General features: G+C 41.4%; 2 protein-coding genes across 2 annotated transcripts; one reads left to right on the top strand and one right to left on the bottom strand.

The window, feature by feature from the left end:
* Positions 1–4,445: 4,445 nt before the first annotated feature.
* Positions 4,446–69,474, bottom strand: LRP11 (LDL receptor related protein 11). Its single transcript, XM_058019921.1, has 8 exons — positions 69,454–69,474; positions 22,239–22,986; positions 17,265–17,428; positions 14,651–14,792; positions 12,472–12,597; positions 11,541–11,750; positions 6,310–6,411; positions 4,446–6,042 (listed from the first exon to the last, which is right to left on the bottom strand). The coding sequence occupies exons 1-8, from the start codon at positions 69,472–69,474 to the stop codon at positions 5,888–5,890; spliced, it is 1,668 nt and encodes a 555-aa protein (XP_057875904.1). The 3' UTR covers positions 4,446–5,887.
* Positions 69,475–70,065: 591 nt separating this feature from the next.
* On the top strand, positions 70,066–120,997 carry PPP1R14C (protein phosphatase 1 regulatory inhibitor subunit 14C). Its single transcript, XM_058020491.1, has 4 exons — positions 70,066–70,392; positions 109,431–109,514; positions 110,856–110,888; positions 119,672–120,997. The coding sequence occupies exons 1-4, from the start codon at positions 70,108–70,110 to the stop codon at positions 119,744–119,746; spliced, it is 477 nt and encodes a 158-aa protein (XP_057876474.1). The 5' UTR covers positions 70,066–70,107; the 3' UTR covers positions 119,747–120,997.
* Positions 120,998–121,367: the final 370 nt, after the last annotated feature.

The raw sequence follows: 121,367 nt of genomic DNA, 5'->3' as shown, positions 1-121,367 counted from the left end.
GATTTTAAACATACTAGGATGCAGTTCAAAAGATGAATAGTTACCTTTATGGAACCTTGATCCCTGTCCCAAGCAATGTGGAAGAGGTATTCTGCTGAAGTGAATGAGGGGTGGTCCTGGTTCAGAAAAAAGGCAGATGGTGAGGTCACACATGCCCATTGTGCAGAACCAAACAAAAAAATTCATAGGGGAAGTGTTGCCTCACAGATGGCACAGGGAGACACAGGTCTGAAATTGGTCTTTTGCATTTCAGGATGTTCAGACTTCATAGATCAGGAAGAGTAAGTGAGAGTTTAAGTACTGTGGTATACAATAGATGGCTTCAAGCATGGGGTTTAAGTTAGTTTTGTGGGCTCATACGTTTTGCCTTTGTTGAATCTATTTGAGTTTTGTCCATCTGATTTTAACTGTGAAAGGTTGTGAACTGCAGACCAGTTGTGGTAAGTCACAGACACTCTTAAGGTATTATAACTCCCCTTTGCCTTTACTGTAAATAACACACACTTGTGTGCTCAGACCCCCCAGCTGGCAAGGTTTGGGGTTCCATGCCTCAGCCCGGTCTGAGGAAATAAGCCTAGACTAAAATCTGGCCTTATATTGGCAGAGGTGATGTAAACTTCCCTCTACCTGGCCTATTTACCTCCCACACTTCATCCTTGACAAACAGGGCTGCTTTCTGTTCCAGGTAGTCGTTTATTACACAGCACAAATTCATGCTGCAGCTGATGCACTCTGAATTTTCCTATGAAAGGCTTATCCGGTTGTTCTCTCATGCTCTTGGCAGGGTGTTAATGAGATGCTCAGCAGGATGTGCTCAGAAACTAGAATTGTATTTCTTTAAATTATGAATTGAGTGGACATAGCTATTGCTGAAATATGTATGGAGGAGATCCAGCTGCCCACTGAGAATTGCCTGAAAGCTTCAGAAGGAGAAATGAAGCAAAACTTTTTTAGCAACAAGAGACTATTTTCATAAAGACTGTTGTTGGAGTTACTCTGAAATCTCACTTTGATTCTCTAAGGTTTCTTTTAGTCCAGCCATTTTCATCATATGCTTCTGAGCAACTCACCTGGTAGACACTCTTGAGAACATTCCCTAATGCTTCTGAGAAGCTGAAGTCCTTTTCTCAGCCATGGTTGGGCTTATGTTTGCATTTTATGTGTTTGTACTATTAACAAGCCACATGTCTTGTTTATTATGCTCTGCCAAATCCTTTTTCAGCTATAATGTAGAAGTGGCATCAGATAAATCAGTAACTTTTATTGCAGGTGCCTTATGGACTAGGAGGACACTCTCAAACACCTCGGGTTAGGAAAATGGGTGATTCAGAGCATCTGCCAAGGCTACTGCTCTGATAAGAGCTCTAGAGAAGCTCCTCTCCTCTGGATATAGAGGCAGTCTCAGGACAGTTTAGCCTTCAGACAGGAATTAGCCTTCATGCTTTCCCTATGGGTCCAGTCTTCCACTGGGCTGCCTGCTTTCAAGTCCTGTACAGTCCTGCACTCCTCCAAGTTCCCTGTTCTCTCTATATCTGTGTTGTCCAGGCATTTCATTTGAATGTAGAAATCTTAAATTCATCTCTTTAATGCATTAGGACCTGCTAGTTTTAAGAGCTATGTTAAAATGTCTTGCTCTGCCCTCTTTAGAACAGGATTATACATTTCTGTTGGCCAATTAAGTGGCAACTCTCAGTTGTTCACTGAACCTTTCTGCCGTGTCTGGTTTCTGCAAGCTTGCTCAAAATACATTTTTCACTGATTTATGAGTGGTTCAGAACTGTCAGCCAGGAGTCTTATAACTGCAAAAATTAAAATTTTAGCAGGTGTATTTAAAAGCTTGCTTCTGAAGTGTGCTGATGCAGTTGTTCTAGATTTCTCTTTGTGTTTCAGGACTACAGTGCAGAGTGCAGCTCACTTTTTAATTTGTTTTAAGTAACTATTATTTGAAAAATATAGAGCAGAGGTACTTATACACAATTTTTCCCCCTTTAAATATTCCTTGTTTACAGCATGTTTCCCTGTCACTCAGCTGAGACCAATTGTGTCATGGGCTCTTTTTCATATTAATTACTCTGTGTTTATTGCCTCTGTCTGGTCTTTATGCCCATCAGCACTCTCTGAATCTTCTATAGGCTTTTAGCTTTTGCCATTAGAAACTGAAAAATCCCAATTCCTGATGCACATGAAAACAGCCAGCCCAGACCTCAGTGATGCATGACTGTGGATTCTGTTAGGGCTTACTAGAAAGGCTCTCCCTTTGTTTTGGGGTGGCGTGTTTGTGTTGCTATTGGTTCATGCCTCTGGCTGGCTCTGTGCAGTTTGGGATTGAAACTCTTATCCTTTATCTAGGATTTGAAAAGCAAATGGAGCATCACACTGACCTATTTCAGCCTTTTTGTTTTGCAAATGTGCTCTTGGATCTGCCCCTGCTATTATCCTAGTGCTATGGAATGATTACAGCAAGATGTTCAGGCTAGCATCCCCTGCAAAAGTGGGCAGCAAGCAGCCCATATTATGGAAAAAAACCCCTTACTTCTAAATATGGATCAAAGCTAGGTAAGTATTGTATTGTTTGCTATTCTGAAGTAATTTGTATGCTTAAGCTGTCTGAAGGGCAAAACAGTTTAAAAAAATAGTCTAAGTGAAATAAGAATCTTGATCAGCATTAAAATACACTGACAAAATAAATTTTAATGACCTCTCCTAATACACAGAGGAGCAACTTCCACAGGGCTATGCAGTCAGGGTAGTCAATATTCTCTACTTACCTAAGATACTGATAAGAATAGGTGGAATAATCATATTCACAGATATGTGGATAGACAAACATCAGTGTTTAGGACAGAAGAAACAGATCTGACAGACTTCAAATAGTGACGAGTTTCACACAGGGTGTCTCACGTCTTCTACAGGATAAACACTCATAGGTCCCTTTTGACACAGAATATTCTGTGACTGTGTAAAACTCCCCAGCTCTGGGGTCTGCATGAGAGGCCACGAATGCAGTTTTAGTAAAGCAGCCACGAAGTGGAAGCACTGCCTGCTCCGAGCACTCCTTTGACATCAGAGGGAGAGCCCCAACCTTGGGAGTGGCTGGGGAGGGGCTACGGAATTGGTGTCAGCAGGAGGCAGTGACTGCGAGCTGCCTGGGGAGAAGGGGAAAAACATCCTGAGTAGATTGACAGCATTTTCTGCCAGTCCAGGTGTGCTCTAGCTCAATAGTTCAGTATGACTTACTTAAAATGAAATAGCATGAAAGCCATTAAATGCAAGCACACGGTATCGAGACCAGTGTGTGTTTTAATTGCAGGAGCTGCCAAGCCAATCTGTTACTTTGCCAACTTTGTCTTGCTCACCATCCAACTGACAATGCCCCCAGGCTCCCTGGTAAGGTGAAAACTATTTTATTTCTCTCCAGCCGTGGAGTTTGCTGTCACCTGGGAAGTAACAGGCCTTAAGCTGGAGGCCCGGAGGGCAGCAATTGTCACCATCTCCCGTCCCAGAAAAAAAGAGAAGACTGGCCACTCTAGGGCAGCACCAGCCAGACTCCAGACTCCTGCACCTTGCTTGCTGTCTGCTGCTCTCTGCTTGCAGGAGTTCATTCTCAGCTGTCATATGCAAAATCCATGAAGGTTTATTCACTAGCAGCAGCACAGAAACAAAGCCTGCTGTTGGGGAGAGTGACTGGAAAGCTGAGCAGCCTCTTGCACCATGGCTGCACTGGCTGGCTTGTGCTTTGTGCCAGATCTTGCTCTTGTCCTGCCCGGCAGAACAAAACCAAACCTTTTGTTCTGCTGCTGGCTGTGTGCCAGGGTAATGGATTTTGGTAATAGGAGCACGGTGGGCACAGGGAGAAAAGACCACTTTTCTTCTGCTTTGGTAAGGTGGTGAAGGACATTTAGGTATTTAATTAAAACCCAATGCAAATTTCTATAATGGAAAATAGGACCGCAACCAAATGGGCAGTGAGTCTTCCCTAGAAGGCTGTATTTAAAATGTGGCCTTTTGGGTCTTGTGCTATTTGCCATGTCTTCTGGGGGCTGGGATGGAAGAGAGACTGTACTCCAAACCGGAAATGGGCAGCATCCTCAGATGCTCTCCTGGCCCCGCTGTAACACTGAACTACAAACAACCAGACTTTGCCTCATGTGGCAGGAGCAAGGAGCACTGGCAACCAGATTCCCTGAGTGGCTGGCACAGCCAGCTCTGCAACCACTGTCCTGCTCAGCTCAAGCACTGCTCGAGAGACAGGTCACACAGGCAGATGTCCTTCCTTCTCTGGCTCCCTGAAACAGGTACCTCAACAACTTCCCCCACCATACACATTCCAGCTTCTTGTAAGGCTGTTTCACAGAAAGGAGAAAGAAATTCTGTCTGCTCTCATGATGCAGTCTTGTAGCACAGAATTTAGCTGGCAATGGAAACGAAAGACAATGCAATAAATATAAGAATAGAATCGGTTTATTAGAGCTATTTTACATAAAGTAATCAAGAACAAATTACTTGAAGAACTATTTGTATACCATGGCAATATTCTTGCTGACTCAAAGTTACTGAAGTACAAAAGACAACATACAAAACAATGCATGCCTCATTTGACTCTGGTTTTATTGAGACCCATGAGGAATGTGACGTCCTCGGGACAGCCAAACAAGACAGACAGCACAGTGTGTGTGTATATATATGTATATATAACATGTACTGTACACATTTTACTGGTAACACATCTGCAGTTCACTCACACATATCAATTACTTGCTCTAATTCTATGAGAATTTTTCTGGGGTGAGGGCAGATCACCGAAGCTTTCAAGCTTTGCAGGGAGCTATGGGATAATCAGCAGGAATCCTACATTCCATCATCTTGGGTAGAAACTGCTGTGTGCTGTTCTCGCACTGTGTGAGGGTGGTGGGCTGCATGTGGAAAAGGCTGAACAAGCCCTGAGCTCCAGGGAGAGACATTGCTCTGGGACTGTACATGGAATCACAGAGGGCTTTGGGTTTGAAAGGACCTTAAAGATCATTTAGCTCCAAGCCCCCTGCCAGGGCAGGGACACCTTCCACTAGACCAGGTTGCTCAGGGCTCCATCCAGCCTGGCCTTGAACATTGCCAGCGATGGGGCACCCACAGCTTCTTCAGGCAGCAGTACACAACTGCAGTTGAGCACTGGGAAGTCCAAGCTCATCCACTGAGGAGCTGCATTTTTTCATTTCAGCATTTAGCAAGCACGGCTGGCTGCTAGCAGCACAGAGGTTTAAACCGAGTGGAAATAACATGCTTTCTTCATTAAATCCCAATTTTTTTTGCAAAAGTTGGTGCCTGGATAGCCACTGCTTTTAATTAACAAAGCAAGACATATTCTTTAATGAAAATACTCCCAGTGCATCAGGTGGAAAGAACACAACTGGTCTCTGCAGGACGGTGAAGGATCGTGCTGGCTGGAGCATCCAGGTCCCCACAGCGGTGGCAGCACTGAGAAGAGCAGGATGGCACAGGCTTCCCCCCACTCCTTGGCCAACACAGTCGGGCTGTGGAGCCTTGGCTGCCCCAGTGCACGAGCCCTGGGGTGCACTCAGCCCTGGCTGAGACCCCATCTGCTGTGGGGAGGGCATGGGCACCCCACATCCAGTTTGGGGTCTCCCCACCTTTCAATGTCTTCTGCACATCAATCAACTAGAGCTACTCTCCAGAGCCTGAACGTTTCTTATTTTCTGAGCAACGTCATCTACCCGCTTTTTATATTATCACCAAAGGGGAAGAGTATATTCTTCATCTCATAGGCTTCTTCTACACTTGAAAATAAACTAAGGATTTTGGTCCTTTTATAGAGGCAGAGATTCATGGACACAAGAGAAAGGGGAGAGAACAACTGACCCAAATCCAGGTTTTAGAGATACATCCCATTGATGAGGTAATCGGACTCTTCAGATGTAATGGGTCGGGCTTTTTTGAGCTTCTGTTTCACTAAGCGCAGTCTGCAAGCAACCATAAGCAGCAGCAAAGCAGTGATTGCCAAGCCTAAGGCTAAGGGTAACACAGCACCTACAATGAGGTCAAGAGAAATTACATTTTATTTAACACAGTGAGACACTGGTAGAGAAAACCTGAAATTTTTCTTTAAAAATACAGCTAGTCAACACTTAGATGTTAGTGATTGGGACATACTATGAAACTAAACTGCAAGATCGTGTTAGGGACAGTTCAGAATATGTAAGTACATTATTCAATTCTTGACCACTTTATCTGTATCTATACCACCTGACTGAAAAACTCATGTAATTCAAAATTAATTCACAGGGTTGTTCTTACCTGTTTCTGGGACTGGGCGACCGCCTCCAAGCTGATCTCTCTTTGGCATCATTATGCCATCCCCATTTTTATCATCTGTTCTTTTCCCTGAGGAACTGTTATCTGCACAAAATCAAGCAAGATAAAGAAATACTGCAGTTCAGCAACTAGGAAATCTTATCCACAGGATACTAGTATTAAATAATGTGAAGTGCTTAAACTTATGGGAAAAAAACAAACAAAAGAACAGTTTGAGAACTTCTGACTTCAACTGTATGACTTGAATTTTTGAAATAATGTGAAACTGAAGCTAAAATTTAAATTCAATTTTACATCCCAAACCAGAGTGCATCTCAACTAAAAGCAAGGACACTTTGACTGTGCTGTGATACATTTGCTGGCAGCCTTGAGAACTGTTACAGAGCTAGCAGAAACACACTATGCTGCAAAATCTGTAGAATATGGATGTGAAATGTTGTAATTGGAATTACATGTAGTGGTGGGTGCTAAGGAAGTGTTCAAGTCAATTAGCTAGGAACGTGCACTGTGTGTTAAGTCCCACCCACCAGCACCAGCTCTGAAGAGCTGCAGAAGGTGTCCCTGGCAGTGGCAGCAGCAGATGCACATGACTGCTAATTAAAGCCTAAATTGTTTCATTGGTACTGTCAGGAAAGTCCATGCTAATGCTCCCACTCCAAGGCAGAAGGCAGCCCCCCAGGCTGTGGCTTTACTGCCCTGCCATTTTGGCTGGGGTGCATAAACACTGACTTGATCCACAGGGAATGCTGCAGAAAAAGCCACGGCCCTCTCCTTGCTGGGCTCCTGATGTTGTCCTGGCATGTGAAGTGGGCTTGGAAAAATCCTAACAGTGAATGTACTGGCCTTAAAATACCCAAATGGTATCAGAGATGCACGGGACCACCTTAGTGTTAACTGACACCAAACCAGCAGCTGTTTTCCCTGAATTAAACTAAATAAGTATTTGTCTTTATTTTGGAAATACCCAGAAGACATCAGCTCTTTTTAAGAGCTGCTCCAGCCTGCATCTAAATGCCTGTTTTAGAAAATTGTTTCCCTGCCATTTAAATAAAGGGAATATTTAAGTCAACTGCTTGTAAAGAAATTTGGCAAATATGGAGAAAAGTTTAGTGGGAAATTTTTGGAAGGGTAGAGGAATTGAATCCTTTCAATAAAGCATGCAGGACTTGTGCTGTTTTGCTAGGGCTTGTGGCTGTTCTTACATGACTGGAGAGACTATCAATGCTGCTCAATATCTTGTCTGTTATCTCTAGAACACAAAGAGCAATTTCCCCAAAGAAGTTTAGGAGCCTGGCATAAAGCATTTTACAAGGCTTTAATTTGGTTTTCACTTCCTCTTGATTTTCTAGTCTACTCTGAGGAAATTGCCACTTACAGCCCTTTCCAATTACCCTAAATTACAGAGCCATGCTACGGCTACTGCTGTGGGTGCCTCTGCAGTAAAAACATGACTAAGGCTTGGGCACTCAGTCAAATGTTGTAATGCCAGCCTCAAACAGCACTGCACGGGCAGCCTGGGACAGACAGAGGCCCTGTGCCAGGGGAATGCAAAGCTGTTATGGTGATTTATACACTTGGCTTGGCTGTGCTGGGGAGTGCAAATCTTCAGGCTGCTCACGGATTCAACCCATCCGCACAACTGTGTTTGCTACTGGCCACTGCTGCTAAGAAACCAGCCCCCTGCTCACTCCAGAGTGCTGTGCTGCTACTGAATGTTTTCTATATTCATCTGCAAGATCAGGACTGCCAGAATATGCAGCTAGGCTTGAGAACTCCCCTGGAGAAGGACACTGGGGCTATTTGGAGGCAGCCATGCAGAAATGCTGCGCTGGCCTTTGCAGGAGATGCAGTCTGGGTAACTTTACTGCCATGGAAACATGACTGCAGAGAGAGAAAAGACTCTTTCATTGACGTCAAATGCCTTTTCCTCCATCCACTCTTGACTTTTGAAAGAAAATGTTTGGCCTTTCAGCTTGGGCAAAAGTAGACCATGGGTCTGTTGCAGAAGACTCAGTGCCCTGAGTGCCTGAGGGGGTTATCCCAAAGTCAGACTTGGTGTTCCCCTGGACTTGCCCTGCTGTAGAGGAATCCCACTGAAAAGGCAGGAGTGCAAAAAAAAGATTTATCCATTGTAAACAACCAATGATTTTTGGGTTTTGTATTGGTTGGTTGTAGGTTTTTTTCACTTTACTTTGAATAGATCCCCTGTTAGGTCAGGCAGAAGTTTTAAACAGTCCTTAACTTGGACTAGCATATTTTCACACTTCAGTGTAAATCCTTAAAAAGCTTGAATCAAGTCAGAGCTAAGCATGAAGGGCCACTGTAAGGAAGGTTAAAAGAAATTTGGAACAGACAATCTATTAAAAGAAAATGGGTTCTAGAAGGAATTTCCCTTAAGTATCACCCTCATAAGTAGAAAGCTCCTATATCTGCTACCAGGAACTATCTCACAGTCCAAAACATTACAACTTAGTCCAGCTCCTTTGGAGAAAAGGACAAAAGATAAATTTGCTGTCTCTAGTAGGTAAAACCTTCACTTTGCCTGCAGTCACCTAATTTAAGAGCATCACGTTTTCCTTTCCATGGATTCTATTTCCATGATGATCTGAAACTGTCAGCTGAGAATTAAGAAAAATGTGGCCCTGAATGGAGCACTTGCAAGTGAAAAGCCAGAACCTGTAAAGCCATATCCTCATATATGTATCTTAAGTAGACAGCTTTTCACCACAGTGACATTAAAACCACTAAAGCTTATTTTCAAAATTTATGTAAAATAGTGTCTAAGAAGCCAGGATGTTTGCAATGTCAGCTCCAGGCCAACAAGAACATGATTGCCTCAGTGCAACAAAGACCTTTACAGTGATTCAGAGGCAGAGGTTCTACCTTGGCACCAGCAGCAGGAGACAATCCCTCCCAGAACAGGATTTGGATTTCTGCCAGTGGAACTGCTGAACTTTTGAGCCTGCTGCTATGATTTCTGCTCAGCATTGCTTACCTCTTCTCAAAAATGCATCTCGCATTACTGCCCTCCTGGACACATTTCCAGACGAGCTTTATGGAGCTGCTCCAGCATTTCTGTGCCTCTCATTTTTGTATCACATAATTATTAGATTTGGTCTGTAACCTCCCTGAGATGGCAGTGGGGGAGGGAAGTCTAATTAATGGATCTGGGTGGATTTTAAGGAATAGGTTAGATGCCTGTCTTTCCAACTTCATAAAGGCTGTGGTGCTTCCCAGTGGGGCAGGACTTGAGCCTCCCTGGACCTCTGTGAATCATTAATGCACAGCATGGGACTCTATGAAGTTTCAGTGTCTGCAGGAGAATACAGCAGCTCAGAGAAGGGTTTGGTAGAGCAGTTTTTGGCAGTTTCTGCCTTTCAGACCCATCTAGCACCTCTTCATGTCTCACCCCATGCACCCTAACTGGAATCGATCCGTAGACGATTTTAAACCTCCCTGAGCTGTTTGATGCTTTTTGTGGTTAGAAGTATTGGGCTCCTGGTCAGTAAAGACTGGATCCTTTTATTCCACAGGGAAATAATTAAGAATCTAATATTAAATTTTGACTGAGCCCTGTCAAAAAAAAAAATTAAACCCACAAGAATTAAAACAGCTTGAAATCTTGCTTGTTGAAAATTAGAGGATTACAACAGGTACTGGTAGTACACTAATCACTGAAGCCCCATCACACTTCTTTATTTACTAAGCATCTTCTTCTTTGCTTGTGTACTGCTGTGCAAAAGGCTACCTTTAGAGCAAAACTGGTGCAAGCAAATTACTGTGCAGTGGGTAAACATAGAAAATGACTATGCAAAAATGCTTCTGCATTCCCTTGATTATCAATTGCTGAAGGCGGTGACCTCAGTTCTGGTTTTATGCCTGGATTCACAAGCCAAATGATTTTTGAGACCTACTTAGCAGCTGACTTCCCACTGGAGCCTGCAAATCCCTTTGGAAGTTTGATGTTCAGTTAGGGTGGCCCCATATCAGGTGTCACTCAAGACTATGTGAGTTGAGAAGGGTTTGAAGCAGACTTCAGAATTTTAGTCAGCAGTGAGGAGTCATCTAGAGGTCATCTATATTGCCAGAAAAGGGGAAAACATTTGGGACAGGATTCTGCTGTCAGTCCCCACCCCACAAATTCACTGAGGCCATCAAATTCTTGACAGCATTGTTTTCACTCCCTTTGCCGAGTGTTCACAGAGTGTTCTCTTTGTGGAGTTTTCACTCCTCCTGCACTCCACAGATGAAGTACAAGTACCCTGAAGGGAACACCCAGGTGCCAGCCAGGGCAGTGCCCTTTTCCAGAGCCGACAGCAGAGGGCACTGAGCACTGCTCTGTTGCAGCTGGAAAATAAAGCTGTGTCTTGGGGCACATGAATCACTCTAAACTATAAAGAAATAAAAGTGGGGGGTTTGTACAGATTCGAGGCTCTGTGCACACAGTTTTGCTTTCATATAATTGCCATTTCAGATAATTTTAATTCATCAGCATGAACCTTAAAAGACACATCAATTTCACTGCAGCTTCTGAAGGTTTACCAAGGCCGGGTCTGGGGCTGTGCCTGTAACATCACACAGTGACTCACTACAGGCTTGCAGCCATTGTGCAGAACAATACTGAGGACCTGTACACGGGCACCTCAGGTAGCTTGTTACCAAAGCCTGAGAATTTTCTACAATGATGAAAGACTGATCTTGCCCTGGAGACAGAGTTTAGAAACAAAAAAGCCCATAATAGTAAAGATATTAGTTCAGGGAAAAAAAAAGAAAAAAAAAAAAAGAGAGGGAGAAATAATACTTAGCACCAGGTGAAAAGCAATTACTCCCACCCAAGCTGAACAGTACTTTATTATGTGCTCCTGAAGTACTCCCCTAGAGATTTAAAGAGCCTTAATACATCAGCCTACACAGCTGAACCTGTGGCAGAATATTTGTTTAGTTCACTGCACATTTTGTTCCTTAGACTTATTTTGTATTATTTCTCTAGCATTCCTACATTTCAACTTTCTTTTTGCACCTAGTATAAAACAAACTTAACAATAATAAATCAAAACCTACTTAGAACTTCATTATTACAGGTTTCTTTTGTATTTATTTATATTTGAATTTTTTTCCTCTTAGCTAGACACCAAAAGACAAATTAAATTTAAGGTGCAAGACACTTCCTTTCTTTAAGGAGAAGGGCTTATTGAAACAGATTCAATTCTTACCTGGCACAAATGCACTGATTTGTTTCTTTGGTCCCTGAGAAAGCGACTGGTTAGACATGTCTGCATCCACTGAGAGAAGTGGTTGATTTCTGGCAGTGGCTTTCAGGGTGTTCACTGCAGAGTTTTCCTCTGTGTTTTCAGTCAGTCCTGCAGTCCTTTGCTGGGTAGTGCCAAGAGCTGCATGTGTCACCGTCTTCCGACCCGAGCTTACTGTTAACAGAAACAAAAATTTTTGTACAATGTACAAAAAAAAACGTTTGTACAACAAGGGAATGGCAGTGTTCTTAAGGAAGTCTGTCCAAGGTGGGCCTTGAGGCAGAGTGAACAACTTCCTCAGGTTCACAGATATGATGAAATGTGAGTCACAGATACCTAACACTTGCTTGCAAGAGTACACTCACGACCCCTACAGTGAAATCCAGCAACTAAAATACTATGAAAGAGTGGTTAGCCATTGTGCCCATTCACCCTCTGGTGGGTTTGGCTCACTTAGCTGAGCCTGGATGACTAACAAAAGCAAATAGCATGATGGTGAATCAATTGGTTCCCATGTGTGTCCACAGTGTTTTTCAGATTCCTGCAAGGTGTCTAACAGCACAGTGAAGGGTACACCTGAGACACCTTTTCACACAGAGACCACAGTTCTTGTCTCCAGAATCATCACACAAGTGCAAAGCCGATCTTTTAACTGATGAACACAAAACCTGTCACTTAGGGACCTTTGACAGTTTTAATATGCTTTGAATAAAATTTCCGAGCACCTGAGTACGCAAATATTAAAGCTTCCCATGTGCTAATTCCAATGAAAGACTGGGAGCAAACTGCTTGCTCACGGGGAGAGAGGCCCCAGAAGTGGCATTGTCCCCCTTTGGTCACTGAGGCTGTGGTTACTCTCACAGTCTGCTGTGCCACTGTGGCCTGGCACACTTACGGTTCTGGCAGAAAGTCTCGTCTGATCCATCAGGACACTGCCTCACACCATCGCACGCAAACGTGATGTCAATGCAGCAGCCATCATCACAGATGAACTGGTAGCGAGAGCAAACCCCAACACAGGCTGTTGAGAAACAATTCCCAAATTACCAAAAGAGAAATCCAAGGAGTAAATACTGAGTCAGCAGCTAAACTCTGCAGCATGGAGGAAAAAGCAAAACCACGCTATATCAAGAAGCACCATGAACAAGGCACAAAGTCCAGACTCAGCTGTGTGACATCGTATTGACTCAGAAGCAAATACAGGCAATAGCTGTTCCTGGCACCTTCATCACTAGCCTGGTAATCTGTTTGTTACAGGAATGCTCAACTTGGAGCCTGTTGCACCTTACACCTTGTGCAGCACCCTTACAGTGCTTTGAATTCTGCTGGCCTAAGCTGAAAGGAGATCTTCCTAGGCTTAAAGGATGCAGAACCAGTCCTGAAAATGAATAAATGAAATCTCTGTGGCTGTAACTGGATCCCTCCAACACATAATTCCTACTACATATCCATTCAACACCAATACATTGCTTTATATGCACACATTTGGGCCATATGGGATCTTATGGCATATTTTTTGCAACGTAATTAAAATACTCAAAGAATGCTCATCATTTATTGACATCAGCATCCAGTGACTTCAATACAGCACAGACCAAAATAGGACTAGGTCACATTCTCACAAATTACTTTCACCAGAAAGAACTGACTGCTGCCTGCTTTAACATTTAGATTCTCCTGGAAATGGACAATACATCCATCCCTGGATGTCCCATTTTGTGTACTCAAAGCTTTCCTGAAACCCATTCTGATTCTGTACCTATCAATTGTTTACATCTGTGCTTGTCTTTCCAAAAGCAGCGCAGTTCATCACTTTGTAAAGCACTATCAAGTTCAGTGCTTGATTAGTGTTGTAAGAGCAAATCAATTTGCATAAGGGAGCACAGCCTTTGGTTGTTACCCTGCTGGGTACCAAACCATGCACCAGGCTAAGGGAACGATGCCAGGAATGCAGACAGCCGTTTAAAACCCCTAAAATCTGAAAATGCATCTCCTGAACTTCAGCACTAGTAATAGCACTGATCTTGCAGGTATTAAGGCATCAAGAACTGGTCTGGCTACAGCAGTAGCACTTGAATTGCTAATGTAGCTGGGGAGTTAGAAAAATAAAGAAGACAGCAAATCCCCTATGTGGTCCATACAAAAGATACCCCAGATACCCACAGCAGCAAATAAACAAAGCAGCAAACCTCTCTGGCTGCTTTAGCTGAATTAAATATTAATGAACACAACTCTATCATCCATTACTGGAACACAGGCATTATTAAGCAGATTTTTTCTTAATAACAGCTTATTGCCAAAGGGATTACCCTCTCACATAGAGATATTGTGCTGAGGCAGAGCAAGATTTTCACTGGTTCTGCTAAACATGGCGATAATGCTATTTAACTTTGTGCCAGAGCAGCAGATCTGCACTAGCAACTTATTAATTACAATGTAATTAGAAGTTATTACATTTAAGAGCAGGACTGACGGCCACTGAAATCTAACTTACTTTCTACCTTTTATGCTTTTCACATGTTTCTGAAGCTCAGAGTTCAGAAATGATGGGTCAGTTCCAGTTTCAGCTTCCCCAGTAGCCCAAGGCTTCAATAACAACCATCAGAAAGAAAAACTTAAATGCATTAAAACAAAAATCCATGTCAACTTTCAGACTACATATGCAGGTTATTGCTATTCTTAGTCTGCCTTAAACATACTATTAAGTAATTTCAACCGGGTCTTCCCTATAGCACAAGCCCTGTCACGATGCCAAAACCATCTGACTGTTACAATGCACATGATGCCTGTGTCAATATTTCACTCTTCCAATCCTGAATGCTTATTAGCAGTAGAGGGATAAATACTCAGCACCTGAAAGTATTATTGCTCTAACAGGCAAGTGATGCTTGCTTGTTTCCTCACTTTGAAAGAGAGATTCAAAGCTGAAAGAGATGTCATTATGTAATGAGCAAGGGCAAATAAAACACTGAAAATGGAGAATAACATTTTTACCTTTACAAGACCCTTGCTCTGCTCTGAGCACCATACCCTGGGTGTCACAGAGAAGGCAAGAGCCCCAGCCATTTTCTCACCTGCTGCAGAATGAACCATGGGCAGGACGGTCACAGAGACGTTGTCAGAGCTCCGCTGACCTGCAGTGTCTGTCACGGTTAGCTGGAAAATGTACCCTCCTTCCTGAATGTGGGACAGTTTCAGTGTTCCTGGCTGTGGCACCTGAGTAAAAAACCATATTGGCACAATGGATCCATCCATGACCTTCCAGGAATAAGATTAAATACTTCCTGCAGTCTAGTCAGCCTATTCAAGCATGTATTTCAGCATGTAACATTTCATCTATTTCTTTTTTTTTTTTGCATCCATTTGTAAAAAAACCCACAATGTTCAGTTTATGTTGTCATGATCTACTCAGTTACCTGGAGCAGTGAATCTCAACACACAAATGGAGAACAAATGGTCACGTACATTTAAATCATTTTTTGAGTAATTAGAAATGTAATTTTAGAGGATAGACAGTAAAATATTGGCCTTTTGCTCTTTATCAAGTTAGTCTGTAGACAATATAACCTGGATCCACAGAAATAAATTTTCTTGGCTGAAAGAGAACAAGAATTTTTGATTAATATGGCCAGAGTCCTAGACCTTCTATTATATAGACCTTCCAAATGTTCATTGATAAACACATTTTTTTCTCTCAATGAGGAAATTTCCTACCTGAAATTTCTTTTACATGAATGCACTCAGTTCTCTGATCAGACTGTTGAGTACCTCCTGATGGAGTGTATGACCCCTTACAGTTCCATTCTTTAACGCATTAAAGAAATTATTATGCTCTAAAAACCACCTGCTGTTGTTCACTGTGACTGTTTGGAGAGCAAATGTGGTATTTAAAACTCATAAGCCACAGAGCCCAAGTCTCTTCCCAGCGCAGAGACAGAAATGCCACTGAATTCTGAATAAGAAGTCCTCCACTCCTCCATGTGGCCTCTGTGCTTTCTTTTTTATTCTCATGCTGCCTTGAAGAATGCTGGCCTGTATCTGCTTACACAGAAACTTTGGCTCAAAATAGATAATCAGGATAAAAAAAAACACCAACCAAACCCAAGCCATTACTGTCCCCAAGTGTCCAGGAGCTGTGCAGCTACAGAGTAGGGGTAGCAATCAGAGAAGCAAATTACCTAAAAAAGCAATAATCAGTCACAACTTGAGAAAAAAAAAAAGGCTTCCTTCTACAATATGATACGATCTCTTTATAGCAGTGCTTTCTCCTCCTCTGCCTTCTATTTATTCTTTGCTACATAAAAGCAATCAACAGCTGCCTTTTATCTTATTTAAACACACTCCCATCTCCCTTGTAGCTATGGATTCATACATTATTCTCAAAGAATAAATGACACAAAATCCAGTAACTTCAGGGCAGTAACCAAAGCACTAAAGACATCAACTGAAGAATGCATGAAAAAAAATCACAGCTATTAATTCAACTCTAAAATTTAAATTATCGTGGTTAATCACTAGGGTACATATCTGTAGGAGAAATCCCTGCTCATTTGAACACAATGGAAAAGTATTTATTTAAGCATAATTGTGTGTCAAATTCATTTTCTGTTAACAAATACAAAAAAGCCACCAAGGTTAATGTGAATTTTACAGCTTTGAATGGATATATGACTTGTCTGTATTTTATAAAGTCACTTTGAGTAATATTAAAAATATAAACTTTAAATGTTTTTATTAAATTCTAATTTTTGTTTTACTCTATGTCACTATATCACAGATTAGTTTTAAAAGTATTTAATTGCTCTTTAAAGAAAATAACGCTGCAATGGGTCCAATAAACAAGTTTTTTGATAATAAAGATGATATCTAGCAACTAGTCTTAAAGCTTAATTTTGCTTCACACTCTCTCACCTCTACAGATCCTTTCTGCTCTAGGTGGAGTTCCCAGTGTGTCCTGGATGTTGTGGGCTGTGAAGAGACTATAAGTAGAGTCTGTGGACTTGAAACATTTATTCTTTCTTTTTCTGCTGATCCTACAGCACTCACAAAAAAGACTAAACTGAAGAACTGCTCTCTTCATGGGTAATTTGAAATCCAAGTGCAGTAGAAAATGCATGGATAAAATATTTCATAAGGTTTTCATCATGCTTCTTTGTAGCTTCTCCATAAGCACTGACAGCAGACTGTTGGTGAAAATCCCTTATTATTTTTAGTAACTGAATTACTGAGGGGTCTCTGACTGGGGTGACAGAAGCTGAAGTGCAGCAAGCACAAATATAGCAGAGCTCAAATCCAGTGGAATATTATTATCTACTTGTTTGCTGCTGGCTGTCCCATGCAATCCAGGAAAGGGATTAACTGTGTAAGCCACTAGAAATAATCACTGGAACTCCCCAGGGACACAGTGTAGTCTCCCTCACTGGAGGTCTTCAGGATGGGATTGGACAGATAAAATAATCTCATTGAGGCTCCTTGTCCCACAAACAGTTGGACCAGATGATCTTTTGAGGTCCCTTCCAACCTGGGCTGCTCTACATTTCTGCGAAATAAATGTTCAGGTAGTAAAGATATCCTAATTTTGGTGTCTGGCAGACAGATTCCAGTATATTTAATACTTTTAGCTGTACATTTAAAACTTGAACACACCAATCTGGAAGAAAGTGGCCACAAGGGGGGCTGCAGATGTACCTGCATTTCAACGGCTGAGTCGCCCTGCAGCAGCGTCCACTCGTAGTGCACAATTCCATGGTCATCGGAGCTCTCCCGGCCATCCAAAAGCACCCAGTCCACAGGTGACTGCAGCACAATGTCCTGGCCAGCCTGACACTGTGGGGGCTCATCAAATTCTTCTTCTTCAGCAAAAAAAGAGAAGATCAGTAATTTATGAGGGGAGGCTGAGTATTATTTATATAAAGCACCGTTCTTTCTTGGTTAAGGTATTGTTTCACCTCTGTGCAACTTCCTGAAAGAGGAACATGTTCATTAGTGCACATTTTGTTGAGCAAAGTAATATCTGCTTCTATTTTAGTTAATTTCCTATGATGTCTTCAGGAATTAACATCAGAAGCACATGGCATAGAAAACCTCTCTAGGTACCTGGATGTTTCAGAAATACAACAAACAGGATTATTAGCATCAGTATATACTTTTTTAATCTGAACTAAGGAAAATAGGTTTAAATATGACTTACATACGGATGGCAGTTACCACTCCTTTTTTATACCTTTTATTGTACTCTGCTTAATTCAATAGGCTTCTAGTCCCTATTTATAATACATCATTATAGGAATGAAAGACTGATTTAGCATAAGGGGGCACCCTGATGAAGCACTGCACATGATGATTAAAATTCATCAGACACCACCCATTTTAAGTGCCTCATTTAAGACACCACAAGCTCGATTTTCAGAATATTTAGGATTGTCAGAGTATTTATTTATTCTATTTTGCTATATTCAAAGTACAATCTTTATTGATTGAAACTGTGAGAACTAAGTACTTTTGCCAATCAGACCACAAGATTTTGGGTTAGACTAACAAAAGTCGAACCCAAAGATTGTATCTTTCTACAGTTCCCTACTCAAGTGTCATTCCTTCTCTGGGTACCCTGAAGTGCCAGGGTGCCCTCTGCTCTTCAACCTCTGCAAAGAATACCCTGTAAAGGACACTGATGTTATGCTCAGAAGAGCAGTTACTGAAATCAAGGTTGTAACTGCACTCCATGTGGGCAGAGCTGCCCAAGGAAAGGTACTTTCCCATCACTGTGGGGAATCTTCCTTGCACATGCTCTTCAACAGAATATGCTTGAAACCTTGGAGCTCATGGGAGCAGTGGGAAAACTGTTTATCTCTGACTAAACAGCAAAATTCTTATTTCTTAGTTTTTTCACCAGTAGGTCAGACATAGAAAATTTCAAGGTAAATGTCTAAAGTTAGGAAAACATACAATAACTACTTTCTATAATAACAGAAAGTATGAAACACTTCTTACTCATCCGATGACAAAGGCAGCTTTGTCTAATTTATATACACTCAAAATGAACTTTGTTATAAAAAAACCATCCAGGTGCAAAAAAACCCCCAGAACTCATTGTTAATAAAACCTCAAAATAAACCCCAAAAAAAACATCATTATGGTGCCAGGGCAACTTTTATTTGATATAAATGAGTTACGTACAGTCTTCACACAGTTACTTAGTTTACAAATAACTGTGGAAAAGAAACTGACCTAGGGCACAAACAGCACAGCCCAGTCCCCTGCTTCTACCTTGGAAAGGGGTTTCATGTCACTTGTCTGGTTTAAATGACTTGGTCAATGCCCTGTAGGGGCAGAGACAAGCCCCACTTCCCCTAAGCAATAAGGATACTCTCTTCCTGCACTAACTTTATACTCCAGCAGCATGAGCAGCATTGAGTCAGTCACAGAAGTTCATGCCCTCTGTTAAAGATGAGTGAGGGACCACACAAACCTCTTGTCCCAAAGGATGGAGGCACCACCCTTGGCTTGTAACCTCCATCATCTTCAGAAAGGTAAATCAACGGCAGAAAGGAAAATTTGGCCTGGTAGAGACATTTGGCATGGGAGGAGACAGCCTATTGAGCTGAAGATTCTTTTGCCACAGCAAAGTTTTAAGCAATGGAATACATGATCCTTAGTGACACACCTCCAAATCTGGGGAATAAGAAGTCAGCATAAAAAACCAAGGAGACAAACTCACTGGAGGCATACTCCAAGGAGGCACTTGCAACCACCACTCGTGGGAATAAAACACTATCAGCCACAAGGCAGCAGAAAAATCATCTCCTTACTTCTGCTTTCAACTTGCATGTAAGTTGAATGTAAATAAGCAGTATGGAACTGAAATACCAGGTCAACCCTCTGAGATGCTGGAGCTGGCTGCTTTCTAGAAAAAGAGGTGAAACACTTTTTTCTTAGGGAGCCAATACAATAGGCTTTTTTTTTTTCATTCCTGCTTTTTATTTATTCTGCTCCCTCCATCCTTTATACAGACTAGTCCTGCCAATAATGAAGTTGCAAACTAATTTTCTGAATGAAGGTTTTGTTATAAAAGGTTATTTCACTGCCAACTCCTGAATGTGTTTGGTATTAGTTTACCTTGATATTGAATCCTCCCATTGCTCACCACTAGTGATCTTAGGGATCACTGTATCCCAAAGCACAGAAATATTTTGGAATTATGAGGGCACCACATCTGTGGGTAAACGTTGGTTTGGTATTATCAGAAAGAAAACACTGGAAGACTCAAGAAAAAAGTACTCTGAAAGAAAAGAAAAAAAAAAAGGAGCAGCTAAAATGTTATCCCCTCATGGAAAAAAAATCTTGAAATGAAAAGTTCTTTCCTAAATTTTTTAAACTCATTCATGGAGTGACAGAAGGGAAAAAAGATGTGCCTTCATCATCCTGTTGTCCAGATTGTTTTTCAGTGTAATTCAAGAATGCACTGGTAACAAAACACTAGAGCAAAATAATTCAATCTTAATTTTATCTCTTCTGGTCTATGTCACATCTGACAGATGTTTAAGTAAAAGTTCATGCTCTTTTGTGGCTTTGTTTCAGCTCCAGTGTAATTGCATTAAGAAATCATAATCCCCTGTTTCCAATACCACCATCACCCACAAGGCAGACTTTTAAATAAAACCAACAGGACACAGAGCAATTTGCAGACAAGGAACTGAAATTGCCTTGCAAGTCCAGTGATGATAGTCAGAAAAGCTGCCAAAAAGCCAAAGCATTTAAGAACTCCAGAATTCAAGAACTCAAGGAATTCAAGAAATTTAAGATTTCTAGTTGACAGAGCATCATTTGTACAATATACTATTTATATTCTGCCATAACTGCACCCTAAATTAGTTCCTAATAGGTTTTAACAGAATTAAGGCAGTTCAAAATGAAGCCTAATTCTGTGTGACTTTGATGTAAAATCTCATCTTAAGCCTTATATCATGCAACTGCATACAGGCTTATGAAATACAACTACCACAAAGCTGCTACATAAATAATACTGTGGAATAATACTCCTCCTATGGAAAATGTTAAAATCATACCTTGGGTTTTTCTGGTACCTTAAGCTTGCCTCATCTCTATTGCTAAGGGATCCTTCCTTGCAGCTCTCTAATCTACTTGCCCATCCATGCACTTTGCAAAAAATATTTAGGAATCATAATGCCTCTACAAATCAAGCCCCTGCTCTCTCATATTTCCAGGGGATTCACGTTGACATTTTCATGAAACGTGCAGGTCTAAACAGACCTCAAGCCTGATGTGTCCCCTCCCAAGAGAGCAGTAACAGCAGGCACATCTGGGCACTGTTCTCACCCACACCAACACCAGGTCTTCCTCCTGTTGCATGCAGTGACTAATTTACTTCAGATGAGATCTATCGCTGAGTAAGATGCAGATGACATTTGGGAAAGTAGTGTCCACAGAGATAATGAAATTAAGTCAAAATTAGTTAGGGGGAGACTGTTTAACAACAGGAGGTGGGGGAAGGCAAAGAAATTCTTTGAATCGGGTGCCAGGAAACAGACTCCAAATTTAGAAATCCAGATTTGTTTTCATCTACAGCTGCTTGCTCTGGATAATATTGCTCTTAAATATGCTTCAGAGTTGAACTAACAGCTGCTTTTGATGTGGCCTAGTTTCCAGTGCTTGTCAAGAATGTCCATGCTGTGTCTGGACTACTGGTGAGGTATCCTTGTCTTCTTCAGTCTAGCTCTTGAGTTCTTAAGCATGAAAAATCTTGATTGAAATGAGTAAGAAGCTGTCTTAGGCAATGACATTTGGATAGCACCCCCAAGAACAGCATGTGCTTGCTCTCAGGCTATGCCCCAGGTCGTGGCATAGCTGGGAAAAAAGGCACTTCATGCTTTTGAAGGTGCCCAATATGCAGAGTTGCCAGGGAGCTGGGACTTCCCTGGTTCCCCAGGGAGTGTGGGGCGAGGGAACTTGCCCATCCCGCTGCCTGGCTCCCAGCCACCGGCTGGCTGGCACAATGCCCCTGGCTGGCACAATGCCCTGCCAAGGGCTCTGCGGAGGCAGAGATGTTGAGGGATGGGTTTCCCCAAGCCCAAACACCCCCAAAGCCCTCACAGGTCAGAAGGGACCACAGTGGGTCATTTGATCCAACCTCCCAGCTCAAGCAGGGTTGTCCTAGAGCACATGGCACAGGATTGTGTCCAGAAGGCTCTTGAGTATCTCCGGTGACGGAGACTCCACACTCGCTCTGGGCAACCTGTTCCAGTGCGTGGCTACCCGCACAGTAAAGTTGTTCTTCCTCATGTGCAGTGGGGTCTTCCTGTGCATCAGTTTCAGCCCGCTGCCTCTTGTCCTATTGCTGGGCACCACAAGGAGAGCCTGGAAGCATCCTATTGAGCCCCCTCCCCTTAAGGTATTTATACACGTTGGTAAGGTTCCCTCGGGCACGGCCGGGCGGCCTCTCCCGGCCCAGCGAACCCCTCCGAACGGCATGGCACGGCGCAGCCCGGCTCTCCTCGCCCCGTCCTCCCACCGGCGGCGCCCCACCGCCCGGGAGCGGCTTCCCGGCGCTGGGGCAGCCTCACGGACGGCGCCCGCTCCCCCTGCCGCCCCCGCGCCGAGCGCCGCCATCTCCCCGCCGCCGTTCCCGCCGCGCAAGCCGCTTACCCGTGGGCGGCGGGGCGACACCGGCGGTCCGGCGGCTGTAGGAGCTGTAGCCGCGGTGCGGGGCGAAGCGGCAGACGGGCCGGCCGCGGTGCGTGCAGTTGAAGAGGTAGCAGCCCGGCTCGGCCGCCGTGCCCCGCGGGCGGGCGGGCCCCTGCACCACGGCCAGCGTGCAGCGCGGCTCGGCGCAGCAGGCGTCCAGGCACTGCCGCCAGCCCGACACGGCGCCGGGCGCCCGCAGGAAGGTGGCGCCGGCCGCGATGGAGTCCTTGGTGCGGATGATGGAGTCGGGCCTGGCCGAGAAGCCGCCGCTTCCGCCGCAGGGCTCCCCGCCGCCCCCTCCGCCGCCCGCTGTCGCCGGCGGTCCCGGCTCCTCCTGCTGCAGCTGCCGGCGGAACTCCTCCAGCAGCGTCTCCACGCCCGAGATCTGCGAGCGCAGGTCGGCCAGCGGCGCCGCGCAGCGCCCGCCCGGCAGCACGGCCCGCCCGCCCAGCGCCGCCAGCAGCACCAGCACCAGCAGCGCCGCCATGGCCCCGGGCGGCGGCGGGAGCGGCGGGAGCGGCTCCCCCCGGGGCACCCCCAGCGAGCGCGGCGCGGGGAGGCGCCGGCCCCGCCCGGCTGCACCAGGCGGAGCGGCCGCGCTCAGCACCCGCCGCCCCGAACAGCTCCGGCGGGCCCCGCCCCGGGACCGCCCCCAGAGCGGCGTTACTTCAGCAGCCGCAGCGATAGGAGAAGGAGCCGGGGGATCAAACTGTAAGAGGGGAAATTTAGGATGGATGTTAGAAAGAAATTCTTTACTGTGAGGGTGGTGAGGCGCTGGAGCAGGTTGCCCAGAGAAGCTGTGAATGCCCCATCCCTGAAAGTGCTCAAGGCCAGATTGGATAAGGCCTTGCGCAATCTAGTCTACTTGAAGGTGTCCCTACCCATGGCAGGGGGATTGGGATTTGATGACCTTTAGGGTCCCTTCCATTCTGTGGAAGCCCTTCACATTCTGTATTTCGACGGTTCTATGACTCCCCACGGGGAGATGACAAGTGCAAATAATCAGGGTTGGGTAGGGGTCACTTAAACTGCTGGTGGTTCTGTGAACCTGAGGAAACAAAAACGAAATTGCAGAAGACTCCATCCCAGGCATGGCATTTCTGTTCAGAAATTACAAAAAAAGAAAGCCAGTAGTCAAAAACGTAATGTGCAAAGCTGGGACCTCCTGACCTGCGAAAAAAATCCAAGATAGGATCTTAACCACATAAAACAATGGTGAAGAACTCCCCATGCAAGTTTTTGAAGTCTTTGCTAAATGAGTTTCAGAGAAATATGTGCAATTAAATTAATCAGTTTTACATCTGTCACAACAACATCTGTTTTATCATGAAAATATTGCTGATTCTGTAACACAAATTAATAACTATTATCCCTGAAAATCAGCAATCCTTCAAAACAGCTGCTGTGTTATTTTTTGTCAGATGCATGGAGCCTCAAAGTGCTAGAATGGCACATTGAGACCTGTCTACGAGCACTGAAAAACATAAGCCTGCCTGTAAATGTAGAAAGGTGGTGATGGATTTTGAGCTGTGTACTAAGGGATGCTGTAACAGGTCAAGCGATAGCTCTGTGTTTTCATTTTCATTTGGGTCATTCTTCCAAGCATCTTCCAGCAGACTTCTTTTATTTAATTACTGGGAAAAGCTTAATAGCTGCATCAAAAATATCATTATGTCAGGATGCTTAGAATAAGTAGCAAAAAAAGACATATTAGGAATGGTTTTAAGACATCTTTGTACTCCTTCATATTTTTGGCTTGTTTTAGTCCATGTTCCCAGCATAACTCAGAATTGCCTCCAAAACAAATCCACTTTAATATTCTGCTACCATGGAGCCTTGGGTGTTGCCCAGGAAATTGACACGCAGTTTGTAGTTTGGATTATGATTTCTCTTTCTCCTCTCCCAAACCACAGAACTGTAGTTCAGTGATTCATTGAAGCATGTTGGCCTGTCAGCAGTGCAACTGTTGAAGATTGATTTTTTTCTGGCTATGTGCTCTATGGGTTTTCTAAATTTCTATAAATTATATTTTTGACGTTTTCAATTTCCCATCAATTTTAGTCAAAACTGATCAATACATTCAAAGATTACAGGAAGATGGAGGAGCTAGACAGTCAGATGATATAATCCTCATTTGCTTTGAAAATCAGGCCAAAATGCCACAGTTTTATTTTTAGGAATATTTTGGAGAGGTGATCAATCTATTCATAACAGAGGTACTGACTGTGATGCACTGATTTCCTAGAGACGACACTGGTTTGCTGCTGCTCTGCTGTTGTAACCTCTGACAGTACTTTAGCTTCTGGAATATAAACCAAAATAAAGCTCACACCAGCATGGTGCACATTGAAGGAGTATTTGGTGGAGGCAGAGGAAAAAAATGCACCAAGTCATCCCTTCTCAGAATCATCCAATATTTGAAATATTTGAGCAGAAGGTCCCTGCTCTGGATAAGCAGCTTTGGCTAGTGGGGGCCCATTTACAGGGCACAAAGGGTTGGTCACTCATCCCACTATCCTTGTTGCATCCAGTTTTATCAGATAGTTGATCCCTGGTTGTCAGAGGTGGTGACACTGAAGTAGCAGGTTCTTGCAGAAAACACAAAGAAAAATGTTCACTTTCTAACACTTCATAGTGAGGAAGCTGTGATTGGAAGGTCTCTCCAAGGAGAGCAGACTCTTGTTCAAGCAGGTGAGCATTTGAAAGATAAAGAAGGATTTGGGAGGTCACAGTCCTGTTGTCTTCCTGTAGTGTCACATTTACCAGTTTGAAAGTTAGTAGGATCCTTATTCTAAGTTAGGATAAGGATGGCATGCTTACATTTTTCCATGGAAGTGTTGACACCACTCTCTGATTAGCTTCTTGAGCAAGAATTTCTAAGTGCAGCAGATTTTTTTTTTTGTATTGATGCTGGAGGAGAACTTGTTTTGTTGCCCAGTTTTCTTGGCTCAGAATGTGTATGTTGTTACTCTGGCCTTGTGAGAAAGATGGCATTTGTAGTCATGCTGAGCTTTTTTCAGAAGGTGGCAGCAGCTTATTACTTATATAAAACAGATTGCTGCTAAACATCAATGTCTGCCTAAGGGAAATCACAGATTCATAACTACTTATACTTAATTTTGCATTTCTTTACTGGATCATTGTTGTGAGTACCTCAGCTTTTCTTTGGGTTTTGGAGTTGCAGATCAAAACTAATAGTTAGCTTATAGCAACACGAAAAATATTTTATTCCTGCCTCTCATCAAGTTGAATTTTTGGGATGGCTAATTTTCATGCAGAGGGCCTTAGAAATTCATAAAGATATTTGTCAGGTTTTACTTTTTTTCTTGTTCCTTTTCAAAGGATTCAGGCATGTACCACAGTTTATTGTCCAAAATGTCCACTTCATCAGGCATGGGACAGCTGAAAAGACTGCTAGATTTCTTTTCCAAAAGTGGAGATTAGACTACACATATATTCTTTACATCCAAACAATACCTGGCAAAGTAATACGGGATTTCAGAATTAATGAATATTCATGTTTCCAACCATCTGTTGATTATTTTGAATCTCTATTCATATTCAAAATTCATAAAATAGCTGAAACTATGGGAATAGAGTCTGAGTGCATCTGCTTTTCTCTTCCTTTAGTTGATTTTTTCCAAAATAACAGAATAACAGGAATTAAAAAAACAAGGGACAGAAAGGTAATGGAGTAGGATGAAAATAAATGGAAAATGTGGAAAGGAAGCAGGAAGAAAAGGCAAAGTTATATCTAGGCTTCCTCATCTGAAGTGCTTTCCTATGGAGTCATGTTTTTTTTTTTTTTTTTGGTTGTTGCTGTTTGGGGTTTTTTTGGTTGGAAGATGTGCTCAGAAAAAGAAACATATCTTCCTTTCCATTTGATGTCTTCCAGACGCTCTGCAAACAGTAAACACGTAATGCAAATGTTATCTGCAGAGAAGGTGTTGTCGGCATGATGTTATCATTAGACACATTTTCTGTGCTCCACTTTGCTTGTGAGAATCTGTCGAGTAAACACCCGTGATAGATACAAATCAGCTCAGATGCTGGAGTGGACTGCTGATTGACAGCTAAGTTTGAGCAATTTGCCCACGAATGAATTGAAGTGATAACCTTTTCTTTACAGCTTGACAATTCAGGTTTCTGGCTGTGAGAGTAAGAGGAGTTCTGCATAAATAACAGAAGATAGAGTTTTAAATGTTAGAGTGGAGGCAGAGGAATTAACTCAGGTATTTAACTCAGGTTTTTTGTTTTGTCTTTTTATAATATTTCACATCCCTCTCGAGCAAAATTGTGTAATGCTGTGGTACCAGTGCTATGAAAACATCAGGAGGAATAATTTTTCAAATTCCAGATTGAAAAATGTAAATGTGATCCTGAAGATGCTTTATATAATATTGATTTTATGAGCAGCCCATTATGAGGCATATTATAAAGGTATGACTGGTTCCAGCTTGAGATGGTTTTAGTCCAAGTGTGGTAAACCTGTTTTTTCCTTGCCCTTTTAAAGGAGAGAAAAATAGCCATGCCCTGTCTTTGGAATGTGTATGAGTGTGTATAATTGTGCTTGTCCTTCTACTGCTGTATTAAATACCAGTGTAGTAAAAATGAGAGCTCTCCTGATTGATAAAGTGGAATATTATTAACAACCCCCCTCCTTTCTATATGCCTGACTGCGTTTGTGCCTAACACAAAGAAAGTATTTTACTACAAAACTGGGAAGGAGGCAGAGAATGAAAAAAAAGGGAGGAGATTGCATTTTAGAAACCCTTCCCCACGAGCAGCAGAGGAAAGGATGGGGCTGAGGCATCAGGTGATTGCTTTAACGTTACGTTCATACGTGCTGCGCTTGCTTCTCTGCCCAGATACTGCATAATTGACTGCACAGCATCAGCCAGGCACCACGTGGTATCAGCACACATACTCTGACTGCAAAGGCACTGAGGCTCTGATACTGAGACAAATAGTCCTAAAAAATAACAAAAACCCCTCCTTGTACAGAACGAGGATGGGCAGGGGTGAGAAGAGGGGAGCCATTTCTGTAAAGTGAAGTTAGTAGTGTTTATTAATTGGTGTAAGGTGAAATTCCCTCTGAGGTCATGTAATCATCATGCTCCTTGCTGCCTTCTCCTAAGTCATTACTGGGGTGAGCTGACTGTTTCACCAAAATCAAAATCAGACAGGGTAAAAAGAGAGATAGGGTAAAGCTAAGCAAAAAAATCCTAGTATTGCTAACAGAATAATACCACTCTTACCACATATCTTTGCTGGATCTTTGAAAAACACATTTCTTTTCAACTGGAATCCACCAAATACTCCTTCAGTATCCTTCTGGTCAGTGCAACAGCAGTGGCAGCTGCTTCTTGGGGCATTAAACCTGTAAAAACACATTCTGAGGGATGAAGGACAGGTATTAAAGAAAAAACCACGTACTTCTCTGGGAAAGGGTTAGTTAGGATTAGAGCTGCAGATTTTAACCCAGAATTTCAGCCAGTTCTATAAAAACAGGTTACCAATGATTTACAAACAGCAAAAACCTAATTTAACAGCCAGAGCCCAAGTTAAGCTAGGAGCAGAAAATTTAATTTGCCTTGTAAACAACATCATTAAGAGGGCAACAGCTGAGAGAAGAAAGATGAATCAATAATATGCAATTTTTTACAGTCAGCATAATATAACCTTTGAAGACATTGTCTCTGTCTGTATTTGTACTGTAGCAGAATAACTTGTGCTCCAAGGTGTTAGCCAAACAAAGATTTGTATAAGCTGTGTCCACCAGTCATTGAAAAAAAATCCTAATTCATATTGAAAGTGTGGAAAACTATTTCATGTGCTGTCTGAATATACAGAACTGACAGCCCAAACCCTTTATGCTTGCGTTTTTTGAGGGTTTTTTTTTTTTGAAATGCATGAAGTTTTGATATGCATAAAACTACAAAGGATCACTTCCCAGAAGAGAAATATCTAGCTGAAAAAATTACTCATTGCTATTTCAGCCATGGATTCTTCTGCAGCACAGCATGATGATAAAAATCAGTTGAGTAATATGCTCATGATTAGTGAGTCAATGGGAGCTGGTGGCAGCCCTGACATTGATCAATAATGTCAAGATTTTGAAACGGGTTGCAAAATAATAGCGGGCTCTGCAGATGCCATTGAATTAGCAAATATATTGGATGTAACTACCAACACACCCTTTTCTGTAAGTGATCCCTCATGATTTTCATAGAAAGGACAAAAAGAAGCCAAAGAGTTGGTCACTGGGAGCAGTTTTATATGGAATTCTTCATTTGTGCACTCTGTCATTTAGTATGCTCCTCTTACATGAATAGTTTTGAACTTCTGAGCACTTCTTCCTTTTTGGCAGTTTCCAAACTCTTCGAGAATGTTTTGCAATGCCAGCAGAGCCTTTGTATCATGATTTCACAGGAAAACAGAAATATAAAGATAATAATGCTTACTTTACTGGCAACAGTAAAAATCATGAGCTGACTGGACAGCTTGATCTATACTGAAAGGAGTCAGCTTCCTTTTAACCTCCATTGCAAAAGACCAAAACTCCTTTTAAGCTCAAATATACTTCCATTTTCTTCCAGACTCCTCTGTTTTCTGCTGTTATCTTGGGAATGTTAAATAATGGTAATGAGTATAGCAATCATTGCACATAATTTTAACCCATTGTGTTACAGCTAATAGATCTCTCAGTAACATTTCTAAAGCAATTTCTTGGATACAGCTTTGTCTCTTAACACTGAGAATGCATTGGCTGGTTTCATACATCAGCTAGCACTGGGAAAATGTGCAGTTTGGTTCTGTCAGTCACCTGGTTGATGCTTTCCTGCCCTTCTGCTGTCCTAAGTGCATGCAAACATGATTATGTGGAAAGATGATAAAATTCATGTAAAGGAATTCTAAAGCTTGTTGTTCAAAAATAGTAGAAAATTATTTTTAGGTTTTCACTTAATTTTTAAAAATTGAAGTGATAGCTTATCACTTGGCCTTGCCATGTTGGTTTGCCTAGCTAGTATTTTGTCAAAGAAGTAGGACCCAATGTATTTTTCTGTTGCAGGCATAAAAATGAACCCATGATAGCTGGAAGCACAGGTTTTTCTTAGTCTGAAAGTATACAAAAAAGATGGGTAGATCCTTTCTGTGTCTTGGAGAGCAGCTCATGTAGCTTGTCCTCCCAGCTCTGACAAAAGTCTTCTGCTGGCTTTAGTTGTCTTTGGGTCAGATACAAAGCCTGCATCTCTTATATGCAAATTGGAAATACTAATAGATATCTATAAATGGAGAGTTGCAATAGAAAAATTAATTAATATTAATAACACACTTTGAGGTAATTGCATTGAATAATTAAGTGATGCAACTAAAAATATTGTTTTCTGCTTTCTCACTCAGTACAATTCAGTTCTTCTTTTGCTGTTGATCTGACTGTGTTTGCTTTTGATTTCTGTGTTTGGATATCTTAAACACCCTGACTGTACAATTCTAGCAGTTGCATTGTAGGTCACATACACACAAATCTGATTTCTCTCCAGATGAAATCAGTGGTGTGGTGTAGTGGTGTTTCTGCTTTGCTACCAGTGGAGAAATGGGTTTTAGGTTTTTGTCATAACTGGCATGTTAATTGGAGCACTTTTATGAGTTTTATCCCAAGCATTTTACTTCTATCCTCATTAAAAAAGTCTTTCTGGACTTCAAAGCAAGAGGGCTGTTAAATTAACTTAGACAGATGAGAGAGTGGGATTTTCTTTAAATTGGGCTGCAAATCACAGATTTTGTATTGAAGCTCGAGGCAAAATGACTTGAATGTAAATAATCCTCCAATGTTCTTCCTACTGTTCTCCAGTGTGTACCTCCAAGCATGCATATGTTTCCTCACAGGTGACAAACTTGGCTAGGCAAATAACACACAGGGTGTCAGCATAAAAAAATCCCACAGTAATTTTATCTCAGGCATCTGTAATTTAAGTGTTCTCACAGCATGTACACTGTGGTGGGAGAATATCTGCATTTTGATACAGATTACCCAGGGTTATTGTGCAATGAAGATCACTGGTTGCATTAACCAAAAAAGGTCCTACATGTGATATAGACTTTGTTTCAGAGAGTGTAAGTTTCAAAAATTTCCCAACACTTCAAATTTCATTATTATTTTACAAGAACCCATAGCTTGAATACATACGCAACCTATTGCATATTACAATTTCCAGAACTGGCTGGTAATATTATTGAAAAATATGCTTTAAATGCACATGAATACTTTTTATTACTTCAAATGAGGACTTGAAATATTGGGATAACAACCATTTTCTCAGAGTTTCTGCACTTCCTATCTGAGCTAATCTGGAAACTGTTTATTTCAGACCCCCAGAAACAACTCCCCTGAAGCTCAGTTATGTCAGGACATGAAGGTTCCAGCAGGTTCATGGTTTGACCAAACCACTTTGTCCCTTCTTGTGTTTCTTTTAGAGAAAGAAAAAGAAAATACTTGGACTTGAGCAATACTGACTTTTCATGTTTGTGTGTGTGTGTGTGTATATATATATATATATATATATATGTATGTATGTATCTCCTGGGCTGCATCAAAAGAGTGTGGCTGGCAAGTCGTCAAGGGAGATAATTTTGTCCCGTGATTATGCTCTCATGAAACCTCACCTGCAGCAGTTCATCCAGCTCCGGTGCCCCCAGCATAAGAAAGACATGGAATTGTTGGAGCAAATCCATAGGAGGGCCACAAAGTTGATAAGGGCACCAGTGCAACTCCTCTCTGATGCCAGGCTGAGAAACTTGGGGCTATTCAGACTGGAGAAGAGAATGGAAACCCCATAGCAGCCTTCAGTGTCTGAAGGGGCTCTACAGGGAAGCTGGAGAAGGACCTCCCTCCATCAGGAATGGCAGTGATAGGATGAGGAGTAATGGGTTCACACTGAAAGGGGAAATTTAGGTTGGATATTAGACAGAAATTCCTTACTGTGAGGTTGGTGAAGCACTGGAACAGGTTTCCCAGAGAACTTACTGATGCACCATCCCTGGCAGTTTTCAAGGCCAGTTGGATAGGACTTTGAGCAACCTTGTCTGTGGAAATTCTCCCATGGCAGGGAGTTTGGAACCAGATGAACTTCAGGGTCCTTTCCAACCCAAACCATTCTATGATTCTATGATTCTATGATTCTATGATTCTATGATTCTATGATTCTATGATTCTATTATTCTATGATTCTGTTTCATGAAGATACTACATTCCTACTTAAACCAGGCAGTGCTTTAGCCAGTGTAAAGGGCTGTGACAGAGCACAGTTTAAATGCATTAGGCAATATACTTTTCACTTAGGTGGTTTTCCCATTGCTAATGTTGTACAGAAGTTATTTATACCTGAAACTGGGAAACTGTGATTAGAAGTGTTGCAAGTCACAGTAAGAGTGTATTGGATTTGAATCATGAAGCCATTTTAAAAGGCTTTCCCTGCACAGTCAAGTTATTGTGTAGTGCATATGTGCTTGGCACTTCTGGAGTTGAAAGCCTGCCCATATTTTTACATCTCCTGCAGCTGCAGAAAAACCAAAGGACTAATCCTGAGCCTGTGTCACTGGTGTAATGTTAGCTTCCAGAGTCTTTTGCTGGTAACTCATATTCCTGAGTGGAACTCATATCATATTCAGCAGAATTACTGAGGTTTTGCTATAGGATGTTATGGAGCTACTTGACTGTAGAACATCCTCATTATTATTGTTTGATTGTAAAGCATCCACACACTGCAATAGCTCATTTTGATAAAATTACTGAATTTATTTGTTTTTCTAATCTAAGTAAGTGTTGCAGAATAGATTTTGCTGTATCTGTTCCAGCCTGGCCAGACCTCAACCTCTTGCTCTCTGCCAATATACAGTCTACAAGTGTTCAGATTGCTAATACTTAGATAAATACTGGAATGCATACTTTTTCTTTTCCATTCTCATTTCTCTGTATAAAAAGTGACAGTCTTCTCCAAAGGCTAAGAAATTTGGCTATGTGTGGAACAGTATTCAAATGTGTTGCTTAGTTAGATCAACCTCACAAATCACACTGTTGGGTCCATCCAGACTGGAATCTGAGGAATTTTCTCAGGTTCTGTATAAACTTCCTGCCAGATGGTATGGAAAGTTTGGATAGTGTGTGGGATTGACAGTTTATTTGAGAGGTAGATTAAAGTGATAATGGTATGTGCTGTAGGGTTTTCTGGTATTTTTTAGCAGCTCTCAGGAATTTTATAAGCTTCATTTAATGTTGTTAAAAAAACCTCTCCTCTAATTCCTTAGCTTTACCATTTTTATAATCTACTTTTTCAATCCAGAGGAGGCAACAATGTGTTTACCCTTTTTTTTTTTTTTTTTTTAAGAAAAGGGGCAGAAACATGATGTAATTTAATGCTTACATGAATTAGCAATTTAACCATAGTGTCATATTTTATTTATGCAATTGTTACTCAACTCCTATTTTCAAGAAAAAACAAGGTGAAATATGTTTAGGTAATTTCCATACTTCATAGAAAAATTTTTAAGCTCCTGCAGCAAAACTCTCCTCCCCTTAGTGGAAATACAATTTTTGTGAGTAAGCACCCTCCTCAAAAGTAATAATAATACTGTAATATTTTTTCCAGAATGGTGCCATTAGCCAGTTAATGTTTTAGTTACAGCATGCATGGCAAAGAGGGAAAGACTTTAGTTCTGTTTTGTCAGCTATGGTATTAATAGGACATTTCAGATTTGCTTACTCACTTTTCACGAGCTGTTGTTGAAACTTCAAGTCTGAGGATCATTTCTTTGGTGTTACTCCATACTCAGTATGTCATAAGATGGAATATCATGTCAAGGTAAAGACTGTTTAAACTCTGGGATCTGACTCCATGATGTCTGGGTCTTCCATGGCCTCTGGATTTTCTCTCTCTCTCCATTGGTCTGACACAGAAAGGAATGGCAGATGTGTTGCTCATTTAAAAATTGCTTAAGCACCTGTAGGCTGTTCATTGACTGTAACACACCTATCCATGGGCTGGCATTGCCTTTGGTCAGGATACCACTTAGTCATGCACCTATTCTTAATGGAGTTTGGGATCCTGCCTTCTTTTGCACCATGTGTCCCTTGATTACTGCAATTTCATCCTCCTATTCCTTTAAGCTGTTTCAATTATTTTTTAATCTATGTATTGCTTTAAAGAGCTTAGCAATAGCCTGCATGAATAAATACCCAGTATAATTTTCTCCTGTAACAAAGCTGCCAAATTCTTACAATTTATTGCCCAACCATCACCCTGTTGTGTCCCAGCTAGCTCATGGCCTTTCAACATCCAGGCAGCCATGCTAATCTGGACTGCCTTTCCAAAACCAGAGACACTGGGATCAAGCCTACACAACACTTTCAGCTTTAGAATTTGAGAAATAGCACGTTAGTTTTTTGTTTATTTATCTGAGGGGATGTTATTACTTTGGCATTATGGGATATAACACTTGTTAGACAAGAAGAATAAAGGGAACATCTGCTTAAACAACTTTCACATTCAACAGTTTTTGAAAAATGGCATGACTCTCTCTCTAAGTGAATTCCTTCCATACCTTTGACATCCTGGAGAAAATCCTCAGTGCTGTTCTTGCACTTATTTCCCTAGAATATCCCAGTTCTGGATCAGGACACTGAGTAAGCAGAGCTTGATCTGTTGGAAGAGTCTGACCCTGGACTTTGAGAAGTAGCTTTAATTTGTATTAGAAATAAATTTGCATTCCTTACACCCCAGGTTTGTATAATGAATAGTCTTGTGCCCTGTCTCTCTTAAAAAGGCCACAGCCCTTATGAGTTTTCTCTCATTCACTATACTAGCCAGCATCATGCCTCACTTCTCCCAAGCAGGACATAACCACTCTACTCCCTTTTCCTCTGCCCTGCCTTACAAAATCTTCTACAGCACAAGCCACAAACAGGACAGACCTTTTCAGCCCTTTTCCTTCCTCTGCACTTTGGGACCAGCTCTCCCAACCAGACCTCTGTGCTTGTATCCTTCTATTCTCCCTTTCGGGCCCGTAACTTTCTCCCAGCTAAATATGATCTGGGTTTAATTCTATTAAAAAACCCCAAACCCTTATTTGATTTATTCTGGTTATGCAAAAAGAGGAGAGAGACTTCTGGATGTAAAGCCTTTATTATACACAGTACAGTAGAAAGTGAAGGAACACATTCACGAAGGTCATGAAAAGCCTGTATTTTGCCTCCTTCCCCCAGGAAGGTCCCAGGGCTGTTGCACTATTTCTTATCTAGCTAAGCCAAGTCTGTGCATCCTTCTGAATTTTGACTACATTAAAACAATGGAATAAGAATTTAGTAGTTTTGTTTGATAGTTTTCCATAGCTTTTATTGAAAAAAATCTTGTGATTCATTTTGGGAATGACAATATGATGCTTTTATCCTGGTCTGCTCTAGGAAGACATAGATTGAGATCAGAGTTTTCTGCATCCCTTTTGCTGAATTGTTTGTGGATCAAGCTTGCCATGGTGTGGAGAGTTGCTCAAGAAGACTTCAGTTAAGCCAGACCATCTCCAGCTGTCAAGCTGAAGGAAAGGAGCTGAAGAAGCTTAATCAGGTCTTGAGTCTTTGTGCTCTATTTTTTTTCTGCCAACCCATTTGCACACAGGTTACCCCATCTCTGAGGGAATGAAGGAAATGAGTGAACTCTCTCAGGGTGGAAAATCTTGTGGTCTCCATGCTTCCTCAATTTGAGTGATGCAAATAATCTACATGTTTGTGACATGGTGAAGCACATTGACATTGTCACCCCAGCATGTTGTTACCTGAAGCCTGCAGGCAGCCTGGAGCTCTAGCTCAGGGTTGTGCCCACGTCTCTGTTCTTACAAGGGTGTTCTCTCTTACACATTCAGTGATTCTGGCACATGGAGAGTGAGTGCTCCATTATGCTCCACGTGGCTTTTCATTTCACTTTCTTCATAGCAATATCCAAGTACAAGTCTGAAGTGATGGATCTGCTGTTTGCCACTAACAGCTCAGCTCATGGCTCTCTTGGGGAAAATTGTGCATTTGGAGCAAGGCTTTTTTAAAGTAGGTTTTGGTTTTCTTTTAATAGGATCTTGTTTCTGTTCTATGCATAAATAAACCAAATATGTGTATATTTGTATGTATAAACCTGTGTAAATGTAATTAAAGATTTGGTGGGTTTTTTTTTTCCAGAGAAGGCAAGGCTCAAGAGGAATGTCTCTTTTGAAAGGCAGGGAGGATAATGTTTAAGGTGGTTCTTGGTGGATGCAAGAGTTCATTCTTTAGCCTGAGGCTCTGTCCTAAAGATGATATTGTTAGGTGGGCTTTATCCTCACAGTGGAAATTGTCACTTTATCTTAGGAATGGAGTTTTAACGGCATTCTTTATGTCTTATACAAATGCATGAGTAACTGTTTTATTCTTCCCACCTGCTTTTCAACATCAAAATCCCAGAATTACTGTTAAAAGGTCTAGGCTCTTGATAACTATCATCAGCTGGGATGCTGCCAGTGGTAAAAAAGTTATCAGCAAGCTCCATCAGTAAGCTGAAATTGACTTCAATATCAGTTGAATGAATTCCTAAAAAAAACCAAAAAAAACCCCCAAACGACAGGTTTTCATTTGAGGCATAAAGTACCTAGGAGTGAGAAAAGATTACTGTAAATCTTAAAAGAATAGTTTCCTATCTGCCCTCATACATTGTAATTAACCTGTATGAGGCCAGAACTATGTATTATACATGAGCTAAGAGCATCCAAGCTCTCTGTGGACTAGGCCACTTACCTATTTGTGTTATCACAGGGCTATGGTTTGGATTTGTGCTGAACACAGGGTTGATAATACTGGGATGTTTTTGTTATTGCTGAGCAGGGCTCACACAGAGCCAAGGCCTTTTCTGCTTTTCTTACTGCCATGCTGGCAAGGATGCTGGGGGGGAAAGGGAGATTAGAAAGAGAAACAGCCGGGACAGGGGACCCAAACTGACCACAGGGATATTCCAGACCATATCACATCATGCTCAGAATATAAAGTGGAGGCAAGAAGGAGGAAGGAGAGACATTTGGGGTGATGGAGTTTGTCTTCCCAAGTAACCATTGCAGGTGATGGGGCCCTGCTCTCCTGGAGATGGCTGAACACCTGCCTGCCCATGGGAAGCAGGGAATTGATGCTTTGTTTTGCTTTGCTTGTTTGCAGTGCTTTTCCTTTCCCTATTAACCTGTCTCTATCACAACCTATGAGTTTTCAAGCTTTTAACCTTCTGATTTTCTCCTGAATCCAGCTGGTGGGGGAGTGAATGAGCAGCTGCCTGGGGCTTGGTTGCTGGCTGGGCTTAAACCACAACACTGCAGTCATGCAGCATCTCTGAGTATAGACTTTAAAGTCCTTCACTTTAAACAATAGTCTCGCAATCTGCAATTGCAATATACTGCTGTAAAATATCTTTACCATGCTCTGTATTACCTCTGTGGCCACTCATTCCTCAGTAGGCTCTGAAAGGATAATTCAAACAAGTTTTGTTTAGTTTTGCTTCATACTTCTTCAGCACAATATGCCTTGTTACCAGGTTAGCAAGCACTCCCTGCTCTTCTGGTATTAATAACAATCCCTATTCAATTCTAGTTATCTCTGTCAATCTCCAGCTTTTTGATCACACTCAGAGACTTTTTCATAATTCCTGGCTGGGGCACTGCTTTCAATTCCCTCCCCATTGAATTTATACTGTATGCATAGGATTCTGTGACACAAAATGTTAACACTTTTATCTGCACCGTAGATAAAACTGCAGATCTGACACAGATCAGGTATAATAACTATAAAATTGTTAAAATTGCTTATCATTGTTTACAAAAGGAAGTGTGTGATTACAGGATTCATAATTCACATTACATGAGGACATACTAAGTGGATGCAGTGTGAAATAACCAGGTTTTATTCCTTTATGCTTAATAAATATGTTTTAGAAATACTTTGACTTTTAGGTAGGCCATTTTGTATACTGTGTTTAGGACAAGTGAATGAAAATCAAAAGGTGGCATCTCTGCATCTCTGAAGTTCTGAGGGGAAATGATATGGAGAACACTCTTCTAGCTTGGGTAAGTTTCCATTACTTGGATACTCGGTCTTGATAGGAATTAAGATACAAACTGATGTGAAAGAGACATGAAGAGTGCCTTTGTATCTGCTTATCTATCCCTCTGTAAAATTCCTTTTTCCTGACACTACCTCCCTTAAACCCCAAGCCATGCTCACAAGTTCCATGCCAATGTGTTCCCAGACTGCATTGCCCCATGGTTGATGGGGTTTGGGAACAGGAGGTTGCAACCAGAGCCTGCCAGCTTACTCCTACAGTAGCAAACAGGCAATTCCTAAAAAGATTAATAAACATGCGGTTTTCTCTGGCTCTTAGTAGAGTGCATGGACGTGAACAAAGAAGAACTAAAGTCACAGAGGTAGATGTAGCTCTGTACAGAAAAGGGAGTAGATGAACGGTGAAGCCCTTTCATTCATAGGGGATGGTTCTCCTTGGACACACAAAATACAGACTATACTTACTATTCCAGACTGAGCAGTGCCATGCTGAGGTCTGAGGCCAACTTCAGCTCCCTGTTTTATTGTAAAAAACTGTGATTGTGTGGTATCAGCTGGCACTGTCCCCTCTAGATGTGTGTATGCACAGAGGGAGAGGCCCTGAGCATGCAGAGATGGTTTAGGCTGCATCCCCCAAAGGGACAGGTACTGCACAGACTCCTGTGTCAGCAGATGTCAAAGGATTCTGATGTTTCTAGGAATGCATTTGGGGCCAGACAGGGGCCATGAAACCTCTGCCCAGCCCAGAACACCTTTATGTTAGGAAAGAGCAGAAGGCTGCTGTGCTGTGGGGGAGAGCAGAGCTTGCTGGAGATGCTTTACAACTCTCCCAGGATGTTTCTGTGATTTCAGCAAATCTAGCTGCCCCCAGCATAGCCCCACTGCAACCAGCTGCACATTTGCATGCTGGACCACAACAAGATGAACCACATTTTTATGTTTTCCTTGAGTTATCCAGTGTTATTAAACCCATTTGGATTTTGGAAAAGGCCATGGACTTCCTGGAGATCTGGAATAAGGAAACAGCCCAATTATGCCTTAACCACAGATTTTCATAACTGCAAAACACTCAGGTGTAGATCAAAGAGATTGAAAGAGAGGCAGCAGACATTTGCCAGTGCCAAAAAAGGGAAAAAATGTGGAAAGGCAGTGCAGACAAAAACTTGCCTCTGTCAGTGCATCTCCTATCAGTACCTGCCTTCACAAGCTGGGCAGATCCTGCATATAAACTTGAGGAAATTAATGTCTGGCTTTGAGGGTGTGTCCTTAGCACAGGCAGCCATACCTTCCTCCACTGTCTGGGATGTCAGGCAAAAACACACTGGGCCTCTCCCATGGACAGACACACGGCCCTCCTTCCAGGCAGCACCCAAAGAAAAGCACAGATGGGACAGCCAAGGGGGCCTGGTTTGCATAGACCAGTCAAGGAAACAATGAGTAAAAGAGTCAGCACCTTCCACTAGTGAGTCCCAAAGTAAAAGGTAAGCCTACGTTAGGGCTTTGGGTGCTTGTTTGCACCTGCTTGGTAAATGATGCCCTAGATATGGAGGACAAAGTGAGGGACCCTTCTGTTTTCTCCCCCTTTGAAAGTGAGGAGTTCAGCACAGCATATCAAGGGGCTGAGTCATGAATCAGAAGACTTAAGCAGCAGAGTACAGCAATAAAACATAAAATCAAGCACTTGCCATCTCTGAAACAGGGACTTTTCAGAATGGTTGGGAGTCTTCATTATTTATGCTGCACAATTAAATATTCACCATTTCCTGCTAAATTTAAGTTTGTTAAAGTAAACAATGATGCATAAGGGCTGAACTGGACAATTCCATTTTTAGGTATTAATAATTCAGAACCATATTTGAAAACAACAGAGGGATATGTACAATACATCATAGTGGTTTTTATTATATCCACCCACTACTTACCCACCCACACAGAGATCTGGGTACTGTTTCTACTTGGAAACAATATAGCATCATCATATCTTAGGCTTCTTTTAGTGTACAGATATACAGGATACATTTACAAGAATGCAGTGTTTTTTGCTCAGCTGGATGACTCATTCTTTTTTCCTGCAACCAAATCAGCCTCTTATTACTTAAAGTTAGTATTGACAAACATTCATGCTTAGGATAACAGAAACTATGTTTATCAAATTACATGAAAATAGAGAAAACTGTTCTCTGCAATGTAGAAAATATTTTTCTGGGATAAAGCTCTGACAGGGAGCTCTCAGTTTTAGTGTTACCTTCAAAATCTGAACACTTTTGTTTATCACATTGTCATTATTTATTTTGCTGTCACTTAAGGGCATGTAAAAATTTTATTGCTTTGGGACATGTCTGATAAATTCCTTATGCAACACTGGCTATTATCTGTGTGATCTGCCACTGACACCAGTACAGCCACAGCACAAAGAGCTATGTGGGTGCGTGGAAAGGGCCAGGAAAGGAAAGGAGAGACAGTGGATGCATCTTTTAGGGATGTGTTTTTACTGCAGGGTAGAGTTGTTTTGTTTAAAGACCGATACCTTTGCCGCTGTTCAACAGCTTCAGGATTGATTTAGCTTAACTTAAGGAAGTTTCAGACTTTCTGCTTGCCCATGCAATGCCTGCAGAGACATAAGTATCACTCCTGCATCATCAGCCTCAGGATCTCTTCATCCCAGCTGCCACCCCCAGGATGCACAGGGCTCAGGAGAAATTCATATAAGACTGATTTCAGCTTTCTGGTGGTCAGTCTAGATAATGCTCCATAGACAACTGTATAAGAGATTCAGCAAGAGATTTAAAAACAGAAGGACTCAAATTCAAGCTGGAGAAAGAAGATGAATTTCCAGCAAGTAAATCCCAGCATGAATCCAAATTAAGCAAAGACAAAAGATACACCTCAAGTGAAAGAGGTAAACAGCTGGGTCCTTTTGATGAAATTATTTCAGGTTTATTTAGGTGAAATGAAGATAAGAACTTGCCTGGAAGGAGCTTGCTTTATTTTATAGCTATCTGGTTATTTTTTCTGCTGCCCAGACCATCTGTTCCATTGGTGGGTATGTCATCATTCGCACACCCACTGAATGCCAAATTAATCCAAGTCACACAGCTTACACCTCCCTTCTGACTTAGACCAAACTATATTTTATTCCAGCATAAAATAGGCATCAGAGCTAAGTTTGCCTCACTCACTCACTTCCAAGGAGGAAACAGTGAGCTTTGGGACTTACTGTGATCCTTTAAGGGAACAACCATAAAACACCAGAACTTTTATAGCGGGTCCACCACAGCTCATCAGTACTGGGCAATAATGGAGGCACCGCAGAAAAAGGGATGGACAAACAGAGCAAGGACACAGCCATGCTGCCAGATCCCTCTTTCCCAGAGTCTGCATCTTTGGAAAACTCTGAGTCTCCATGTCCAGGAATTCTCAACAGATTCCCTTTTTGTGAGTCTTTTAAGCCCACAAAGATTCCTTTTGGGCCCACAGCCTCCTGTGGCAATGAGTTACACAGCTGAACTGTAGTTTGAGAAGTTACCTCTTTCTACTTGATTTGAAACTACCTCTACTGATTCCATTTAATGCTATATTGGAAGACAGTGAACATTTTTTGTCCATCTGCTTCCTTCTAGGTACTTAAGATTATTTAGACGTTTATCATGTGCCCTCCCTGGTTTCCTCTTCTTCCAGACAAAAGTTTCTGATCTTGTTGACCATTTCTTACGCCAAAACTGTTCCAGATTTTGCAGCATCTTTGTTTTATTTCCCCACAAACTTCTTTGAGCTGGGAGGATGGGGACAGAAGATCCCACACTATTTAAGTGCAGTCACACAGTAAACCTGTACAGCAACTTCATGCCATTTTCTGATTTGGTGTTAGTTTCTTTCCTAGTATTTGGTTTGCTTTTTTAAATGCTACTGAGCACTGAGCTGACATTTTCATAGGCCTCTCTGTAATAACCTCAAGATTGCTTTCCACAGTAGTAACAGCTACTTTGGTGACTATCACTGCATTTGTATAGTTGGGCTTTTCCTCCCATGAGCATTACTTTACATTTATCAATATTGAATTCAACTGCATTTTTATTTCCAAGTCATTCTGCATTATGATATCCCTCTGCAGCTCTCAGCAGTTGGCTCTAAATTTACTTCTTTGAATAACTCCTTATTATCAGCAAACTTTTTTCCTTTATCTCATCCCACTTTCCCGGTCACTTAGGACTAGATCAATCAGCACATTCCTGTGGGAATACACTGTATATAATGTATAATAATAACAACATGTAGTACAGCCCCGTGGGAGTCCACTGGTGATCTTCTCCAAGGACTTTTGACCTTTGTGTCCTATCCTTTAATCATTTATTTCTCCATGAGAGTACATTCTTTTTATCTCATTGCAGCATAAGTTCTTTACTTTCAGGTAAGCTTTGTCCCACTGAAAATGCAGCTTAATGATTTTGAAAGGAATTTGAAACTTAGTTGTATCCAAAAGCAACAGAGTGATGCTCTATGGAGACAAAACCAAACTCACTCCTTTTTGTGACAACTCAAAAAATTTTATCTCTCCCAGTGATCATGAAAGGGTGCCTGAGACAAACTTCTGCTGCACATGCAAGACGCAAGGACATTCACACTCCAACTGAAGATGTGCGTACACATCTACAGAAACAAAGATTGAACCTGTTGGCAAAGATCTAGGTTTGTTCCACATTTGATTCACTGGGATGTGCTAGAGCTTCCTGGCAGTAGAGCAGTATAATTATCTGTGCTTTAGGGGGTGGATTTGTTGATCTGAGTTTATGTCAAGTATGAGAGAGACTGTGGCCTGCAGAGATGAGGTCACTGAAATGTGTGGCTGGGAGACAACTTCGGGAGCTGCTGGCAGATTTGCAGACCTGGGAGGCAAACAGTAATGATGGCCTCGGGAAGAAAGGGCAGTGGGGACAATTGCTGAGTGAGACATTTCACAAGGCATTTCTGCACTGAATGCCAGAGCAGCAATGATTTAGTGTTTGCGGAGGTCAAACTAATAGCAACAAAATATATTTAAAAATAGGGAATTGTGAAACTAAAGGGCAAATACATAACTGCCGCATAGCACTGCTTGTTACAAGATATTGCCAAAATGACAGTTTCATTAGAGTTCAGATTCAGCGTGGACTAAATCAACTGTGGAGTGGCAGGTCTGTCTTTTCAACTCTGCTACAGATGCTGTGAAACAGCTTTCTCTAGTGATTATTCCCATCCACCCACCCCGTGTCTCCTTGCCTAGTCCTAACCACATTTTTCATGTGCCTATTCCTTTGCTGAAGTCTATATTCATTTCCAATGGCTTTTTTTTAACCTTTTCTTGACAAAAAGATGTTCTATATCTGATTTCATCTTTTACTTTAAAAAATGGGGAATATTTCATGCTTTCAATTGTTCGAGATCCTCGGCAGAATAGGCTTCATCTCCTTGATCCCTGGATGTATCAAAGTTGGCCTTTTAGCTGGGAAGAACCTTAACTTCTCCTCTCTTTCTGTCTAACTTAAAAGTAAGTCCTTCCACTCAAAATATTGATGCACTTAAAATAAAATGTCATCAGAGCATGACAGGATTGAAGAATCCCTGAACTGGAGCATGAGTCAGGGAGGGTTAACAGTGAATAAAGCTGGTGAAGGCTAACCCACTTCTTGTAAATGAGCCAGCATCTGGGAGAAGCTGTTGTAACCTGTAGTAGAAAATTTTGACTAAAACTTGATGGCTGAAAAGTGGGTTGTAATGCAGAGACAGCCCAGTGCTGAGGCAGGGAGCTGTGGCATGGCTGTGAAATGGCTTCCTAGGTCATGGCAGCTCAGGGGCACGGGGGGCAGAAAGGAAGCCACAGCTGTTGTCCCTCGGGTGCAGCACTGAAAGGGCAGTGACTACTGCTTCTGAACCCAGGGTAAGGGGATTTTCTTCATTCAGAGTCTGTGCTTCACAAGGGAGGTAGTCAGAAGGAAGCTGGAAGCCTGTGGAGGGAAAGGTGGGGAATTCCTGTTGCTGGAGCTGCAGGCATGATGCAATGCACTTCTCCACTGTGGCACCAGTCTCTCCAAAGGCAGGACTGGGGGGCTGTGCAATAAGGCAGCCCAACACGTGTGTCTCAAAGAGATGGCTGCTTTGGTGCCACTAGTGAGCAAGTGTGATCCACAGCGAGTTCCTAAAGCCAAGCAAGTTCAGGGAGTGCTGAGGGAGAGGGAGCAAAAGACCATCAACATGTCCAGATGAGAGAAAAGTCTCTGAGAACAGAAATTAGACCAAAAAATCTGGTGGCAGAGCCCCAGGGGCACCTACAGCCCTGACTGTGCCTGCCAGCCCCCAGGGGCTGCCCGCAGCCCAACACCCCATATCAGCCCCCAGGGCTCTCAGCCTCTGTCCCAGCCATGCTGCAGCTGCCCACAGCCCTGCCATGGGCCCCCCCAAACCCTGCCCTGTCCCCATCACCTGGGAGATGCCCAGGGCTGGGGCTGCTTCTGGCTGGGGGTGGGATGGAACCCAATGGAGAGCAGAGCTCCTGGCCAGATGTTTTCTGAAGGAGGATTCATTTCTGGTCAAGCAGCTGTCTCAGCACACCCCAAGCAGGGCTGGGAGAACAATTGTGTAGCATCTGGGCATTGTGACCATGGCAGTGGTGATTCATTGCCTGTATCACTGTTCTCAAGCAGAAGACAGCTGTGGTTTTGTGCCAAGCCAAAACACGTTGGGTTGATTCCTGTGAGCATTAAAGCTTACGGCTGCATCCATGTACCTCATCTCCTTGTTGCTCCTGAGGAGAACCTTTCCTGCTCCTCATGCCACCGCAGCTTGTGTCTGGTGAATGCCAGTGTCTCTCTCCACGCCTGGGAAATTTGGTCCCCTCTGGGGAGTTGTGGGGGATACACACACAGGTGGCATCTCACTCTGCAGGAGCTGCAGGGATAAGCAGTCCTCTCTGATAACTCATTTAGTGTGTAGGCAATACCACAGAGCTCTCCCAGGACTAGTGGAGCTGGGATAACAGTGCAGAAGTGCTCCAGCCTGAAAATCTGGCTGAAGATACTAGAATATAGTTACAGGATGATACTTCAAGAGCAATTCTGTCAGGAGCTGCCTGTCTCCACTCCAAGCATTAGACTGAACAGGACTTTTTTGGCAATAACACACAGGTGTTCAGTAGTCTAGGCCTTTCATGCAAAAAAATATTTGCAATTATTTCATGCTTAACCTATTTGTGTTTAACTAGCGAGATGTGTTAGACAGAGAAGTTTCTTGGGGTAGACTTTTTGTCAGACCTTTCTGAACAAAACACAACATGAAATAATTTCCCACTGAAAATGGCCCAGAGTATTTTTTGTCATCTTTGTTTCCTCTCAGGTATCAGCAGTGTTCTTTGCTGGCTGAAAGATTTGAGGAGCAGATTGACACAGTGGAAATTCAGTGAAGCCAGATGAACATGCTTGCAAGAGAGGTCATGAATTCTGTGTTACAAGGATAAATGAGGTCAGGATTCATAAAAGACAACCAGGTACCATTGAGCCATGGACATGCTGGTCCTGTTGCCTTCTCCTTTGCCTGAAGATGGCTGTGTGGTTGCTCCAGCCTGGACCAACTTCCACTGCAGGTTTCTGGAGGCATGGGGAGATAATCTGTATCTTAGATGTTGTAGTGAGTGCCTGTTCTTGGAAACCTGTTTGCATCTTCTTATTTTCTTAATTTCAGTGAATCTGGATGCTACTTAAGGTTGATAATCTCTATAGCTTCAGTGGGAAGCTAGACACTCTTTTTTGAAGGATACCTGCACTTCCTACAGAACAAAGCTGCATGGATAATGACTATTTTTCCAAGATGATTTCTGTGATTTGAAAGAGGAATTTACAGACATATTCAAGAACAATATCCAAAAAGGGATCAAGACTTTCATATGATCAGTGCCGTAATCTAAGTATTAGGCAGTCACTTCAGGAGGCTGCAGGCATTTGGGTTGTCTCCTTGAAGAAGTCATTTTTATATATCAGGGATTCCTTGGGGGGAGAAAAAAAAAAGAGAAAATGCTTGTGCACAGAGAACTCTAAGCCAGGAATCTTCAAGCTTTATTAAACAAAGGCTTTCCATGGCCAGAGTATGTGGCAGCTGGGCATATAACAGTGTCCAGTCTTTATGATCTATAGATGTAACATTGAAAATGGACTTTGGGAAAGGTAGCATGTAAGGTCTCCCAGGGGTATATGGTCCTAAAGATTAATATTTTCTTTATTTTCTGTTGATGTATTTCAAAATGGCTAACTGTAGGTTTCATCCTTAGCAGTGCTGGACCACTGAAAGCAAGTAGTGCTTTTGTGAGTCTTATTTTATCAGAAATCTTGTGCTTTTGGACAGATTGAAAATGGAAAGAGAATTGCAAATCTTTTTTTATAATAAATGTTTTGCAGCTCTCAAGCTGATTCTCAGTGGGTGGAGACAGGTAGCAGTGCAGAAAATAATCTCTTACTGGTAACTGAGCAAATGTAAATATAGATGTGGAGTATAAAAGCTTTGTGGCAAATGTAGACCTGGTTCCTATGATAGAAATGGTAGCACAGCAGAGTAGGGCTCCATGCAGGTGTGCCATTTCTGACAGAAGCCCGGTATCAGCAAATTCATCTGTAGAGAGCAAACAGAATGGCTTTCTGTCCCTGCTTCAGTCTGTGTGTGGGCTATTAAGACTGAAGGGGGAATTATGCGATTCAGGCACAATATGGAGCTGCCTGACAGATTGCAGACAGATGTAAGCTTGCTTTGCCTGAGCTCTGCACTGACTGAAGCTCAGCTAATATATTCTGTTTCTCTGTCAGGCTTACTGCATCAAGCTCAGCATTATGCTGATAATGCAGTCACGTGGCTCTGCATCCAAACTGGCTCTCTTCCCACCAGCTTGAAGCAAACTTGCATCTGTCTTCAAAATAGGATGTAGACATAACCTTTGAACAGGCCAGCACTTCTCAGCCCGCGTACTGTGGAGCTGGGACATGCTCAAAGCAGAAGGGAGAGGATCAGAGGTTGTTGGAACTCTTTGAAGTAGAAGGGATTTGAAGCTATATGGGGGTACATGGGAACCTGGAGGGGTTACAGGGAGTAGGAGCAGATGGTGGCTTGACTGACAAGTGGAGATGCAGAGTGTCTAAGTATACCAAACTAAGTGGGTCCCTGGAAGCAGGAAATTGAGCAGAATATGTTTCACACAAGCTTGTTACTATGGCTATTCCCTGACTAGCAGATTCCACCTGTGTGTGAATGTCCCTCTTTATTTCTCTGATGTGTTCCCTACTTGTGATACAGAGCAACCAAGCAATTTGATTACTGCCATGCTGATACAGATGCTTTGGGAGATTTCATTTGCACACAAGATGTCATTTTGTCATAAAAATGGAAATATTGATTGCTCCACAAATTAAGCTGATTATAAAGCAGAGCATAGCAGAGACTAGTGAGATGGCTAGAGAATGTCAGAAAGAATGCACCTACTTGCTTCTGAGCAGGAAAAAATATAACCCTTTTATTTACAGTATCAGTCATTAATCCTATATGTACTCATGGTTGGTTAACTTAACTGCTTTTTGCTATAAATTTGAAACTTCAAGTAGGAGCTCCTTTTTTTTAAACTTTATTTTAAAAACCCCAGTGAAATAGAGACTAAGATTCTAATGGGCTCTAAGTGCCCTATTCTGCTATAAGTCCCATTTTGTTTATATTTGGAAGAACAGCAGTTACCATAAAGACAAATGTACTGTGCAGACTCAAATTTCCCTTTTTTCCTAAACAGTCCACATTACTCCTTTAAAATGCAAATGGATTTTTAAAATATTATTATTGTCCTAATGTGAAAAATATATATTCTTTCCTGTATAATGGAGATGTTTTCCAAGCTTAGGCAAATTTTGTTCAGTGGCAAAATGTGTGTGTCCATAAATTTCAGCTAATTTTCCAGAGAAAAGGATGTAAAAAGTGAAAGCATTTATAATCCTTGCAATTGATGGAAATGGAAACAGTAATTCCTACAACAGAAGTGTATGTATGTACAACCTAAACACCAGTGAAAATATTATATTATTCACTTGAATTTGTATTGTAAGAAAGAATGACACAATTTAGAAATAATTTTATTTTTATAATGTTAATATAAAGTTGCAAATATAGTTATTTAGAAGGCCCTATATTTAATCCTGTGTTTAGTTTGCCATTTACTGTTTAAAATTAATACCCTTTATGCCTCAAAAAGTTTGTACGCAATTAAGCTTTCTCCACTTATTAACAAAATATCCCTGTCCTGCTTTCCACTGTAGCAGGACTGGCTCCCATGTCTTTTGCTATTCTGACAGTTCTAGTGTTGAGAATGTTTTTACCTCCAGGTGACATCTGTAACCTCATGTGTTGTTTAAACAAAGGACCTTTTCAGTGAATAAAAGACTGTATCAGTGCTATGAAGTTAACACTGGTGGTTTGGGACTGAGGAGAGCATTCTAATAATGAAACTCTTGGGTGCTCTATGCGATTGCTAATTATATTAACCATTCTTCTTGTTTCAGTTTTTATGAAAAACTTGAAGATCTAACTTGAGACAACTACTCTGAAAAACCAGAAAGACTTCTGATGGTTTAACATTTTATTTATACAGCAAAAACTTGCTTTTCATTTGTTTTAGTTTCCTCAAGGCTCTGATGTGGTGTCTCATGCTCAGTAGAGTGTGAATATGTAGCTTCAAGACTTCAAAACCACAGAATAATTAGCAATGTTTACTAATCAGCTGAGTGAGCCACTTCCCACCTGAATACTGGAACAATTTTCTCCACTTTAGAAAAAGAGTGAAAGGTCCATAGTTTGGCCCCACAGAACCAGTAAATGGAAAGAGAGCCTGGCCTGCTCAGCAATGGTCAATTTGTTGGGCTGAAGACACCTTCTGTGCCTGCCTCAGGAGGTCCTATCAAAGGCAGCTGCCTTTCTGAGTGGTGAGAGATGGATGTCATGGAGATACACATTTAAACTGTTAATAATCTTATGTCAAGACCCCTATAAAAGCAGTGGATTTATCCCTTATTACTTCAGTTGAGTACTCCACTACTTCCCCAGTGGATATTCCAGTCTTGAACTGCCATTAACCATTAGAAAGATTTTCCAGAAGGTCATCTGAAATCTCTCATGCTGTAGCACAAACCATTGCTTTTTTCCCTGTCTTCAGTCACATGGGAATTTATTCATTCAGGTTATTTTGCAATATGTTTTAAATATCAAAAGGCTTCTCACATCCCCCATTTTCTAGACTAAACAACCCCATTTTTCTCACAACTCCTCTTCTTGCCTACCCTGGGCTTTTTCCAGATGGTCTGCATCTTTCCTAAAGCATGTGATATAAACAACTGCATGCAGAACTCCAGTTGGGTGCTGATATCCGCCACCCCTGTCTCTAAGAGACTGTCTTTGTTCCTGAAATATTCAGCTCTGAAGCTACAGAGTCAGTAAAATACATACCTACAGAGCATAATGTAGCATATATAACAAAATATATGTAGGAGAGTAAAGTAAGGATGTGTAGGGATCTAGGGTACAAACTGGCTTTGGTGGAAAAGTGGTGCTGAGCAAAACATGGCAGCAGGTTTGAGGTGTTTTGTAAGACCCTGGGGCAGGTATAAGGAAGTAGAATGTGATGAAATGACACTAATTAAAGGACTTAGAGAATTAATATGCCTACCTATTTAGTACTCACCCCTTTCTGAGCACCCTGGGTGATTACCTTCCACTGCATGAAAAATTAAATCTGTTATTCTTAGCAAAACTTAAACAGCTATCAGTGAACTGACTGTGTTTTCAATAGCTTCAAAGAGGGAGTATCTAAATACTCAGGACCTCAGCCTTGCTTGCTGACCAATAGCAGAGCTGAGGTGTAGACAATGAGCCTTACACTTGCCTTGCAGTGAGTATTTACTCCTTCATGTATTAGAGTAAGTGGACATCCCTAAAAGTTCAAAAGCTTCCTAGCACTTCATTTTGGTGTACGTTAGGAGGTTGTAAACTCAAGCTTTTCTGAGTCCAAATCAAGAGGGAAGATTCCTTCTCTGCCACTGAGTGCTTGAAAAGAATCAGTAAATCTCAAGTACTTCTCATTTTCTTAGCTAATGAGGTGAAATCTGATCATTTGAACGAGTGACAGGAGAGAGAGAAAGTGATAATTGTGTTCATAAATGGGAAAACAGTGGTGAAAACAAGATACAGTCACTTTTCCTGGTTTGTTTATTTTTTTGGGGGGGGGAGGAGGTGGTTTTTGGGCGGGGGGGGGAGGTGTTTTTTTTTTTCCTTGTCGTTTGGTGGTGGTTTTTTTTGTTGTTTGGTTTTTTTTGGGGGTTTTTTTTTGGGGGGGGGTTTTTTGGTTTTTTTATGCAAAGCTATTTGTGGAACAGGGAAACATAGTCTAGAGGGACAGACTCTGACTCAACAATAGCTTGCCTGAAAGGAAGCCACTGCTTGCTTTCCCCAGTTCCCTTCTCTCACACTTTCCTGACAGCTCACACATTACTTCACTGCCATAAGAAAGAGGTCATCTCAGCAGTGCTGGAGCAAATGCAGCAGGGCAGAGCAAGGGCTTCTGAGCCTTTCCAGCTCACTCTGGGAGCCAAAGGCATCCAGCTTTTCTCTTGGCACAGCTCAGTACCCATCACTTTGGGGGCAGTGGTGGTTAGGGGGACAATCACTAGCTATATTAATCCCTACCACATTTAAGAGACTCACAGATCAGGAACCCTTGCTGATTTTACCCCAGCTGCCTCTCCTCCCCTTTGATTCACCCTGGATTTAGCTTCTTTACCTCCTCGAAATGGAAGCTTTAATTGCCCTTGTGTTAAACCTCATTGTGGTTACAATACATGTAATTAGATGACCTCAGGCAAAAACTGTCTCTTTCAATAAATTGGCAGTATTATTGGCTGCCAGTCTACTGACCTGCTGCTTCTCAGCTCTTGCATTTACTCCAAAAACTGAGCAATGATCTCAGTTGATCTGGTTTTGTATTTCAAGGGTGTGCCAAAGAAGTTTATGTAGACTTCTACATACTGCCCTATAAACTTTTTCTTTATTTCACATATCCAACAGGCATATAGTAGCGTAGGCATTAAATGTAATGTTCAATACATATGGCCAAAGGAAGTGTGTTTAGAAAGCATGGCTAATAGTGTAGGGACAAATTCCATTTTGTTTCCCATAGATATTAAGGCTGACAGACTGTTAGTTGCATGATCATTAGCTAAAGTGAGCTCCACAGCAATGCTTGAGGCAAAATAATAATAATATGGTGGCAGATGAAGCAGGAACAGCACAAGTCAGCAGCACCCAGCCAGCAGTTAGCAATTCCTTTGCTTATTAGCAGAATGTTTAGAGTCCAGGCAGAATTGTTAGATTGGGGTTTTTTATTAATTTGTCTTTCTGAATCCTTCCTATCTTCAGATCTTTTTTCAGATCAAATTTTCAAAACAATACCTAGAGACTATGAATTTAATTTTCTTTGAACAAGTATATGGGTAAGGGAAGTTTTTCATGGCCTACAAGAATTGCTTTATAGCAGCATGCATTTTTCAGGTTCCTAATTACTGTTGCATTTTAAAAATAATTTATGCATGTTTATTATTAGGACCCCAAAATTATGATGTAAAAATCTGTGTTCTGATGCCTATCCCTAGGATTGGAACACAAAATTACACCAAAAATCTGCCCTTAAAAAAAAAAAACCCTGCTTTTTATTGTCTTTTTTCTTGAAAGTCAGAAAAACCCAGGAGCATAGTAAGGACTTAAATACATTCTTCATGATCTGTGTTTCTTACACTCACTGTTGTAACAGTTATAGATTTTAAAGGTTTGCTCAAAGTCAACCAAATGTGAAACAACCTATACAGAGTGGTGTTTGGTCCCTGATGGACACATCCATGAAGAACTATGAAGTCATATTTCATAATGACATATCTGCAATGCATGGTTAAGCCTTCAAATTTCAGAGGCACAGCAAGTTACTGTAGTCTCATTTTATTTTTACTTTGGTTTCCAACTGAAGTCAGCCAGTTCTCCACATCACTTAAAACTTCTTCAGACAGTGTCTGGTCGCTGGCTGCCCTCTCAAGAGTGAGTCAGTTCAGCAGCACCACTCTGACCACCTCAGTGTTGTGCTGTCCTGGGAGGGACTCTAAGGCAGCCTTCAGGATGTGGTTGGAACAGGGCTACAGAGCCCAGAAAACTATTTCAGGAGGTATGTGTGCACATTGTTCAGCCTGGAGAAGGGAAAGCTCTGGGACAACCTCATTGCAGCCTTCCCATACTTATAGGGGGCTTATAAAAAAGGAGGGAGAGTGACATCTTGCGGGGCCGACAGTGACAGGGCAAGGGGGAAGGTTTTTAAACTAGAAGAGGAGATATTTAGAAAATATGTCAGGAAGAAATTCTTTACTCAAAGAAGAGTGAGGCACTGTCCATGAGGTTGCCAAGAGTAGTTGTGGATGCCCCATTCTGGAAAGGTTCAAGGCCAGGCTGGATGGAGCCTTGAGAAACCTGGTCTAGTGGGTGGCACCCCTATCCATGGCAAGGTGGTTGGAACTAGGTCCCTTCCAATCCTAACAATTCTATGATTTAAATCAGACTTTCCCTTCAACACAGTGACTACTCCAGACACTAGAGTTACCTAATTCTTTACTAATAGATGTCTAGTCTCATAGGTGTTGAGGAATTTTTTGCACTTTTCTCTTTTAGGAGCATGTCAGAAGTCCTTTATCTTCTGATATTATCCAGGGTACCTGCAGTCTGGTCTAAAAAGAAAAAATCCCAGAGCTAGACTGGATTGATTTTGAAGTAATATTTGACAGAAGTGACTAAATAATGGATGCTCCCTAATTATAGCACATGTACAAGCACTTGTGATTTCTCTCAAGATGTATTATTAGAAATTTTTTAACCACTTGTTTTTATGTTTTTATGAAGTTTCTGGGCAATAGCATGGTGTCAGTTATTTAAGCTTACTAGTCAATAAGTCATATGGCACCCAGTCTCCACCTCCACCAATCTCATTACAGTTTCAGTTCTGGGGTCCCTCATGTCAATAGATGAACATAAACTGAGCCTAGAGGAAGGCTTTGAGATGGAAGCACACATTTCAATACTGCCCACAATATGGAGGGATTTACCTGCTCTCCTAAACTCAGAAATGCGTGAGCATTCCTAGCAAGAGTAATTGTTCATGCTAATGCAGACTCATTAGGCATGAATACTTGCATATGCAGCTTTGTAAGAAATGAAGTGTAAATACTGCTGTCAATCAACATTTTAATCAACCAAATGTTTGTGGAAAACCAATTCAAGATAATATGAACATGCTAAAAATGAATTCGCTCTGATATTTCAGCACTTCATTATGGAAGTATTTGCAGTACTGACCTGTCTCCACCTGGAGCTTTATCATTGCTATGATTTTTTTTTCTAGTTCTAAAATTGGTCTTGTAATAATAGAAATGTGAAATTTGCTGACAGATTTCCCAGTGAGCTACGATGGGCTGAAGATGCTATTTTAAGCACCCTTGTGAGAAAAGTGATTGGTAGTAAATGCACTGAGCCCTGATTCAGCAGGAATTGGTGCAGGATCCCTGCTTCATGTTCAAGCTACAAGAAACACTGATGAGGAACTCCACATAAATGAATGAATAGAAACACTGCAAGATGCTTGGAAAAGCAAATTAGTAATTATGCTTGTAATAGAGAGCCGAAGATTACTCACAAAAGTTCAGCTCTAGTCAGTCTCAGCTGATGAAAATGATCAGAAATTCAATTAATTCAAGGTTTATAATGATTTTACACTTCTAAATGTGAATTTATTTCATCACAGTTTAATCACAGCTTCTGTCAGTTGAATACCCTTACATCTTGTTGTCCTGCAACAAAGAAAAATCTTTCCACCTCTGTATGCTCAGCTTGAACAAACTGGTAAAGTGGTGGAACAGGCAGGTCATCTAAACCCTTTGGTAGAACAGAAACTTCTGAATGAGATATATTTTTTAAATTTAACATAATCTGTGCCTGGAAGTTGAAATTGATTTTAAGTGTGATCATTGAGATAATGGCATGTTAAAATAGCCTGGGAAAAGACAAAGTCTTAAAAAAGAGTGGTTAGTAGCTTTAGTTACTCTGCAGTTGAGATCTAAAGCATAGTGAGCTGAATTAGTTGCATATTTCTTTTCAGTTGAGGCTGGATTTAGCTGGGGATTATCTCCTGGCATGGCATGAAGTTAAACGTGATTTAGAAAGTCACTCTCTATAATAACTTTAGTGGTTTTGCGCTTACTTAATTTTATTTTGTCAAGATCAAATTAAGCCCATTGTAGCGCATTAGGGAGGTGTGTGCACAATGAGCCTGGGGATGTGGAAGGGAGAATGAGCCTTTGGCTGCATGGATGCCAGCCCGGACGGATTTCATACTCTCTTCCCAGGGGGGATGGAAAGAATGATGGAGCACAGGCGATATTATCTGCATGTGATACTCACTGTTATTAAAAGGGAATTTCAGGGTGTGGAGTTAACCCTCAGGAGTCTGCAACCACCTGCACATGTCATGCAATTTGTGTCAGATAAAATCCACTCGGGGGTCCCTGGTGAGTCCTGCCCTTTGTTCTCTCTTGTAATTGCCTTTGGCCACTGGCATTCTCCCCAGTGCTATTGCAAATGGAGAAGTTTAGGCTTTCTCCACACCCCCACACTTTTCTCTGTCACTCAAGGAGCATCTCCTACAACTTCTTTCTACTCTTGTCCTGTGTCTAATTCTAGGTTTTCCCTCACCCTGACTTACATAAGAGCTGTATGTCACCAACATCTCATTGTTTCATTACTTAAAGGAGGGAAGTGCTTTCGGGTATGCAGCTGTTATAGAAAACAAGAGGGATGGAAGAGTTTAAAATGAGCAACATCCAGTCCAACACGAGATTTAGGTTTTTTTTGGTTTGGTGGATTTTGGTTTGGTTTTGGGGTTTTTGTTTGTTTGGAATTTTTTTGCTCTTGTTTGTTTGGTTTTTGTGTTTGTTTGTTTGGGTTTTTTGTTTTTGTTTTGTTAAAAATTGTGTATTTTACACCTTGGGGTACCTCTCATGAATTAAGTCTCCAGAGATTAAAAAACCAAGAATGACTGTGTAGATAATATTCTGCAAATTTAATACAGAATAAATGAGTTTAACCTGTAAGGGTGTTTGGAGACAAGAGAAAGAGGCAGAGTTTAGTGCTTTTCCCCACTGAGTTTTTCTTGCAGTAAAACTGCCATACTCATTCTCTCATGTTGATTTATCACATGCCCATTTTTTGCTCCAAAGTAAAGAAAACGTCTTTTCTTTTCCATAGGAAGTGTTAAAGAAAAAAACCTCAGTCTCCTTTTCCAAGCCTGCCGGCCTTTCTGGGCAGCCTGCCCACAGTAGAGGATCCTTGTTTATCCCAAGGAGGGCAAAACAGAGCAAAGAGAGGAGTCTTGTCTAACATCCTCAGCTTTCCAGGGCAGCCGCAGGCAGAGAAAATCACAGCGGCCATGGAGAAGGTGAGGGAGCAGCGTGCATCCCTGCCCACCCATGGAACATGGCAACTGTGGGAAAAACTCCAAAAAAAGTTATGTCCTGCCTTCAATAGCACAGCGTAATCCTGGGTTTCCCTGCAGTCACAGTGGGAGGAATTCCTGTCTGGGATTGCACTGGGCAGAACATGTCCACGCAGTGCAGTTTCTTCTTGAAGGCTGTGGCTTACCAGTTCAGCTAGACCCTAACTATATGTTTGATTCCACATGTTGCCTTGCCTGCCTAGAAGTAAAAATCAAACCTCCATTTCTTTGTGGGTTGTTCTTTTTTTGATCTCTGGAAACTGTACTCCTGAACTGCGTTTTCAGTAATTGCAAGATTTATTTTTGTGTTGCTGTACATTAGTCACATTGAAATATGAGGAAAGCAAAAAGAGAGAGAGAAGTGCATAATTATTGAGCAGGAAGAATAAAATCAAATCACTCATATCTAATTTTTTAAGACTCTTGAAAACAATGGTGTGGTTTGGGGAATTAAAAAAAGTAGAAGGAGCAAGCTGCCAAAAAAGTACATAAAAGCAAGTTAAAACGGCACAAAAAGGCATGATGTTTCTTTAGAAAGCTACATGTAATCACCAGGCTACCTGACTAACTGGTACTTAACATGTTCTCCTAAGCACAGTAACTCTCCCACTGAGAGAAACAACGTGAGTCAAACAAGAATATACACGCTTTGGAAATACTTTTCCAGAACTGTGACACTTGTTCCATTAGTCAATCTGGTACACTTTCAACGGGCAGAAAACTGTTGAGTCTTAAAGGAAACAGTCACACAGAAAACAGAGAAGACAGGAGCTAAGTTTCAGAAAATTGAACTTCTGCAGAAAAGAGAATATGAGGACAAACTATGATCCTGTTGGGGTCAGGTCCTGTTAGAGGCCCTCAAAATGTTGCTGTAGTCCAAGCCACAGAAATTCCCACTATTTATCAAACAAAGATAAAACTGCTATAATCTTGAAAATAAATTAACAAAAAAGAATAAAGGAAGAACTGAAAGCTGTAACATTTAAGCTGAGAGATAAATGTTTATATCTCTCCAAATGTCTACAGGTCTGTTATGCCTGACTTACTACTGCCTTTGTGTTTTCTGAAAATTGGGTTAATTTTTCTGGATAGCATTTTGTTGTCCTTGAGGCAAAAAATAGACCATCAGCCTAAAAGCCAGCCCTGAGGAAAGGAGGGACTCCAAGTAAAGACTCAGTTTTTGCTCCCCCAATGGTCAGTGCCATCTGTAAGCGGGGTGGTGGCAGAAGGGCAAGAGTTTTGGTCCAAAGTCTCAGAGAGAGGCTAAAAATTGTCTACTCCCTCCATGTCAGGGCCCTTTGCAACATTAAGTGTGGGAGAAACAAATAAATCATGTGAAATCTCTGTTGCTCTGCAGTGCTCTGTGGTCACATGGATGGCATTCCACGTGGGTCTGCTGGACTGGGTGGCAGCAAGGGGCAGGTGGAGCATCTGGCACTGTCACCTGCTTGAGGTTTCAGTTCCACTGAACGGGACTTGCTCTGTTTCAAAGGTGCAAAGTGAGCAAAATTTCCAATCTATTTCCAAATAAAATTGAATGTGTTGTTGATGGGGCCTGAAATATTGATGAACCTTCAAGATTTTTGTTTCCTGTACTCTGATTGATTTCTGGTGCCCAGTAAGTGTAAGAAGAGCCCTACACTTGTGAAATGGTTCCCAGCTAAAATAATGGGAAAAAAATCTCACAACAACCATCAAGATCTGATGCTTCTTCTACCTAGCTGGCTATAGAAGCCAAATTTGCACCAAATCAAACCTGTGCCATTATTAATAAGAGCAAATGAAGTGCACCTGAGAAGGGAAAAAGTATTATGGAAATCAAAGCATCTGCTTCCCGTGGTCATCAGAGATTGTGTCAAGGAAAGGCATGAGTGACTAATTTGCTGAGAGAAAGTACTGCCTCAATAGAGTAGTCAAGAAGTTTCCCTAAAGCTGTCTTTGAGCTGGACTTTCAGCTATAGATTTCAGTAAGCCTTCAGTGTTCAGGAAAGAATGGTGATTTCAAGGATGTTACTGGTGCTCGGTCTAGGTGGCTGCCTTGACTTTACACACTGCTTGCTCCTGGCCAGGCCTCGAACATGCAAGGTGTCCCCAGTGAAGCACAGGGAAAACTGCAACTATTGAAGTACATATTGCTGGCTTTAATGCTATCTTTGGCTGAGACACAAATTGCTATATCTGAATGCATTTGGCTTTTGAAATGGTGTCAGAACACCTTGACGTTGTGTTTGGGTTCACACATCTCAAAAATTACACATTTGCTCAGTGTTTTTCCCACGGACACTAAGGCTGAATGAGGAGAGCCACTTTGTAGTTCCAGGCAGCAGCTGAATTTCTTCTGCATAGGTGGAGTTTTGCTCTTGACTTTGGTGGGGCTGCCTTTCATCCTGAGGCCTCCCACCGGACACAGAAAAGAAGGAGCAGGGTTAGAATGGATAGCTGAAGAATGGGCCATGGGAAGACCTCTATCAGCCATGCTGTGACCTGCCTGAGTCTCTGCATTCTCCAGGCATGCCAGAGTGCAGTGGGCATGAGTCTGGCATCACAGAGAAGTAGCAGTGGTTTGCACATCCAAAGTTGCTACTTGGCTCTACAGAGGGGACTGACATGGCATGTCCTAAACCTGCACCAGCACAGCTTTGCTGTGAACCTTCCTCCATCTGTCCTGGGAGAGAAGAAGGACCTGTTGGATGTTGCCAAAAACAAGTCAGGAATTAGCTATAAACAGAACTGCTTTTGGATTAATTAATGAAATTCAGGGCATATTTATACTTCTGGATTGTTTTATTTGCTTTCACTTGTTTTTAGCTCAACCTTTTTGCCCTGTTTCCCCACACTGCTTGAGGCAACCTCCAGGTCAAAGAGGTGATGATGCAGCCTTTCCCTGACACCAGGCAGGGTCCTTCTCTTACGTGAGTGCCATAAACCTACTTTTGTCTTTCTCCCTGCTATGCCCTCTGGGAAGCAAAACACAGTTCCAAAGCCCAACATGTATTAATGAAAACTATGCTTTTATAAGGATCCTCAGGACTTTTCTGTCATTTTTCTAAATTGAATGGCTACATTACCTCAGTATGGCAATTAATGACAATTAAATATAAATTGATAATGAGTATCTGCCAACTTGATATGATGTAGTCCTACCAGGCATTTCAGGCTCTTTCCCATGGAAATAATTATTCTTCAATTACACTGTTCCATCTTTGTCAGCTAGTGTATAACCTGTGTATGTTGCTTTTCAGATTAAAGAAAAGCTTGGCATGGTAACAGGGAAGAAGCATGGCATCTGCAATAAAAATGCCAAAATCCAGGAAGCTGCTCCACAAGCCTGAGTACTGTGTGCAAAGCAGATGGTAGGAAACTGAGCACATAAGAAAATTCATGGGCTGTGTTGCATGTAACTGCATTGCTACATTTTATTAAAGTAAGTGTCCTTCAGTGTGTGCAATATACTGAAATATATATTAAGCTCTCGTAATGCTCTCTGGAACAAGTGCCATTCTTAGCATTTGTGCAGTAAAATAAAGCAGTAGAGAGAGAAAGAAGATCATTGTGAACCATAAGGATGATTTGGAAAGAACTGTCTGCCTGTTCCGCAATGGGGAAAAACTCCAGCTACTTCACGGGATGCGGTTTCCAACCTTCATCCTGAGTAATGAGCTGAGCCAGGTTACACATGAGCACGAACGCTTATTTAATAAATGTTACCATAGATTTTCCAAGTGCATTAGCAATCCAGTAAAATAATTCCCATGCTTCAATTAGATATGTGTGTATTTCCCCCCCCTATCTAATCAGGACAAGCTGAATTACATCAGACAGGGCCATCGTGCCTCCTTAGGCACGGGCTGGCAGTTGTAAGATAGCAGAGCACTGCATTCCTGGCACAGGCAGAGGATTATAACCTGTCGAGTCAAAGTCTTAATCTTTTCTCAGAGATGAGTCAGTGTTGAAATGACAGTCAGAACATGCACAGGCAGCAAGACAAAGATTTGTTGTGGCTAATGGGAGCAGTAAGGGAGAAAACACTTCATCTGACTTTATCAAAAATGTAGAGGGCTCTGCTAAGAAGAACTACATTTATTGACAGTACTCATAAGAAAATTAGAAATAAGCAACCTAAACAGGCTACGAGACAGGCTTATTTTAAACCTTCTATTAGTTTTTAAAAGTACACTGTAAATGTTTTGACATAAAAAGAAATGTGTCCTGTCATGTTAATCTATGAACCGAGAGGATTCAGGACTAACAAATCCCATAGCTAATACAGGAAAGAGTGAGATCAGCTGAGTGAAAAAATTAAACAAACCCATGGTAATTTCTGAATTGCTTAATGGAAAAAACCAAAATTACTGCCATTAATACCCTATCTCTTATAAAAATAACAATATTATACAGTATAATATACCTATTCAGGCGTGGTACAATAGAGAGGACTATCAATTCAGAGTAAATTCAGAAGTAATTCCTACGTTTCCCTTCAGCAAACAAGGAACACCTGTTTTTTAATTTTCACCTTTTTTAGAAAGAGATTCCTAAAAATATAACTTACATAAGCACTGTGCCACCTTCTTTTGAAGGATGCAGGGATGTGCAGCATCTGCTATCAGGTATATCAGACTAGAGATGAAGCCAAGCATGTGTCTTTTCATTGAAGCATTTTTTTTAAGTTTGATTTTTAATTTTTTTTTCTTTTTCCCTAAGAGACAGTAGGCCAAAATCCTATGGCCCCAAATCTGAGGGAAGAGAACTGAGAAAGCCTAGCAGGAGATACTGGCTCCATCCATGAAAGAGTGCAACACTTCCCTTAAAAACTCATAGAAAGGCTGTTCAATAGTATTTTTCATGATAATTGGTGGCAGAAGGTTGTTAGGGTGTGACAGGCTTACTAACTGCTCAGGAAAAGTATTTGCTTTCCACTGCCTAAAGAGCAACTCCATAGTCCAAAGGCTCGCATAGAAAGATGGAGAAGTTGACTATAGAACTGCTTCAGTCACCCTATAACTGTCTCATTTCCTAGTGCTACAGAACTGGACTATGTATCCTAGCAGGAAAAATTTAGATGGATGAAAATAAATGTAGTGTTGCTAGAAAAAATATCAGGGTGAAGAGCACTTATATATCAAAAAGTAGTCACAGGTAGATAATTCAACAACAGGGCATCTGAGCTGAAGGACCATTTCACACAGCCACAAACCTTGGTTCAATCTTCTTCGTATGCTCTGCCTCTCTAGTTTTTTCAGACTCACCTTCCATTTTCTAGAACAGCTGCTTTAGATACAGCCTCATCATCAGAAAGCACATAACTTAGCAGGTGTATCCTATCAAATTCAATTTCTGACTGCTTTTTCTTTGATTCATTAAGCTTCCATTCTCAGGATGATCCATGGCAGATTGCAATCTTTTCCCATTTACAGCATACCAGGGACATTTAATTGTCTGTTCTGTAGAGATGAATTACTAACATACTCAGCCACAGAAGCTAGCACACATCTACATGTCATTTCTTCAAATGCCAAGGGTTTTTTTGGAGGTCAATCTAGTGAGTTTTTCAGAATCAATAGAGAGTGGCGTAGGAATAATAATCATTAGAAATGCCCTAAATGATTAATGATTAATTTAACATTAGCTGGGATGCCATATTTAAAAGTAGAAACATAAATACCAGTTTTAAGTGCAAAATATTACAAACATACCTCAATACCATGCCTTTTGCATAGGACCAAAATGTAAGTAGAATTAAAAACTTTTTTCTCATAACTCACATTTTATGTAGCAGTGTGTGATGGAGGGGCATTTGCAGGCTGTAGGGTAGACAAAGACTGAACTATGTAATAAAATTCATGCATAAATTACTAATGGTACCCTATCTAAGGCTAACATATTGACTAACCCTCCTGTGAACATCAAACAGGTCAGTGCACTAAGAGGTTACTAACTAGCTAATGCCTGTGGTGTTTTTCTTATGGGGGTTTAAAAGGAGAAGAAAATAACCCTGACTTTTTTCAGATGGTATTTTCACTGTGAGAAATATATGGGCTCATTTTGCAACACTTCTCTGAATTTCAGTTTAGGAAGCAGTTTTATGAAGTGCTGATACCCAGACTCTCAGTGGTGCTTAGAAACATGCAAAGCCAGAATGATAAAATAGCTTTAAAGTTGACTACAGTTAAAAGAGAGTAACTAGTTTTTACAGAACCTGACAGCATTTCACTCTCCTCCCATTACAATTTGGAAGTTAAATATAGGAAAAAATAGGTAAAAGCCCCAAAATCATCTCTGACCTATCCAGTTCTTTGGAGTTTGTTAAATGGAGACAATCTGGACAGACATTTAAGAGATTAACCAACATGTATATTTGTATAAGAAAAGGAAGTTTTGGAGCACTCATGTCATTGTATGAAGCTTAGTAGCTGAACTTCCTGGAAAATGACTTAAGCCTAAGTGGGGGGGGGGGGGGGGGGGTATGGAGGGAATACTAAATTGTGCCGTATACTAAAAATTACTTCAGACAATCTCATTTTTTTCACTTAAGAAAATGTTCTTACATGACCATGATTTTTTAACCTGTGCAGTGTTTGGGACAGGGAGTGTCTCTTGCTACAGATTTGTGAAAGTATTTGGGCTAATGGGACTTGCATCTTGGTAATAATGGAATGAATTATTATAACTATTTTGTATTTATTAACATCTCATGCATGCACATAGAATATTTCTTTTCCTACGTTATTTATACAGAGCTACTAAGTGAAGCAAAATTGCATGAATGCCCCAGAGCCTGTTGCTGTACACACAAAAACTTATTCACTTTGATTACACATATTTAGAGAGAGCTTTTGGATTCTCCTTGTTAAAAATAGCTTGGTACAGAAATACCCAGAGAAATTAGGACTGGAGGGCACTTTTAGGCTTGTCTTTACAAGAAATGGGGTCATGACCTCTTCTTTCTCCCTAAGGGTAAATACCATGGTGCAGAGGAATACTTTCCTCCCATGTATGAAAGCCTTGTCCATAGAGGATGTTGGGGACAGTCCTTGGAGATTATTTCCTCAGGTCAGTGACCAGGGCAGGGCTGAGCTCTAATGGGGACAGCCCTGGTGGCTTCGTGAGTAGCTGGGTACCAGTGCTGGAGCCTTCTCCTGACCCTTGAGAGCTTAGGGGGAGAGCTGTAGCCTGAGAAACTCCTGGTTCATCCCGTTACCTTCAGGCTGAATAAACTCTTTCCGCAGAGAAATAAGTTGACAATAAATATATGCCTTTTTCTTTCTGAAAAACCTCTGAAGATATGCATTGCACAGTCTCCTTAGGCAGCATATTTTGTAATTTCTCTATCCTTACTGTTTGAAATTTTTTGAGCACATTTAATCAAAATCTCTTTCGCTTCAGTTTAGGCTCTTTATTCCCTGCACTCACCACATGAGATCCAGAGCACATTATTTCCCTCAGCTTTATCAACACATCTGCATTTTATAAACAAAATATTTCTGTTTCCTTTAGTCTTTCCCTGTAGGATATTACAAAAGGGGTATGTCTTTTAGATGTCCAGTCATTCCAGTTGCTTCTCTTCAATTTCTACCAAATAGGTCCAATCTCTTCTGGAATCTCACAGTCTTAACAAGTGAGAATTAAGAGCCCTTACCCACAGAATCTTGCACAGTAAATGTCTCATGTCTCATATGCATGACATACTTTATACACTCTACTGCAATGTAGCTTTTTTCAGCACAGCATGTTGCCGGCTGAACATGTTTTTGACTCATGTTCAGCCTGCAATTCAGATCCCTTTTTGGTTCTTGTTGGTAGAACTGCTGTCAAATTCACATTTTCCAATTGTGTGTTTGTGTAGCTGATATTCCAGATGAATATGGAGTGTTTGCATTTATTTTATTGAATTGCATCCTGTGATATACATATAAAACTGATGAACTGGTTTTGTTGCAGTTCTACATATTGCTGATCTCCTGTCTTCAATCCTGCACCGTCCATGTTTTTCATTTACTAGATACTGGCATCTTGGAATATTCAACAACTTGAAAAGTGTGTTCAGCGCTCTTCTAAAAATCTTTCAGAAAGGCACCTAAGTAGTATTGCTCTACTTCTGCTCTTTGTTTTGTATTCTCTAGTCTCTAATTTCTATTCCTAGCTGATAGCTTTCCCCAGCAAGCCTTCTTGATTATTTATGCCTCCTCCTTCAAAATGGCATTTAGCTTGGAAGAGTGTGCACTGGGATGGCATCCATTACCTCATGTTTTTAACGTGCTCTTGGCATCTCTTGTTATAGCAGAGAGAGCACAGGCTCTTTCTATGCTAAACAGCCCAGCAGGGCTCCTGCTTTCCCAAAAGAGTTGGGAAAGGATTTGGGAAGTTTATCATGTTTATCTTGGTTGTAAAGAACCAAGAACAGCCAGGTTTTAGCTGCCGGTTTTCAGACAATCCTGGGGTCACTATGCATACATTCTTTTGCAGAATGCATCAAGAAGTAGGGGTGAGAGGACCTGAAGGAAGGCAGGACTATTGGTATCAAAATTTCTAAGTCATTACTGTCAGTCTAGCTTTCTTTTTTTTTCTTCCCAGCTTCATTCCTAAATTCCATCACTCACAACTAATTGCCAAGCAAAATGGGTAAACCACATTATGTTCCTCCTTTACAGGCTGGCTAAGTTATGCAGAATAACATATTATCATTCTTCATTATTTCTTGAGTGCAAGTGAATTGGATTGTGTAGCAGAGGTGACAGGTACCATTCTGGGAGATGACTGATTCTGACAATTATCAATCTAGATATTAATGTCATACTCTCTAACCCATACTATCTTTTAATATTTTTGTTTATCTCTTTTTATGAACTGGTACAAATACTTTCACTCATTTTCTCCCCTTGCATTTTACCAAAGGGTTAATACTTCTATGTAAGCAGAGTGGGATTCAAGGGCAAAACAACAATCAATATTACTAGAGGCTGTGGGATGTTAATTGTCCAGCCCTGCTTCCTGGTTTGTTTTGCTGTTGGCTTTTTTTTTTCAAATCTTTGCCTTTATTGATTCCCTACCTCCCCACTAATCCCTTCCAGAAAAAAGGATGGCTGTCACATCTTTCTAAATAAAAGTGACAGCACGGATGGTAGTGCTCAGGTGAACAATCATAGGCTATTTGTACCAGGAATTGCTGATGTTATTGAGGGCAAGTGCAAGTAAACAGAGGTTACCCACTTGTTTAGTTGCTACCTATCCTCCACACAAAGTGCCATAACAGCACAGTCTGTGCATCCTAACATGTCTGAACAGCAGGCACCAAGCAGAGATGCTTGGAGGTGTTGTACCTGACACTTGAGAGCTCTCTAAATTTCTGACTGCTTTCTGAGACACAGCAGTGGGAGCCCAGGATGCTGCCTTTGCACACTGGAGCTCTTCCACAGAGACCTCCTGCTCCAAAGGACCCTGTGTCCTTTCCCACCACTGCTGCTGCAAGAGCAGCTGGGAGAGCCAGAGCTGAACATCCCCAATCCCATGTAAACTGCCTAGACAGGCAATCATAAGGTGCCTGAAGGGCAGCTTTCTGCCTTCTGAGGACACTGGCTGGGCAGCCATCAGCAGAACTGGGGGAAGGAGAGACTGCTCCTATGGACAGCTGGTATAGAGGGGTCCTAATAAGTCTTCTTGTCTGGGAGCAGCTACAGAGGTGTATCCTGTGGTCCTGCACTACCTGAGTAAGGTGAGAGTCTGGAGGAATTCCACCACAGAGATATGGCCACTGCTGGCAGATTCAGGGCATTGTGGTGTCTAGCCACTACTGGTGTAGGGTGGAAGTTAGGCTACAGTCACATTCCATGCTTGGATGTCCGCTCTGAGACAGGAAGAAATTGTCATTATGCACATTTTGTATAATGAGTGAATGTGTGGAAATTTATTTTTCCCTCTGTTTTTTCTCTCTCATGTTGTACTTACCTTGTACCTGAGTACAAGGTATTTTCACCAGTGTAACTTAAGCATATCAAACACTCTCCTCCTGAAATCCAAAACTTCCAAAGTTTTATTCAAGCTATAAACAGATAATATTATAAGCAAAAGGGACCAGAGCAAACACTTCAATATAAAAAATATTTGCTTTGTGCCATTATTTTATCTGACTCATATTATAGAGTTACTGTTTTTACCATAGGTAAAACAGCAGCAGGTTGAGCAATGAGCCACTATTCTCTTCACAAGGAAGAACAAAGGACAAAGCAGCCCTTGGTAACAAACATTTGTATGAGCCAGAGTGTGATGAGCTTTTTAATAAAGGCAAAACAAACCAAAAAAGTAGGGGTTTGGAGCATCAAAAGGATGATGAGCAAGAACAAAAAGTCAGCAGTACTGAGAGTGATAGATTGACACAAACACAGAGTCTTTGGAGCATGGAACATCAATATTACAAACAGATGAAAAGCAATTATAAATGAAAACAAAATCATAATATATCTGGAAAGACAAGAAAGTTATCAGTCAGAGGGAGGGGCATTAATTAGGACATGCAAAGTAGGAAATCACTTAGAGACACAGAGCCCATTAGCAGCTCATAGCCCCAAGCTAAATTCAAATCGGAGACTCAAAAATGACACTTACACATGGTCTGACACACATGGGGTACTGCTGTGATGAAAGCAAAACTTAGTTCTGCAGTGGCTTATGAAGTATGTAGGATCCCCCTGAAGTGATGATGAAGCTTACTGATGAGCAGGATGGCAACACTGATCCAGACAAGGCAATGCTCAACCATGACCCCAGCGCCCACACCAGAGAGATGAGACCTCCCCCCAGCTGAATGGGATGTCAAGGCTCCTCACAGATGAAACACTTTTCTTACACAAAAATACACTTTTCCTACACATCAATTAATTCAATACACTTTTCTTACACATCAATTAACTCAGGATAGTGTCTACAGGTTCCTCAGATGCCATCACCAGGCACAAGACAGACTATCTGGTTGATGGAAGTTTCCAATAATCATGCAAAAGAGAAGCCCTGCAACAGTGAATCTCACTGGTGAGCCTGGAGCAAAGTCTCACAGCTCACCAAGATGCCACACAAAGCTTTTGAAAGGCAGAGTTAGCCAGTAGGCAAAAACTGTCTGGCCTTGCAAAAATAATGGAGTCTATCATTACACACCTAGGAGATTCCCTGGCAACTCTTGAGTATTTTGTTAACAAGCCAAGGAATACAAGCATGAAACAACTCCTATGATTCTGAGAATATGTAAAAGCAAATGTGCATTTCAATAAGAAAATAAAATCACCAACTGGTGTGTACTTTGCAGTTTTAAACAATTCTGTGTTGCGGAAAATCTCCAGCTATGAGTCTTTCACTCAGCTCTTAATTTCTTCATGAATACCTCATCATGTGAGGTACAAAGCACTAGAACTAAATTCACATGAATCCCTGAAAGACAAATGCCTCAGGAAAATAACAAATGCTGAAAAAAAAGAAATTTTAAGATACATATTGGTTTATTTCAAAGTCCAGCAACTATTATTTCCAAAGTTGTTCAGAAAAAATAATGGAAAAACATAAGAGAAGTTGCTGTCAAACAATGGAAAACCATGGAGAAGACACAAGCTGCAGGAGTCCTTCCTTAGAGCAACCTCTGGGGAAGGAAAACGTGTGGAGAGCAGCATTACAAAAGAGTTCTTGGTTTTGGCCATTGTAGTATTTGACAACATAGGAAAATGGGAATTCAGACTATCACTGGAGATAGCAAATCTAAAGTTAATTTCCTAAACAGCAAGCTTGCCTGGAGAAGAACCTCTTAGGTACAGAAATGAGTCTATGCTGACATTTGTGGCCAGCACTGATGGGAAGTGTCAATTGTTTAGGAAGAGAATAAATGTGCTGTCATAGAGGGTTACTAAAGGTGAAAAGGCAATTAACGCTCAGGGCCTTGAATCCCTAAGGGTCACTGCCTAAGCCTCCTGAAAAATTAGTCCATATGTTCTGTATTATTTTCTTTGGCTGAAAAACAGATTAGGACTGTACAATATACACATGGGAAGTGGAGGCAGCCTCATGTTGCTTACATTCACAAGAGATCTCCACATCCACTCTTTGGGAAAAAAACATATGGAAGTGCAGATTATGCAAGTGTTCCTCTGCCTTTGGTGTTTCCTATTTCATTTTGTCTGTTCTTTACTCATCTTGCCACCTTATATGATGCTCTTGTGAGAGAGATCTAGACATAACCACACTGAAAGAGCACAAAATTTCAGAAGTGTAGTATTTTATCTCCCCTTTGACTTTATTGATCAGTCATTAGCTTTAGACTAAATGCTGCACTGTGATTTTTGATTCAGCTGCTGAAAAATCCTCATCTATGAAGCCTAATCTCTTATGCACTGAATTCATTCCTTAAGGTATGTCTAAAGCTAAGACTGAAGTTTTGGGAAGGATTGTCTTTCTCCTGCCTCATTTACTCTTGTATTTGTTATGGGTGTAACCATTAATGGTTCCATTGTGGTATGGAGAAGTATTTGTGAGGAAACTTCTGTCTCCAAGAAATGCTCTCATATGCCTCCAGCCACTCAGGAGTAAAGCAGAGATTGTGCCCACACTGTACTGCAGTGCTCATTCCCAGGATATTAGCAGACCTAAACGTTTTTGCTCAACTTTGACTTTTAAACAACTAGTTCTTTCTTTCAAATGAAGCAAAATCACTGCAGAAAAGATTCTTGGCAGCAGTTTTTGCTCTGGCTTCCTGAGGAATGCGCTCTCTTTAAAAACTGAATGAAAAACCAATGGCACATAAAACTGCCTCATGACAATGCTGGCAGTTCTACCAGTTTCTCATCCACCCACACTTACCAAGCACTATGCATTATGTTAGAATTGTAACTTTGAAATTATAACCTCTGAGGACATGCTTTTTAATCACCAGTATTTCCTTTTCTACTTTCAGAGTGTTGTGGAAGTGTTATTTGAATAGCGGGTACCAGATTTTGAATGTCTGCAGTGCTTACAATATCCTGTTAGTGATAGTATCAGAAAAGTCCTTCAGCTGAGACCTCTTGGATTCTCACACTCAAAGAAAATATTTTAGCCATCTGTTCACCTGATATTTGCTACAGCAGAGAAGAAAAAGCTCGGTATTTTCTAGTCAGCTTAGGTCCAGTGTGGAACACCTCAGTGTTCTTTTGGCTCCAGAAAACATCCTATTATGGCAAAAGTTTGGGTATTCCTGCTTTATATCTCATAGAATATATCCAAGTATGATGCCTAATATGACTTCTAAAAGCCTCTTAAGTAATATTGATCTTCTTTCACATTAATCAATTTTTTTTCTCAGCAACTGTAAATATCAACCAGTCTATAAAGATGAAAATGTTCTTGCTCTGAACAAGAAAGTTTCAAGTTTTGTGGCTGAGTATGTCAGCACCAGACTTCCAACATGACATGCAGAGCTGTAGACCCAAATTATAGGCCACTCCAAACACAAAAGTTTAAAAAACAGCCACTCCCCTCTTTCAAAAACTCTTTTGTATTCTTTTTGGTTTCTCTAAGAACACGTTGTTGATGATGGTATTTTCCTACTGCATTTACACAAGCCTAGAGTTATAAAAGCCAGGCAGGCAGCACTATCCATCTGGAAGTTGATATTCACTTGTGTAATGGCTGCCCTGTGAATAGGGGAGATTGCATAAACTCAGATTTGTGGGATATGATTTTTCTCAAGCTCTGCTTGCAGCCCAAGCTTCAAGTGTGACCTACAATGGTACCTAGTTGCAATTGCTCAGTATCTCTGAAAATCATGTGGTCCCCACACACCGATAAGGAGCTTAACTCCATATGCTTTGCTTTGAAAAACTAGTGCTTTTTTTAGATGAAAATCTAAAAGCTATCATAGCATTTCAGACCATTAATAAGATTTTATCAGATTATGATCCCTTTAGTGGCACAATGTGTGTTTTACCTAAATAGCCTGATGAGGCTCAAATGCCTCATGCTAGCCTCTTTCTGAGTGCTGTGTCACATGCTGAGAGCAGAAAAAGCTGGAATGTCACTGCTACCACGTGGCCATGCCAAACAGCAGCAAGGATCTGACTGAGGCAGATACACCCAGGCAGATGTGGCCAGCTATCCATGCCTCCTTCCCCTCTGCTCCCTGATGACTTAAGACATTCACCCCCAGGGCAGTGTGGACAGTAGGTAATTCCCTCAGCCATACCCAAACTTGGGACACCGAGCTCTTCCAGTCCCAGCTCTGCACATGCAAGAGGTCAACTTCTGCCCCTTGTCACAGGCGAACCTCTTTGCTAATGGGGATGGTTTGGCATCCCTACCCAGTGCCTGTGCTATGTTGGCTGCTTGCTTGCAGTCATAGGCACATTATGGTGTGTAGGATGGGCCATCAGTGATTTCACTCAGTGTCTCCTGAGAGACGAGAGGCTGCTGAAAGCACTGATGCTAACCTGAGCGTTTTCGAAAGCCATCTCCACGTGGCTTATTGTTACACTGATTGCTGATAGCTTGAAACATCAGCTCTTGGGATTCACTATCCTGAAACCATTCACGCGCACCCACGCCCGCACACACCACGAAGAGAAGTGAACGGTCGCATTCAGCGTTTTAGTGCTGCAGGTATGCAATGTATATAAACGTAGTGTGCGTGACGGGGCAATACTGCATTTCCTTACAGAAAAAAAGAAGTATAAACCACCCAGCGAGCGTATGCTCCCCGGGAGCGCCCTGCCGCGGGCGCAGCCGTTCCGCCTCCGCCGGCGGCGAGCAGCGGCCGCCCACGTTTCGCCGGCACGGGGCAGCCCCGCGGCGCTCTCGGGGTGCTCCACGCTCCGCTCGGGCAGCTCACGCCGGGCACGCTGACCCGTGCCGTGCCAACCCGAGCCGAGCCGAGCCGCTCCGAGCCACACAGCCCCGCCTCTGTCCCCGCCCCGGCCGGTCCGGGCCCACCCCCGGCGGCGGGGCCGCTGCGCCGCCGAGCCGTGCGAGGCTTTAAGCGGCAGGTGCGGGGGAGCGGAGCACACGCGTGAGCGGCGGCTGCTGCGGCCCGGCGGTAGCGGCGGCGGGCGCCTTTCGGCTCGGCGGGAGCCGCGGCGGAGCGGAGCATGTCGGTGGCGACCGGGGGCAGCGAGGCGGCGGCAGCAGCGGGCGGAGGCGGCGGGAACCGCGTTTTCTTCCAGAGCCCCCGCGGCGGCGGCGGGAGCGGCGGCTCCTCCGGCAGCTCCTCCCGGGAGGACTCGGTGTCGGCAGCGGCGGCAGTGGTGCAGGTCCAGCAGCGGCGCCACCAGCAGGGGAAAGTGACGGTGAAATACGATCGGAAGGAGCTGCGGAAGCGGCTGGTGCTGGAGGAGTGGATCGTGGAGCAGCTGGGGCAGCTCTACGGCTGCGAGGTGCGGGGCCGGGGTCGCGGGGTCCCCGGCGCGGTTGCTGTCGCCTCAGTCCCCTCGCCCCCGGCATCCTCCTTCTGCTCCGAGTCGCATTTCGGCGCTGGGCAGAGGAGCGCTGTCACCGCCACCTCCAAATGACATTCCCGGTCCACCGCCTCCACCCTGCCGCTGCCCCGCGCCTCAGTGGTGCCTCGGCTCGGGGAATGGTGAAAGGTGCCCATGTCCTATAGAAAGGGTGTCCCCCGTGCCCTCCCGAGGGGAATAGGACGGGACTGCCCTTTGGGGACGGGCGGTGGCTGCCGCACGGAAGGGTCCTTTTCCCCCGTGGGGGCCCCGGCGGCTGCGGCAGGTCCGGGAATGCCAGGAGGTTCGTTCGCCCGCGGCTGTGGTGGCCGGGAGCCGCTGTCCCCGCAGCCTTCCCGGGCAGGGCGGACCGGGGCTCCGAGGCGCCTTCCTCGGGCTGGGCGGGCGTCGGTCTCCGTTAGACGCGAGCTGGCCCAGCGGCGGAGCCCGGCGGGTCCGGGGGCAGAGCGGTGTGCTGGGCACAGGGAGCGGGACCTGCGCGGGGGATGTGCGGAGGCGGCTGGTGTGGAGGAGAGACTCCGGTGCGGGTACGGTCCCCTCTGGATCGTGGGTTTGCGTTATCCCGATCTACAAGAGCGGGGTAGATACTGGCCAGGAAATTTCAGTGAGCAATTCGGAGATCATTAGGACGAGAATCGAAAACGCTGGGGGCTTGTATGTACGTGATTTGTACGTATCAAATCTGTTTTTCTCTTACTCTGGGCAAAGAGCGAGTGTTGCCAGAATGAATTCTCTTCTGTAGAGGACAGATGAGCAGGAGGATGTTTCAAGATTGTTCAAAGAAATGGCAAATGTTGTCTTCCTTGTGGAGATAACGATGTTGTAAACCTAATCCCCAATGGATCCTATCTCCCTTCCACTTCGGGTATTTACTCTTACCAAAACGTTAGGGCTAAACTGAGGTTCACACATACTTTTCCCATCAGTCGTCTAATTCACTTTTATTAGGGACTTCTGAAGTGAGATTTGTTGAAGCCAGATATAAATTTTGCAGCTAGCATGTCCAGGAGCCAACATCTCACTCCTGAGCATGCTGGAGCTAGGAAGACAAGAACTTGACAGCCCTTGAGGTCTGGATGTCTTTGGTGGATGTGAGAATATAAATAACCTGGATGGAATATCTAGCGCACACATAATACAAATGTTTAAAGAAACTCCTTTAATCTCAAAAGTGATTTATTGGCAAATTTGTTAGACCGACACATAAAAAATGTGCATGTGTCAAGTTAAACCTCCTTAACTGTTCACATCCATGAGCTGTTGGAAGGAAAGAAACAAATGAAAACTCCAGTTAGAAATAATAAAAATAAGCAGTTCTTAGTCTTCATCTTGGTGTGACTTGCCTCTCCAGTCTCATGACTTGTTTGGCCACATAGCCTGTAGGCTGTGAGGGTTTTCTGAGGCAGGAAGTGTTTACAGTTGTTTGTGTGAACCGATGATTCTGTGCCTGTGCAGGCTGATAACGTAGTTAGTGTCTGGCCTGCTGGATCCGTCCTCTGGTTTGACTCTCACTGCTCAAAAACACCAGGCCTGTTTGGGCTGAGTGCTTTTGACATACGGGTAAACTACTTCTGTTCATAAGAAAGGATGTGGTATATAGGAGCAAAGCCCAATGGAATTGTTGCTGCTCTTCACAGTATTCAAATCACAGGCTTGTTGCACAAAAATAATTCATTCTTTTCCTTGTTATAGTTATTGCTTCCAACGAAAGTAGAAGGATGTATGCTTTAGAAGGTCTGTGTTAAGGTGGAGACCATATATAGCTGAATAAAAATAACTTGCTAGAGGGTTTGGTTTCTGAAGTGACTTTTAGGGGGAAAAGTGGTTTAGAATAACAGAACAAAATGCTTTTAGATTTGAAGGCCAAGGGCAAAATATTTAAGTAATTTTCTGCTCTTCTTTGCTATTATGCATCAACTCTATCCAGAGTCAGCACAGATGATGGTAGTGAAAAGGTCAAGCTATTAATATACTATCAGAATAAAGTTGAAGATGTATGATGAGTGTAGTGATTAAAGACAATAGCAATTTAATGCAAGATGCTTTGCTTGAATCTGCTTGAATTACTTCTAGGCTTAGAGATGTAGCTCTCAGGCTGAAATTTAATCACCTATGCAGACAGTTAATAACCCTGTCTGAGGGCAGGTTGGGAGGGGGTTGGGAATTGCTCACTTCAACTTCTATGGAAGATCTACAATAACTTCTCAATGAAATGACATTTACATTCTGTAATGATCTAAAATCTTCCAGATTGTCAGAAATAGCCATTGAATTTTTAATCCTGGAAGAGCTAACCAATGTCAGTGTTTCATTGTTATTCTGATTCAGAGCTCTATTTCTAAGGAGCAGTGCACTTCATTTCTGGGAAGAGCAGAAATAAGTAGAGGGTGCTTGCAATGTGGTGCACTGAAAGTCTGTAAGAAGACTTGCATGTCTCTTTGTTAGACTGCATAAATGTGGTGCCTGCTCACTGTTTTCCATTTAAATAATGTTTGCTATTATGCTAAGATTCATCAGTAAGTGGATACTTACAGAAAGATTCCCTTTATTTAAAACTAAACATGTACTCAGTCTCTCAAGTACTTGCAAGTTAAGTCAGCTCTAAGCCTGTCTTGGCATGGCAACAGAGTTTAGGAGATGAGGTTGGGAAATAACGAGACAGGTTTGTTTGTGTTCTTTTTCTAGTGGATCTTGTCTTTACTGGTACATTTCTAGTTTTAAAAATTGTATGCCAAGCAATATAATGGTGTTGGGAGTGTGACTTAGGAGGAGACTATTTTTAATGCAGACCTCAGTTATATGACACAGAGTTTAGCTTTAGAAAGGTTACTTCCACATGATGCAGACTCTAGGGATAAAAGACCCTTTACCTGAATGGTAAAGGTTATCAAGGTAGAAAACTTTAATAGGACCAGAGAGACTTAAGCAGGATTTGTTTGGCACCAGAACCTGCCAGGCTAACATACTCAGGTCAGGTGCTGCAGGTGATGTTGGTCTGGCTGTCTGCTTCTGGGACTGCTTCATTAAAAAAAAAAAGTTTTATAACCTGTTTTTTCTGGTTTCTGTGAGTGGTGAAACTGAGGTTATGGTTGCAGGCTAGTATATTGAAAATGCAATGCTTTAGTTGCAGGACTTGAACTGGCTTCAGTGTTGACCTTTATTAGGTATCTTAGTACTAAAAATAGTTTCTCCACCGATGCTTTGTGTTTTGGGCTAAGTCCATTATTGGTTAAGAATTGCAAAATAATGCTGCATAAGTGCAACTTACACCATCACTATTCATTCCCTGATGGCTTGCAACTTGTAGCTGAGCATGAAAGTGGTGACAGACCAGTTTTCCAAATGTATGATCTATGTTTTGTGCACCTGCCAAACTTGTATGACTTTGTATATGAAAAACAGAGACCACTGGACTTGTCCCCAGAAACCATTCAGTTTTGCAGGTGAATTTCTGTGCTCTGGGGTCCTGTCTATCCAGAATTATAGCATTTGCTATAAATGGTACACAGATTTTTGCACAATAATGAAGAAAGGATTTGCTTGTGCTATGGATTTGTTGCTGACTATTTTTTAATGCAGAGATTTACATGTGCAAATCAAATGAGCCCCTAGACTTTGCACTCTAAAAGCTAAATACAAGACTTGCCTTCTGAGATATTGCTGAGCTTAGCTGAGTAATCAACTATTTTATTAGAGTATGTCTAGTGATATATGGAAGTCAGTGCTGGGCAGGGCATATGATGTTGGTCTGGAAGTATCAGAGTGTTGTGTCCAAGCTTATATTTTTCCATTCCAGGAATGGCAATACGCTGAGATTGTGTGTAAAAATTCACTGTACAATAAAATGCAGTTGGAAGAGCTGCCCATAAAGGCCCTTCAGGCATTTCCATTAAGAGTACAAATCCATGTCAGACTGAGAATTGTTTTGTGTAAGATTTTCTTCCATCTTCTGGTATAGATACTGCAATGACAAGAGTGGCATGAAGCACTGAAATGGGCAGGGATTTCATGTTGGCAGTGGAGTATGGGAGGGAAAGGAGCAGTTTAGCTCAGTCCTGTACAGATCAAGAGCTCCCTTTGCCTGGTTGCTCAGTGACTGCGGAGATCACCCTCTTTGTCTGTCTTCCTGAAGCTGCTGGGATATGCTGACATTTCCCTCCACACACTGTCTTTTCCAAAACAGCCTGGTCAGCATGCTGCTAAGGCTGCCATGTGGTGATGTGGACCTGATGGTATGATCAGGTACTACTTATGCCTCAGGCTCTAGTGAGGTAATGTTTGAAATTTATTATTCATTTCTCAGAAAGGCATTTGCTAAGAAAATCCACTGAATAAAATGCTACACAAGCAAACTTTTGCCTACAGTCTCACTCTTTGAATAGACTTCTAACTTGGACTAAGATCTCAGAAATGGTAATTGCATGTGGATTCCTTTCTCAATGGATTAGAAGTGGAAAGAGGATGAGAAGGATCTGAGAACTAGAGAGAGTGTCACTCCTTTAAAAAGATGCAAGTTAGTAGGAGGCATAATAAAGGATTTCTTTCTTTAGGAGATTGAATGTTGCAGTTCAGATGCATTGGAGTAAAGAACTCGTAGATCCACCAAGGTGCTTAGAAAATTATTTGAATTCTTTATTTTGGACAGCTCTTACAGATCTCCATGTTGTACAGCACAAACTTTGGTGTACTCTCTTGAGGGCAAGGAATACTGGGCAACATACTTGTGTCAGTTGAAGAGTTTCTGTGATCAGAGATCTGTAAAGGACACAGGCTAGACAGGTGTAGCAAAGGCTTATTCTATCATGTAGCAACCACACAAGGCATTTGAATCCCAAGAGCAGAAAATGGGAAACCTAAGAAATGCACGTTGTCTTAAAACATACTTTGTAAAATGCATGCAGTTCTTTTTGGAGGAGTGGGCTTAAGGATCTGTGAGGGTGGCAAACACTTGATTGTGATAAAGTCAGAGCCTTTTGTTTCTAAATGAACTTAAGATCTTGCCTTAAGTTCTAAAGACCCTACTCTAGCAGGAAGTGTACTAGTATTCAGCTACTGAACTTGCCTTCTTTTTGCATGCAACAGTGCAAAGGAATTCAAGGAGAGAAATTCATCACAGTCAGGTGCAAGGTTCTGCACATGGGTCAAAGCTGTCCTGACCACAAATACAAGTGGGGTGGAGAATGGATTGAAAGCAACCCTCAGCAGAAAACTTGGGGATGTTGGTTGACAAGAACCTCAACGTGAGCTGGCAATGTGCACTTGCAGCCCTGAAAGCCAATTGCATCCTGGGCCTCATTAAAAGCAGCATGGCCAGCAGGTCAAGGGAGACAGTTCTTCAGCATTTGCTTCACTCTTGTGAAACCCCACCTGGAGTACTGCATCCAGCTCTGGGGCCTCCAGCACAAGAAGTACATGGACACTTTGGAGTGAGTCCAGAGGGGGGCCACAAAGATGATTGGGGGCTGCAGCACCTCTCCTGTGAAGGCCAAGATCTGGGATTGTTCAGCCTGGAGAAGAGAAGGCTTCAGGGAGACTTAGAGAGGGCCTGAAAGATAGTTTGAGAGGGGCATGTAGTGAGAGGACAAGGAGGAATGGCCTCAAACTGACAGAGGACAGGCTCAGATGAGGTAATAAGGAATAAATTCTTCACTGTGATGGTGGTGAGGCGCTAGAACAGGTTGCCTAGAGAACTTTGCATCCCTTGAAGTGTTGTTGAAGTTGGATGTGGCTGGCCTAGTGGAAGATGTCCCTGCCGATGGTGGAGGGATTGAAACTAGATGAGCATTAAGATCCCTTCCAACCCAAACCTTTTTATGATAGCAAGAAAATTATTTTTACTACTATTTGATCTTTCTTTAGTCTAGATGTCATTTCTGTGCTGGTCATGGTTCATTGTTGTATCTGAATTAGCAGCAATATTCTTGACTTCCAATTTAAAGCTTCACAACACAGATTATTGCTCAGCAGCTTTCCATAGCAATTTTTTTGTCCTTTTCCTCTCTGTTCAAGATTCAACTGGTTTCTTTGCTGAAGCAGTAGGTGTGGTTGTTTTATAACAAGGTGAATAAATAATTGATTGCTTACATCACTTAAGATTTTATAATTGTACTTCTTATTAACAGTAGCTTCCAATCTTTGTGGCTACAAAGACTCTTGTGCCTTTAGGCAAATTGTTTTACACAGAGCTGGTTCTTGATTATCCAGGGTTACAAAAGAGAGGAGGGGGTAGGTGGGAGAATAAGGATACAATGGAAAAACTGTGGATAAAAAAATAAATGGTAAAGTCTGCCATAAATCATACAGTGAATGTATAGCTGAAGGGGAAGAGGGGGAACTGGTCATTAATCTGCCCCTTTTAATCATTCAGGTTTATAACAAAAATTCATTATATTGCTTTTGGGCTTGAGTGTAGCTTGGATGTGTTTGTACTTGTAGCACAATTAAACTACAACATGGATGATCCATCCCCGGGTTGTTCTTTGTTGAAGGTGCTGGGCTGACTTGAGCACTGTTGGTTCCTTGTGTTATGACAGTCTCTCCTTATTCTCTGTGCTTTGCATTAGCTGATCTAACCTGTGCTGTCAAAGCAAATGCCTGAAACAAAAATAGCCCTGTTTAAATGAGGAAAATACCTATTTCATTGAATGTTTGACTTCTCTTATAAGGCATAGGGAATATTTCTAAATAGGTCCTGAATGTAAATAAAAAGATGTGAAGTTAAGTCTTACTTCAACCAGAACAAGTAGTGTGATAGTTGACTCTCATGACCACCCTAAACTCATTCTCTTTTGATTCATACCTTGCAAAGACTGGCTGAGCATGTTGCATTCTCACATTTCTCACTTTAGAACAGGTTATCAGCCACTTGAAAACACTGTAATGGGACTTAAAACCCAACCAAAAAAGCCTATGTGGTTTGTAGAGCATACTACTGTACATATTGTGTACATACTTTACATAATATTTTGACAGTGCAGGAGATACCAATGGGGGAGAAAAAGCTATCCTGTCTCTAACCTGATTCAGTCTGAGTTATGGTCCCCTTGTCTCTTGTCACTACAGGTGATAAAGCGGCAGCAGCAATATCAAAACATTCTTCCAGTCTTCTCTTGCCTGCAGTATTCAAAAGCCAAGCTCTCATTTTTCCCTGCCTTACATCTAACTCCAGAAACTTCTATTTGACAGCACAAATTGAGCAGGTTAGATGTGGCCATCCATCTTTGTCACCGCAGCTTTTGGCTGCCTGTTGTAAAACATGAGCAGCTTCTTTTGCTGTTCTCCCATGTGACACATGGAATTATGGAAGTCAAGATTTCTAGAACTTATTAATGCTGGAGAAGGGGGTATAAAATCTTAATTGTATGCAGTCCCTACAGCAGCAGTACAACTTTATTTCAAAGGATAGAATAAATTTAGCCTGTTAAAGATCTTCTTGGAACAAGGAATTGCTTGGGCAGAGGTACACACTGAAACAAATCAAATCTTCTTTGAAGTGATAAGTATTTAATTCTGAGGATCACATTTCATTAACAGAACTGTTACCTCCCCTCCCCACCACTCCCTCCCACCCTGGAAGCATGATATCTATTCTAGGAACCAGTTTAGCATGGCATCTTAAATTATTTTCAGGGAACACACAGATTGCAGCCCCAGAAGGCATCTTGTATATTTTCAATCCATGTGATTATTTATCAGTAGCATAGATCTGGTGCATCTAAATATAGAGAAAAATCATAACATGTTACTATAGGTCTTTAATTATTAGAACACTTGTAGATTTTTTAATTCAGTGCAATACTGTTCAGCCTGTAAAGCAAAGGTAGTATAGAAGATAGCATTAATGAAAAGGCCTAATGGTAAGTGAATGGCTAGTGTGTGTAGTGGTGCTAGTCTAGAGATGACACTTCTAGTGGTGACTCAGAAGAGTTCACCATTCCAAATATGCTGCCAACAAGAGGATCAGACACACTTCAGTCCTCTGTGTTGGACTTCATGAAGTGCAAATGATGGCACAATCAATGCCTAATGAAAATCCTCTTACCAGACTGTCTTAATAGGATTACTTTCCAGAACACAGAACTGGGAAGGATCTCCTAGGTCACATGGTCTGCCTTCTTATTTGCAGATAAGCTCTTTGCATTTGATGTAATTTTTTAATGGAGTAACTTGGCTACATGGTGTTTCTTTCCACAGTATTTTATGTATTTAAATATTACTTTTAAACCCTTTAGGCACTAGGATCTTTCCCATCCTTTCCATAAAATGTAGAAAGACATAAATGAACGACCAGTACTTGCTTGGAATGTGCTTGCTTGGACTTTCACTCCGGGGTGAAGTTTAAACAGATTGTAAATGTGCTTTACTGCCTCTTCTTACTCTGGGCATCATCAGACTCAAGTGATGACCACAGCTAAGGGGCAGAAGTATTAAGACAGTGATTCTCCTGTAGGTCACTTACTACCTTATAACAAAATCCATCTTTTGAGTACATCTGCAGATTCTGGGAGAAATATGCTTACTAATATTTCATGGAATTCATTTAGCACTCCATAGAAAATATGTTAGTGGCTTAAGATCCTAACTTAATTTAGCACTTGAATGATAAATTTTTTGAAGTAGATATTTAAATTAACTCTAGCATGATACAAGTGATTAGCTCTACTTTAGGTGACTGGTATATAACATTTTGACATACTTTAAACACAAAGAATAAGCCTTTACAGTTGGTTGGTTTACATTTTAAAAGAGTACCTGAAGCATGTAGTGCACTTTTTTTTGTCAGAAGAGAATTCCAGATGTTCAGAAATAAACGATTGTCTTTTTATTTTTGTTATGCTATCATGCCATTTTAGGTTTATAGTAAAATTTTGTACTCCTGTTTTAGGTGTGTTGAGGTAAAACTGCATACATAGTCTTCTTTCTTAAAACATTAACAAAGCTCCCTAGAATTTGGATTATGTTGATATCGAAAACTGAATCCTTTGAGTGCAGAGACTGGTGAGGGGAAGGAGTGCTGGTGGTAACTAGCTCACTGGCAGCCAGAAGCATTCCAGCTCTTCAGCTCTTGCTGCAGTACTGCCTAGTCTGCTTAGCTACAGATTTAATCAACTTGCTTATAGCTAGCCAACTACTTTTTGTTTATTAAATCCAAACTCTTAGGCAGAAGATTTGGTTTAGTGTCATGAAGTAATTGTGATAACTAGAGAATTCATTTATAAGAGGAAGCAAATCCTTCACTGTATAATCTGGAGACTGTCTTGTCTCAGGCTGGGGGCAACAGAGGCTTCCAGGACTCGTTTTGTAAAAATCAACACCTAACCAACATCTCTGCCTTTTTTTCCCCAGTATGTCTCTGAACACTTTTTATCTTCTTTATTTTAGGTTCTTATCAGATTTCACCTTAAAATATGTAATGATTACATTGGAATTGTTAGCTCTTGCTCTTAGTTAGTAGTTTGCGGTGCATTTAATGTAGGAAGTGGAAGGAGGTGGGATTGTGTGCCAAAATACTTTTCTGAGAATCTGACAGTAAGAAGAAGCTCTGGAATCAAACAGGGGTCCTGTATAGTCTTTAGCTCCCTTCTCTTTTTGTCATCCTTGGTGGGATAGTCACAGCAGGTTATGCCACCTCCTGGATCTGGAGTTGTTTGTGAATTCATTTTAAAGATCCCTCAGGCACTTTTCCATGTTTTGCAGTTCAGGGACTTGCCCGTGTAGCCAAGTGGTGTCTCTGGCCCCCAGGGAAGAGGAGTGTCTGCTTTAAAGCATGTTAGAACTCCTGCTGATATTTCTTGACACCGGTGGACCAGAGCCAAGATGCATTGACTGCCAGTCCCTGGCCTGCCTGCTGCTCCAAATGAGTATCTGGGGGGAGGGAGAGTCGTCACTGTGTAGAGCACACTGCTATGCCCAGGCACCACTTGGAGGAGTGACTTTCTACAAAGCATGAGAAAATCTCTGTATCTCTTGCATGCATGAATTTCTTCAAAAAGATTACACTGCTTCTAGATTCTGCAGGAATGTAAGTGCACTTGTTTTGTTACCACTGAATAAAACATTCCTTCCCCCCACCTCAGAAAACAGACTTCTTGTCTCTCGTGTTAAATCTTAAAAGACCTAATACTTCTGGCTAAAGAAATAATAATGATTGAAAACTGTCTCCTGTTCCAATCAGTAACACTTTAATTGGCTGGTAAGATAAAAATGTGGTGAGAAGACTATGATTGTGTCAGATGCTTGATGTACCCATACTGTATGACTTCTATTGCAGAAGTCAATTTACATGCAGCTTCTCAGTGTAAAGAAAATCAATACCGGAGACTAACAGATTGTTTTTACAGGGCTGCTGAAACTGAGATGAGGAGAGCCATTTAGAAGGCCTCATTATATCACGTGCTCTTTCCTTGTGTTCTTTCAAACAATCTGATGGAGTAATTAATCCTTGAAGTGCCCCAAGAGGCAAACCTACTTAATTGCACTGCTGTTTAGCCTAAATTCCCAGACTGCAAAGGACCTGGTGTTGATCCTGTTTGATCAAAATTTTTACATGGAGCATATATTCCTTAGGTTTTTTCCATCTTCTCTCTTAGAAAAAAGCTATCAATCTGTCAAATTTGACCTAGTGTGGCATGGTCCTAGTCGTTGTTTCATTCTTGCTGTAGGCAGAATTATGTACAAATTACAGGGAAGCAGTCAGCTGTGCCTGTTGTTGCTTGGAGATGGAGAGTGACCTGCTCTTGTGAATCGCAGAAGGGAGGTATGTCCTGTGACTACTATGTGGAAAATCATTCCACTTGCATAGTCATCAAGGCAGCAACATTTAAGCCTGGTGGCCTAAGCTCTGTGCCTCAAGAGTGGCTAGGTAACAGTGGTTTGGTGTACAGCCTGTATTTGCTAAACTATTTGCCAAACTATTTCTGCTTGATGTGAAAGTGGATGATGACAAAAAAACATGATGTGGTGTTTTGTTTAGCATAAGTGACATCCAGGCATAGACTTAGCACATCCTATTTTTGTATTGAGAACACAAAGCATTTGTTTTGGAGACAGCCCTTGATTTTCAACAAATGTCTTGTTGAGATTGAATCTATGTTATGGGTATGGTTAGGATGTGTTGAATGCTTCTCTTCCACTGCTCAGTATAGTCTGTGATCAATGCCTCTTCTTCATTTAGCAATTTCACACTCTGGTGATTCCTTTAGACTTCTGTAGAGATGCACAAATTAGACAACAATTCCTTAACCAGCATGTTCTGGCTGTATTTGGATAAGTTGTTTTGACAGTTCAGTTATGAAAACAGCAAAATAGTGGTGTCAGTACTGAAGAAGATTAAATGAAGTCTGTGACTGGGTATCAGTTTCTTCTCTATGCTTACTAGTGACACTGAAGCTGCAGAGTGCAAGGTTCTTTGAATAATGAACACAGATTTAAATTTTTAAAAAAAAATTAACCAGCAGAATTGGACAAATGGAATACCTGATGTGCTCTACTATGACTAGCAGTTCCTTCTTGGAAAAAAAGGCATTTTGATATAGTAAAATCTTTTCCTTTAATCACATCATCTCACCAATGATTTTTTTTCTGTATTGTGCTAAAGATGATAGAGCTGCAGCCATTGTAGCAGGGGATTCACTTTATTTATTGAAGTTATGGGCACAATGAGGTGGAGAGTTCTCAAAATTGTATTTCATGTGATACTTGTTTTTCATCATTTAGTAGCAATGGCATGAATCCCAGAGAACTGCTGTGCCTTGTGTCTTGCCCACACCCCCACCTGCTGGCTATAACCCCGTGTTCACTGCCCGTGGTGGATGATTTATCCTCTTAGGATGCATGCCACAAGGACACATCTCCTGCCTTGAGAACGGCTCTGAAATATAAGTGCTTGAGAAGTTGGAGTAATTGGTAACTTCTAAAAAAATCTTTGTCCTAGCAAGTCATAGCTGTCCTAGCTGTCATAAACACCATGCCTTTTACTAGTGGAGAACAAATACACCTCTCTCCTCTAGAGCTTGTTTCTGTGTCTGTGCACTAGGCAGCAGAAGGATTTCCACTGCCTCTGAATGGGAAGTGCTGGGTTGTCAGGGCCAGGTGGGAAGAGATTGGAGAAGAAAGTGGAAAGTTGTTCCTGGAGAGGTAGAACTAAGGTAGAGATGGCAGTAAGCATGTATAAAGTGTGTAGTAGGCTGCCTGCCTCGTTTCCTCGTTTTTCTTTCACACTAGCATGTACTTCAGATCCAGGTGTGTAGGTGTTTGTCTCTTTGGCCAAATTCTGCTGGCTGGCTTGTGCCAGTTTGATAAATATAAGTCATTTTTCTTCTGGATTGCTTTCTTCCTGTGCTCTCAAGTCTCTGATCAAACTTGTCCCCTGTGTCTTTCTCTACTAAAGACTCACAGAAATATTCACGGTAGTGAAAGAGAGAGCTACAGAAGTCAGGGGTTGTAAGGACAAAGGGGATTGACAGTAGTTTGCTATAAGCTTGCTTCTCTTCCTCTAGATGTTGCTCTTTGGACAAACGGGAGCTGGAATTTCGGAAGACTTGTTTGAATAATGTTTGAAGCAGTGCCACTACTGGAGAGCCCATTGGAGGCAGGTTAGAGGTTGAAGTAATATGGTTGCTATCAACAACTGCTAGTATTTTCTACAATTAGTAAGGATGTCTGTACATTTAACTCTGAAGACATATGATGTACTGAAATGCTTCTAAAGCATTTGTCCAGTGGTTTTTGTAATTTGTACATCAGATCTGGGCAAATGTCTTCAGGTACACTTGTACAGTTACCCCATCACTCCAAGCCTATTGCCAACAGATGAAATGGTCTTTGTAGGTGGCTCTTTCTCAGATAGTTCTGGGATGATAAGTGTTCAATAAGATAAGTTGTTAATGGCCTTAGGATTTTCTTATGGATCAGGAACCAGGTCTAAATGTTTGAGGTGCTGGCTGCAGCAAAAATGAAATAATAGGTGTGAATTCATGTTCTGCACTCTGTCCCTTTTAAAGGCATGTTATGAGGCACATTTTTAATAGAGGAGATTTGCCACTCATGAAACTCAGCTAAACACTTACTTAATTTTAGTATTCCACTTCTGATACAGTGGATAGTGTTAGAAAATTGCAGCCTTCCACCATTATTGTTGAAGTGACCTGTTCACCCTGTCACATTATGGCATCTGCTTCTGTTACAGAATACCACTATTTTCTCATTCTTTTGACTTTTAATTTTTTTTTATAAAAAGGCAAAACCTGAACAATATATGCAATTATTTCTGTAGCACTCAACAGGAGAATTAGGCATGTATTTTGGAAGCATTGTAACAGACTGGCTGGCTATGCCTTGAAAAAGCATATTTCTTCCTTTTTCATTTTCACAGCTGCAGTGTTAAGCATAAAAGCAGTGAAGTTAGGGTATGTCTGACTCTGTCCTCCCACACTGGCTTGTTTTTCATATCATATGTTTGTTACTTTTAGGAGTCATCCATGTTTATGTGGGTTTTGGTTTTGGCTTTGATTTTCAAATGGTCAGTTAGCAAATCAACATTAAGAAAGTTGCATGAAAGCCTAACCTGGGAGTTTATTGCCCTGGAAGAGAAAATACATTGACATATATATATAGACAAGGCAAAAGAAGGGAAGCCATCTGTGCGTTAGCAAAGACTGACTTGCAGGGTAGCTGTGTGCAGAGCAGTTGGCTCTCAGCTCTGCTGCTGTAGATGAGGAGTCTTTGCTTGCTGTAGTCTAAGGAGAAGGGGAAGAATAATAGCAAGTGGAGGCTGTGTGTTACTGGAGAGGAACTAATATATGCAAATATATTCTCCTTTGGCATTACTCTGACATTGTGTTGGAGATATTGCAGGAAATGAGACATGGAGTGGAAGCTGGAAGAAAAGGAGTGTGACTTCTTGTCTCCTCTCTTCTGATATACAAATTCTCCCCTCTCAAATCTTGTAATGCTCAGTGTAGAACAGCAGTGATGCTGGAGCTGACTTCTGATAAAAATGCAGCTGCAGAGCAGTGGGGTTGCTGGTGAGGTTGTCTGGCAGTGAGGAAGAAAAACCTTAGCATCCTTGGGAAAGGAGGATGGTTGTGGAATCATAGAATTGTTTAGGTTGGAAAAGACCTTTAAGATCATTAAGTCCTAACATTAACCTAGCACTGCCAAGTCTGCCACTAAACCATGTCCCTATGTGCCACATCTACATGTCTTCTAAATAGAATAGGTATGTGTGGGTATAGTGACTCCACCAATTCCTTGGATAGCCTGTTTCAACGAATGGCAACCCTTTCCATGAAGAAATTTTTCCTAATATTCAATCTAAAACTCCCCTGGCATGGCTTGAGGCTGTCTGCTTTTGCCCAGTCAGTTGTTACTTGGAAAGAGAGACCAACACTTCCTTTCAGATACTTGTAGGGAGCAATAAAGTCTCACTGAGCCTCCTTTTCTCCAAGCTAAAAAGCCCCAGCTCCCTCGGCTGCTCCCTGTAAGACTTGTGCTCCAGACCCTTCACCAGTTCTGTTGCGCTTCTCTGGACATGCTGCAGCACCTCAGTGTCTTGTAGTGAGAGGCCTAAAACTGAACATAGGATTTGAAGTGTGAAGTGAAGGGCTTAGTACAAGGTGATGATTGCTCCCTTGTCCTGCTGGCCACGGGATGCCATTGGCCTTCTTGGCCACTTGAGCACATACTGGCTTGGGTTCAGCTGCTGTTGACCAGCACTCCCACCTCCTCTTGTAATCAGCAGCTTTCCAGCCACTCTTGCACAAGCTTGTAGAGCTGCATAGGACTATTGTGACCCAAGTGCAGAACCCAGTACTTGGCCTTGTTGAGCCTTAGTCCAACAATCCTGCCTGCCCAGATCCCTCTGCAGACCCTCCACCAGATCAACATTCCTTCCCAACTTCATGTCATCTGCAAACTGACTGAAGGTGCACTCAATCCCCTGATCCAGATCTTCAGTAAAGATATTGAGCAGGACTGATCCCAATACTGAGCCCTGAGGGACACTACTTGTGACTGGCCAGTGGTCACCAGCAGTGGCAGCCCTGTGTCTGGCTCCCAAGAGCTGGGTAGGAGGTGTTCTTTCCATGAGCTCAGCTCGGGATGCCTCTGCCAAAAATGACTACAAAAATGGTATTTGGTGGAAGATCTGCTCTTCAGTGTTGGTTTATGCAGTGGTCTGGCAGTGCTCACTGCAGTATGCAGCCCTGGGCCTGGCTGCAGGTCATCCACCTGCCACTCCTGTTCCATGGGCATTGCCTGGAGCAGGCAGCCAGCCAAGGGCATAGGGGGCAGCCCCAGCCCTGGCATCTCCCTGGGCCAGGGGCAGGCTGGGGTGTGGGTCTGGCTCAGCAGGGCCGGTGGCTGGGCAGGGCTGTGGCACCTGGCCCTGCTGGGACGTGGCTGGGCAAGGACTCATGGCCCCAGGAACTGACATGGCGGGCGGTGGGGACGGCCCTGTGGCCCAGGCTCTCAGTTTGGCTGCCTGGTCTGGCTTGCCTGTGGGCAGAGCCTGTTTTAGGATACATTTTTATAGGAGCCTTTGGGCCTGGGTGTTTCTTAAGGCTGTTGGGGGCAAATAGAGGAAGTTTGTCCGTGAAGGGAGTGCTCCAGGTCTGGATTGCAGGCTGTGGGTTGTGTTAACATGTGTGTCATGACTGAGAGTTTGAAGAGGTCATGAAGAGGTCTGAAGAACTGCAGACCCAGTTAAGTTATCATAATCAAAGTGGCCATATGAACCCTGATGAGAAGGTGTGTGTGGCACCATTACTTTAGATTTATGTAAAGACCTGTTTTTTGAAGTGCCTTTGTTCAGCCATGAAGCCCATTTAAATGTCAACTTCTGAAACTGCGTTTCTTATTTTAATTTCGTCACATCACAATAGTTTGATACGCTGAAAGATTTTGCTTGCTACAGAGTCTTTGTTGCTGAGGCTGAAATAGCTGTAAAAGGCAGAGCAGGAGACAGGAAGGGAGAAGAGGGGCAGGCTAAGCCCAGAGCCCATCAATGCTGCTTGGAGGCCCTGCAGTCCTGTCAGGAGTAGCCAGTCCTGTGGGCTGGCTGGAGGTGTTAAAAGGAGAAAAGAAGGTAGGGCATGAGTACTATACCTGATCCAATGAAGCTGGCCATGCACTCTCCTCCCATCACTGTCATGCAAGTGCCGTGGTAGATAACACAGGAGCTGATTACTTTTCTGGTTGTATCTTCATAACATTTAGAACTACCTGACCTGCAAAGATTTCTGTAGATAATAAAAAGGACTAAATTTGCTGGATAATAGTTTCTTTGCAGCAGTGTAAGCTGATCTTGACTGCTGCTGTGTTAATGGTGCCTAAAGAAAACAATCAGCAGGCTAATGGCAGCTTTGAAAACAAAAACTTAACCCTGCTTCATCCTATTCATATCCAAAGAGATGTACATTTCCAATCCTAGTGATCCATTTAACTGCCAAGATTAAACACAAGAAAAAATTATATGCAATTAAAAAGGAAGAAGCATGTTAACGCAACCTTGAGGCTGTGTGATTGGGGACAGTCAAGCAACTGGAAGACAATCTTTAAAACTGAGGTTAGTTTTCATTTGGCTCTTAGAGAATTTTATTCTTCCTGTTTCCCAGATAAATATTTACATTGCTTTAATTCTGAAGCACAGTCTGAAGTACTCAAAGGTTAATGAACAAAGCTTCAGCATTAAGGGCTAGCTAAGTATTTCCTCCATGTCGGAGATGGAAACAATCACTTTATGACACACATACTTGATGGTGAGATACTACTGGAAGGTTGTTGGAATGATTCATCTGTTTAAGCTGTATTTAATTTAGGACCACCTCCATTTACTGTTTGTAATTCCCGTTTCCTAGGAGTGGAGCTCCTCACTCACTTCAGAAACACAGTTCCTTGTGAATTGCAGACTTCTGCAGGGTAGCAAGCTTATAGTGTACAAGCATGCTTCTTTAGTGTGCAAGACAGCCTTGCATGTAAACAGCCAGATGCAGAGCAGGTGCACTGACCTGGGCTCCTGGATCCAGTGCACTTGTGAGCAGCATGGATCACTGTGTACTTGGCCACTTCAGTCCCATGTGCCTGTTGCTAGGACTGCTGGTGTCTTATTCCCACGGGGTTTTTTTCTGCATTAAACTGAGCTGCTTTTTATTTCCTGGGGAATTGTGGGAACTTGTCTGTTCTTGAGGCATGTTTTGAAGGGGATGGGAAGAAGATACTGTGGGAAAGCATCAAATAACTGAATTTGCTTTAGGGCTGAAATCAAAGGGCTATAATCATCAAAAGGTGGAAGAGAACTAGCCCACAAGAAAGCAGTAGTGAAGGTTTTGCCTGTAACTCCAAATAGGCCAGGGTGGCTGGGAGTGGAGCACTGAATGCAAGGTGCAGTGACTGCTTATGTGAGTGAGTGCTCATTTGGAGCAGTGCATGAGTAAAGGCCAAAGCTGACTTGCAGTAAAACAAAATGTTACAAGAAGGCCAGAATAGTTTCTTGTGAATGAAAAAGTTGAATGAGACAGCTACCGTTGCCTTGGCTACTAGGGCAACATGAAGATGCTTTGATGTAAAACTTTGGCCCAGTGCTGTTCTCACCTAAGCCAGATTGAATGTGTAGATAACATAAACCACCAAACTGCTCTTACTGAGAGACTGGTAATTTTTTACTGCAGCTTGTTTCTCTGTACATTTGGAGTCTTGTAGATTGGAAGCTCAACCAGCTATTATTTCTCCTTTGGCTCTATCTGCAGTGTTTCAGGGCTTCATATGAATATTCCCTACTTGAGTATATATATGGATTTTCAGTTAGGAAAAGTAGGGTTTTTTTCTTTGTGTATACTTTGTTTGTTTGTTGAAACTTAAAAATTAACCTGTATTCCTTAGTGCATTTTCATAAATAGTTACCCAGATCTACAGCAGAAACCACTGTAGGAAATGAGTTCTGGTCTGTGTAGAAACAAGGTGAAACTGATGTCCTAATTTTTCTAATTAACTACATAATTGTTTAATCCCTTTGGAAAATGGTGGTGTAAATGTGCGTACTTTGGTTTTGAATATTTTTGTTTTACAAAATGTCTTATGCGTTGGCTTGTCTTTATTCAGGGGTAGATGCCAAAGGCATTATATGAAGCATCTTCAGCATTTTTAAAGTGGAATAAATAAAGAAGTACTCTTGGCACAGCTATCTCCTTCTTACAGCTGAAGGTAATGGAGATTTTAAACAAAGGGGTATTGGGTATGTTTGATTTCAGTGATTGGCAATGGGTTCTGCTACCTTCTTTTAACTCTATGTTCCACAGGCCAGTTAGAAAGCTTGTTTGCCTCTTTTCTGGTTACACAATCCATCCTGCTTGACTGTATTTTGCGCTGCTGAAATGACGAGGCAAGGACTGCTACAACCATTCCATGTTCAGTGGATTTTACCCTGTGAACTCCTGTTATGGAAGGCAGCACTGTTTATTATGAATGTAGGATTTATTAGTGTCCTGACTTCTGTGCTTGGCACTGTGTGTGCAGAACTGAACCATTTGTGCTTTATCTAAGGTACCTGCCTGTGGGAGGAATATGGGTACAGTGTCTTTTACACAGATCTTCTACAAGCTGTGAAGATGCATTTGAGGGGGCTGTTCCATCTTCTATCTTCCAAACCATCTGGGTTTGGAAGAATATGAGAAGGATTAAAAGTAGATATTTGGCAGCTTTGGGCAGTAATGAGAAAGTGGGGTCCTCAAACAGTGTCCAAATGTAGCTTCTTTAGAAACATCTCAATCTTTTTTGTCTTCTTTATCTTCAGAAACCAGTTCTCACTCCTCTAATCCTGTATGTTGTCTTTGAACCAGCAGATAGGGACCTCATAAACGGCCCAAGCTTTCTAAGCCCTCCACCAGAGGAGTCAAACATTTTGTAAGCTGTTGCTTTGACAGTGAAGTTCAGAAAACAGGGGCATGCAGGGGTGGAAAGTGTTTGCTGCGCTGGAGGAAGTCCTCGTGTTTAGACGTGCTCATGGTGGAGACATTCTGAAAGTGATGAGGTGAACTTTAAACTCTGCTTGCATCGGCCATTTGAAGGATTAAGAGGACTGGCACCAAGTGAAGGTCAGTGGGAAGGAGCTGATGATACCACTTGTGCTGACTTGTAGGTCCCTGTGCCAGCCACTGCCTTCTCTGAGCTAAGTTTCAAATGCTTTGATTTGGTTTGCTGAAGCAAAGCTTGCCTGTGGAGGCTGCATATGTGTGCAGCCCAGCTCTGCTTAGTTGGAACAAAAAGTCTATCCAGGAGCTTGGATTCAGGCCAATTACTGCATGAGAAAATTCTCATTCTGCTCCTGTATTTTCACATGCTCACTCAGCCTGACCAGCTCTTGGAAAAGAACTGGTGTTTCTTTAGAATTTGAGGGTGTCGGTCGGCTCATCCAAACTTTATAATTTGAAACCGGGTATTCTATTATTAGCTGTAGCCTGAAGTGGTTTTCAGAATCCACCTGTCATTTTGATTATGCTTACTCTTTATTTGTTTTGTTTCCTTGTTCATTGATATGAGAAAATATTAAAGAAATGTGCATCCCTTGCAGCTTGTGGCTTATGTGGTATGCTAGCGTGTTTTAGAATGCCTGAAAAGAGTTTTAAAGGAATCTGGTAATGTAGGTTGGACAGAGTGATTACATTCAACCATGACTATGCATGGGAGTTGTCTACAGCTCAGCCTTTTGAGTTGAGAGGAGGGAAAAGAGAGTTTGGAGATAACTGAACACCGATTTACCACTACCAGGTATTTAAAAGCTGAGCAAGAGTTCCCCCCCCCCCCCCCTTTAAAATGGGCATAAACACTTTTTCCGAGCTCGGGACAGTTTGCTGAACTCCCTCAAATACAAATCCTGAAAGCTTCTTCTCTGGCCTGTATGAGTTTGGATTGTAACTAGATCAGGGTTGGCTGCATTTTGAAGGAATAAAGTTTATTTTTTTCCATTATCAAGCTAAAATGATGTGTTAGAAATGTAAGACAGAAAATTTTGTCTGTGTGTCTTCTGCAACGCTCTTATCACCCTAGCTTGAAATTGGCCAGAGAGATAATGATATTATAGCACAATGATACCTGTAGGATTAAGCTGCTTATTTTCACAAAATTCACACAACCTTTGAGTATTTTCACTAAAGTGAAGAACTTCATGCTTTTTTAGTTGGCAGTGAATCCACACAGGTAAGTTGTTATAGCTTCATTTGTATTCTTGAAAAGGAAAAGGCTTTATTTGGGCACCTGAGAATCAAGACATGAATTACAGGAAACCCACACTTCCTTAGCACTGGTGCTTCCCAATCTATGTCATTGTTTCTGCTCCATGTGAGAACAGACAGGAGGAATTCAAACACAGATGTGATACACAGCCTTCTTTTGAGTAGTTCCTTTGTTGGATACTGACAGACTAATCATGGCAGATTTCTCTTTGTTTGTTTTTTGTTTGTTTTGTTTATGGAAGACCATTCACTCTAAAGTGTATGTTTTATTGAAGAAAATTACCTGCTAGCAACAAGTCCCACACTGATGTGGAGCATTGTCAAGCTACCAGTCATTTTCTGGATCTCCTTTGTTGATGTGCCATTTCATTGCTCTTTGGTGTGCCACAGTGTAAAAAAAGCAAATCACAAACAAATACCAGAACAAAATGATCCACCTGTGAATACACCACCTCACTTCCCCAAGCCGCAGTGATCCTGGATGGTACTCTGGGAGTACCAGCTATCTTGTGGAAGTCAGTTCTTTTTGTATGCATTGGATGTAGTTTGCGTGAAAACTCCTTTGACAACTGAAATCTTTTAAAGTGGAAAACAACAGAAACATGAGACAGTAGCAGCGCGGAGCTTCCTCTCTTATCTTTTTTTCCCAGGGAGGGAAAGGGAGTGCCTGACTTTGATCTTATTACCTTCCTTCCACCTGATTCTCTGTGCATGTTCATGCAGTTTCATGTCTGGAGACTTGATTATCCTTTCTGGTGTTCCTGAAATATCTCCCATTTGAGAAAATCTGTAGGTGGAGATAGAAAACCCTGTGAGAATTTGGAGGAGCAAAGATTATAGGAATCTTCTTCATTAACATATTTGTGTCCAGACTGATCTCTACAAGGGCTTCAAACCTTAAGACTTTGTATATTTATAAAAAAAGTAGCCAGTTAAAAATAACTTTATTGCTTGTTTCACAGAGTATTATACTTCGAATTCAAAGTTCATTTGAGCTGGAAATTCTGTATCAGACGTAGAGTGGCACGAAGCTGGTACTTTAAAAATGCACAGGAGTGCTTCTGGATTCCTTTGATGTCACCAGTTCTGTAACCATGACTCTAAGGTCAGGCTCAGTGTTTGCAGAAGGCGTGCCATGCTTATGCCTATCATTTTGTCCCTAGAATGGAAATGGGCTGCTGCAGGTATTTGATTTATATGCAGATGTTTTGTAGGTGTGGCCCAAATTAAGAAGGACTACTACTACTGAAGGACTGTATTTTGGATTCCTTGAAATTAGTTCCTCAGCTATGCCCTGTAGGGTAATGATGTTATGTTTCTTACATGTACTTCACTGGCACTTGAAACTCTGGGTTTCAGAGTATATACTAAGTACAGTGTCAGTGAGAACACTGCTGTCCTTCACACCTACTATTTTATCTTAAGTTGCAGTGTTTACCTGCTTGAAGTTTTCTTCTCCTGCATTTCCAATCCTATCTTTTATTTCAAAGGTGGAGTAATGTGAAAAAAATGCAAAAGAGTCAGCTCTTTGGCTGAGATGTACTAGTGATAAAAAAGCTGAACTCTGAACTATGTTTAAGAACTGGAGCAGAAAGGATGCTCAGATTGTATTAGTTCCTTTTCTTGGAAGTTGAAAATAATTTTCTATGGAAAAGACTACTACACTATATTGAGTATATTAATTAAATCTGTCCAAGTTGAATGTTTGACTTGAGAAGGGTTGAGGTTATGGTTTGTTTCTTTGGGTGTTGGTGGTGTTTGTTTGGGGTTTTTTGGGTTTTTTTTTTCCTTTCTTTTTTTTTTTTTTTTTTTGTGGGTATTTTTGTGGGGTTTTTTTGGTCACTGAAATTACCATTTTTTGGTGCTCAGGGTAACCAGCTGGTAGTGTCCATATTCAGAACTTTTGGTGTGGTAGAAAAATAATTAGTCTTAAGATACAGTGTAACAGATGGAAAAGGCAAATTACATTAGTTGTGATTTATAATATGTGTCTTTTGGTCAAGCATTATGAGCATCACAATCAGACAGCCTTTGACAGTCTGTGCTTAGTCCCATATCCTGACCCAACCTTTATCATGGTACACTGGTTAACTTTATCAAGGTCTGAAGGAAAGGACTGTGTCCAGATTTTCTGGGCTAGGATGATGCTCTGTGTTGCCTTCAGGATCAAAAATAGCAGCAGTGAACTTCAGCTACTCCTATAACAGGAGGATGTAGGTCTTCGATGTGGTTATATGAGAGAGACCATTGCTAAGATTTATCTGCTGGGAGACAGACCTCTGTGCTGTAGTGCTTGATGCTCCCTTCCCAGTCCCCTGTTGTTTACTGCAGATGGATGGTTGCTCAGCCATAGAATCATTGAGTGGGTTGGAAGGGACCTTAGAGACCATCCAGTTCTAACCCCCCTGCTGTGGGCAGGGTTGCTCAAAGTGCCATCCAGCCTAGCCTGGAATACTCCAGGAATGAGGCATGATACTATTTCTATGGTAGACATAGAAAGCCTGTGCAGACATAGAAAGCCAGGTGAGAGAAATCCCAACTTGTGAGCCCTGGGCCTTGGTTAAAAAAAAATCAATTTGTAGCTTAGCTTTAAGATATTGTCCAACATAAATGATTTTGACCAGATGAAATTCTCCTTCTGGAAGATGTCTGCTCCTGAGTTAGATATGACTCTTTACATATGAAGTGGCTTAGTGTGTATGGATTTTAGTTGTCATGTGATGAATGTGTGTATTAGATAGCAGGGAAGGTGAAGAATGGAGAAGGCTAACCTCCAAGTGTTTCCAAGAAGCAAGATAGTTAAAGAAAAATGAGACTCAGGAATGAGCAGCTGAAGTGTGAATCCAGGTAAATCCCTTGAATGGTGCCTTGAGAGTGTGCCAGAGGCTAGAAACTAGCTAGCATTGTCCAGAAGGATGACACACGTTAGTCTCACCTGATGGCTTGTTCAAGCTGTTCTGGCTCCTTGGTGTAAATGTATTGTATTGGCCGAGTTCCAGATCCAGAAATTTTGAGCCCATATTAGAGAAATCATGAAGTAATTTAGAGAAACAAAGTTGGTCTGTCTCTTTACTCTTAATTGTTCTTGCCAGCAACTTTTGAATGATGCCCAAAACCTTATTAAAAAGGCTTTGGCAGTTGTTACAGGTCCTTTTGGAGGACAAAGTTACCATTATTAGAGCCCTACTGTGAGAGGCACTTAGTCGTAAATGCAAATGAGATTTAGTGCCTGCCTGAGACTGCCTGAAGAATGTCTAGTGATGGTGACTGCAAAGCACCCAAGTGAGATGGTGTTCAATCCATCCAAAACTGTTGGTAGTCTGCAGCTCTCATCTGAGGTGGCTGGCCTCAAAATAGGATATTAAAGATGAGCACCATTTTGGACCATGAAAAGATTCTGGGAAGCAGAAGACTGAACTAATAATACTTTGTTTGTGAACACAAAGGTGGCTTTCTAGAAGAACACTTCAAAAGGACACTTGCCTTTCATGAGCTTGCAGAGACAGGGGAATCAGCTCACTGGACATCATTTCAAGGCTGTATAGTAAAGTTCCCAGTTTGTCTGTTAAGTAAAAAACTGCATTTTAACTTCTAATCACAGTATTTTTTCTGATGCAATTTCATGTGTTCTGGGGCCTGAAAGACACGTTTAAGCTTTTAACATCTCCTCGTGGGGATTTTCAGAAATTTGGGCTCAAGACTTCTTAACCCTACGCACATTTTAGCCCTGGTAGCTAGGTCTAGTGCTGAAGCAGGATGTGTGTTGTTTTTAGGCACTATCTGGCCAGGCAGCAGTACACATGGGCATGGCCTGGCTTCCTTGTGGCCCTGTGAGCAAAGCAGGATGGAATTTTAAAGAATTGTTAAAACACTTAGCTCTGGAGATGGCTCAGAATGAGGCCCCTACACAATGAGTAGGCAGAGGCTACTGTAGCACAAACAGATGGACTTTAGCAGAACAAAACAAGATGTAGCTGTATGCACTACCAGTAACACATCTCTAATCTGGCAAAGCTTGTGCTCTTTGCTGAACCAGACTTCAACTCTGTTTGGTTATTTGTTTGGAGCATCTGCCTTTGTTATGAGGATCAAAGTACTATCTGGAGGTACATGTGAGGTAAAGTGTCTGAGATTGTTTCAGAGTTTATATGACAACAACATTTTTCATGAAGAGAAGGATGTATTTTGAAATTTGACTTGTTAAGCACTCCTTTTAATAAGACTTATGCTGTGTTGGTTTTCCTGTTTGGAATTCAAAGGCCGAGGAGTTAATATTAAATTTCAATCCCAGCTCTCCTGATTTACTTGCTACACATTTTAAATTTTTGTATTTTTTTAAGATGCAAACCACAAGGTTTCTTGGCGTAGTGCAGATGATACTGGCTGTTTTCACGTTTTTGTGGCTTTTAATGAACTTGAGCATCTCTTAGCATGGTGCCTGGCATGCTCTGAATGTCAGGATTGGAGCCTTGAGAAAGTTACTAGTTTAACCTTGACTCTTGATGACAGCTCTTCTAGGAGGACAAACTGAGCTGAGGTTGCTGAGATTTAGCTTAAAAATTTTGGAACTAGCAGAGAGCTGTTTTGTGTCTCTTCATAATAGCTGGCCCTGACAGTTTAACAGAGCTTATTGACCATCTGCTTTGTCTAGTTTGCCACATGGCAGAGTAACAACTAAGCCAAAATATGGCGAGGCAGTGTATTAATTAAACAAGTTTCTTGTGAACACTATCAAGATACTAATTTGATTGATGCTATACATTTAACTTGAAGAGTTTTGTTCTTTCTCTTGCTATAGTTGCTGGTATTGAGCTGAAGAGCGCAGGATAGTTGGTGGGGAAGGAGAAGTTTGACTGTATCTTAGAGTCCCTATTTGTCTCCTTGCCCTCTGTCTTCTGTTAACCCACTCTCAACAGATGGGGTCCGGACAATATTACAGTCTTGCTCCCCTGCTGCTACTTCTGACTGCTGTTCTTTGCCTCTCACAAAGCTGGCAAAGCAACAGCTGTTTCATAATTTCTCTGTTTGAAGGGAGAAACATAGCAATGGGGTGCAAGGGGAGAGACTGAAAGACCAGTCATCTTGCTTGCATAAGACTAGAGAGAAATATCATTCTTGTCTCTTTTTAGAGAGCCAGTAACTCCTCTGTGAACAGATTTCCTGTTCTCCAGTGTTTGTGTTCCTGGAAATACAATGCATCTTTCTCCAAGGTGAGAGGAGAAGTTGAGAGTTTTAAGCAAATAGCACTGGTTCTGTCTGCATGTACTTATTAGCTGGAGGAACCTGACTGTGGGCTGCTTGTTAGTGTGACTAATTCTGCTCAAAGGCACAGCCCCCTGGGAAGGCAGATTTTAAATCCACACTGTGCTGGTGGCAGAGATGCGTAACATGCTCTCTAAAAGGGATGTGGTAAGACTTTGGCAATATCCAACAACTGTCTGCTTGATCAAGGGACATGCTGTAGGTAGCATCTCTGCATCTAGAAGATGAATCCTGTTGAGCTTGTTATAATGAACAGATGGCTTGTTAATATGTTCTGCTGTGCTATGGCAAGTCTTGCTTCTTCAAGGCATTGCTAGCTACACTTTCATTGCAGAAATTTATGTACATTCTCTTTCTTGTGATAGTTTTCTGTAACGATGGGTAACTGTTCATGCATATGTGGATGTAGGTGTATATTTCTGGTCTGTTAACACGGTCCTGAAGGGTTAGTGTTTATTTATGTGTGCACTGTGTATATAGTATGCTCTTGGATGGTGTAATGTGAAACAGTATTGCAATTCAGTGCAACATCAGTCTCAATGAAGCTACTGTTTGGCTCTATATTTAATATATCTAAGCTGCTGGAAAGGCTTTGCAAAGTATGGAAAGAACTTCAGGAGCAAACTGAAAGACCACTGTGCTCATTTGGGCTCTGTCTGAAAAGCTGTGTGTAGCTGGCTGCAGACAAAGCCTCTGATAACACACCCATGTTTTGGCCTCTGGAAACTCAGTGCTAACCAGAAACATTGCTCTGATTGTGTTCAGGACTCCCAGGAGCTGCAAGACTGCACCCAGGTAGTCTTGGTGTGTGCCTTGCCCTACAGAACCAGGAAACTATTTAAGAAACGAGATCTTGAGTATGTATGTGAGTTCTCTCCTTTCTGGGAATCTTTGGTATTCCTGATAACTGAAAGTGGCACCTTCTGGTATTTAAGGTATACTTGAGAAAATTGCATTCCTCTTAAAATCTTTTTGTCCTCCTCACATATTTTTCTTTTTTGTTGTTTTTGGGGTTTTTTTCCTTATCCCCCTTATGTGTTAATTAAGATACTTAACAGTAATCTTTCACTCTTTTGTTAACTTGATAACATGAGGGTTATAGTCCCTCTACTGGGGCACCAGCCCTGGAAATGAAGGGCAAGGCTTGATACAGCTTGAAAAAAGCAGTATTATCCTGGAGTTGTAGTTCACTCATAGGAAACGGTTTAAGAAGTTGTTTTCTTTAGCACTTTCAAGGGAGTGGCACTGCTAAGAAGCAAGGGTGGGAGGAATAAGTACTCACCCTTCAGCAGCCTGTTGGAGTGCTCTCTCCTCAGTTCAGCCCGATTGTAGTGTCTCTGTTTTTGCTGTTGCCAGTCTGCAAAGTCATCTATTTTAGGGGCTCTCATCAGCCCTGGACTTTCTTTGTTTGCCTACATCATCTTTCTGCTACAGTGATTTGTGAGGACTAGCAGCTGTTGCATGAGCATCTGGAATTTTTTATGGTTGTGCTGGAAAATAATGCCTGTTTGTGTATCAGAGGAGCAGAGGGACACCTCAGTGCTTTGGCCCCATTCTGTTTTGGGCTTGCTAACACTGCCATGATCATGTATCTTACTGCAGTTTTTCATTATCCAATATGAAAAGGTCTGTCATGTGTTTGCTGCTGGTGAGAGAGTATGTTGTGGAAGATGATAGGCTCTTTAGCATTTAAAAAGTAAAGCTGTAAGTAAATTAGAAGCTTCAGGAATTGCTTTGGTTTTCTACTTCTATACAAAGCCAAAACAACAAATATCTTGCCTTACATTATACTTTTCTCCTTCTGTATGTCTTAAATTACTTTTCAGGCTATGGTTATGGAACTAAAAAGCCTTTATTTCTTAAAAAAAATTAAAATATATGCATATCATCATACTTACTTCTTTTGGAATGCCATATGGAAGAAAAACACACTTTATTTTTTTTTTCAGCCTGACAATTTCTGAAAATGAATGTGATTAGAGATTGCTGACAATTCCTGACTTTGCATGTTTGTGTCTCTGAAAAATGGATGCAAATATTTTCATATATATTTGACATATTCGTAACAAAGATAAATCTTGAAGTGAAGTAGGAGAAGAGAACAAATTTTAGGCTGACTACAGCAAAGTGAGAGTTCAGTTGAAAAAGTGTGCTGTTTAGGGATCAAGGGATCTGAAATGGGAGTTCCTGGTGCTGTGGGCTGTCTTGGAAGGCAGTTAGGCTGATATCTGTTCTTAAAACAGTTGTTGCAGATCATCTGCAGGCCCTGCCAAGGGACACTTGCTCAGTCTGCATTTTCAAGATGGCAGTGCAATTTATAAGGTTTGCTGGCTGTTCAGAGTGCAATTCTTTGGCAGTGAGCAAAGGTTAGCTTCTCTGGGGTAAGTAAATGTGCCCATAGGGGCCTTTAGAGTGAAATAGGTGCAGGAATGTGGGAGGGGCTGGGCGTCAGAAGGGTTTGCTGGAAGCCTTTGTTTTACCTGGGCTTTGGACTTGTTCGCAATGAATTCTTCTCTTGCATTTGTGCTCAGGTGGCAAGGATGTGCTCTTGATGTGGAAATAAGAGTGTCTCCTTTTGGAGACTCTCAGGAAAGTGTGAATGTGTGTACTTGAAACCAAATGAATGGCAAGGCATTTTGACAGACTCCTGAGAGTTTTTAAATTGAGGTATCCTAAAATGGTAACTAAAACTTAAATTCCTTTCAAGCATGCTACATTTGGATATAATAAAAGGATTTTGGAAAGAGAGTGGTTCAAAGCTTGCTGGCAATTAGATATTGACTAAAACAAGATAAAAATGACACAGAAGCATGAGCGCAGATGTCAGGCTGTGAAATGTGTGAAGGAAGGGTGGTTCTGCATGATGGAAATCCCAGTTAACAAACCAGCTGGGAACATAACACTCCAGTGTTTGCAAGAAAGAGATCTGAATGATTCCATTGAAAATCCCTATTTTGAAAGGAATTAATGCAACATTACAATGGCATAGAATATAGTCTGAACTTAGATGTTCAGCTTCACCTTCCAGCACTTGTTTTCTCTATCTTCCAGTGATACAAAATTTTCAGATGAGACATTTATTAAATTGTGAAGTGGTAATGAAGTGGAGCTTTCTTTATATGTTTCTTACTGGCTTGGCGTATTTTGTCTGCAGAGAAATGTTGGGCAAAGCTGGTTTTTTCCAACTTAATAGAAGCATCTGCATTGGCATCATGATGACTCTTCCTTGGAGATTAGGCAAGAATTTCCCAACCAGGAGAGGAAAGCACAAAGAGGTGTTCTGCATGTTAAAGAGAAGTGACCATGTTTCTGTTGTACTGGGTAGTTGCATCAGTGTCACAGTCAAAACCATCTGATTTTTAAGGGCTGTCACAATTTTTGAAGTTGTCAAATACATGATAAAAGAGAGTAAATAAGTTGTATCTGATTCTCAACTTCCATTTCCTAAATAAACTGATAAAAGTATTTAAATGAATGATGGGGCCGTGAACCAAGCAACTCTTGCCAAACTGTGTTTTGTTGGCCAGCTAGGGATCCCTATAAGCTGTTCCATTCCAAGTCAGAGCCAATTTTGGCTACTCAGTGTTGGATGCTTTATGGCAGGGGCTCTGAGCAAGTGCTTCCTAAACAGCTGCTTATACAAGAACTACTGTAAATGGACAGAGCAGGGTCAGCACTGCAAGTGTGTGACCCCTGACTAGTGTTTCAGTCACTCATTCAAGCAACAGATAAATACCAAACTAAAAATAGCACGCCCAGGGCCCAGGATAAGTATTTTCAGTTACAGACATAATAGGCTCTTTTGAAAGTTGTTAAAACACAGGATACCAAGAAACTGATTTGATTAAAAAACTCTAAGTAGTGTGTGCATGCATTTGTTTTACCTTTAGAAAATTCCATTTAGCAGTTAATTGGAGGAAAAATTACTCCTATTGATTCTTCGCAAATTACTTCCTTAGCTTCCATATAATAAGAATAAATAAATTAAAAAAAAAAAACAAAACTGAGAGGGGAAAAAATCTTGAACAGAAGCAGGGGAAAGAAAAGTAAAAGGATCTGTTATTTAAAGTAAAAGGATCTGTTATTTATCTTTCTTGGCCAAGGCACCTGCACAAGCTGCCAATGCTGTTCATGGAGTTGCAGGCTGCATCCAACACTGTATGAGTTACCTCCCTGCTGCTGATGGGAGAATGCAGCCAGTGAATTGTGGCAGGCAGCCCAGGCATCTAAATAAAGGGGCATGGTCTTCTGAAAGGGCACAGAAAGCCTTCCTTCCAGCAAGAAAACTTGATGGGTGCGCTGGTGGCCAACAGTAGGCAGTGTGTCTGCTAGGCAAGCGTGGCTTCAGCTGAGTTGGCAGAGTTCAAAGTGCAATAAAACTTAGTTTTTCTCCTAGCACATTTTTCTTTCAATAGCAGCTTTGTGGCCCTGCTAGCAAGCAGGTTGGAGAGCAGTGGAAAGAGAGGACCCAAGATTTCTTCTTCTGCAGAGGCACTCCAGAGTATTTGACTGAGGTCACCATGTCACCATTTTCATATGGTCTATATAAACATAAGGGCAACTCTGACAGTAGTGGTCACATTGGTGCAGAAATGTAATGTGAATTTTAATTAAAGAGAGCCCTTGATCTCTGTTTGAAAAATCCCATTGCCACCAGTTCTGGGTGTAGGTAGGCCTGAATCTACATTGAAACAGCTTGCAGAAATGATGATGTTTCATCTGTTGCAAGCTGCTAATGTTATAAAGCTCTACCTATCAATGTTTTTTCAATTACTCGCTCTATTGTTGTTTGGGAAGTGGTACCATGTTTTGTTTGAAGCTTTGTGTTGCCATAACTGTGTGGCACTGAGGCAGTTTGGGTGTGATGGGCAGCATCTGTCTGTTATGCAGTGGAACACTGTAGCAGGGGAGTGGTCCAGATTTTCCATTGTTCTCATTTGGAAAACCCAGAGTTGCATAGCTTCTATATATTGAGTTGTTCTCAAAACCAGGCCCTGCCTCCCCTTCCCTGAGTAACTTCAGTAGGGGTTTTGGCAGTGCTTGTACCTGTCTCACTGTGCTTTAGCTTAACTTCCCCTTTCCCCTCCTCCAGCTGACTTTTTAACACAGTTGGCTGTCTTATTTTTCCCCTCACTCTTTATGCAGGTTAAAATGTTGTGCTAACCATGTTGTGATTTAGGACCTAACAGCTGACTTGAATTGAGTGCCTGCAACTGTAAGGGGTTTGAGGGGAACCATGGTGTGTTGCCATCATTCTTCTGCCCTCTAACCTTCTAATTGAAGGAAAGGCAAAACTGCAGTGGCATCTGCAAAGGCAGCAGCTGACTCTGTGTTGAATGTCAGTGCAGGAAGGCTTGTGTTCTGGGGGAGGGTGAAGATATTCAGGGAGGCTGGGTGGGGGGACTTGTGCTCTGGATGTGGATGTCCTTTCCCTGTCCTCTTTCACAAAGACTTGCCCATAAAGGGAGCTTTCACAGGAATTGTATTGAGAGATTGGTGTCCTTATCTCTGCCCAAAACCCTGATCCCTCCTTGCTGATAGAGGGACCCCACCTGGAATAAGGGCACAAGAGACTTGTGTCCTTCTGTATCACCTGAGTGCCAGGATTGTGCTGTTTCCATTTTTGTGTATTTGCATGTGATTTTACAGTAAAAACTTTGGGGTGCATTTGCTGCTTTAAAGGGGCTGGTTCTTTGAATTGGACTTTTAATTGGAATAGCATCTGTCTGTTTCCTCTGCTCTACTGTCACTTGAGAGCCAAGAGGAGAGGCTGATCTAAGATAGTGCCAGCTTGAGACAAACAATGGTTTACAGTGACTGAGGCAAGAAAAAGAGCCCACTTGGGTAATGAGATGGAAGAACTTGGCTTGAGTGGATGATCCTCCCCTGATTATTAAAAATATTAGTTGTTAATTGCTTTAATGAGGTTCATAACTAGAATGTGTTTTGTGTGTACTGTATATCCATCCAATGTTAATTTATTTTTCACTTCCACTTGAAGTCTGAAGTTGCAGCTGTACCTAACTGCTGGCATGTACATGGGCATTAAGATGCCTTTATACTTAAGGGATTTGCAGAAATTTTCAAGTGTTTTACACCATGTTTTTTATTTCTAATTGTTTCTAAGTAAGGAAGTTTGAGCTGTTCTTGACTATTGTTAAGTAACATTAACATATTAATGGATTAGTGTTCCAGTTTGCTTAGGGTGATATCCTTATACAGGGTTTGTCCTGCTTGAGATCATTCTGATCTGAATTCCTTCCTCCTTCCCACCACCCAAACTCAAACCCCACAAATCTGTGACCCTCATGACTTACTCTTTGTAGGCAACTTGCAAAAGTACTGATTGACAGTCATGTCAGGTAACATATCTCACAGAGTGAGCATGTCCCTGTTGTTTGACTCTAAATCTCTAAATTTGTCATTTTGTAGGCTGATTACATTAAAAATTATGTCCCTCTTCTTTCTCTAAGGAACATACTACTCAATCTGGTCTCCTAACTGTATGACAGGAAAAGATGGTTATGGAGGAGGCCAAGAATTCCTAACAGTGCTCTTTCAGGGAAGGCTGACTAGGCTGTGGGATAGGCATGCTTTTTCAATTATCCAAGGAGCATGGTGGTATCCTTTTGACATATAACCCTATGCTTTTTCTCATAGTGTGTCTCTGGCTGGGAGCAGCACACACCTAACTTTAATACTGGCCTGGATCTGGGATACTGTTAGGTTATGCTTTGGATTTTGGAGCTTGAGAGTGCTTCTTGTTCCCTGGGTTCAGACATGAATTTCCAACAGATTTCCTGGTTGAGATTTCCTTGTAATATTATGTGTACTTCCTAATATAAGCTTGGGGCTCTTTCCCACTTATCTACTAACCAACATAGGGTAAATTGGCAGATGCAGACAAGGCTTTTTACAAGCAGTTTCTTTCTTCTCCGAGCCAGGTGGTTGTGGGTAAGCTTTGGTCTGGAAATCTAATTGCTGTGTTAATAAACTATGGCACTTGAATATAAATGCTCTGCCAACAGGGTTTGTTCTCTTGGTCTGAAAGCTGCCCTAATGCAGCTATGTTTTTTGGACCATGCAGTTTGTGCACACTGGCTGAGCAAACTGTGGTCCAGCAGTGCCTGCCTGTGTAAACAGCATCACTGTGTGTTTAATTGTCTGTCCATCTTCTCACCTTTTCTGCAGCTTTGTTTCATCCTCTATATTGCTAGACTTTGCAAATTCCTGGGTAATCTCTCCTTCTGCTTCACAGCAAGGTTTGTAGTTCTCCATGCAGAGCTCTGTAAGCATTGTTCTTGGCATTACTCTTGATTTAACAACTGGCAAACACACTTAAAATGTTCAACTTGCCCAAATTGAAATAATCTGAGCTAAGGAGGTTCACAGTATGTGCCTGCCTCAGCTGGAATATCTTGAAAAGCTTTTTAGGTAAGATTTCAGTTATTTCTGATGTTGAGATTAAAATAAAAATAAAAGAAAAAAAAGTGGTTTTCCGCATTGCTTGAGGACTTTCAACAGCCAAGTGGAAACTCTGGTGTGTGAAATCTTGGAAATTTTGGAGGGACCAGATTTGCTGTGTGTCAGAGATGCCTGTGGCCAGTTTATGAAAGTGTTCTCAGTTTAATCAAGCAACTCCCCTCCTCTTTCACTTGTGCTTGTCATGTGCCTGAACTTGTTAAAGTTTGGCAATAAGCTCAAAGATTGGCATATGTGAACAAGCTTGCTCTGTGGGTAACTAGAAGGGGCTGGGCTCTTGTAGTTTCATCTTGGCAGGGAGCCCTCATCACGGTGCCTGGGAGCTGAGTTGCTCCTTTTTCTGCTTCCAGCAGTCCTTTCTGTGGCCCTCAGATGCAGAGAAGGGGTACAAAGGATGGATGCAGAAGCAAATACCTGATAAGACAGGAGCGGAGGTGGTAGGATTTTGCAGGAAGTGACATGTTAAAGTAAAAGCTGCGAACTATGTTTTTAAGAACAGGAGCGGGGACAATGTGTACTGTAATAAAATTAGACTTGTTCTCCAGACCAAGAACTGCATGTAGGGCTCAGAAGACCTTTCCGTGCTTTACCAGCAGCTCCAGGGGCCCTTGGTGTTTGCAAAGTGTTACCTCCCTCTAGTGGTGTGTGCACAAGGCTGTGGAGTGCTGGCTCCTGGGTGAGGCTATGCCAGATCTGCACCATGTCGATAAAACACCGTGGCCTTGACTTTTATCCAGCCCTTCATACCATGTTATGTAGATGGAGATGCATTTGGTGCACCATTGAGATACTGGGCAGCTTGCATAAGCCGTTCTGTGGCCAGGGGTGCTCTTTGTGTCCCTCCTTTGTTGTGTATTTAACTGGATCCGTGTGATGTCCAACTTGAGGACAGGCTCAGCACAGAGAAGGTTTCTGTTAAAGAGCTATGCTGCCACAGATAAATTATGATTATTCATAAAGAGTAGAATTATTGACTCAAAATGAGTGAAGAAATCTGGTAACTTTGCCTTGAATGTCTCTGCGCTTTTATTCAATAAACAAGAGTGACAGAGGAAGGTAGACTTGCTGTTGGTGGAAGAGGCTGCTCTGGTTAGAACAGTGTTGGATACAACACAGGGTTTTCTACCTCTTAGTTGGAGCCAAGACTGAATGGCATGTGCTCAGGAGTGTGGGGCTTCTGTCTCTGTGGTGCCTTTGAGATTTCACATTCAATGACTGGTTGCAAATGAGATAAGTGCCTGATGGAGGAGAAAATAACATGTAACTGCATGCTAAAGATTGTGTCATACTGGGAGCAGTGTCCTAAATGTGTTCACTGATTATCAGCAGTGCAAACTAATATTCACTGTTGCATGAACTACTTCACCTGGACCAAAAAAAAAAAAGAGCTGATTTTTGTTTTTCATGTTCAACATTAGATCATCATTACTGCTCTTAATATTTTAGGATTGGAAAAAACATGCTGTCATTTAGTAATTGGGTTTTATGACTGAGGATTCTTGTTCTTACTGCAAATTTCATGAACCCTTTTGAGGCACTTTTGAGTACCTCCTTGCTGTCTTCAGCATCCTTTCCTAATCTTCTTTTCCTCATACCAATCAATAGACAGAGTAGTCTTTTTGTCTTGCAAATAGCTTTATTTTAGCTGTGTGTTTTGACTCTGCACTTAACTAGGATTGGCTTTAAACAAAAAAGAGCTTTCTTTAATTCTGGATTAATAATTTTTGATCACTTAAACTATTTTTTTTTTTTTGTTTTCACTTTTATCCACTTTTCCCCTCATGCTTAAGTCCCCCAAAACAACTGATTGCTTTGAAATGAGAAGCACATAAGTTTTTCTTTTGAGTTTTCTAAGAATTACTGTTTGGTCATATTCATTTATGTGGACTAAGTGCAATCCATTCATAATCCCACCAGGCTGCATATGCAACCAATGATTTCTAGTTCTGATAATTTGTGTGTTTTTTTATTTATCATTCTGAGACATGCACCCCTGACTTGCAGTGCCATCCATGCCTGCAGATGAACTGGTTTAGAGCTGCCTTTATTAGATACCCAGCAGATGCCTGTTCTAAAATGAATAAATATTTTAATATATTGAATGGATATTTCCAGAAAAACTGGTCCTATTTTCTACTTTGATTTTGATCACTTATTGGCAATCTTCCAGAACTCTGAGAGAAATCCCTGATTAGTACAATCTGAAACTTTCATATGTCTGAATTATAAAGTCATCTTTCCTTCCTTTTCCTTAATTTTTCTCTTGTTATCCTTTCCTGCTGTTTCCTAGCTCATTATACAAATGATGACCTTAACTTTTCTTGCTGTGTTTAACTTTTTTCCCAGATTTAAAATCTAAAAACAAAAATCAAGCAAACATAGGGCAACCATTGCCATTTAAATTTTAAAGCCTCCAATAATTGTTTAATTAGTAGATACTTGGAACAAGACCTGCTTTTGATGGTTTTGTTTAATTTTGTTTTTTGTTTTTTTTTGGTTTTTTTTTTTTTTTTTTTAATTTTTGTTTAAACCTGCTTTTGTTTAATTAGTAGATACTTGGAATGAGACTTGCTTTTGCTATGTTGGAGGTGCTCTGCTCAGGGTCAGCAGAGTGGTGTATGCAAGTGTTCTTCAAGATGCCCCTGCAAAATCCAGCCCTTTGGCTTAAGCTGCTGTGGGAGCTGATTTTGAAGATCTTTTTCTGGTCTCACTAATGGATGTTCACCTGTTTCTGTTTCATTCACCAGTACCAGCTGGAGAGGTTGTCTTGAACTGCTACAGCTATTTACTGCTTAATGCACGTCTGTGCCCAAGGTCTTTTGCCAGTAGCCTGCAAAGAATTCAGGCAATCTAAAGAGTAATGGGGCTGTCTTTCAATGCAAGGTTGAATTTAAGTTTTATTAAATATCATGCAAGCTGTCTTTGATGTTTTCTGACTTTTGAATGATTAAGCAGAAATCAGCTCAAGTTCTGCCTACATTGGCAATGCAGACTGAAGAGGGTGCTTAAAAGGAGAGTGTCCATCCTCCTCTCCCTCAGGAGTCTCAGTTGATAGATGTTTGCACCCAGAACCCCCACACCCCTGTTTTAGCTTTTCTGGAGGCTGCTCCCTGTCAGCATGCTGCTAGTGGTTCCTTGTCCCCCCATCTGCTATTTGCATCACTTTGTCTCCCTCTTACTGGAGCAGAACTGGTGGCAGTGTTTGTTTTTTTGCACAGCCTCATGACAGTAACAAGACCTTTGAAATACCATCCTTTGGCTATGCACAGACCCTTTCAGGCTTGGCCCAGCCCAATCTGTATCTAGCAGCTGAATTGTAATTGGAGCAACCAGACTAATGTCACCAATAAAATCTGTCAAACAGAAGACATGACTTTGTCTTTCCTCCCTCTGTCATTACAGCTGTTATGGAGTGGTCAGGCTCCTGACCTCAGGGCATGTTTTTCATGCCTTACATAAAACTCTTCAGATCGTGCAGGCGCAGTAGTTCAGATGGAGAAAAGGTGTTTTGATTGCTTTTTCATTCAGCCAAAAATAAGAGCAAGAGTTACCTTTTTGGGCTTCCCTCTCCATTTGTGTTATGTATCAGAGTTCAAATCTGCTGTGAAGTGAAGAAGATACACATGATATTTTACAGAAAATATAATTTAATTGAATGCCATTGTGTCAGATACAATTATAGTTCCTTGTTTCAGAAACATTTGTAATTTATTTTGTTATCACTTTTTGTGATGTACAGGAGCTGTGTTACCTCTTATACTGAAATTTCAGTGAACTGCTGGTGCAGTTGCCCTCTGAATTGATGGCACTGTGAACTTTGAATATGTAGGAGAAAGTTGATTTGAAAAAGAGGGAAGAAGCAAGGATTTCTTCCATTTGACTGGTACCATTCAGAGTAAAACTGACCTTTCAGGAGCACTCAACTTCGATGAAGTGTGATCACAAAAAAGCATTATATACCTTTAGGCAATTTCCCCTCACTGCTGCTTTTCAACATTGTTTCAGTTTGCTAGAATGCTGCTCCAAGGGACAAGAATTCAAAATGTGTATCTGACAAAATACTCAGTGTGCATTCAGAACAGCACTTCTGAATGCAAACATATGCACAATTGCTATTTACACAGTTCAGTGGATGTGTATTTTGATAAGTTTACAATATTAGCAGTAACTCCAGGCACCCTGTCTTAACAGTATTTAGGCTGAGCTGCTTAGATTAAATGTTCAGGAGATTTACTACCTATGTGGGGAGTTTCTGGTTCTTGGTGAGATATGCGAATTAGTATAGAGTTGGGATTATAAACTACTAAGTAAATGTACCACTGTTATGGATTATTCTTTATCCTTTCCAATTCTGATGGCTTTTACTGAATATATAGCCTATGGAAGACTTCTCTTCATCTTGTTTAAATTGCTAGTGAATCTGTTGTATTGGTTTAAAAACTCCCATATTGCCAGATTGTGTTACAGTAATTGGTATTTTTACTTCATCTCAGCAAATGTCCACACTTCCTTTCTGACCAGGCTGACTGGGCAAAGGGTGTGCCTTGTGTATTTTTGTTCACTGGGTCTAACTGCCTGCATGACTGCCCTGTAGTGTCCCTGCACACTTTCCTTCAGAGATGAGGAATGAGGAACCTAATCATCCAACTTCTGCCCTTCCTCCTCGCACTCAAAACAATGTTGAATAGTTGGCATTTTAGCTGGAGTTTAATACAGTTAGTTGTTTGCCACTTTGGTGCTTAATTTCTCTTAGATTAACTTGAACTAATTTACCTTTGTTGGTAATGTTTAGACTGTCTCTTACCCAGCAGAAGAATAATTTGGTATTACCTGAAGCAGTTGCTATTGGAGCTCTTAAATTATTTCATGATTGTTGAAACTTCTGCAACTTGCTAGAACCACCACGTTTTTGTAAAAATGCTTCTTTAAAGGATCTTGAGAAGTGTTGGTGGGGTACAAGAAGGGAGCAGCTGCTGCTGTGATCTTTTTGCTTCATCCTGACTCTTAAATACACCCTCTGCTTTGGAGACCTTCAGGTCCCTGTTTTCATTAGGTTGTGCCAAAGTGATGCCACATCAGTGAGTCAATTGATGGCAGTGCGCTTGTGGGAGAGGAGAGTCTTGCAGTGCCCTTGTGTTGGCTTAGATGGAGGAGGGGCAACAGAGGAGCTGTGTGCCACGGCGCTGAGGCCACTGTCAAGGCTGGACTTGGTGAGGGAGAGTGTCTGAGACCAGAGTTTTGCATGTGCAGCAGGGAGCTGCATAACAATTTTGATGAGAAAATGTATAAAGTGGCCAGCAGAATGTTTTTTGCATAACTGAAAATGCAATACATGGTGATATCTGTGGATAATGAATTCTCATTGAGATTCTAGAGCTCAGAGGTCCTTCAAAATGTATGGACTGCTGCTCTGGGTCAGAGAACAAGGCATCTGATGTGTTGGTGATGCAAAGAGAGAAGTGTGTGGGTGGAGGAGGTTTAAGGGAAATTCTCTAAAATACCCTATGCCTTAGACTTTGTGCTTCACTGCAGGTCCTGAAAATCAGAGTTCTTCTGATGGAGCATGTATGTCATACTTGTAAGCCAACTTTTATGCAAGGGAGATCTTTCACAGTGTTATCAAGAAAAGCAGTCCAATCAAAAATGCTTTCAAAACAATTTTGTGGCTTGCTGCAGTTGTTATCACTTCCTCTTCCTTCTACTTTTTCTTCTTCATCCTCTTGCCCAGTACTGTGAGAGTACTTGTGCTGCTGGCCATGAGTTAGTAACATGTCCTGGCTGAGAGCAAAGGATTTCTTTAGACCTGTCACCTTCTGTGAGGCTGGGACTTGGCCTGATGCTGGCCTGGGAGCAAGGAATCAAGCCACCATCCCCTATTGATTTCCTTGTCTGGCTCCAGGAAGATGGGTTTGTGTGCTATCACTAGGCTGCTTTTGGGGCTAGTTAAAAGATAGCTCTATGGACTAAATGGGTCTTTTTGCATTTCAGGAAGAAGAAATGCCAGAGGTAGAAATTGACATTGATGACCTTCTTGATGCAGCCAATGAAGAGGAGAGAGCTCTCAAATTACAGGTAATATTATTTTATAATGTTAAATCAGAAGGTGGCTGAAGTAATGCATCTGGATCAATATCTTGTGTTTGATTGAATCCACTATAAATGTCATGGAGAGATTCCTAGGTCCACTCTAGTATAGTCTACCAGACTGTTCAAAGTTAATAAAAATCCTTTTAGATAAATCCTTTTAGAAGGTAGGTGATAACACTAGTAAATAAAAGTTCAAAGAACCCAGTAATAGAAGGAAATATGCTAAGCCAAATTAGCCTCATTTTGAATTGTACAAGTATATAAAATAAAGAGCACAAAACATAGGAAAATGAAGAACAGCATATGGAAAAAGCTATATGACTGAGAGTCAGTTATGATGACCAGATAGTTTCTGTGATTCACTTCAGCAGTAGAAATATGTATACAGACCAGAAATCTTCCCTTGTGCTTAGACTACTGGCAATTATTTCTTTCTATACCAGAAAGAAATTGGAACCCATGAAAAAGTTCAAAGAAAGGGTAAGATGGTCAGGAACAGGAATTAGTTGGGAAATTCAAAAGCTATCTGCTGAAATTTAACAGTTTAAACCAGCTCTCTAAACTTCTGAATCTTGTGTGAGGTAGGAATTAATGAATGGAAGAATGAGGGGGAAAAGAAAAGAAATATCATTGCCTTAATATAAATCTCTCTCTAAATCAATATATAAAACCAATAGGAAATGTCTCCATTTATAATCTTTTCAGATGCACTAAGAAAAGGCAGAGTGTTCTAGAGTCATGGCTTGCCCTCAGCTTGCTCCTGGGAGGTGACTAATGTGGTGCTTCGATGCAGCACATCTCATTTTGGTGCCTGTTAGCAGCCTTTTCTCAGTGCCTGCTGGCCAGCCACAGAGAGTGGGGCATGGCCCCAGGCTGTTTGCTCAGCGTTCATAAATAGCTTTGCTGCTTCTGCCTGAGCTAGATAGAGCAGCCCCCTGCTAGGAATGCCCTGCTAGGAATTACTAACGTCTCTATTTCTGCCTTGCAAAGACACTCATGTCCTCACAGAAAGCTGCCTTTCACATGTCTGTTCCTGGGAGAAATGTTCTTGGATTCTCCTCCTCTTCTCAGTTTTCCTTGGAGACAGGGGTTTTGTAACTTCCTACAGGGAGAAAGAAGCCATTCTTTCTCTCCTGGTACAAATCATTCTGATCCACATAGGGAGCAAAGGTGACTTGTATAACTTTGGGGTTTCACTAACATCTTCATTCAGTGATTTCTGTTCTTATTTTCTTTTTCCCCTCCCTTCCCAGGTTTCATACCATGACTTGTTTATGTTCACTATTACTCTGTATGGATACTGACACTTTCATATTTTGCTTCTAGGAAACTCTTGTAGATTGCTACAAACCAACAGAGGTAAAAGACTTTTTTAAAATGCTACTAACCTGTGGAAACTGTAGTTATGTTCAAGATAAAGTAACTTTATTTTTATTCTTATAATAAAGTAATTAGATTAATATTAATGGCTAGCTGGAATACTTGGAGCTTTATATACTAAAAATGCTTATGCCTGTCACTTAGCTACAGTAGGAATGTAATTGTACCCTGTGGAGGAACTGCTGGTCATTCCCACTGAACTGTCAATATTGGTTGCTGTAATGTCCTTCTGGCTATACTGACTTTTAAAGCTGCTATATTACAATAAAACTAAATATAGTTATCATCAGATGGCAAAAATATTTGCATGTTGGACTGTGCTCTTGACTGTGAAATCATTTAATTTTATGTAGGACAACAGTAAAATTTATTCTGAGAACTTTTATGCAGATATGCAGCTCAGGTAATTGTTTGTGTGAATGGACTTGAATAAAATTGTGGGATAACCTGTACTAGCAGGATTTAGTTACTCAGCTTTCAATTTTTGTGTATCTCTTGATGTATCCAGTGCCATTATAGCCTGCTTTTCATACAGTAATGTGTGCTTACTAGGAAGAGTAAATAAATTTCCCTTTGACTCATTGTAAAAATCAAAAGTCTAGGTGATGGGTCACTTAGTTCCATTTATAGACTCAGTTCTTTCCCAGAAGTGGCTGCTGCACAGGGTTTAATAGAGGGGTTGCCTTACAGGATTCCTCTTGTCACAGACCTTTCAGCTGTGCATGACTAGAAGCCAGGTGTTTGGTTTTGAAATAAGGCTGGAAATAGGTTGGTTCTTCTGTAATATCTGCAGCTGTAGCCACATAAACTGGTGGGGCTCAAGGATAGTCTGACTATCAGGAAGAACTGCTGGTATGGTTGAATTGGCACTTCACAGTCCATGACATATTTTCTTCAAGCTTTTCCATTTTTATTGATTCCTGTGGTAGATTGGGAAGATTGTCCAGAATTGCTATTATAGTTGCTGGTACAAACATTTTGACAGTGGGGAATTGACCCAGAAAGACTCAGCTGATAACACCTGTAGAGTTTGTTGTGTGCTGTATCTCTGTTGCCTTACAGCAGGTAACACACATCTTCCATTATGGAGATGCGGTAATGCCAAGTCTTCAGCTGCCTCACTGTAGTAATGCCACACTACAAATGACCCTGACAGCCTTCTCCAGCCTTCTCTAAGCAAGTGCCATTGAACCTTGGTGCTTCTTCTTAAGATAGGTGTGAAGATGGATGCAGCATATGAAGCCTGGTGTAGTAAGAGAAAGCTGAAGTCATGACTAGCTGAGAAGAACAGGTTGCCAGGGGCTTACTAGTCAGTCATGTGCTGACCTCTTATCTCTGTGCTATCTGAAGGCAGAGGAAGAAGGCAGAGATCCTGTGATTACTCTTCTTCCTTCTTCCTGCCATATGAATGATTTTTTTTTAGCTGTGAAGTTTGACATAATGCAAGGACAAATTTCAGAGAGCTGATAAGGATACATGACAGATGGCAGTGAGTGTTCCACTGGAAACCTTGGTTCTAGAACTGCAGGGAAGCTTTGTGCCATACTGGTAAATTGAGTTGGTGTGGCAGTTCTCAGGAAACAACATCCTGGACACATCCTTGTCTGCCCTCAAGGCATCTGGATCAAGGTGAGATTTTAGTACTGAGCTGGTGACCTGCGTCTTCAATCCTTTGTGGATGGGATGGAGGTAGCTCCCTTATCTGTGAGAATTTTCATCTTCCTTGACAATCTATAGAGATAGCCAAGTTGAGACCACTCACTCTCTACAACTAGCTGAAAGGAGGTTGTAGACCGATGGTGTTGGCCTCTTCTCCCAGGAACTAGTGATAGGAGAAGAGGACACAGCCTCAAGCTATGGCAGGGGAGTTTAGGTTAGAAGTTAGGAAGAAATTCTTCACAAAAGGGTTGGTAGATATTGGAATGGCTGCCAAGAGATGGAGTCACCACCATGGACGTGTTCAAGAAAAGATACTTTGTGCCGTGGTTTAGTTGACAAGGTGGTGTTTGGTCGTAGTTTGGACTCATCTTAGAGGCCTTTTCCAACTTAATTGATTCCCTGATTCTGTGAGGTAGTTTCTAAAATGAGTAGCATCCCAGGACTATTTTACAACAGCAACTTTTCTTCATCTATGGCATGGTGAGCTCAGTAGTACTGCATAACTGCTAGCTTAGGCCACTTAAAAATGCTGATTTTTATCCTGCCATATGTGGACTAAAGAGCCTTTTAGTTGACTTAAACTTGCTATATAAGGATCCACATCTTGTCTAGAAAATCTGCAATCTTTTTATATTTGCAGACCATTCAAAACTATTGAGGTAGTTGGCTTGTGGAAGAATTTTTAGAAGATTTGTGGAGAATGGATATGAACTAATGGAATTTATCCTGACCGATGAAATACAATCTGTCAAGTGCACTAGGGGTTTTATCATCAAGAGTTATACAATTTGCAAAAGATAGTGATCCCTAACTGGGGGAAAAGTTATGTAATATGATGTCCCTGCTATTCAGAATATCAAAAGAAATAGTACAGGCAAAAAGGTTAATAACTCAAAGCTCTTACCCAGCTGTGGAAAAAGCCTTCTAAATCTGCAAGTGTATATATTAAATCAGTTTTGCTCAGTATCTTCCATTTAGACTAAAGGTTAAGGAAAGACTGAGGAATGTTTATATGTGTCCTGCATTGACTTTTCGTCAGGAAGCTGAGTTATCCAAGTCACTTAAAACATGGAAAGAGTTCCCAACTTCTTTAATAATTTGGCCAAAGATAGTATCTGACAGTAACTAATGAGGAACTGCTACAAAACTTTTCTTCTAATGGAAATACCACTAGACTGTTGAACGTGCTTTAAAATATTAAAAGCTTTTCTTAGGTAGCAGTTTTGGCTGTTTTAATTTGTATGGAAATATGCTTAATGTGGGACCTTTATTGAAAGAATTACTATGTACACAAAGGATTTAGTATCTGCTAAATCAGTGCCATAATCAAATTTTGGGTCTGAACTTTTGTAATTGGAGAGGAGCAGGTAGCAGCATCCTCTTCCTGCATCATCTGTGTGCCAGTCAGTTCTTCATACAGTTCCCACATGTCACTTGTGGAAAGTCCCACTCTGACCTTTGTTGTCTTGCTATCGCAGCGCTGTCTGATGTTCTCTGTCATCACCTGATGGTGGAGAATCTTAATGTTCACAGTGACTATAACAGATTTAAATATAATCTGCAATCTTGATGATCTTTAGATGATACTTCACAATAGATTCTTATTTAGGACAGGACGACCGTTGTGATTGTGAAATCCGTGAGGTTTTTTCAAGACACATATTTTGAAGAAGGCTGACTAAATCTGTATTGCTGTTATCTCTGCTACTGGTAACAGCAAGGCCACTTATTTAGACTGGGCATTGCAGAAAATTTGAAGTATTTATGGCTGATGTGAATTAGAGCTTCCAGTAGTGGGAAAGTCAAATTGATGACAGGAAAAATGACAAGGAAACTTTTAAACTGCTATGGGAGAGAAATCCAATGAGTGGGCAATTTTTTTTGCTCACTGGCTCCAAAAGATGCAGCTGAGCAACACAAGGTCTGCAGATAATGAGTGTTTGAAGAGAACTGAATAAATTAGATTTGCAGTTTATTTACTTCTTTCTTTTCTTATAGAAATATACAAAGCTTAAGATGAATGAGCTGGAGATCTCTCCCATTCAGGCAGGATTAAATCTATTTTGTTAGTACAATTCTTCACTTAGTGCAAAATGGGAGAAAAAGGAGATGAAATTGCATCATAAAAGGAAGTTGCATAGCTGGAAGCTTCTAGTAATAATTTTTAATATGGTTTGCAAACAAACTGTGTTGAATTGTTGTGCATATTTTCTGGAGAACTTTGGCAGAGATTTGATTACTGACTACTCAATTACTCCAGTGGTTGGACTATTTCAGCAGCTTCTAACACTTTTCAAAAAGGTAGAGATGCATTTGCTTAACTGTATGTTTCTCCAAGTTTAATTCCTAGTTGGAGCAAATGACAGGCTTGTGATTAAACTTTTAGAGTTGTCTAGGTACTGTGGTTTGAAAGATAAAAACTGTTTTGTGTATGTATTGACATATTGTACGTATTTAGTATAAAGGCATGAATAGAAAGCTCAGTGCTTCTGAAACAGAACCCCATAACCCCAAACCATAAGGTTTGAAGGACCTTATGTTTATTTTGCTCCTAATATGTTATCAATTATTTCCAGTTAATGTTACTGTTTGTTTTTTCTATTGCAAGGTAACAATATGTAGGATACCCACAAGAAGCAATAGTCACTGCAGATGTGTCCTAAAGCCTCAATGCAGTGTGCTGCCTTACATCTGGGCAAGCTAGGGCAGCTGATAGGTGGTAAATTATTAAGTCACAGCAAATGTATTTTATGTCCATATTACTTGAAATGAAATAGGAGAATTTGTAGAGAAAAAAGGTTAGAAAACATGCTTGTTTAAAAGCAATGCAGGCAGCTGCATTTCAAGTAAAACATGATTTCTTGTTCATCCATTTGACCACTGAATTCAGTGAACTAAAACTTTTTATGTGTCTACTGAGATCTGCCCTATATTGTACTACAGTGTTGGAGGGAATTAAGGTTGCATGTTTTCATTTCTGCAAGTAATCATGAACACAATTAATAAATACCCATAGCAATATCAGAAGGGAAGAGCAAGTGGTGATTTGACAAGAATAAGCTGTGCTTGTTTACGTGCTGCCGTATTGGAGAATCATTGGGCTGCAAGTCTTGACTGTAGCTAAGCTTTGTGGTATGTAGTTAGTGCCTCATACAGAGCTCACCAAAAAACTAAAGTGCTGCAAAAATGTTGTGCTCTGGACACTGATGGTGCTGTGGCCTCACTGGAGAGGGCATGTTGAGGGCATCATTCAGTGAGGCTACAGAGATGCTGTGCTGGTTCTTGCTATAGAAGGAATCTTCTGGCCCTGTTCTCCCAAAGCAGGGAGAACACTTCCCTTTTCTCTGTACAACTGGCTTTAGGGGGGGTTTGAGCCTGTGTGGAAGAGGTGTTTGGCAGTAAGATGGGTTATTATTTAGGTTCTTTCCCAACCAGCTATGGGATTGCTCTCCAGGCTGACTTTAGTTTTTGCATCCAACTAATAAAGCCATCTCCAAGAAATAGCCTTGGGCAAACAGTTAATCTTGGTTGTTGACCTGGCTACAGGGAAGTAAAGCTGTGAGGGAAAGCTGACTTAGGATTCATTTCATGCTTGAGGGAAGCAGGAGGACTAGAAACTCTAAATTTTAGTTTAAAAACTAGTCCTACTACCTGTGTATTGTTTGAGGAAGAGAAATCTGGAGAGGCAGAGTCTAATTAGTCTCCAGAATTAATTGGAAGATTTGAATAGGAAGCCTGGAATTCATTGTCTGTCAAATGACCTCATTAAAACAATGAGTCACACCACCAAAGCAGAGAGGTGAAGTGATTTCCTCCCCTTTCCTGAATTATCATTTCACCTTTGTTTTTTGCCTTGATTATTTTTTTGCCTAAGGCTGAATATAGATGAGTTCAAATGAACTATAGATTTTGTCTGCCTCTCATTAAAATTTGCCTTTAGAATTAGAAAGATGTCTTCTAGAAACAATGATTTAGTATTACAAATTTAAAAGAGACTCAATACTTGTAATAAGGATGCCTCCTTGCAGAAAATCTGAAAAAAACCACTAAGTCTGCATACATTTTTGCACTTTGTAAAAACTTTGTTTTTTATTTTATTTACCAAGGCACAAAGTGCTGGTGTGAGATTTTTCTTGCATTAGAAGTGTGTGTAGCCTGTGTATTCCTGGCTATAACCCTTCAAGGAATAATGAATAAGTTTTTGAATCCTTAGCTGAATTATTCTTGTTTTTTAACTCCATGAATTACATCAGTGTATATAGGTAGATAATTCAAGCTGTATTACGGAAGTGCTTTTAACATAGATTAGTACATGATCAGCTTTCAAATGTCTGATGCTGAATTTCAGCATATCTTGTTAGGGAGGATTTCAGTAAAATGCTCTGTGTAAAATGATTTTTGTGTACAAGGGTAGATATTGAGTCTTGATTCAAATGGCCACAAGGAGCAACACTGCAATTTTTGAGTGACAGCTTAAGAAAACAAAATTGGTATTGCTGACATCCACCTGTTTTGGTTAGTTATAAGGTGAAGGTTTACTGAAATGCTGTGAAGTCTCCTTTCCTGCCTCCATGAGGGAAAATGTGCATCTTTTCTAGAACGCTGATTTCCCTTCATGGGGAAGGAAAAGTAAAGCAAGAAAGGCGCAAGCACCAGAGCACAACTGTGTTGATGACAGCCAGCTCCATGTGAGTGTCAGATGCAAAGTGATACTTAAATCAGAAATGTGCTGAACCAGTGCTGTGGTTTGGGTGTCTATGGAAGTGCACAACAGCACAACTGCATTATGCAAAATGTCTGCCACATGCAAAATGCTCTTGTTGGATTTTACTCTTTGGTTACTGCAGACCCTTATTTCAAGGGGAAAAAAAGTTTCTGGGGGATAAAGCCTTTAAAATTTTGATTTGTACTTCTTCAAATGAATGCCTTCTCTGCCTTAAGAATACTTGCAGTTGCTTCAGATCTCTTTTAGGAGGTTGACCCTACACTTTGGTTTATTTTGGCAATATTAAGTTTCTGGATAGTGTTAAACTTGCCTGAAAACTTCAAGCGAATATCTTGTTTTTCAAAAGAAGGCGCTTTTGATAACTCTTCGAAGTTAAGGGGAGGAATGCCTCACTTTTGCTATAATGTCATATTAAAAAGCAACTGACCCTTGGCTACATTTGATATCTAAGAGAAATTTGCTTCAGACTCTACTGATTTTTGGGAGAATGGGCAGAGGAATGGCAGGTTGGGATGTCCCTAATGACTGCAGAGTACCATAGGTATTCCTGTCTGCAGATGTCCCTTCCCATAAGGCTTTTACTTCAGTGAAGCTGCTGGAGAGTTTCCAGGTGCAGTGTCTTCTTGCAGAATATTTGTGGCTTGAACAGACAATTTAAAAAGTTTTTCTAAGTGAAGAACTGCACTTCAGCCCATTCTTCTCCAAAGCTGTCTTAATCTGATGGGACTGTTTTTTAAATGGAAAAACTTGCTGAGAGGAATACAAATGACACTAATCCCAAGTAAAAATCAAAGATTGCTTTATTTCTTTAATGATTGTACTGCAGGGCTTTATGTAAGTTTGATAGTAAAAAATCCTGAAGTGTGTTTATATGCTTCAAGCAGCACCATGCCATATAGTTTTGCATTATGTAACAGATCCTTACAGTGATGATAGGATGACACAGAATTGATGCAAAGTTTGTTGAAAGCTGTGAATTTTTACAGTAAGCATGTCTTCCTCCTTCTGATTTTTCAGTGGAGAAACACTGGACTGTGACAAGTTTAAAGTTGATATTGTTCCAGTGGTGGCTTGTGCCTTTGTGAAGTAAGACAGCCTCAAGAGGATGGAGGGAGAGGATTTGGGGGTCTAAAGAAACTGTTTTTCTGATCATGTGATTAGGCTGTCTGTCCAGATGGGAGGCATGATATTGATATGCATAGATGTATTCCTGAAGTGGCCTTTGCTTAGTTCTGGGTGGAGACTTCAAGCACTCATCCAGGAAATCATGCTTTTAGTTTTTTCATGGAATCATAGAATAGTTTGGGTTGGAAGGGACCTTAAAGATCACCTAATTTGACTGCCAAGGGCGGGACACCATCCGCTAGGCTCAAAGCCCTGTCCAACCTGGCTTTTCACATCAACTTAACTGAATAATTACATTCATATTTACAGATAGCTGATTTCATAAGAACCTTTTTGAATGTTCATACACAGTACTGTGGATAAACATTGTTTTCCCAGTGTGACAGTAAGGAGATCTTTAGCTGTTAATCCACCTGCAAGAAATTGTATACCAAAAGAATTTCCAAGAATGATGCAAATTTATAAGCTTCTGTTCTCACATAGTTTAAAAAGAGGAAATCTGCTGAAACTGCCGAAAATATCACTGTGAATAAAGGCCTTTAGTTCGTTTGTTGTGTTCTGTTTTTTTTTTTTTTTTCTGGGGGGCATGGGGGGTTGGCATTTGTTTGTTTTCAAAGTAGTGTCATTCACTTAGTTCTGCAACCAGTTTAACCCATGATAAGCCAGTGGTGTTACCTCTGGCTCCTTGTTCCTGCCTTGCCTTGCACTGACACAAGTGTTAGTGGGGGCTGAGGGGTGGGCTGGGTCAGAGAGCTGAGCCAGCTTGGGAACTAGCAGGAGAAGAGGAGAAAAAGCCAAATCAGCTTTAGCTGATTTTCTTTAGCCAGATCAGCTTTCTTGTACAGCTCACTATGCAGCCAACCAAAATACTAGCTCCAGCATGGAGAGTGGCAAGAGAAACACCTCTTTTGGCAAGAGTGCTGGTTTCTGTGCAGGCTTAAGCTGTGCAAGTCTGCTTTGACTGCATTGTATCCAGCCATAGGTTCTGCTTCATTCAGTAGTTGGTATAAGGCCCTGTGCAGTAAATGCCTGAAAGATGGGTTATAACTGAGCCAGCATAATCACAAGGAAAAGCTCATTGTTCACACTTCTGCTGGATGGGAAGGATATGTATAAGGCTCCTGGTGATCAGGGCAGAGAAATTCCAGCTTAGCAATAAAAGCTTAAATAAAAATGTGTCATTTGTGTTTTTAAAAGAACTTGCTTATAACATTATGAGATCATTAAAATTGCTCTTTTTTTTTTTCCCTAGGAATTTATCAAAGAGCTGCTAACTCGGATAAGAGGAATGAGGAAACTCAGTCCCCCTCAAAAGAAGAGTATATAAATAACTCAAAGTAATAGCACTCCCTAAAAGACATGGCAAGGGAAATGGGACTTTGAATACAAGACCTTTATTAAAATAATTGTCTTTCTCCACAACTTTTTTGATTTTATTCAGTTTTGACTCAAGGAAATTTTTTTGTGTGTTTTGAGGGTTCTTTTTTAAGTGTCAATTATTTTTTATCAAAAATATCAACAATTTGGATGCTGCTCAACTTTCACCTGGAGGATTACTGAAGCAAGTGAAGAATCCAAGAGTTAGAGATGAGGGGCAGCAAGCTTATGTGGTGAACCAGAAGATCTTGTAAATTTACAGAGCTAGGAGACTTCTCCTTGCAACTAGTTGGATAACTTTCTTAAGTTGGTTGTACATTTAACTCATGGATGTCAAGTTTCTTGTGCTTGTCTGTACATAAATTTTAAAGTGGGTTGTGAATACTGTTTCACATGGATGGAAGGAGAAGTTTGTTATAGTAAATTATTTAAATGGTGGTTATTGCAAATTTGCTACTAAAAGGTACCAATTTAGATTGCTAAAATGAATGCTGCCATTTTTCTGAATACCCTTAAAGCAGCCCAGTGAAGAATCTCATCATATCTCCTTGTTTAGATCGCAGCATATGAAAATTGGGAATTTTAAGGGCTTAATTTGTAGACTTAAAAGTTATTTGATTGACTTTGATGCTTTGCCAGGATCACTTCCTCTCCACCTCATGGTGTCTTGGAGCTGTGCTGCCCTGTACTGAAAATGGGCCTGGAGTGATATCTAGAGAAATGTCCATGAGCATTTAAAAGCTGGTTCATGCTGGAGGAAAGGCAGTGATACCAAAATGAATTGCAAGTACTGTATTGCATTTAATGATGTGGTCTTAATCAAATGCAGATTCCTCTCCTATAAAGGTAGGCAAAGAGTAATACAGCCTTTGTTTATGGCTCTGCCCTGAGAAGTGGGAGACTTCTTAACTTGGGCTCTCTTACTTGTAAGAGCAAGAGCAGAGATCCCTGCTCCCTTCTGGAAAATGTCCTAACTAGAATGTTTGACAAGCTACCATTTACTGGTAGGTGACATTAGTCAGGCATTTTATATCAAGGGTGCTCTGAACATATTTTATTTTTCAAAAGAAGTACATGTTTGTGAATTTTATGTATACTGGCAAGCTTTTTTAATGTATTTAATTTTGTAATGTTTACTGATGATTTTATTTACCAGATATTTACTCAAATAAATGGAACAACTTGTGACTTGTTACATGTACACTTTACAAGACTGCTGTTGCTGAGTAGGTTTGTAAATGGAATTGCTTGTCAAAAAGAGAAGCCTCTAAGGTGGTAAGTACATGGGAACTCAGCTGTACTGACCCTAACTGGCTTTTAGTGTACCCAGTATCACTCAGCCCTTCCCCAGTATCACTCACACTCCTGTAACCTGGTGCACATTTGAAGATCTCCTCCAGATGAGGCTTTCCTTCCCTGTGCCTTAGGAAATTTAACAAAGGGTGGGGAAAAAAAGCTTAGAAGTTCTTTCAGATAAATGCTGACAAATTCAGGTTTTTTTTTTTTTGTCCACCAGAGATGGACTGTAGGGGAAGGCTTACACTGGGTGGCTCTCAGTTTCCTAGTGAAGG

The sequence above is a fragment of the Melospiza georgiana genome, chromosome 3 (assembly GCF_028018845.1).
Source record: "Melospiza georgiana isolate bMelGeo1 chromosome 3, bMelGeo1.pri, whole genome shotgun sequence".
In the NCBI taxonomy this organism is placed as follows: Eukaryota; Metazoa; Chordata; class Aves; order Passeriformes; family Passerellidae; genus Melospiza; species Melospiza georgiana.
Note: the sequence above shows the minus strand (reverse complement) of the source record. Positions and strands in the feature narration are given on the sequence as shown.

Coding starts and splice junctions, on each gene's coding strand:
- LRP11 (XM_058019921.1), bottom strand. CDS start 69,474: ATGGCTTTCGAAAACGCTCAG. Junction 17,429..22,238: donor TGTCGCCCCGCCGCCCACGG/GTAAGCGGCTTG, acceptor TTTTTGCTGAAG/AAGAAGAATTTGATGAGCCC. Junction 6,043..6,309: donor TCGCCCAGTCCCAGAAACAG/GTAAGAACAACC, acceptor ACCTCATTGTAG/GTGCTGTGTTACCCTTAGCC.
- PPP1R14C (XM_058020491.1), top strand. CDS start 70,108: ATGTCGGTGGCGACCGGGGGCAGCGAGGCGGCGGCAGCAGCGGGCGGA. Junction 70,393..109,430: donor GGCAGCTCTACGGCTGCGAG/GTGCGGGGCCGG, acceptor TTTGCATTTCAG/GAAGAAGAAATGCCAGAGGT. Junction 109,515..110,855: donor AGAGAGCTCTCAAATTACAG/GTAATATTATTT, acceptor TTTTGCTTCTAG/GAAACTCTTGTAGATTGCTA.